This window comes from Dendrobates tinctorius, unplaced genomic scaffold (assembly GCF_039654945.1).
Source record: "Dendrobates tinctorius isolate UK_male_01 unplaced genomic scaffold, ASM3965494v1 ptg000189l, whole genome shotgun sequence".
NCBI classification, from domain to species: Eukaryota; Metazoa; Chordata; class Amphibia; order Anura; family Dendrobatidae; genus Dendrobates; species Dendrobates tinctorius.
The window spans coordinates 4,775,341-4,919,519 of NW_027361856.1; the positions used below are offsets into that span (position 1 = coordinate 4,775,341).

At 48.3% G+C, this 144,179-nt stretch overlaps 5 protein-coding genes across 10 annotated transcripts in view; 2 read left to right on the forward strand and 3 right to left on the reverse strand.

The window, feature by feature from the left end:
* The window catches only part of RIT1 (Ras like without CAAX 1), a 3,518-nt gene extending 2,789 nt beyond the window's left edge, over positions 1 to 729 (reverse strand). The window contains exon 1 of one of the 2 annotated variants that reach the window (XM_073552296.1): positions 521 to 729. The gene's annotated coding sequence lies outside the window, so the exon portion shown is untranslated. The other variant, XM_073552297.1, reaches the window with a different exon arrangement.
* A 12,945-nt stretch (positions 730 to 13,674) lies between these two features.
* SYT11 (synaptotagmin 11) lies at positions 13,675 to 39,345 on the reverse strand. Of its 2 annotated transcripts, none has more exons than XM_073552295.1 (4): positions 39,191 to 39,345; positions 24,279 to 25,069; positions 24,067 to 24,187; positions 13,675 to 18,767 (listed from the first exon to the last, which is right to left on the reverse strand). In XM_073552295.1, the coding sequence occupies exons 1-4, from the start codon at positions 39,222 to 39,224 to the stop codon at positions 18,457 to 18,459; spliced, it is 1,257 nt and encodes a 418-aa protein (XP_073408396.1). In that variant the 5' UTR covers positions 39,225 to 39,345; the 3' UTR covers positions 13,675 to 18,456. The 2 variants fall into 2 exon arrangements, with proteins under 2 accessions (XP_073408396.1, XP_073408395.1); XM_073552294.1 differs by having other exon boundaries at positions 24,064 to 24,187.
* Positions 39,346 to 46,546: 7,201 nt separating this feature from the next.
* GON4L (gon-4 like) lies at positions 46,547 to 77,812 on the forward strand. 3 transcript variants are annotated; one of them, XM_073552298.1, is made up of 32 exons: positions 46,547 to 46,704; positions 57,321 to 57,819; positions 57,889 to 57,984; positions 60,249 to 60,412; positions 60,494 to 60,568; positions 60,687 to 60,737; positions 60,853 to 60,903; positions 61,154 to 61,249; positions 61,353 to 61,466; positions 61,541 to 61,696; positions 61,836 to 62,028; positions 62,281 to 62,382; positions 62,476 to 62,516; positions 64,246 to 64,349; positions 64,597 to 64,807; positions 64,881 to 64,967; positions 65,694 to 65,865; positions 66,345 to 66,489; positions 66,563 to 66,713; positions 67,170 to 67,286; positions 67,360 to 68,565; positions 68,678 to 68,921; positions 74,344 to 74,525; positions 74,592 to 74,789; positions 74,865 to 75,008; positions 75,083 to 75,226; positions 75,317 to 75,457; positions 76,314 to 76,427; positions 76,491 to 76,551; positions 76,636 to 76,996; positions 77,097 to 77,199; positions 77,315 to 77,812. In XM_073552298.1, exons 2-32 carry the CDS (start codon positions 57,327 to 57,329, stop codon positions 77,432 to 77,434), a joined length of 5,637 nt encoding a protein of 1,878 aa, XP_073408399.1. In that variant the 5' UTR covers positions 46,547 to 46,704; positions 57,321 to 57,326; the 3' UTR covers positions 77,435 to 77,812. The 3 variants fall into 3 exon arrangements, with proteins under 3 accessions (XP_073408399.1, XP_073408400.1, XP_073408401.1); XM_073552299.1 differs by having other exon boundaries at positions 61,544 to 61,696; positions 74,341 to 74,525; XM_073552300.1 differs by having other exon boundaries at positions 46,562 to 46,704; positions 74,341 to 74,525.
* Positions 77,235 to 103,445, reverse strand: MSTO1 (misato mitochondrial distribution and morphology regulator 1). 2 transcript variants are annotated; one of them, XM_073552301.1, is made up of 14 exons: positions 103,290 to 103,445; positions 96,786 to 96,885; positions 96,385 to 96,454; positions 86,387 to 86,432; positions 86,274 to 86,307; positions 85,841 to 85,979; positions 85,648 to 85,759; positions 84,937 to 85,071; positions 84,710 to 84,862; positions 79,477 to 79,608; positions 79,234 to 79,412; positions 79,008 to 79,112; positions 77,921 to 78,036; positions 77,235 to 77,664 (listed from the first exon to the last, which is right to left on the reverse strand). In XM_073552301.1, exons 1-14 carry the CDS (start codon positions 103,371 to 103,373, stop codon positions 77,438 to 77,440), a joined length of 1,632 nt encoding a protein of 543 aa, XP_073408402.1. In that variant the 5' UTR covers positions 103,374 to 103,445; the 3' UTR covers positions 77,235 to 77,437. The 2 variants fall into 2 exon arrangements, with proteins under 2 accessions (XP_073408402.1, XP_073408403.1); XM_073552302.1 differs by lacking the exons at positions 86,274 to 86,307; positions 86,387 to 86,432; positions 103,290 to 103,445 and having other exon boundaries at positions 96,786 to 96,890.
* LOC141055613 (uncharacterized) lies at positions 97,228 to 100,277 on the forward strand. The gene is made up of 2 exons (XM_073552260.1): positions 97,228 to 97,242; positions 97,555 to 100,277. The coding sequence occupies exons 1-2, from the start codon at positions 97,228 to 97,230 to the stop codon at positions 98,617 to 98,619; spliced, it is 1,080 nt and encodes a 359-aa protein (XP_073408361.1). The 3' UTR covers positions 98,620 to 100,277.
* Positions 103,446 to 144,179: the final 40,734 nt, after the last annotated feature.

The window sequence follows — 144,179 nt, forward strand, 5'->3', positions numbered from 1 at the left end:
TGCCCCTTGTATCCTCATCCTCCACCCATCGTATACTTATCCTTTCCCGTGCCCCTCGCATCCCCTTCCTCCTTTGTGTGCCCCTTGCGTCCCTGTTCTCCCCGTGTGCCCGTCATATCCCCATTCTCTCCCCTGTGCCCCTCATATCCCCATCCTGTGCCCCTGGTGTGCCACTCGAATGCCAGTCCTCCCCCTGTGCCTCCTTCCTCTCTGGCGTCCTCATCCTCCATCTGTGACAGTCGTATCCCTGTCCTCTCCCCGTGCCCCCTTCCTCCCTCTTGTGCCCCTCTCCTCCATATGTGCCAGTTGTATCACGGTCCTCCCACCTGTGCCCCTTGTCTACCCATCCTCCCCCATGCCCATCGTATCCCCTCCTCCGCTGTATATACCCCTCTTCTGTATACTCCTGTATATATCTTTCCTGTGTGTGTATATACACCTCTACTTCTCGCCTCCCCTGTGCATACACCTCTCGTATATAATCTCTCACCTCCCCTGTGTGTAAATATACACTTCTTACCTCCACCACTGCGGGGGCTTCTGGGAGTGCAGATGATGTGACCAGGAATTGATGTCATGGTCATGTGACCAGTCACGAGAGAGGAGTGGGAGGAGTTATCTTCTTTCATTCATCTCTCTGGCAACCGGAATAGAGGCTGTCTGATTTACAACGTGTGGCATTGACATGATGAGAGGTGCAGGGATTACACAGTATAGGGGGAGATGATGAGAGGTGCAAGGGTTACACAGTATAGGGGGAGATGATGAGAGGTGCAGGGGTTACACAGTATAGGGGGAGATGATGAGAGGTGCAGGGGTTACACAGTATAGGGGGAGATGATGAGAGGTGCAGGGGTTACACAGTATAGGGGGAGATGATGAGAGGTGCAGGGGTTACACAGTATAGGGGGAGATGATGAGAGGTGCTGGGGTTACACAGTACAGGGCAAGATGATGAGAGGTGCAGGGGTTACACAGTATAGGGGGAGATGATGAGAGGTGCAGGGGTTACACAGTATAGGGGGAGATGATGAGAGGTGCTGGGGTTACACAGTACAGGGCAAGATGATGAGAGGTGCAGGGGTTACACAGTATAGGGGGAGATGAGAGGTGCAGGGGTTACACAGTATAGGGGGAGATGATGAGAGGTGCAGGGGTTACACAGTATAGGGGGAGATGAGAGGTGCAGGGGTTACACAGTACAGGGCGAGATGATGAGAGGTGCAGGGGTTACACAGTATAGGGGGAGATGATGAGAGGTGCAGGGGTTACACAGTATAGGGGGAGATGATGAGAGGTGCAGGGGTTACACAGTATAGGGGGAGATGATGAGAGGTGCAGGGGTTACACAATATAGGGGGAGATGATGAGAGGTGCAGGGATTACACAGTATAGGGGGAGATGATGAGAGGTGCAGGGGTTACACAGTATGGGGTGAGATGATGAGAGGTGCAGGGATTACACAGTATAGGGGGAGATGATGAGAGGTGCAGGGGTTACACAATACAGGGCAAGATGATGAGAGATGCAGGGGTTACACAGTATAGGGGGAGATGATGAGAGGTAGAGGGGTTACACAGTATAGGGTGAGATGATGAGAGATGCAGGGGTTACACAATACAGGGCAAGATGATGAGAGGTGCAGGGGTTACACAGTATAGGGGGAGATAATGAGAGGTGCAGGGGTAACACAATACAGGGCAAGACGATGAGAGGTCCAGGGGTTACACAGTATAGGGGGAAATGAGAGGTGCAAGGGTTACACAGTATAGGGGGAGATGATGAGAGGTGCAGGGGTTACACAATACAGGGCAAGATGATGAGAGATGCAGGGGTTACACAGTATAGGGGGAGATGATGAGAGGTGCAGGGATTACACAGTAAAGGGGGTGATGAGAGGTGCAGGGGTAACACAATACAGGGCAAGATGATGAGAGGTGCAGGGGTTACACAGTATAGGGGGAAATGAGAGGTGCAAGGGTTACACAGTATAGGGGGAAATGAGAGGTGCAGGGGTTAAACAACACAGGGCAAGAAGAGGAGAGGTGCAGGGGTTACACAGTATAGGGGGAGATGATGAGAGATGCAGGGGTTACACAATATAGGGGGAGATGATGAGAGGTGCAGGGATTACACAGTATAGGGGGAGATGATGAGAGGTGCAGGGATTACACAGTATAGGGGGAAATGATGAGAGGTGCAGGGATTACACAGTATAGGGGGAGATGATGAGAGGTGCAGGGATTACACAGTATAGGGGGAGATGATGAGAGGTGCAGGGGTTACACAGTATAGGGGGTGATAATGAGAGGTGCAGGGGTAACACAATACAGGGCAAGATGATGAGAGGTGCAGGGGTTACACAGTATAGGGGGAGATAATGAGAGGTGCAGGGGTAACACAATACAGGGCAAGACGATGAGAGGTCCAGGGGTTACACAGTATAGGGGGAAATGAGAGGTGCAAGGGTTACACAGTATAGGGGGAAATGAGAGGTGCAGGGGTTACACAATACAGGGCAAGATGAGAGGTGCAGGGGTTACACAGTATAGGGGGAGATGATGAGAGATGCAGGGGTTACACAGCATAGGGGATGATAATGAGAGGTGCAGGGGTAACACAAAACAGGGCAAGATGATGAGAGGTGCAGGGGTTACACAGTATAGGGGGAGATGAGAGGTGCAGGGGTTACACAATACAGGGCGAGATGATGAGAGATGCAGGGGTTACACAGTATAGGGGAAATGAGAGGTGCAAGGGTTACACAGTATAGGGGAAATGAGAGGTGCAGGGGTTACACAATACAGGGCAAGAAGATGAGAGGTGTTACACAGTATAGGGGGAGATGATGAGAGGTGCAGGGGTTACACAGTATAGGGGGAGATGGGAGGTGCAGGGGTTACACAGTACAGGTCCCGATGAGAGGTGCAGGGGTTACACAGTACAGGACGCGATGATGAGAGGTGCAGGAGTTACACAGTATAGGGGGAGATGATGAGAGGTGCAGGGGTTACACAGTATAGGGGAAGATGATGAGAGGTGCAGGGGTTACACAGTATAGGGGGAAATTATGAGAGGTGCAGGGGTTGCACAGGTATAGGGGGAGATGATGAGAGGTGCAGGGGTTACACAGTATAGGGGGAGATGATGAGAGGTGCAGGGGTTACACAGTACAGGGCGCGATGAGAGGTGCAGGGCTTACACAGTACAGGGCGATATGATGAGAGGTGCAGGGGTTACACAGTATAGGGGGAAATGATGAGAGGTGCAGGGGTTACACAGTACAGGGCGCGATGATGAGAGGTGCAGGGGTTACACAGTATAGGGGGAGATAATGAGAGGTGCTGGGGTTACACAATACAGGGCGAGATGATGAGAGATGCAGGGGTTACACAGTATAGGGGGAGATGAGAGGTGCAAGGGTTACACAGTATAGGGGGAAATGATGAGGTGCAGGGGTTACACAATACAGGGCAAGAAGATGAGAGGTGCAGGGGTTACACAGTATAGGGGGAGATGATGAGAGGTGCAGGGGTTACACAGTATAGGGCTAGATGATGAGAGGTGCAGGGGTTACACAGTATAGAGGGAAATGAGAGATGCAGGGGTTACACAGTATAGGGGGAAATGATGAGAGGTGCAGGAGTTACACAGTACAGGGCAAGATGATGATAGGTGCAGGGGTTACACAGTATAGGGGGAGATAATGAGAGGTGCAGGGGTAACACAATACAGGGCAAGATGATGAGAGGTGCAGGGGTTACACAATACAGGGCGAGATGATGAGAGATGCAGGGGTTACACAGTATAGGGGGAGATGATGAGAGGTGCAGGGGTAACACAATACAGGGTGAGATGATGAGAGGTGCAGGGGTTACACAGTATAGGGGGAAATGATGAGAGGTGCAGGGGTTACACAGTATAGGTGGAAATAATGAGAGGTGCAGGGGTTACACAGTATAGGGGGAGATAATGAGAGGTGCAGGGGTTACACAATACAGGGTGAGATGATGAGAGGTGTGGGGGTTACAAAGTATAGGGGGAGATGATGAGAGGTGCAGGGGTTACACAATACAGGGCAAGATGATGAGAGGTGCAGGGGTTACACAATACAGGGTGAGATGATGAGAGGTGCGGGGGTTACACAGTACAGGGGGAAATGATGAGAGGTGCAGGGGTTACACAATACAGGGCAAGAAGATGAGAGGTGCAGGGGTTACACAGTATAGGGGGAGATGATGAGAGGTGCAGGGGTTACACAGTATAGGGGGAGATGATGAGAGATGCAGGGGTTACACAGTATAGGGGGAGATGATGAGAGGTGCAGGGGTAACACAATACAAGGTGAGATGATGAGAGGTGCAGGGGTTATACAGTATAGGGGGAAATGATGAGAGGTGCAGGGGTTACACAGTATAGGTGGAAATAATGAGAGGTGCAGGGGTTACACAGTATAGGGGGAGATAATGAGAGGTGCATACAGGGTGAGATGATGAGAGGTGCAGGGGTTACACAGTATAGGGGGAGATGATGAGAGGTGCAGGGGTTACACAGTATAGGGGGAGATGAGAGGTGCAAGGGTTACACAGTATAGGGGGAAATGATGAGGTGCAGGGGTTACACAATACAGGGCAAGAAGATGAGAGGTGCAGGGGTTACACAGTATAGGGGGAGATGATGAGAGGTGCAGGGGTTACACAGTATAGGGCTAGATGATGAGAGGTGCAGGGGTTACACAGTATAGAGGGAAATGAGAGATGCAGGGGTTACACAGTATAGGGGGAAATGATGAGAGGTGCAGGAGTTACACAGTACAGGGCAAGATGATGATAGGTGCAGGGGTTACACAGTATAGGGGGAGATAATGAGAGGTGCAGGGGTAACACAATACAGGGCAAGATGATGAGAGGTGCAGGGGTTACACAATACAGGGCGAGATGATGAGAGATGCAGGGGTTACACAGTATAGGGGGAGATGATGAGAGGTGCAGGGGTAACACAATACAGGGTGAGATGATGAGAGGTGCAGGGGTTACACAGTATAGGGGGAAATGATGAGAGGTGCAGGGGTTACACAGTATAGGTGGAAATAATGAGAGGTGCAGGGGTTACACAGTATAGGGGGAGATAATGAGAGGTGCAGGGGTTACACAATACAGGGTGAGATGATGAGAGGTGTGGGGGTTACAAAGTATAGGGGGAGATGATGAGAGGTGCAGGGGTTACACAATACAGGGCAAGATGATGAGAGGTGCAGGGGTTACACAATACAGGGTGAGATGATGAGAGGTGCGGGGGTTACACAGTACAGGGGGAAATGATGAGAGGTGCAGGGGTTACACAATACAGGGCAAGAAGATGAGAGGTGCAGGGGTTACACAGTATAGGGGGAGATGATGAGAGGTGCAGGGGTTACACAGTATAGGGGGAGATGATGAGAGATGCAGGGGTTACACAGTATAGGGGGAGATGATGAGAGGTGCAGGGGTAACACAATACAAGGTGAGATGATGAGAGGTGCAGGGGTTATACAGTATAGGGGGAAATGATGAGAGGTGCAGGGGTTACACAGTATAGGTGGAAATAATGAGAGGTGCAGGGGTTACACAGTATAGGGGGAGATAATGAGAGGTGCATACAGGGTGAGATGATGAGAGGTGCAGGGGTTACACAGTATAGGGGGAGATGATGAGAGGTGCAGGGGTTACACAATACAGGGCAAGATGATGAGAGGTGCAGGGGTTACACAGTACAGGGGGAAATGATGAGAGGTGCAGGGGTTACACAATACAGGGCAAGAAGATGAGAGGTGCAGGGGTTACACAGTATAGGGGGAGATGATGAGAGGTGCAGGGGTTACACAGTATAGGGGGAGATGATGAGAGATGCAGGGGTTACACAGTATAGGGGGAGATGATGAGAATGAGAGGTGCAGGGGTAACACAATACAAGGTGAGATGATGAGAGATGCAGGGGTTACACAGTATAGGGGGAGATGATGAGAGGTGCAGGGGTAACAATACAAGGTGAGATGATGAGAGGTGCAGGGGTTACACAGTATAAGGGGAAATGATGAGAGGTGCAGCGGTTACACAGTATAGGGGGAGATGATGAGAGGTGCAGGGGTAACACAATACAGGGTGAGATGATGAGAGGTGCGGGGGTTACACAGTATAGGGGGAGATGATGAGAGGTGCAGGGGTTACACAATACAGGGCAAGATGATGAGAGGTGCAGGGGTTACATAGTATAGGGGGAGATAATGAGAGGCGCAGGGGTTACACAATACAGGGCAAGATGATGAGAGGTGCAGGGGTTACACAGTATAGGGGGAGATGATGAGAGGTGCAGGGGTTACACAGTATAGGGGGAAATGATGAGAGGTGCAGGGGTTACACAGTATAGGTGGAAATAATGAGAGGTGCAGGGGTTACACAGTATAGGGGGAGATAATGAGAGGTGCAGGGGTTACACAATACAGGGTGAGATGATGAGAGGTGCGGGGGTTACAAAGTATAGGGGGAGATGATGAGAGGTGCAGGGGTTACACAATACAGGGCAAGATGATGAGAGGTGCAGGGGTTACACAATACAGGGTGAGATGATGAGAGGTGCGGGGGTTACACAGTACAGGGGGAAATGATGAGAGGTGCAGGGGTTACACAATACAGGGCAAGAAGATGAGAGGTGCAGGGGTTACACAGTATAGGGGGAGATGATGAGAGGTGCAGGGGTTACACAGTATAGGGGGAGATGATGAGAGATGCAGGGGTTACACAGTATAGGGGGAGATGATGAGAGGTGCAGGGGTAACACAATACAAGGTGAGATGATGAGAGGTGCAGGGGTTATACAGTATAGGGGGAAATGATGAGAGGTGCAGGGGTTACACAGTATAGGTGGAAATAATGAGAGGTGCAGGGGTTACACAGTATAGGGGGAGATAATGAGAGGTGCATACAGGGTGAGATGATGAGAGGTGCAGGGGTTACACAGTATAGGGGGAGATGATGAGCGGTGCAGGGGTTACACAATACAGGGCAAGATGATGAGAGGTGCAGGGGTTACACAGTACAGGGGGAAATGATGAGAGGTGCAGGGGTTACACAATACAGGGCAAGAAGATGAGAGGTGCAGGGGTTACACAGTATAGGGGGAGATGATGAGAGGTGCAGGGGTTACACAGTATAGGGGGAGATGATGAGAGATGCAGGGGTTACACAGTATAGGGGGAGATGATGAGAGGTGCAGGGGTAACACAATACAAGGTGAGATGATGAGAGATGCAGGGGTTACACAGTATAGGGGGAGATGATGAGAGGTGCAGGGGTAACAATACAAGGTGAGATGATGAGAGGTGCAGGGGTTACACAGTATAAGGGGAAATGATGAGAGGTGCAGCGGTTACACAGTATAGGGGGAGATGATGAGAGGTGCAGGGGTAACACAATACAGGGTGAGATGATGAGAGGTGCGGGGGTTACACAGTATAGGGGGAGATGATGAGAGGTGCAGGGGTTACACAATACAGGGCAAGATGATGAGAGGTGCAGGGGTTACATAGTATAGGGGGAGATAATGAGAGGCGCAGGGGTTACACAATACAGGGCAAGATGATGAGAGGTGCAGGGGTTACACAGTATAGGGGGAGATGATGAGAGGTGCAGGGGTTACACAATACAGGGCAAGATGATGAGAGGTGCAGGGGTTACACAGTATAGGGGGAGATGATGAGAGGTGCAGGGGTAACACAATGCAGGGTGAGATGATAAGAGGTGCAGGGGTTACACAGTATAGGGGGAAATGATGAGAGGTGCAGGGGTTACACAATACAGGGCAAGATGATGAGAGGTGCAGGGGTTACACAGTATAGGGGGAGATAATGAGAGGTGCAGGGGTTACACAATACAGGGCAAGATGATGAGAGATGCAGGGGTTACACAGTATAGGGGGAGATGATGAGAGGTGCAGGGGTTACACTGTATAGGGGGAGATAATGAGAGGTGCAGGGGTTACACAATACAGGGCAATATGATGAGAGATGCAGGGGTTACACAGTATAGGGGGAGATGATGAGAGGTGCAGGTGTAACACAATACAGGGTGAGATGATGAGAGGTACAGGGGTTACACAGTATAGGGGGAAATGAGAGGTGTAGGGGATACACAGTATAGGGGGAAATGATGAGAGTTGCAGGGGTTACACAGTATAGGGGGAGAAGATGAGAGGTACAGGGGTTACTCAGTCTGGGATGGAGATAATGAGAGGGTCTAGTGTTACTCAGTCTGGGGTGGAGATGATGAGAGGGTCTGGGTTACTCAGTCTGGGATGGAGATGATGAAAAGTGCAGGGATTACATAATAAGGGCAGTGATGAGAGGTGCAGGGGTTACACAGTATGGGGGGAGATGAGAGGTGCAGGGGTTACACAGTATAAGGGGAAATGATGAGAGGTGCAGGGGTTACACATTATAGAGGGAGATGATGAGAGGTGCAGGGGTTACACAGTATAGGGGTGAGAAGATGAGAGGTGCAGGGGTTACACAGTCTGGGGTGGAGATGATGAGAGGGTCTGGGGTTACTCAGTCTGGGATGGAGATGATGAGAGGGTCTGGGGTTACTCAGTATGGGGTGGAGATGATGAGAGGGTCTAGTGTTACTCATTCTGGGATGGAGATGATGAGAGGGTCTGGGGTTACTCAGTATGGGGTGGAGATGATGAGAGGGTCTAGTGTTACTCATTCTGGGATGGAGATGATGAGAGGGTCTGGGGTTACTCAGTCTGGGGTGGAGATGATGAGAGGGTCTAGTGTTAGTCTGGGATGGAGACGATGAGAGGGCCTGAGGTTACTCAGTCTGGGATGGAGATGATGAGAGGGTCTGGGGTTACTCAGTCTGCGATGGAGATGATGAGAGGGTCTGGGGTGGAGATGATGAGAGGGTCTGGGGTTACTCAGTCTGGGATGGAGATGATGAAAAGTGCAGGGATTACACAATAAGGGGGGCAGTGATGAGAGGTGCAGGGATTACACAGTATGGTGGGAGAAGAGAGGTGCAGGGGTTACACAGTTTGCGGGAAGATGAGAGGTGCAGGTGTTACACAGTATGGTGGAGATGATGAGGGGCTGTGGTTACACAGTATGGTGGAGATGATGAATGAGAGGAGCTGGGGTTACACAGCATAGGTGATGATTAGCAGTGCAAGGGTTACACAGTACAGGGGGAGATGATGAGAGGTGCAGGGGTTACACAGTATAGGGGGAGATGATGAGCGGTGCAGGCGTTACACAGTATAGGGGGAGATGATGAGAGGTGCAGGGGTTACACAGTATAGGGGGAGATGATGAGAGGTGCAGGGGTTACACAGTATAGGGGGAGATGATGAGAGGTACAGGGGTTACACAGTATAGGGGGAGATGATGAGAGGTGCAGGGGTTACACAGTATAGGGGGAGATGATGAGCGGTACAGGCAGGGCCGGACTGGATATCTGGCAATTCTGGCAAATGCCAGAAGGGCCTGTCTGGTTGTGGGCTGCCTTGTCTGTTACGTTGCTAACAGAATCTGTGTTCTTAAGACTCCCATACTATTAAGAGTTGTGATGGAGCACAACGTCGCTGACACAATCACTTACCCCAGCAGGCCACGGGTATTATTAGAAATAATGGGCTTGTAGTATATCTTGCTTTCCTCCATCCAGGGTAATATTAGTAATACATCCCCATCTGGTGCTTGGGGACGGGGACGGCCTGGGCCTGTGTGATTTCAAATGCCAGGGCTGAATTTCAGCCCCAGGCCGTACCTGGGTACAGGGGTTACACAGTCTGGGGTGGAGATGATGAGAAGGTCTGGGGTTACTCAGTCTGGGATGGAGATGATGAGCGGGTCTGGGGTTATTCAGTCTGGGGTGGAGATGATGAACGGGTCTGTGTTACTCAGTCTGGGGTGGAGAATATGAAAAGTGCAGGGGTTACACAATAAGAGGGGCAGTGATGAGAGGTGCAGGGGTTACACAGTATGGGAGGAGATGAGAGGTGCAGGGGTTATACAGTATGGTGGAGATGATGAATGAGAGGCGCTGGGGATACAGTATAGGTGATGATTAGCGGTGCAGGGGTTACACAGTACAGGGGGAGATGATGAGAGGTGCAGGGGTTACTCAGTCGGGTGGAGATGATGAGAGGGTCTGGGGTTACTCAGTCTGGGGTATAGATGATGAGAGGGTCTGGGGTTACTCAGTCTGGGGTGGAGATGATGAGAGGGTCTGGGGTTACTCAGTCTGGGGTGGAGATGATGAGAGGGTCTGGGGTTACTCAGTCTGGGGTGGAGATAATGAGGGTCTGGGGTTACTCAGTCTGGGGTGGAGATGATGAGAGGGTCTGGGGTTACTCAGTCTGGGGTGGAGATGATGAGAGGGTCTGGGGTTACTCAGTCTAGGGTGGAGATGATGAGAGGGTCTCGGGTTTCTCAGTCTTGGGTGGAGAAGATGAAAAGTGCAGGGGTTACACAATAAGAGGGCAGTGATGAGAGGTGCAGGGATTACACAGTATGGGGGGAGATGAGAGTTGCAGGGGTTACACAGTTTGCGGGAAGATGAGAGGTGCAGGTGTTACACAGTATGGTGGAGATGATGAGGGGCTGTGGTTACACAGTATGGTGGAGATGATGAATGAGAGGAGCTGGGGTTACACAGTCTGGGAGGGGGATGATGAGAGGGGCAGGGGTTTACACTGTATAGGGGGAGATGATGAGAGGAGTTGGGGGTTACAAGGTGTTGTGGAGATAATAAGAGGTGCAGGTGTTACACAGTATGGGGTGTAAATAGAGGGGCTGGGGTTACTCAGTTCGTGGCGGAGATGATGAGAGGTGTGGGGGTTACACAGTATGGTGGAGATGATGAGAAGTGTGAGGGTGACACAGTATAGGGGTAGAAGAGAGGTGTGGTACTGATGCACTATGGGGGGGGTGATGAGGTGGCCGAGGTTACACCGTATGGGGGGCGATAATGAGATGTGCAGGGTTACACATTATGGGGTGGACATGATGCTGGGGTGACAAAGGGGGTTACACAGTATGGTGGAGATGATGAGAGGTGCAGGGGTTACAAAGTATATGAGGTGAGATGATGACAGGTTTAGGGGTTAAACAGTATGGGGGGATGATGAAAGCTGCATAAGTGAGAGTATAGGAAGGAGATTATGAGGGGATAGAGGTTACAGAGTATGGGGGAGATGATGAGAGGTCCAGGGCTTACAGTATGGGGAATGATGAGAAGTGTGGGAGTGACACAGTATGGGAGGGAGATGAGGAGGCAGGGGTTACACAATATGGGCGGAGATGATGAGGTATGGGGTGACACAGTAGGGAGATGAGAGGTGCAGGGGATACACAGTATAAGGGAGATGATGAGAAGGTTACACAGTATAGGATTGAGAAGATGAGAAGGTGTGGGGGTGACAGAGTATGGGAGGAGGATATAATGAGAGGTGCAGGGATGACACAGTATGGGGGGAGGATATGATGAGAGGTGCGGGGGTGACACAGTATAGGGTGGAGATGATGAGTGGTTGGGGTTTACACAGTAATGGGGGGAGATGATGAGAGGTGAAGGGGTTACACAGTACGGGGAAAGATGATGAGAGGTGCTGGGGTTACACAGTATAGGGTGGAGATGATGAGAGGTTTTTGTGATTACACAGTATGGTGGAGATGATGATAGGTGCGGGGGTTACACAGTATGGGGGGTGTTGAGAGGTGCAGGGGTTACACAGTATAGGGTGGAGATGATGAGAGGGGCTGGGGTTACACAGTATAGAATGGAGATGATGAGAGGTGCAGGGGTTACACAGTATGGGGGAGATGAGAGGTGCGGGGGTTACACAGTATAGGGGGATGAGAGGTTTGGTAATTACACATTATGGGGAAATGATGAGGGGCTGCGGTTACACAGTATGGGGAGATGATGAGAGGTACGGGCGTTACACAGTATAGAGTGTAGATTATGAGAGGTGTGTTGATTACACAGTATGAAGGAGATCATGAGAGGGGCTGGGGTTACAAAGTATGGGGAGATGATGAAAGGTTCGGGGATTACACAGTATGGGGGGAGATGAAAGGTGCAGGGGTTACACAGTATGGGGGAGATGAGAGGTGCAGGGGTTACACAGTATGGGGGAGATGAGAGATGATGGGGTTACACAGTATGCGGTGGAGATGATGAGATGTGTGGGGATTACAAAGTATGAGATGATGAGAGGGGCTAGGATTACACAGTACAGAGTGGAGATGAGGACATGTGCGGGGATTACACAGTGTTGGATGGAAATGATGAGAGGTGCAGGGGTTGCACAGTATGGGGGAGATGAGCGGTGCGGGGGTTACACAGTATGGTGGAGATGATTTGAGATGCGGGAATTAAACAGTATAGGGGGAGAGGTTGAGAGGGCTGAGGTTACACAGTATGGGGGGAGATGATGAGATGTACAGGCATTACACAGTATACAGTAGAGATGATGAGACATGCAGGGATTACACTGTGGGATGGAAATGATGAGAGGTGCAGGGGTTACACAGTTTGGTGGAGATTATGTGAAAAGCAGGGATTACACAGTATGGGGGAAATGAGAAGATGATCAGGCATTACACAGTATAGAGTAGAGATGATGAAACGTGCGAGGATTACACAGTATAGGATGGAAATGAGAGGTGCGGGGGTTACACAGTATGGCGGGAGATGATGAGAGGTTCAGACATTACACCGTAGAGTGGAGATGATGAGAGGTGCTGAGGTTACACAGTATGGGGGGATGATGGGAGGTGCAGGGGTTATACAGTATGGGGGAGAGGATGAGGTGGAGGAGGTTGAAGAGGATGGAATGGAGATAAGAGTTGCGGGGCTAACGCAGGATTTGGAGAAATTATGAGGGGGCAGAAGTTACACAGTATGGGGTGGAGATGATGAGAGGTTTGGGGTTGACACAGTATGGGGGGACATGAGAGGTGCAGAGCTGACGTATAGGGGACAGATGATGAGGGGGCAGAAGTTTCACAGTATTGGGAGCAGAAGGGGTTGGTTATATAGTTTGAGTGGAGGAGATAGTGAAGGGTGCGGAGGTCATACAGTATGGGAGGATTATGAGAGATGTGGGAAGATACAGTATACGGGGGAGATGAGAGGGCGGAGGTTACACAGTATTGGGAGGAGATGAGACATGGTTGTTTATATAGTATGGGTGAAGGAGATGAGTGGTACAAGGGTGACACAGTATGGAGGAGATGAGAGATTTGGAGCTGACGAAGTATGGGAGTGAGATGATGAGGGGTGAAGGTCACACAGTGTGGGGGGAGATGAGTGGAGGAGGGTACACAGTACAGGGTGCTGATAAGAGGTGTGGGATTAAAGCAGGAGGGGTGATGCCCACAGAGGTTAGAGAGAATGATGAGGGGGCAGAGGTTTACAGTATGAGGGGGATAAAAGGTGCAATGGTTACAGAATGTGGTGGAGGGAGATGAGAGATGTGGTGGTGGTGGTTAAGGGTTGCAGTTTGGGTGTGAGCATTTTGCATGTTCCTTAGTACAGGGATAGTATTACAGCTGTGAAATAGTGTCAGTGATTTACAGTAAGGTGGGACTGCAGGCGGGTGATGTCACTCAGTACAGATAATGATGTCATACTGTTCCAGTGAATCAGTCTTTATTTTGTGTTAACAGATCCAGGGTACAATTTAGCAGTACAGAGCAGTAATATGGTAGCACATTGCTGTATGCAGGGTCACATAGCACAAGTACAGGGTCTACCGACCTCACATACAGGGGCATACACTGGAACATAAACCCTTCTTACTCATAAACACCCTAAGAGCAACTGCATAGTCTGCAGCAGTCAGGTCATCCCAATAAGAAGGGAGGGGGCAAGTATAATACTCCACTGCTCACTGCCTTTCTCAAGGGACCCAAACCATATGGCCGGGTATCTAAGCCTTATATGAGGTGACCTCCGCACCTCTTAACCTAGTATTGGGAAGGCTCAGAGCTTAGAATGGATACATTGGGGAGGGGGGAGAACTAAGACTTATCAAAGGCATTAAGGTGGGGATGAAAGCATAATCAATGGGTTCCAAACCATTTAAAGAGAGGAGGAAATGATCAGAGCTTTGAAGTAAACAACCTTATCAAAGAGGATCAGGGCCATATAAGCGGAATCCAAGCCTTGAGATTCAACAGATCCGGATCTTCTCAGACAATGCCAATCCTAAAGTATATGAGAGCAGGGTCTGGACCAAATACCAACTAGAGGGGCCTCAGTGCCATACAGGGAACGCTGCTAGAGGAGCCTCAGTGCCGTACAGGGAGCACTGCTGGAGAAGCTTCAGTGATGTACAGGGAGCGCCGCTTGAGTGGCCTCAGTGCCGTACAGGGAGCGCTGCTAGAGGAGCCTTAGTGCCGTACAGGGAGCGCCGCTAGAGGAGCCTCAGTGCTGTACAGAGAGCACCGCTAGAGGGGCCTTGGAGCCATACAGAGAGCGCCACTAGAGGGGCCTCAAAGACATACAGGGAGCGGTGCTAGAGGAGCCTCGGTGCACAAGGATCGCCGCTAGAGGGGCCTCAAAGCCATACAGGGAGCGCTGCTAGAGGAGCCTCGGTGCCGTACAGGGAATATCGCTAAAAAGGCTTGGGTGCCGTACAGGTAGCGCCACTGGAGAGGCCTCGAAGCGATACAGCGAGCACCACTAGTGCCGTATAGGGAGCGCCGTTAGAGGAGCCTCAGTGCCGTATAGGGAGCGCTGCTAGAGTTGCGTCAGTGCTGTACAGGGAACGCCACTAGAGGGGCCTCAGTGCCGTACAGGAAACGCTGCTAGAGTTGCATCAGTGCTGTACAGGGAGCGCCACTAGAGGGGCCTCAGTGCCGTATAGGAAGCGCTGCTAGAGGAGCCTCAGTGCCGTACAGGGAGCGCTGCTAGAGGAACCTCAGTGCCATACATGGAGCGCCGCTTGAGTGGCCTCAGTGCCGTACAGGGAGCACTGCTAGAGGGGCCTCAGTGCCATATAGGGAACACCGCTAGAGGAGCCTCAGTGCCGGACAGAGAGCAACGCTAAAGGGGCTTCGGAGCCATACATGAAGCGCCGCTAGAGGGGCCTCAAAGCCATACAGGGAGCGCTGCTAGAGGAGCCTCGGTGCACAAGGAGCGCCGCTAGAGGGGCCTCAAAGCCACACAGGGAGCGCTGCTAGAGGAGCCTCGGTGCCGTACAGGGAGCCCCACTGGAAGGGCCTCGAAGCCATACAGGGAACGCTGCTAGAGGGGCCTCAGTGCCGTACAAGGAGCGCCACTGGAGGGCCCTCGAAGTCAAATAGGGAGCGCTGCTAGAGAGGCCTCAGTGCCTAGTATAATAGTATGGATAGATCAGAGGCTTTTATGTTGGAGATCTGAGCCTAGTAGCAGAGTATGGCGAGATCAGAGCCTTTTATGTTGGATATCTAAGCCTAGTAGAAGAGTACAGAGGGCTCTGAGCCTAGTAGCAGAGTACAGAGGGATCAGAGCATTCTATGCTAGGGATCTGAGTCTACAAGCATAGTATGGATGGTTGAGAGCCTTTTATGATGGAGATCTGAGCATACCATAATAGTATGGATAGATCAGAGCCTTTTATGATGGAGATCTGAGCCTAGTAGCAGAGTATGGCGAGATCAGAGCCTTTTATGTTGGATATCTGAGCCTAGTAGAAGAGTACAGAGGGATCTGAGCCTAGTAGCAGAGTACAGAGGGATCAGAGCTTTTTATGCTAGGGATCTGAGTCTACTAGCATAGTATGGAGGGATGAGAGCGTTTTAAGTTGGAGATCTAAGCTTACTGTAATAGTATGGAGAGATCAGAGCCTTTAAATTGGTGATCTGAGCCAAGTAGCATAGTATGGAGGGATTAGAGCCTTTTATGTTGGGGATCTGAGCCTAGTAGCAGAGTGTAGAGGGATCAGAGCCTTTTATGTTGGAGATCTGAGCCTAGTAGCAGAGTACAGAGGGATCAGAGCCTTTTATGTTAGGGATCTGAGTCTACTAGCATAGTATGGAGAGATGAGAGCCTTTTATGTAGGGGATCTGAGCCAAGTAGCATAGTATGGGGGGATCAGAGCCTTTTATGTTGGAGATCTGATCCTAGTAGCAGAATGTAGCGAAATCAAGAGATTTTTATGTTAGAGATCTGAGCCTGGTAGCAGAGGACAGAGGAATCAGAGCTTTGTATGTTAGGGATCTGAGTCTACTAGCATAGTATGGAGGGATGAGAGCCTTTTATGTTGGAGATCTGAGCCTAGTAGCAGAGTATGGAGAGATAAGAGCATTTTATGTTGGCGATCTAAGCCAAGTAGCATAGTATTGAGAGATCAGAGCCTTTTATGTTGGAGACCTGAGCCTAGTAGCGGAGTGCAGAGGGGTCAGAGCCTTTTATGTTGGGGATCTGAGTCTACTAGCATAGTATGAGTATAAAGGGATGAGAGCCATTTATGTTGTAGATCTGAGACTAGTAGCATAGTATGGAGGGATCAGAGCCTTTTATGTTGGGCATTTTAGCCTAGTAGCAGAGTACAGAGGGATCAGAGGCTTTTAAGTTAGGGATATGAGTTTACTAGCATAGTATGGAGGGATGAGAGCCTTTTATGTTGGAAATCTGAGCCTAGTAGCAGAGTATGGAGAGATCAGAGCCTTTTATGTTGGAGATCTGAGCATAGTATAGAGGGATCAGAGCATTTTATGTTGGAGATCTGAGCCTAGTAGCAGACTATGGGGTCAGAGCCTTTTAATCCTATTTCTGGCAAATAGAGCATAATAACATCGAGATCTAAACCCTACTTCTCCCCATCATTACAGAACATAGGGAATATAAACCTATTACAGCATTTCTAGCGCTAAAGTGCAGCAATTTTGACCCTAGTATTAGAAACTCAGTATAGGGTATTGAAGGCATTAAGAGAAAATTGGGAACATTTCAGATGCTGTGCAGTAAGATTATTTTAGGAAGTGCATGTTACTCATGGGGCAGGCCAAATCCATATCTTTCCTCTAGGAGAAGTCGCGCAGAAATGTTGTGAAGACAGCCTCTGCTGGAGGCATTCAGCTTCCTGGCCTTATAGCTGACCACAGAAGAAAGTTAGGTACCCTGCTGAACAACGCAGATGCATTCCCCAAAGCGCATTAAGGGTGCCAATGTAGATGATGCTCATCCTCTAAGAACCCGATCACACAAGTCAAAGGACAACGTGAACCAGAAAGGGGAATTTCTTTCTTTGGTTCTTAGCCAGTAGGAAGGTTCATCGTATATAATGGCAATGTGTGTGAGGCACCACTGCATCTCCTTCCTTATGTCATACAAGACAACTGTGGACTGACAGGAATTCAGCTATATTTACTAGAAGGAAGAGGCTGGGTGTGCATACACCTGATACGGGGGATGACAGCACAGAATCTGCACACGAGGTCTTCAGAATGTTTGTCAACATCTACAACCTGTGGTCCTCTTCAATGCCAGGTTTCTTTGAAGGTGGCAAGGATCTCTGTGTACGTTCTACATATCTCCAAACTTACATCTTCCAGATCAGAGCGGTGGTAACTGCACAAACAACACTGACAACAGTCCATGCTGGAAGCAAGAGTAAGCTTACAGAAGGACGACTTGATTGAGGAGGATTTCCCTTCAGGTCAGTACAGTACATTGTGGAGACACGAGGGTCATTGGGTGTTCTCATCCGCTGGCCTGGCTGCCTTTAGAAAAAAATTGTGGACCAGGGCTCATTCCACTGAACTCCTGCACTCCTTGACTGTGGGTAGAATACTACTCAGACCTACTGAAAATATATGTCTGGCATAACTATGATTAAATGCTGTGTCGTCACAGGTATGTTTATCTGGACTGAGGTGTGGGCCATGGTCCAGGAGAAATTAAGCCAACATCAGCTGCTTGCATGCACTCACATGACTCATGGAGAAGAAGACGAAAGTTGATCCTCTCCACCAGCAAAACTTTAGCTATCATAACCTATGACAGAAGAACCTCCAATATCACAAGTCCAACCTTAAGGATTCTCATGACCAAGAGTTAGGGATGTGGACCTCACATGCACAAGGCTTGTAAAGACACAGCGGACACAAGTGTCTGTCGTATACATGCAAACGAAGGGTTATACTCTGTATATATATATTATACAGATGTGTTACCATGTGGCTTAGTATTTAGTATTAGTGTCTTGGAAAACATCAGAACTGACTGCTTACAAAAGTTTGATCTACCACTAAAACGAGGCTAACACCTTCAGCATTTGGCAGACCTAAGGTACAAAGTGTAATGGGTGCTCGGTCACTGGAGGGTTAAACTGGATAATACAAAATAATGGATATCTCCTGCCCATCAGGTTCCAGCTCTCCTCCCATCTCTATGACATGTGTTACCTCTTCACCCTGCTTAATAGCCTCTAGTACTCACTCAAACTGTGCCACTTGGCAATCAGCTTACGGGGGTTATCGCACACCTCCTGCCAATGTTCAATGCCGTCAGCTGTTACACTGTGCGCCCCTAGGATTAGCCGGCCCACCACCTGGTTCTTGGTGGTACGATCAAAGTCGATGACAAGGAACTCAATGCTGATGTCCGGCAACAGGTCTATGGGTATGTCATAGATGAAGGACTCGTTGAAGACTGGGCTGAGCGTGCACTTCTTCACGTGAGTTTTCTTCTTTGCTATCCTTTTTCGACCATAATAGACGTTCACTTTTACATAAGGATCTGTGGAAGAAGAACTCACACATTACCCTGGCCATGGAAGAAGAGATCTAAAGAGACTGGAGACTGATGAGAGAGGAAAGATCTATAGAGGCCAGAGACTGATGAGAGAGGAGAGATCTATAGAAGCCAGAGACTGAGGAGAGCTATAGAGGCCAGAGACTGATGAGAGAAGCAATCTGCAGAGGATGGAGACTGATGAGAGAGGAGAGCTACAGAGGCCAGAGACTGATGAGAGAGGAGATCTATAGAGGCTGGAGACTGATCAGAGAGGAGAGCTATAGAGGTTGGAGACTGATGAGAGAGGAGAGATCTATAGAGGCTGGAGACTGAAGAGAGAGGAGATCTATAGAGGCTGGAGACTGATGAGAGAGGAGAGCTGTAGAGGCTGGAGACTGAGGAGAGAGGAGATCTATAGAGACCAGATACTGATGAGAGAGAAGAGATTTAGAGAGGCCAGAAACTGATGAGAGAGAAGATTTATAGAGGCTGGAGACTGATGAGAGAGGAGATCTATAGAGACTGGAGAATGATGAGACAGGACATCTATAGAGGCTGGAGACTCATGAGAGAGGAGATATATAAAGGCTGGAGACTGATGAGAGAGGAACGCTATAGAGACTGGAGACTGATGAGAGAAGAGTTCTATAGAGGACTGAGACTGATAAGAGAGGAGAGCTATAGAGGCTGGAGATTAATGAGATCTAAAGAATCTGGAGACTGAAGAGAGAGGCGATGTATAGAGTCTGGAGACTGATCAGAGAGGAGAGCGCTATAGAGGCTGGAGACTGATGAGAGAGGAGAGATCTATAGAGGCTGGAGACTGAAGAGAGAGGAGATCTATAGAGGCTGGAGACTGATGAGAGAGGAGAGCTATAGAGGCTGGAGACTGAGGAGAGAGGAGATCTATGGAGACTGAAGAGAGAGGAGCGCTATAGAGACTGGAGACTGATGAGAGAGGAGAGCTATAGAGGCCAGAGACTGATGTGAAAGGAGAAGATGAGAGCTGTAGAGGCCAGAGACTGAGAAAAAGAGAAGAACTATAGCGGCAAGAGACTAAGAGAAAGAAGAGGAGAGCTATAGAGACTCATGAGAAAGGAGACGAGGAGAGCTACAGTGCTTTGCAAAAGTATTCGGCCCCCTGGAACTTTTCAACCTTTTCCCACATATCATGATTCAAACATAAAGATACCAAATGTAAATATTTGGTGAAGAATCAACAACAAGTGGAACACAATTGTGAAGTTGAACGAAATTTATTGGTGATTTTAAATTTTTGTGGAAAATCAAAAACTGAAAAGTGGAGCGTGCAATATTATTCTCAGAGACTGAGAGAGAGAGAAGAGGAGAGCTATAGAGGCCAGTGATAGAGAGGGAAAATAAGAGTTATAGAGGTCAGAGACTGAGAGAAAGGAGAGCTATAGAGGCCAGTTACTAATGAGAAAGGAGAAAAGGAGAGCTATAGAGGCCAGAGACTGAGAGAGAGAAGAGAAGAGCTATAAAGGGCAGAGACTGATGAGAGAGAAGAGAAGAGCTATAAAGGCCAGTGACAGAGAGAGAAGATGAGAGCTACAGAGGCCAGCGACTGATGAGAGAGAAGAGGAGAGCTATAGAGGGCAGAGACTGATGAGAGAGAGACAATGAGAGCTATAGAGGACAGAGATGAGAGAGTGAAGAGGAGAGCAATAGAGGCCAGAGACTGAGACAGAGAAGATGAGAGCTATAGAGGTCAGTGACTGACAGAGAAAAGAGGAGAGCTACAGAGGCCAGAGACACAGAGACAGAACATGAGCGCCATAGAGGCCAGTTACTGAGAGAGGGAAGAGGAGAGCTATAGGGGCCAGAGACTGAGAGAGCAAAGAGGAGAGCCATAGAGGCCAGAGACTGAGACAGCGAAGAGGAGAGCTACAGACGCCAGAGACTGAGAGGAGAGCTATAGAGGCCAGAGACTGAGACAGCGAAGAGGAGAGCTACAGAGGCCAGAGACACAGAGACAGAACATGAGCGCCATAGAGGCCAGTTACTGAGAGAGGGAAGAGGAGAGCTATAGGGGCCAGAGACTGAGAGAGCAAAGAGGAGAGCCATAGAGGCCAGAGACTGAGACAGCGAAGAGGAGAGCTACAGAGGCCAGAGACACAGAGACAGAACATGAGCGCCATAGAGGCCAGTTACTGAGAGAGGGAAGAGGAGAGCTATAGGGGCCAGAGACTGAGAGAGCAAAGAGGAGAGCCATAGAGGCCAGAGACTGAGACAGCGAAGAGGAGAGCTACAGAGGCCAGAGACACAGAGACAGAACATGAGCGCCATAGAGGCCCGTTACTGAGAGAGGGAAGAGGAGAGCTATAGGGGCCAGAGACTGAGAGAGCAAAGAGGAGAGCCATAGAGGCCAGAGACTGAGACAGCGAAGAGGAGAGCTATAGAGGCCAGAGACTGAGAGGAGAGCTATAGAGGCCAGAGACTGATGAGAAAGAAGAGGTGAGCTATAAAGGCCAGAGACTGAGAGGAGAGCTATAGAGGCCAGAGACTGAGACAGCGAAGAGGAGAGCTATAGAGGCCAGAGACACAGAGACAGAACATGAGCGCCATAGAGGCCAGTTACTGAGAGAGGGAAGAGGAGGGGCTATAGGGGCCAGAGACTGAGAGAGCAAAGAGGAGAGCCATAGAGGCCAGAGACTGAGACAGCGAAGAGGAGAGCTATACAAGCCACAGACTGAGAAGCAAAGAGGAGAGCTATAGAGGCCAGAGACTGATGAGAAAGAAGAGGAGAGCTATAAAGGCCAGAGACTGAGAGGAGAGCTATAGAGGCCAGAGACTGATGAGAAAGAAGAGAGAGAATATGAGCACCATAGAGGCCAGTTACTGAAAGAGGAAAGCTATAGAGAGAGACCAGTGGAAGAGAGAGAAGAGTAGAGCTATAGAGGCCAGAGACTGAGAGAGAAGAGGAAAGCTATAGAGGCCAGAGACTGATGAGAAAGAAGAGGAGAGCTACAGAGGTCAGAGACTGAAAGACAGAAGATGAGCGCTATAGAGGCCAGATACTGATGAGAAAGGAGAAGAGGAAAGCTATAGAGGCCAGAGACTGAGAGAGAGAAGAGGAGAGCTATAGAGGCCAGAGACTGAGAGAGAGAAGAGGAGAGCTATAGACGCCAGAGACTGAGAGAAATAAGAACAGAGGCATAGAGGCCAGAGACTGAGAGAGAAGAGGAAAGCTATAGAGACCAGAGACTGAGAGAAAAGAGGAGAGCTATAGAGAACAGTGACTGAGCGAGAAGAGGAGAGCTATAGAGGCCACAGACTGAGAGAGAGAAGAGGAGAGCTATAGAGGCCAGAGACTGAGAGAGAGAAGAGGAGAGCTATAGACGCCAGAGACTGAGAGAAATAAGAACAGAGCCATAGAGGCCAGAGACTGAGAGAGAAGAGGAGAGCTATAGAGACCAGAGACTGAGAGAGAGAAGAAGAGAGCTATAGAAGCCAGTGACTGAAAGAGAAAAGAGGAGAGCTATAGAGAACAGTGACTGAGCGAGAAGTGGACAGCTATAGAGGCCAGAGACTGAGAGAGGAGAGCTATAGAGGCCAGAGAATGAGGCCAGACACTGAGAGAGAGAAGAGAAGAGCTATAGAGACCAGATACTGAGAGAGAAGAGGAGAGCTATAGAGACCAGAGACTGAGAGAGAAGAGGAGAGCTATAGAAGCCAGTGACTGAAAGAGAAAAGAGGAGAGCTATAGAGAACAGTGACTGAGCGAGAAGTGGACAGCTATAGAGGCCAGAGACTGAGAGAGGAGAGCTATAGAGGCCAGAGAATGAGGCCAGACACTGAGAGAGAGAAGAGAAGAGCTATAGAGACCAGATACTGAGAGAGAAGAGGAGAGCTATAGACGCCAGAGACTGACAGAAATAAGAACAGAGCCATAGAGGCCAGAGACTGAGAGAGAAGAGGAGAGCTATAGAGACCAGAGACTGAAAGAGAAAAGAGGAGAGCTATAGACAACAGTGACTGAGCGAGAAGTGGACAGCTATAGAGGCCAGAGACTGAGAGAGGAGAGCTATAGAGGCCAGAGAATGAGGCCAGACACTGAGAGAGAGAAGAGAAGAGCTATAGAGACCAGATACTGAGAGAGAAGAGGAGAGCTATAGAGACCAGAGACTGAGAGAGGAGAGCTATAGAAGCCAGTGACTGAAAGAGAAAAGAAGAGAGCTATAGAGAACAGTGACTGAGCGAGAAGTGGACAGCTATAGAGGCCAGAGACTGAGAGAGGAGAGCTATAGAGGCCAGAGAATGAGGCAAGAGACTGAGAGAAAGAAGAGGAGAGCTATAGAGGCCAGTAACTGAGAGAGAGAAGCTGAGAGCTATAGAAGCCATGACTGAAAGAGAAAAGAGGAGAGCTATAGACCAGTGACTGAGCGAGGAGAAGAGGAGAGCTATAGAGGCCAGAGAATGAGGCCAGAACCTGAGAGAGGAGAAGAGGAGAGCTATAGAGGCCAGATACTGAGACAGGGAAGATGAGAGCTATAGAGGCCAGATACTGAGACAGGGAAGATGAGAGCTATAGAGGCCAGTGACTGACAGAGATGAGAGCTACAGAGGCCAAAGACTGAAGAGAAAGGAGAAGAGGAGAGCTCTAAAGGCCAGAGACTGAGAGAGCAAAGAGGAGAGCTATATAGGCCAGAGAGACAACATGAGCGCTATAGAGGCCAGTTACTGAGGGAGGGAAGAGGAGAGCTACAGAGGCCAGTGGAAGAGAGAGAAGAGTAGAGCTATACAGGCCAGACAGATAGAGGAGAGCTGTAGAGGCCAAAGACTGATGAGAAAGAAGAGGAGGACTACAGAGGTCAGAGACTGAAAGAGAGATGAGAGCTACACAGGCCAGAGACTGATGAGAAAGGAAAAGAGAGCTATAGAGGCCAGAGACTGAGAGGAGAAGAGGAGAGCTATAGATGCCAGAGACTGAGAGAGAAAAGAGGACAGCTATAGGGAGAGCTATAAAGGAGAGCTATAGAGGCAAGAGACTGGGCGAGGAGAAGAGTAAAGTTGCAAAGGCCAGAGACTGAAGAGAAAGGAGAAGAGGAGAGCTATACTGTAGAGGCCAGGGACTGATGAGAAAGGAGAGCTATAGAGACCAGAGACTGATGAGAGGGAAGATCTACAGAGACTGATGGGAGAGAAAAAGAGATCTATAGAAACCAGAGACTAATGAGATAGGAGGAGAAGAGGTCAGAGACTGATGGAAGAGGATAGGACAGAGGACAATATTGCGATGAGGTACGATATACAGAACCCAGGGTAGATAAATAGCTGCTACCTGAGAGGCCAGTGATGTCCATTCTGGGCAGGTGTTTGGCTTTCAGCACCACGACCGTCATTCTTTGTGCCACCGGCTGATACGACAGCGACACCTGCAGTTCACCACGGCTGACACATTTCTGTGACAAGAATGCAAAATTAACCCTTCATGTGCAGTCAGCGGGACATGAGATATGCTGAGCTCTCCACATTACACCTGTCATCCATTACCTGGATGTTCCTCTTCACGATGTGCCGGGTGATCTGCACGCGCCCTGTACTAGGATCGACTCCTGACAGCGGCACTATCACCTCACCAATCACGTCATCCCGTGAGAAGCGGTCAAAGCTCAGCACCAGAAAGTGAAGAAGAAGGTCCTGGAGCTGGCTGTAGGGGATGCCATAGAAGGTGAAAGTCTCATCAAACACGGGATCCAGGGTTCTCCGTAAGACTCGAGTTTTCACCCGATGCTTCTTGTCTGGCAGAATGGTCATTTTGATATAGGGGTCAGAGCCATGGGCTTGCTCGTCCATCACTGGGAGCCCATGAGCTTCTTGTATGGTCACCACCAAGGCTTTCTTAGGGAAGTTATAGTCCACAGAGATGGTTAGCGTCCCCAGCGTCACCTCCTCCTCGGGGGTTGATAACGATGATGTCTTGCTAGCACTGGAGCTTGTGCTCACACTTGGACTCACCTCTTGCTCATAGTGTGGGCTGATAGGCAGCTGGGTAACAGCAGTGGCCAAACCGTTAGGACCTTTCTCAGATACCATCAGACCAGCCTCAGCGCTGCCATCGTCTGCATGTGACTTATCTCTGCGTACACGGAAGGTCTTCTTCTTGTTGCTGAGGGTCTCTGGGTAGATGCTGATCCCTTTCAGCATATGGATGAACTTGTATGGGGGGGTCTTATACTTATTCTCCATACGGCTGTGGCAACAGCTCCAGATAAAGACTGCCACCAAGACGGACACTACCAAGACCGCAGCGCCAATGAAACCTGCTGCAATCGGAGACATGTCTATAAAACAGAACAGAAGATGCAAGTCACACGTGTACCACGCCAATTAATCACGTCACCACGCGAGGACCTGTCGACCGGCACAGACCTAGTGTCATCCTCCGCTCAATCCTCCATGACCAGAAATCACCGTGTCCGTCACTACACAAGGAACTGGAGACCAGCAAGGACTTATAAAAGTCATCCCCCGGTTCATCTACCATGACCATAAACCAGTGCCCCGTCACTACGCAAGGAACTGCAGACTGGCATGGATCTACACAGGCCATCCGCCTTTCCATCCTCCATGAACAGAAACCACCGTGTCCCGTCGCTACGCAAGGAACTGCAGACCAGCATGATCCTACACGGGTCATCCCCCGCTCCATCCTCCATAATCAGAAACCACCGTGTCTCATCTATACGAAATAAACTGCAGACCAGCACGGACCTACATGGGTCATCCGTCGCCCCATCCTCCTTGACCAGAAACCACTGTGTTCTGTCACTACGCAAGGAACTGCAGACTGGCACGGACCTACATGGGTCATCCCCCGCTCCATCCTCCATGACCAGAAACCACTCTGTCCCATCACTATGCAATGAACTGCAGACCGGCATGGACCAACATGGGTAATCCACCGCTCCATCCTCCATGACCAGAAACCACCGTGTCCCGTCGCCACACTGCCAGTCCTCTATGTGTAACGTCCGATTTATGTGTCCTGTGTGTGTAACACCGGAACACATCCTTTCCTGTAAATCAGACTCCTGTACGTGCCCCCTTCTGTGTGTGAAACACCTGTAAACGTCCCCTCCTGTGTGTGTGAGGCCCATACATGTCCCTTCCCGTTTGTGTCACGCCGGTATAACACCCCTCATATGTGTGTGATGTATGTATGTGTCCCCTCCTGTATGTGTGACACCTGAACCTGTCCTATAATAATAATCTTTATTTATATTAGTATATGTGTGTCACGCCCGTACATGTCCCCTCCTGTGTGTGTGTGACGCTCATACATGTACCCTCCTGTGTGTGATGCCTGTACACAAGCCCTCCTATGTGTGACGCCTGTACACGTCCCCTCCTGTGAGTGTGACGCCCATATATGTCCCCTCCTGAGTGTGTAGCGCCCGTACACGTGCCCTCCTGTGTATGTGTGTAATGCCAGTATGTGTCCCCTTCTGTGTGTGACACCTGTACTTGTCACCTCCTGTGTGACGCCTGCACACGTCCTCTCCAGTGCGTGACACTCGTACACATCCCCTCCAGTGTGTGCGATGCCTGTACACGTCGCTCCTGTGTGTGTTTCTCATACACGTCCCTTGCAGTGTGTGTGATGCCTGTACACGTCCCTCCAATGTGTGTGATGCCTGAACACAACCCCTCCTTTGTGTGTGATGCCCGTACACGTCGCCTCCAGTGTGTGACGCCTGTACGTATCCCCTCCTATGTGTGTGATGCCCATAAGTGTCCCCTCCAGTGTGTGAAATGCCTGTACACGTTCATTCCTGTGTGTGTGACACCCGTATACTTCCCCTCCTGTGAGTATGACGCTCGTACACGTCCCCTCCTGTCTATGCAAAGCTTATAAGTGTACCCTCCTGTGTGTGTGGCGCCCGTACAAGTCCCCTCCTGTCTATGCGAAGCTTGTAACTGTACTCTCCTGTGTGTGTGTGACATGTATATGTCCCCTCCTTTGTATGTTGAGAGAAAAAATATTGGCCTGCACACTGTCCGGTGGTGAGGTGCTGATGTAACGGGCAGTGGACCCCAGATCAGTCTAATCAAAATTCACCGCACACTCTAATATTTTAGGTGATACAAAAGACATTTATTCACGTCAGTGACGAATGGAAAAAAAGAAAGCAAATCACAGGAAAAGTTTAAAACATTACAAAGCGCCTGTATTCAGAAGAAGACGTTTCGGCCTGTCCAGGACTTATTCATTACGCCGCTGTAAGAGAAAACATTCAATAAGTGACAAATCCACACGTACAAAACTAAAATCACAAAGAGCTGGTTACATGAAATAACTAAGGAATACATGCTTAAAGGGAATCTGTCACCTCATTTTTGGCCTATCAGCCGCCGGCACCGCCATCAAGGGGTTATCTACAGCATTCTGTAATGCTGTAGATAATCCCCGATGAAACCTGAAAGATAAGAAAAGCGAGTTAGATTATACTCACCGGGGGGCAGTCCAGTCCAATGGGTGTTGCGGTCCGGTCCCTCCCATCTTCATACGATGATGTCCTCCTCCTTACTTCTGCCGCGGCTCCTGCGCATGCGCACTTTATCTGCCCTGTTGAAGGCAGAGCAGAGTACTGCAGTGCGCAGGCGCCGGAGAGGTCAGAGAGGCCCGGCGCCTGCGCACTGCAGTACTGTACTCTGTCCTCAACAGGGCAGATAAAGTACGCCTGCACAGGAACCGCGGCAGAAGAAGGAGGACGTCATCTCTAGAACATGGGAGGCGCCGCAACGCCCACCGGACAACGCCCCCCCGGTGAGTATAATCTAACTCGTTTTTCTTCTCTTTCAGGTTACATCGGGGGCTTATCTACAGCATTACAGAATGCTGTAGATAAGCCCTGATGGCGGTGCCGGCAGCTGATAGGGCAAAAATGAGTTGACAGATTCCCTTTAAGCATGTATTCCCTAGTTATTTCATGTAACCAGCTCTTTGTGATTTTAGTTTTGTACATGTGGATTTGTCAGAGCGGTACACCGGAAGTGATGTACTGCCCTTATGCAGTCCCCTGTATTGAGGACACTGTGGGCAGAGCGGTACACCAGAAGTGACGTACTGCCCTTATGCAGTCCCCTGTATTGAGGACACTGTGGGCAGAGCGGTACACCGGAAGTGACGTACTGCCCTTATGCAGTCCCCTGAATTGAGGACACTGTGGGCAGAGCGGTACACCGGAAGTGACGTACTGCCCTTATGCAGTCCCCTGTATTGAGGACACTGTGGGCAGAGCGGTACACCGGAAGTGACGTACTGCCCTTATGCAGTCCCCTGTATTGAGGACACTGTGGGCAGAGCGGTACACCGGAAGTGACGTACTGCCCTTATGCAGTCCCCTGTATTGAGGACACTGTGGGCAGAGCGGTACACCGGAAGTGACGTACTGCCCTTATGCAGTCCCCTGTATTGAGGATACTGTGGGCAGAGCGGTACACCGGAAGTGACGTACTGCCCTTATGCAGTCCCCTGTATTGAGGACACTGTAGGCAGAGCGGTACACCGGAAGTGACGTACTGCCCTTATGCAGTCCCCTGTATTGAGGACACTGTGGGCAGAGCGGTACACCGGACGTGACGTACTGCCCTTATGCAGTCCCCTGTATTGAGGACACTGTGGGCAGAGCGGTACACCGGAAGTGACGTACTGCCCTTATGCAGTGCCCTGTATTGAGGACACTGTGGGCAGAGCGGTACGCCGGAAGTGACGTACTGCCCTTATGCAGTCCCCTGTATTGAGGACAATGTGGGCAGAGCGGTATGCCGGAAGTGACGTACTGCTCTTATAAAGTCCCCTGTATTGAGGACACTGTGGGCAGAGCGGTACACCGGAAGTGACGTACTGCCCTTATGCAGTCCCCTGTATTGAAGACACTGTGGGCAGAGCGGTACACCGGAAGTGATGTACTGCCCTTAAGCAGTCCACTGTATTGAGGACACTGTGGGCAGAGGGGTACACCGGAAGGGACGTACTGCCCTTATGCAGTCCCCTGTATTGAGGACACTACGGACAGAGCGGTACACCGGAAGTGACGTACTGCCCTTACGCAGTCCCCTGTATTGAGGACACTGTGGGCAGAGTGGTACACCGGAAGTGACGTACTGCCCTTAAGCAGTACCCTGTATTGAGGACACTGTGGGCAGTGTGGTACACCGGAAGTGACGTACTGCCCATATGCAGTCCCCTCTATTGAGGACACTGTGGGCAGAGTGGTACACCGGAAGTGACGTACTGCCCATATGCAGTCCCCTGTATTGAGGACACTGTGGGCAGAGTGGTACACCAGAAGTGACGCGTCGCTGGGAAAAGCCCTGTAGTATTCTGTGCTGCACCGGTTGCCATGGGGACATTGTATGCGATTTTGTTTGTGAGGGATCCGGGACTTTTATCACAGTGTGCATATGTAATTTTAAAGGGGAAATCAGAATGTGGTCCTACTGTGATAAAAACGGACCATTGTGAACATGTAGACCAACCAAATTATATTAAATAAAGAACCCCAGTATAGGACAGGAAAACATAAACATAAGGTCATTCATATCAGCAAGAATGTTGCTAAAATAAAGGGTATGTGGAATGGGAGCAAATGAAAAATCTGGGATAATAAAAAATGATGGACAGCCCCCAGACCTCCAATGTGTGTGTGTGATGCCCATACACGACCCCTCCTGTGTGTGTGATGCCCGTACATGACCCTCCCTGTGTGTGTGATGCCCGTACACGACCTCTCCTGTGTGTGTGATGCCTGTACACGACCCATCCTGTGTGTGTGATGCCCGTAGACAACCTCTCCTGTGTGTGTGATGCCCGTACATGACCTCTCCTGTGTGTGATGCCCGTACACGACCTCTCCTGTGTGTGTGATGCCCGTACACGACCTCTCCTGTGTGTGTGATGCCCGTACACGACCTCCCCTGTGTGTGTGATGCCTGTACATGACCCCTCCTGTGTGTGTGATGCCCGTACACGACCACTCCTGTGTGTGTGATGCCCGTACACGACCTCTCCTGTGTGTGTGATGCCCGTACACGACCTCTCCTGTGTGTGTGATGCCCGTACATGACCTCTCCTGTGTGTGATGCCCGTACACGACCTCTCCTGTGTGTGTGATGCCCGTACACGACCCCTTCCTGTGTGTAATGCCCGTACACGACCTGTCCTGTGTGATGCCTGTACACGTCCCCTCCTTTGTGTGTGATGCCCGTACACGACCCCTCCTGTGTGTGATGTTAGAAAGTCACCTCCCCTATTTGTGTGACGACCGTACACGTCCCCTCCTGTGTGTGATGCCTGTACACGACCCCTCCTGTGTGTGTGATGCCCGTACACGACCTCTCCTGTGTGTGATGCCCGTACACGACCTCTCCTGTGTGTGATGCCCGTACACGACCCCTCCTGTGTGTGTTGCCCGTACACGACCCCTCCTGTGTGTGTGACGCCCGTACACGTCCCCTCCTGTGTGTGTGATGCCCGTACACGACCCCTCCTGTGTGTGATGTTAGAAAGTCACCTCCCCTATTTGTGTGACGACCGTACACGTCCCCTCCTGTGTGTGATGCCTGTACACGACCCCTCCTGTGTGTGTGATGCCCGTACACGACCTCTCCTGTGTGTGATGCCCGTACACGACCTCTCCTGTGTGTGATGCCGAGTACATGACCCCTCCTGTGTGTGTGACGCCCGTACACAACCCCTACTGTGTGTGTGATTCCCGTTCACGACCTCTCCTGTGTGTGTGTTGCCCGTACACGACCCCTCCTGTGTGTGTGTTGCCCGTACACGTCCCCTCCTGTGTGTGTGATGCCTGTACACGACCCCTCCTGTGTGTGTGATGCCCGTACACGACCCCTCCTGTGTGTGTGTTGCCCGTACACGACCCCTCCTGTGTGTGTGATTCCCGTACACGACCCCTCCTGTGTGTGTGATGCCCGTACACGACCCCTCCTGTGTGTGGTATGCCTGTACACGACCCCTCCTGTGTGTGTGATGCCCGTACACGACCCCTCCTGTGTGTGCGTTGCCCGTACACGACCCCTCCTGTGTGTGTGATTCCCGTTCACGACCTCTCCTGTGTGTGTGATGCCCGTACACGACCCCTCCTGTGTGTGGTATGCCTGTACACGACCCAACCTGTGTGTGTGATGCCCGTACACGACCTCTCCTGTGTGTGTGATGCCCGTACACGACTCCTCCTGTGTGTGTGATGCCCGTACACGACCTCTACTGTATGTGTGATGCCCGTACACGTCCCTTCCTGTGTGTGTGATGCCTGTACCGACCCCTCTTGTGTGTGTGATGCCCGTACACGACCCCTCCTGTGTGTGTGTTGCCCGTACACCTCCCCTCCTGTGTGTGATTCCCGTACACGACCTCTCCTGTGTGTGTGTTGCCCGTACACGACCTCTCCTGTGTGTGTGCTGCCCGTACACCTCTCCTCCTGTGTGTGTGATGCCCGTACACGACCTCTCCTGTGTGTGTGATGCCCGTACACGTCCCCTCCTGTGTGTGTGATGCCCGTACGCGACCCCTCCTGTGTGTGTGATGCCCGTACGCGACCCTTCGTGTGTGTGTGTTGCCCGTACACCTCCCCTCCTGTGTGTGTGATGCCTGTACACGACCCCTCCTGTGTGTGTGATGCCCGTACACGACACCTCCTGTGTGTGTGTTGCCCGTACACCACCCCTCCTGTGTGTGTGATGCCCGCACACGACCCCACCTGTGTGTGTGATGCCCGTACACGACCCCTCCTGTGCGTGTGTTGCCCGTACACGTCCCCTCCTGTGTGTGTTATGCCTGTACACGACCCCTCCTGTGTGTGTTATGCCCGTACACGACCCCTCCTGTGTGTGTGTTGCCCGTACACCTCCCCTCCTGTGTGTGTGATGCCCGTACACGTCCTCTCCTGTGTGTGTGATGCCCGTACACGACCCCTCCTGTGTGTGTTGCCCGTACACGACCCCTCCTGTGTGTGATGCCCGTACACGACCTCTCCTGTGTGTGTGATGCCCGTACACGACCCCTCCTGTGTGTGTGATGCCTGTACACGACCCCTCGTGTGTGTGATGCCCGTACACAACCTCTCCTGTGTGTGATGCCCGTACATGACCCCTCCTGTGTGTGATGCCCGTACACGACCTCTCCTGTGTGTGTGATGCCTGTACACGTCCCCTCCTGCGTGTGTGATGCCCGTACACGACCCCTCCTGTGTGTGATGTTAGAAAGTCACCTCCCCTATATGTGTGACGCCCGTACACGTCCCCTCCTGTGTGTGTGATGCCTGTACACGACCCCTCCTGTGTGTGATGCCCGTACACGACCTCTCCTTTGTGTGATGCCCGTACACGACCTCTCCTCTGTGTGATGCCCTTACACGACCCCTCCTGTGTGTGTTGCCCGTACACGACCCCTCCTGTGTGTGTGACGCCCGTACACGTCCCCTTCTGTGTGTGTGATACCTGTACACGACCCCTCCTGTGTGTGTGTGATGCCCATACACGACCCCTCCTGTGCGTGTGTTGCCCGTACACGACCCCTCCTGTATGTGTGATGCCCGTACACGACCCTTCCTGTGTGTGTGATGCCCGTACACGACCTCTCCTGTGTGTGTGATGCCCGTACACGACCCCTCCTGTGTGGGATGCCTGTACACGATCCCTCCTGTGTGTGTGATGCCCGTACACGACCCCTCCTGTGTGTGTGATGCCCGTACACGACCTCTCCTGTATGTGTGATGCCCGTACACGTCCCCTCCTGTGTGTGTGATGCCTGTACACGACCCCTCCTGTGTGTGATGCCCGTACACGACCTCTCCTTTGTGTGATGCCCGTACACGACCTCTCCTCTGTGTGATGCCCTTACACGACCCCTCCTGTGTGTGTTGCCCGTACACGACCCCTCCTGTGTGTGTGACGCCCGTACACGTCCCCTTCTGTGTGTGTGATACCTGTACACGACCCCTCCTGTGTGTGTGATGCCCATACACGACCCCTCCTGTGCGTGTGTTGCCCGTACACGACCCCTCCTGTATGTGTGATGCCCGTACACGACCCTTCCTGTGTGTGTGATGCACGTACACGACCTCTCCTGTATGTGTGATGCCCGTACACGTCCCCTCCTGTGTGTGATGCCCGTACACGACCTCTCCTGTGTGTGTGTGTTGCCCGTACACGACCTCTCCTGTGTGTGTGTTGCCCGTACACCTCCCCTCCTGTGTGTGTGATGCCCGTACGCGACCTCTCCTGTGTGTGTGATGCCCGTACACGTCCCCTCCTGTGTGTGTGTTGCCCGTACACGACCCCTCCTGTGTGTGTGATGCCCGTACACGACCCCTCCTGTGTGTGTGATGCCCGTACACGACCTCTCCTGTGTGTGTGATGCCCGTACACGACCCCTCCTGTGTGGGATGCCTGTACACGACCCCTCGTGTGTGTGATGCCCGTACACGACCCCTCCTGTGTGTGTGATGCCCGTACACGACCTCTACTGTATGTGTGATGCCCGTACACGTCCCCTCCTGTGTGTGATGCCTGTACACGACCCCTCCTGTGTGTGTGATGCCCGTACACTGCGCTCTGCAAACGACTTTCGACTAACCTCTGCACTAATCCGTATCTCCCACTCCCGACTCCAAGACTTCTCCCGTGCTGCTCCTATCCTCTGGAATGCTCTACCCCAAGAAATCAGGACTATCCACAATTTGCATAGTTTTAGGCGCTCCCTCAAAACACACCTGTTCAGAGCGGCCTATCACATTCACTAATCAAAGTCATTCTCTGTGTAAGTGTGCGTGCGTAGCCCATTCACTATCTCCATCCATCCTTCACTCCTGCAAGATGGCTGGACCTTCATTGTAAATACACCATTGTAAATACACACCTGTACTCTGTATCTCCCTCACCTCATTGTAGATTGTACGCTCTCACGAGCAGGGTCGTCTTATTTCGTCTTATTTTGCTTTAATTATTGTATTGTTAGCGTTGTTACTTATGACTTGTGTTTTGAAACTGTTAAACTGTAAAGCGCTGCGGAATATGTTGGCGCTATATAAATAAAGATTATTATTATTATTATTATTATTATCCCACACACAGGAGGGGTCGTGTACGGGCATCACACACACAAGAGGGGTCGTGTACAGGCATCACACACACAGGAGGGGTCGTGTACGGGCATCACACACACAGGAGGGGACGTGTACGGGCATCACACACACAGGAGAGGTCGTGTACGGGCATCACACACACAGGAGGGGAGGTGTACGGGCAACACACACACAGGAGAGGTCGTGTACGGGCAACACACACACAGGAGAGGTCGTGTACGGGCAACACACACAGGAGGGGAGGTGTACGGGCATCACACACACAGGAGGGGTCGTGTACGGGCAACACACACAGGAGGGGAGGTGTACGGGCAACACACACACAGGAGGGGTCGTGTACGGGCAACACACACACAGGAGAGGTCGTGTACGGGCATCACACACACAGGAGGGGAGGTGTACGGGCAACACACACACAGGAGAGGTCGTGTACGGGCAACACACACACAGGAGAGGTCGTGTACGGGCAACACACACAGGAGGGGAGGTGTACGGGCAACACACACACAGGAGGGGTCGTGTACGGGCATCACACACACTGGAGAGGTCGTGTACAGGCATCACACACAGGAGGGGACGTGTACGGGCATCACACATACAGTAGAGGTCGTGTACGGGCATCACACACACAGGAGGGGTCGTGTACGGGCATCACACACAGTGGGATGCCTGTACACGACCCCTCCTGTGTGTGTGATGCCCGTACAAGACCCCTCCTGTGTGTGTGATGCCCGTACATGACCTCTCCTGTGTGTGTGATGCCCGTACACGACCTCTCCAGTGTGTGTGATGCCCGTACACGACCCCTCCTGTGTGTGTGATGCCCGTACAAGACCCATCCTGTGTGTGTGATGCCCGTACATGACCTCTTCTGTGTGTGTGATGCCCGTACACGACCGCTCCTGTGTGTGTAATGCCCGTACACGACCCCTCCTGTGTGTGTGATGCCCGTACATGACCTCTCCTGTGTGTGTGATGCCCGTACACGACCCCTTCTGTGTGTGTGATGCCCGTACATGACCTCTCCTGTGTGTGTGATGCCCGTACACGACCCCTCCTGTGTGTGTGATGCCCGTACACGACCCCTCCTGTGTGTGTGATGCCTGTACACGACCCCTCCTGTGAGTGTGATGCCCGTACACGACCTCTCCTGTGTGTGATGCCCGTACACGACCCCTCCTGTGTGTAATGCCCGTACACGACCTCTCCTGTGTGTGTGATGCCTGTACACGTCCCCTGCTTTGTGTGTGATGCCCGTACACGACCACTCCTGTGTGTGATGTTAGGAAGTCACCTCCCCTATATGTGTGATGCCCGTACACGTCCCCTCCTGTGTGTGTGATGCCTGTACACGACCCCTCCTGTGTGTGTGATGCCTGTACACAACCCCTCCTGTGTGTGTGATGCCCGTACACGACCTCTCCTGTGTGTGATGCCCGTACACGACCTCTCCTGTGTGTGATGCCCGTACACGACCCCTCCTGTGTGTGTTGCCCGTACACGACCCCTCCTGTGTGTGTTGCCCGTACACGACCCCTCCTGTGTGTGTGACGCCCATACACGTCCCCTCCTGTGTGTGTGATGCCTGTACACGACCCCTCCTGTGTGTGTGATGCCCGTACACGACCCCTCCTGTGTGTGTGTTGCCCGTACACGACCCCTCCTGTGTGTGATTCCCGAACACGACCCCTCCTGTATGTGTGATGCCCGTACATGACCTCTCCTGTGTGTGTGATGCCCGTACACGACCCCTCCTGTGTGTGTGATGCCCGTACACGTCCCCTCCTGTGTGTGTGATGCCCGTACGCGACCCCTCCTGTGTGTGATGCCCGTACACGACCCCTCCTATGTGTGTGCTGCCCGTACACCTCCCCTCCTGTGTATGATGCTGCCCGTACACGACCTCTCCTGTGTGTGTGTTGCCCGTACACGTCCCCTCCTATGTGTGTGATGCCTGTACACGTCCCCTCCTGTGTGTGTGATGCCCGTACACGACCCCTCCTGTGTGTATGATGCCCGCACACGACCACTCCTGTGTGTGTGCTGCCCGTACACCTCCCCTCCTGTGTGTGTGATGCCCGTACACGACCTCTCCTGTGTGTGTGTTGCCCGTACACGTCCCCTCCTGTGTGTGTGATGCCTGTACACGACCCCTCCTGTGTGTGTGATGCCCGCACACGACCCCTCCTGTGTGTGTGTTGCCTGTACACGACCCCTCCTGTGTGTGTGATGCCCGTACACGACCCCTCCTGTGTGTGTTGCCTGTACACGACCCCTCCTGTGTGTGTGATGCCCGTACACGTCCCCTCCTGTGTGTGTGATGCCCGTACACGACCCCACCTGTGTGTGTGATGCCCGTACACGACCCCTCCTGTGTGTGTTGCCTGTACACGACCCCTCCTGTGTGTGTTATGCCCGTACACGTCCCCTCCTGTGTGTGTGATGCCCGTACACGACCCCTCCTGTGTGTGATGCCCGTACACGACCCCTCCTGTGTGTGATGCCCGTACACCTCCCCTCCTGTGTGTGTGATGCCCGTACACGACCCCTCCTGTGTGTGTTGCCTGTACACGACCCCTCCTGTGTGTGTGATGCCCGTACACGTCCCCTCCTGTGTGTGTGATGCCCGTACACGACCCCTCCTGTGTGTGTTGCCCGTACACGACCCCTCCTGTGTGTGTTGCCCGTACACGACCCCTCCTGTGTGTGTGACGCCCATACACGTCCCCTCCTGTGTGTGTGATGCCTGTACACGACCCCTCCTGTGTGTGTGATGCCCGTACACGACCCCTCCTGTGTGTGTGTTGCCCGTACACGATCTCTCCTGTGTGTGTGATTCCCGAACACGACCCCTCCTGTATGTGTGATGCCCGTACACGACCTCTCCTGTGTGTGTGATGCCCGTACACGACCCCTCCTGTGTGTGTGATGCCCGTACACGTCCCCTCCTGTGTGTGTGATGCCCGTACGCGACCCCTCCTGTGTGTGATGCCCGTACGCGACCCCTCGTGTGTGTGCTGCCCGTACACCTCCCCTCCTGTGTGTGTGATGCCTGTACACGACCCCTCCTGTGTGTGTGATGCCCGTACACGACCCCTCCTATGTGTGTGCTGCCCGTACACCTCCCCTCCTGTATATGATGCTGCCCGTACACGACCTCTCCTGTGTGTGTGTTGCCCGTACACGTCCCCTCCTGTGTGTGATGCCTGTACACGTCCCCTCCTGTGTGTGTGATGCCCGTACACGACCCCTCCTGTGTGTATGATGCCCGCACACGACCACTCCTGTGTGTGTGCTGCCCGTACACCTCCCCTCCTGTGTGTGTGATGCCCGTACACGACCTCTCCTGTGTGTGTGTTGCCCGTACACGTCCCCTCCTGTGTGTGTGATGCCTGTACACGACCCCTCCTGTGTGTGTGATGCCCGCACACGACCCCTCCTGTGTGTGTGTTGCCTGTACACGACCCCTCCTGTGTGTGTGATGCCCGTACACGACCCCTCCTGTGTGTGTTGCCAGTACACGACCCCTCCTGTGTGTGTGAGATGCCCGTACACGTCCCCTCCTGTGTGTGTGATGCCCGTACACGACCCCTCCTGTGTGTGTGATGCCCGTACACGACCCCTCCTGTGTGTGTTGCCTGTACACGACCCCTCCTGTGTGTGTGATGCCCGTACACGACCCCTCCTGTGTGTGTGTTGCCCGTACACGACCCCTCCTGTGTGTATGATGCCCGCACACGACCACTCCTGTGTGTGTGATGCCCGTACACGACCTCTCCTGTGTGTGTGTTGCCCGTACACGTCCCCTCCTGTGTGTGTGATGCCTGTACACGACCCCTCCTGTGTGTGTGATGCCCGCACACGACCCCTCCTGTGTGTGTGTTGCCTGTACACGACCCCTCCTGTGTGTGTGATGCCCGTACACGACCCCTCCTGTGTGTGTTGCCTGTACACGACCCCTCCTGTGTGTGTGATGCCCGTACACGTCCCCTCCTGTGTGTGTGATGCCCGTACACGACCCCTCCTGTGTGTGTGATGCCCGTAAACGACCCCTCCTGTGTGTGTTGCCTGTACACGACCCCTCCTGTGTGTGTGATGCCCGTACACGTCCCCTCCTGTGTGTGTGATGCCCGTACACCTCCCCTCCTGTGTGTGTGATGCCCGTACACGACCCCTCCTGTGTATGATGCTGCCCGTACACGACCCCTCCTGTGTGTGTGATGCCCGTACACGACCCCTCCTGTGTGTGATGCCCGTACACGACCCCTCCTGTGTGTGATGCCCGTACACCTCACCTCCTGTGTGTGTGATGCCCGTACACGACCCCTCCTGTGTGTGATGCCCGTACACGACCCCTCCTGTGTGTGATGCCCAGTACACGACCCCTCCTGTGTGTGTTGCCTGTACACGACCCCTCCTGTGTGTGTGATGCCCGTACACGACCCCTCCTGTGTGTGTGATGCCCGTAAACGACCCCTCCTGTGTGTGTTGCCTGTACACGACCCCTCCTGTGTGTGTGATGCCCGTACACGTCCCCTCCTGTGTGTGTGATGCCCGTACACCTCCCCTCCTGTGTGTGTGATGCCCGTACACGACCCCTCCTGTGTATGATGCTGCCCGTACACGACCCCTCCTGTGTGTGTGATGCCCGTACACGTCCCCTCCTGTGTGTGATGCCCGTACACGACCCCTCCTGTGTGTGATGCCCGTACACCTCACCTCCTGTGTGTGTGATGCCCGTACACGACCCCTCCTGTGTGTGATGCCCGTACACGACCCCTCCTGTGTGTGATGCCCAGTACACGACCCCTCCTGTGTGTGATGCCCGTACACGACCCCTCCTGTGTGTGATGCCCAGTACACGACCCCTCCTGTGTGTGTTGCCTGTACACGACCCCTCCTGTGTGTGATGCCCGTACACGACCCCTCCTGTGTGTGATGCCCGTACACGACCCCTCCTGTGTGTGATGCCCGTACACCTCCCCTCCTGTGTGTGTGATGCCCGTACACGACCCCTCCTGTATGTGATGCCCGTACACGACCCCTCCTGTGTGTGATGCCCGTACACCTCCCCTCCTGTGTGTGTGTTGCCCGTACACGTCCCCTCCTGAGTGTGTGACACCCTGTACACGACTCCTCTACAACACGTGATGTCACTTGTTATAAGAACGTCACTAAGATTGAGTAACTAGTCAGGTGACGTCATGACAACAATCTGGCCAGTTACGTCATGCAGGATGCTGACACCGCACAGCGGGGCCACATCCCGGATCCGGGCCTCTGCTGACCACTTACCGAAGCTGGGGACGAGGCTGGTGATCTCCGCCATGATGACCGTGTGCGCTGAAAGCAGTAGCCGTCACTTCATGTCCCGGCGGCGGCCGAGAGAACGATGCTGCGACTGTGGTCCTGAAGAAACTGGGTTCCGCCCAGAGCACGGAAACAGCCGAAACCTAAGCCCCGCCCAGTGCACGGAAACAGCCGAAATCTAAGCTCCGCCCAGTCGGCGGGAAAAGTCGAACTCTCAGCCCCGCCTATTGCGCGGAAAAAGCCGAAGTCTCAACCCAGCTCACAACACGGAAACATAGCTATCGTGCTCGGTTGAAGGAGAATGCCAAGCAACCAAGGCTGGGAAATATATAGAGCACTGACCTCTGTATACAGAGTATTGACCTCTATTTACAGAGTACTGACCTCTATATACAGTGCACTGACCTCTATATACAGAGCCCTGACCTCTATATACACTGCACTGAGCTCTATATAGAGTACTGATCTCTATATACAGAGCACCGACCTCTATATACAGAGCACTGACCTCTATATACAGAGTACTGACCTCTATATACAGAGCCCTGACCTCTATATACAGAGCCCTGACCTCTATATACAGAGAACTGACCTCTATATACAGAGCCCTGACCTCTATATACAGAGCACCGACCTCTATATACAGAGCACTGACCTCTATATACAGAGTACTGACCTCTATATACAGAGCCCTGACCTCTATATACAGAGCCCTGACCTCTATATACAGAGCACTGACCTCTATATACAGAGCACTGACCTCTATATACAGTGCACTGACCTCTATATACAGAGCACTGACCTCTATATACAGAGCACTGACTTCTATATACAGAGCACTGACCTCTATATACAGAGCACTGACCTCTATATACAGAGTACTGACCTCTATATACAGAGCACTGGCCTCTATATACAGAGTACTGACCTCTATATACAGAGCCCTGACCTCTATATACAGAGCCCTGACCTCTATATACAGAGCACTGACCTCTATATACAGAGCCCTGACCTCTATATACAGAGCACTGACCTCTAAACAGAGCACTGACCTCTATATACAGTGCACTGACCTCTATATACAGAGCACTGACCTCTATATACAGAGCACTGACCTCTATATACAGAGTACTGACCTCTATATACAGAGCACTGACCTCTATATACAGAGCACTGACCTCTATATACAGAGCACTGACTTCTATATACAGAGCACTGACCTCTATATACAGAGCCCTGACCTCTATATACAGAGTACGGACCTCTATATACAGAGCACTGACCTCTATACAGAGCACTGACCTCTATATACAGTGCACTGACCTCTATATACAGAGTACTGACCTCTATATACAGAGTACAGACCTCTATATACAGTGCACCGACCTCTATATACAGAGTACTGACCTCTATATACAGTGTACTGACCTCTATATACAGAGTACTGACCTCTATATACAGTGCACTGACCTCTATATACAGAGCACCGTCCTCTATATACAGAGTACCGACCTCTATCTACAGTGCACTGACCTTTATATACAGAGCACTGACCTCTATATACAGAGCCCGGACCTCTATATACAGAGCTCTGACCTCTATATACAGAGCCCTGACCTCTATATACAGTGCACTGACCTCTATATACAGAGCACTGACCTCTATATACAGAGCACTGACCTCTATGTACAGAGCACTGACTTATATACACAGAGCCCTGACCTCAATACACAGAGTGCTGACCTCTATATACAGAGCCCTGACCTCTATATACAGTGCACTGACCTCTATATATAGAGTACTGACCTCTATATACAGTGTACTGACCTCTATATATAAAGCCCTGACCTCTACTGAGAACTGACCTCTATATACAGAGCACTGACCTCTATATACAGAGTACTGACCTCTATATACAGAGCCCTGACCTCTATATACAAAGCCCTGACCTCTATATACAAAGCCCTGACCTCTACAGAGAACTGACCTCTATATACAGAGCACTGACCTCTATATACAGAGTACTGACCTCTATATACAGAGCCCTGACCTCTATATACAGTGCACTGACCTCTATATACAGAGTACTTACCTCTATATACAGAACACTGACCTCTATATACAGAGCCCTGACATCTATATACAGAGCCCTGACCTCTATACACAGAGACCTGACCTCTATACACAGAGACCTGACCTCTATATACAAGTACTGACCTCTATATAGAGCCCTGACCTCTAAATACAGAGTACTGACCTCTATATACAGAGTACTGACCTCTATATACAGAGCCCTGACCTCTATATACAGAGCACTGCACTGACCTCTATATAGAGCACTGACCTCTATATACAGAGCACTGACCTCTATACACAGAGTACTGACCTCTATATACAGAGCCCTGACCTCTATATACAGTGCACTGACCTCTATATACAGAGCACTGACCTCTATATACAGAGCACCGACCTCTATATACAGAGTACTGACCTCTATATACAGTGTACAGACCTCTATATACAGAGTACTGACCTCTATATACAGAGCACTGACCTCTATATACAGAGTACTGACCTCTATATACAGAGCACTGACCTCTATATACAGAGCACTGACCTCTATATACAGAGTACTGACCTCTATACACAGAGCACTGACCTCTATATACAGAGCCCTGACCTCTATATACAGAGTACTGACCTCTATATACAGTGTACGGACCTCTATATACAGAGTACTGACCTCTATATAGAGCCCTGAACTCTATATACAGAGCGCTGACCTCTATATACAGAGCGCTGACCTCTATATACAGAGCACTGACCTCTATATACAGAGCCCTGACCTCTATATACAGAGTACTGACCTCTATATACAGAGCACTGACCTCTATATACAGAGCACTGACCTCTATATACAGAGCAGTGACCTCTATATACAGAGCCCTGACCTCTATAAACAGAGCCCTGACCTCTATACACAGTGTATGGACCTCTATATACAGAGTACTGACCTCTATATACAGTGTACTGACCTCTATATAGAGCCCTTACCTCTACATACAGAGTACTGACCTCTATATACAGAGTACTGACCTCTATATACAGAGCACTGACCTCTATATACAGAGCCCTGACCTCTATATACAGTGGCACTGACCTCTATATACAGAGCACTGACCTCTATATACAGAGCACTGACCTCTATATACAGAGTACTGACCTCTATATACAGTGTACAGACCTCTATATACAGAGCACTGACCTCTATATACAGAGCACTGACCTCTATATACAGAGTACTGACCTCTATATACAGAGCCCTGACCTCTATACACAGAGCCCTGACCTCTATATACAGAGCACTGACCTCTATATACAGAGCCCTGACCTCTATATACAGAGTACTGACCTCCTATATACAGAGCACTGACCTCTATATACAGAGCCCTGACCTCTATATACAGAGTACTGACCTCTATATACAGTGTACGGACCTCTATATACAGAGTACTGACCTCTATATACAGTGTACTGACCTCTATATAGAGTACTGACCTCTATATACAGTGTACTGACCTCTATATACAGTGTACTGACCTCTATTTACAGAGCCCTGACCTCTATACACAGAGTAGTGAGCTCTATATACAGTGTTCTGACCTCTATATACAGAGCCCTGACCTCTATATACAGAGCACTTTCCTCGATATACAGAGCCCTGACCAGTATATACAGAGCACTGACCTCTATATACAGTGCACTGACCTCTATATACAGTGCACTGACCTCTATATACAGAGCACTGACCTCTATATACAGGGCACTGACCTCTATGTACAGAGCACTGACTTCTATACAGAGCCCTAACCTCTATATACAGTGCACTGACCTCTATATATAGAGTACTGACCTCTATATACAGTGTACTGACCTCTATATAGTGTACTGACCTCTATTTACAGAGCACCGACCTCTATATACAGAGTACTGACCTCTATATACAGAGTACTGACCTCTATATACAGAGCACTGACCTCTATATACAAAGCACCGACCTCTATATACAGTGCACTGACCCCTATATACAGAGCCCTGACCTCTATATACAGAGAACTGACCTCTATATACAGAGCACTGATCTCTATATACAGAGTACTGACCTCTATATACAGAGCACTGACCTCTATATACAGAGCCCTGACCTCTATATACAGAGAACTGACCTCTATATACAGAGCACTGATCACTATATACAGAGTACTGACCTCTATATACAGAGCACTGACCTCTATATACAGAGCCCTGACCTCTATATACAGAGTACTGACCTCTATATACAGAGTACTGACCTCTATATACAGAGCACTGACCTCTATATACAGAGTACTGACCTCTATATACAGAGCACTGACCTCTATATACAGAGCCCTGACCTCTATATACAGAGCCCTGACCTCTATATACAGAGCACCGACCTTTATATACAGAGTACTGACCTCTATATACAGAGCACTGACCTCTATATACAGAGCACCGACCTCTATATACAGAGCACCGACCTCTATATACAGAGCACCGACCTCTATATACAGAGCCCTGACCTCTATATACAGAGCACTGACCTCTATATACAGAGCACTGACCTCTATATACAGAGCACCGACCTCTATATACAGAGCACTGACCTCTATATACAGAGCACTGACCTCTATGTACAGAGCACTGACTTATATACACAGAGCCCTGACCTCAATACACAGAGTGCTGACCTCTATATACAGAGCCCTGACCTCTATATACAGTGCACTGACCTCTATATATAAAGCCCTGACCTCTATATACAGTGCACTGACCTCTATATATAAAGCCCTGACCTCTACTGAGAACTGACCTCTATATACAGAGCCCTGACCTCTATATACAGAGCACTGACCTCTATATACAGAGCACTGACCTCTATATACAGAGTACTGACCTCTATATACAGAGCACTGACCTCTATATACAGAGTACTGACCTCTATATACAGAGTACTGACCTCTATATACAGAGCACCGAGCTCTATATACAGAGCACCGACCTCTATATACAGAGCACTGACCTCTATATACAGAGTACTGACCTCTATATACAGAGCCCTGACCTCTATATACAGAGCACTGACCTCTATATACAGAGCACCGACCTCTATATACAGACCTCTGCACTGACCTCTATATACAGAGCACTGACCTCTATATACAGAGTACTGACCTCTATATACAGAGCCCTGACCTCTATATACAGAGCACCGACCTCTATATACAGAGCACCGACCTCTATATACAGAGCACTGACCTCTAGAGTACTGACCTCTATATACAGAGCCCTGACCTCTATATACAGAGCACCGACCTCTATATACAGAGCACCGACCTCTATATAGAGCACTGACCTCTATATACAGAGCACTGACCACTATATACAGAGCACCGACCTCTATATACAGAGCACCGACCTCTATATACAGAGTACTGACCTCTATATACAGAGCACCGACCTCTATATACAGAGCACCGACCTCTACATACAGTGCACCGACCTCTATATACAGTGCACTGACCTCTATATACAGAGCACTGACTTCTATATACAGAGCACCGACCTCTATATACAGTGCACTGACCTCTATATACAGAGCACTGACCTCTATATACAGAGCACTGACCTCTATATACAGAGCACCGACCTCTATATACAGAGCACCGACCTCTATATACAGTGCACCGACCTCTATATACAGTGCACTGACCTCTATATACAGAGCACTGACTTCTATATACAGAGCACCGACCTCTATATACAGTGCACTGACCTCTATATACAGTGCACTGACCTCTATATACAGTGCACTGACCTCTATATACAGAGCACTGACTTCTATATACAGTGCACCGACCTCTATATACAGTGCACCGACCTCTATATACAGTGCACTGACCTCTATATACAGAGCACCGACTTCTATATACAGAGCACCGACCTCTATATACAGTGCACCGACCTCTATATACAGTGCACCGAACTCTATATACAGTGCACTGACCTCTATATACAGAGCACTGACTTCTATATACAGAGCACCGACCTCTATATACAGTGCACTGACCTCTATATACAGAGCACCGACCTCTATATACAGAGCACCGACCTCTATATACAGTGCACCGACCTCTATATACAGTGCACCGACCTCTATATACAGAGTACCGACCTCTATATACAGTGCACCGACCTCTATATACAGTGCACTGACCTCTATATACAGAGCACCGACCTCTATATACAGAGCACCGACCTCTATATACAGTGCACTGACCTCTATATACAGAGCACTGACTTCTATATACAGAGCACCGACCTCTATATACAGAGCACTGACCTCTATATACAGTGCACTGACCTCTATATACAGTGCACTGACCTCTATATACAGAGCACTGACTTCTATATACAGTGCACCGACCTCTATATACAGTGCACCGACCTCTATATACAGTGCACCGACCTCTATATACAGAGCACTGACTTCTATATACAGAGCACCGACCTCTATATACAGAGCACCGACCTCTATATACAGAGCACCGACCTCTATATACAGTGCACCGACCTCTATATACAGTGCACTGACCTCTATATACAGAGCACTGACTTCTATATACAGAGCACCGACCTCTATATACAGTGCACCGACCTCTATATACAGAGCACTGACTTCTATATACAGAGCACCGACCTCTATATACAGAGCACCGACCTCTATATACAGAGCACTGACTTCTATATACAGAGCACCGACCTCTATATACAGAGCACCGACCTCTATATACAGAGCACCGACCTCTATATACAGAGCACTGACTTCTATATACAGAGCACCGACCTCTATATACAGAGCACCGACCTCTATATACAGAGCACCGACCTCTATATACAGTGCACCGACCTCTATATACAGTGCACTGACCTCTATATACAGAGCACTGACTTCTATATACAGAGCACCGACCTCTATATACAGAGCACCGACCTCTATATACAGTGCACCGACCTCTATATACAGTGCACTGACCTCTATATACAGAGCACTGACTTCTATATACAGAGCACCGACCTCTATATACAGAGCACCGACCTCTATATACAGAGCACTGACTTCTATATACAGAGCACCGACCTCTATATACAGAGCCCTGCAGTGCACTAATGTGTCTCCTGTGCTTAACAGACATGTATAGCTCCGCCTACTGAGCAAGTTTCTTGCGTATCCGAGATGGGTAGGTTAAAGGAAGTGACGTCATGTGATCGCGATATCATTTTTCGGCTGCTGCGCGTGCGCATTTGAGGAGGTGTCTGTGTTTTTATATCATAGAGTGAACCGGAGCCAAGCGGGAAACATCGGCTGTATCCCGAGAGCGCAGAGGACTGCACGGTATCTATGCGTTACCGCAGAGGTATTGTACCGAAATATACGGGGCTGTATAGTGTAGATGTGTGCTCATTATACAGGAATATACGGGGCGGTATAGTGTAGATGTGTGCGTATTATACAGGAATATACGGGGCTGTATAGTGTAGATGTGTGCTCATTATACAGGAATATACGGGGCGGTATAGTGTAGATGTGTGCTCATTATACAGGAATATACGGGGCGGTATAGTGTAGATGTGTGCTCATTATACAGGAATATACGGGGCGGTATAGTGTAGATGTGTGCGCATTATACAGGAATATACGGGGCGGCATAGAGTAGATGTGTGCTCATTATACAGGAATATACGGGGCGGCATAGTGTAGATGTGTGCGTATTATACAGGAATATACGGGGCTGTATAGTGTAGATGTGTGCTCATTATACAGGAATATACGGGGCGGTATAGTGTAGATGTGTGCTCATTATACAGGAATATACGGGGCGGTATAGTGTAGATGTGTGCTCATTATACAGGAATATACGGGGCGGTATAGTGTAGATGTGTGCTCATTATACAGGAATATACGGGGCGGTATAGTGTAGATGTGTGCTCATTATACAGGAATATACGGGCCTGTATAGTGTAGATGTGTGCTCATTATACAGGAATATACGGGGCGGTATAGTGTAGATGTGTGCTCATTATACAGGAATATACGGGGCGGTATAGTGTAGATGTGTGCTCATTATACAGGAATATACGGGGCGGTATAGTGTAGATGTGTGCGCATTATACAGGAATATACGGGGCGGTATAGTGTAGATGTGTGCGCATTATACAGGAATATACGGGGCGGTATAGTGTAGATGTGTGCGCATTATACAGGAATATACGGGGCGGTATAGTGTAGATGTGTGCGCATTATACAGGAATATACGGGGCGGTATAGTGTAGATGTGTGCGCATTATACAGGAATATACGGTGCAGTATAGTGTAGATGCGCATTATACAGGAATATACGGGGCGGTATAGTGTAGATGTGTGCGCATTATATAGGAATATACGGGGCGGCATAGTGTAGATGTGTGCGCATTATACAGGAATATACGGGGCGGCATAGTGTAGATGTGTGCGCATTATACAGGAATATACGGGGCGGCATAGTGTAGATGTGTGCTCATTATACAGGAATATACGGGGCGGTATAGTGTAGATGTGTGCGTATTATACAGGAATATACGGGGCCTTATAGTGTAGATGTGTGCGCATTATACAGGAATATACGGGGCTGTATAGTGTAGATGTGTGCGCATTATACAGGAATATACGGGTGGTATAGTGTAGATGTGTGCGCATTATACAGGAATATACGGGGCGGTATAGTGTAGATGTGTGCTCATTATACAGGAATATACGGGGCGGTATAGTGTAGATGTGTGCGCATTATACAGGAATATACGGGGCGGTATAGTGTAGATGTGTGCTCATTATACAGGAATATACGGGGCGGTATAGTGTAGATGTGTGCGCATTATACAGGAATATACGGGGCGGTATAGTGTAGATGTGTGCGTATTATACAGGAATATACGGGGCTGTATAGTGTAGATGTGTGCGTATTATACAGGAATATACGGGGCTGTATAGTGTAGTTGTGTGCTCATTATACAGGAATATACGGGGCGGTATAGTGTAGATGTGTGCTCATTATACAGGAATATACGGGGCAGTATAGTGTAGATGCGCATTATACAGGAATATACGGGGCGGTATAGTGTAGATGTGTGCGCATTATACAGGAATATACGGGGCTGTATAGTGTAGATGTGTGCGCATTATACAGGAATATACAGGGCGGTATACGGGGCGGTATAGTGTAGATGTGTGCGCATTATACAGGAATATACGGGGCGGTATAGTGTAGATGTGTGCGCATTATACAGGAATATACGGGGCGGTATAGTGTAGATGTGTGCTCATTATACAGGAATATACGGGGCTGTATAGTGTAGATGTGTGCTCATTATACAGGAATATACGGGGCGGTATAGTGTAGATGTGTGCTCATTATACAGGAATATACGGGGCGGTATAGTGTAGATGTGTTCTCATTATACAGGAATATATGGGGCGGTATAGTGTAGATGTGTGCTCATTATACAGGAATATACGGGGCGGTATAGTGTAGATGTGTGCTCATTATACAGGAATATACGGGGCGGCATAGTGTAGATGTGTTCTCATTATACAGGAATATACGGGGCGGTATAGTGTAGATGTGTGCGCATTATACAGGAATATAAGGGGCGGTATAGTGTAGATGTGTGCGCATTATACAGGAATATACGGGGCGGTATAGTGTAGATGTGTGCATTATACAGGAATATACGGGGCGGTATAGTGTAGATGTGTGCTCATTATACAGGAATATACGGGGCGGTATAGTGTAGATGTGTGTGCATTATACAGGAATATACGGGGCGGTATAGTGTAGATGCGCATTATACAGGAATATACGGGGCGGTATAGTGTAGATGTGTGCGCATTATACAGGAATATACGGGGCGGTATAGTGTAGATGTGTGCGCATTATATAGGAATATACGGGGCGGTATAGTGTAGATGTGTGCGCATTATACAGGAATATACGGGGCGGTATAGTGTAGATGTGTGCGCATTATACAGGAATATACGGGGCGGTATAGTGTAGATGTGTGTGCATTATACAGGAATATACGGGGCGGTATAGTGTAGATGCGCATTATACAGGAATATACGGGGCGGCATAGTGTAGATGTGTGCTCATTATACAGGAATATACGGGGCGGTATAGTGTAGATGTCTGCTCATTATACAGGAATATACGGGGCAGTATAGTGTAGATGTGTGCGCATTATACAGGAATATACGGGGCTGTATAGTGTAGATGTCTGCTCATTATACAGGAATATACGGGGCGGTATAGTGTAGATGTGTGCTCATTATACAGGAATATACGGGGCTGTATAGTGTAGATGTGTGCACATTATACAGGAATATACGGGGCGGCATAGTGTAGATGTGTGTGCATTATACAGGAATATACAGGGCGGTATAGTGTAGATGTGTGCGCATTATACAGGAATATACAGGGCGGTATAGTGTAGATGTGTGCGCATTATACAGGAATATACGGGGCGGTATAGTGTAGATGTGTGCGCATTATACAGGAATATACGGGGCGGTATAGTGTAGATGTGTGCGCATTATACAGGAATATACGGGGCGGTATAGTGTAGATGTGTGCGCATTATACAGGAATATACGGGGCGGTATAGTGTAGATGCGCATTATACAGGAATATACGGGGCGGCATAGTGTAGATGTGTGCTCATTATACAGGAATATACGGGGCGGTATAGTGTAGATGTGTGCTCATTATACAGGAATATACGGGGCAGTATAGTGTAGATGTGTGCGCATTATACAGAAATATACGGGTCTGTATAGTGTAGATGTGTGCGCATTATACAGAAATATACGGGGCTGTATAGTGTAGATGTGTGCGCATTATACAGGAATATACGGGTGGTATAGTGTAGATGTGTACGCATTATACAGGAATATACGGGGCGGTATAGTGTAGATGTGTGCGCATTATACAGGAATATACGGGGCGGTATAGTGTAGATGTGTGCGCATTATACAGAAATATACGGGGCTGTATAGTGTAGATGTGTGCGCATTATACAGAAATATACGGGGCTGTATAGTGTAGATGTGTGCGCATTATACAGGAATATACGGGTGGTATAGTGTAGATGTGTACGCATTATACAGGAATATACGGGGCGGTATAGTGTAGATGTGTACGCATTATACAGGAATATACGGGACGGTATAGTGTAGATGTGTGCGCATTATACAGGAATATACGGGGCGGTATAGTGTAGATGTGTGCGCATTATACAGGAATATACGGGGCGGTATAGTGTAGATGCGCATTATACAGGAATATACGGGGCAGTATAGTGTAGATGCGCATTATACAGGAATATACGGGGAGGTATAGTGTAGATGTGTGCGCATTATACAGGAATATACGGGGCTGTATAGTGTAGATGTGTGCGCATTATACAGGAATATACGGGGCGGTATAGTGTAGATGTGTGCGCATTATACAGGAATATACGGGGCTGTATAGTGTAGATGTGTGCGCATTATACAGGAATATACGGGGCGGTATAGTGTAGATGTGTACGCATTATACAGGAATATACAGGGCGGTGTAGTGTAGATGTGTGCGTATTATACAGGAATATACGGGGCGGTATAGTGTAGATGTGTGCGCATTATACAGTAATATACGGGGTGGTATAGTGTAGATGTGTGCACATTATACAGGAATATACGGGGCGGCATAGTGTAGATGTGTGCGCATTATACAGGAATATACAGGGCGGTATAGTGTAGATGTGTGCGCATTATACAGGAATATACAGGGCGGTATAGTGTAGATGTGTGCGCATTATACAGGAATATACAGGGCGGTGTAGTGTAGATGTGTGCGCATTATACAGGAATATACGGGGCGGTATAGTGTAGATGTGTGCGTATTATACAGGAATATACGGGGCGGTATAGTGTAGATGTGTGGTCATTATACAGGAATATACGGGGCGGTATAGTGTAGATGTGTGCGTATTATACAGGAATATACGGGGCTGTATAGTGTAGATGTGTGCTCATTATACAGGAATATACGGGGCCTTATAGTGTAGATGTGTGCTCATTATACAGGAATATACGGGGCGGTATAGTGTAGATGTGTGCTCATTATACAGGAATATACGGGGCGGTATAGTGTAGATGTGTGCTCATTATACAGGAATATACGGGGCGGTATAGTGTAGATGTGTGCTCATTATACAGGAATATACGGGGCGGTATAGTGTAGATGTGTGCGCATTATACAGGAATATACGGGCGGCATAGTGTAGATGTGTGCTCATTATACAGGAATATACGGGGCGGTATAGTGTAGATGTGTGCTCATTATACAGGAATATACGGGGCGGTATAGTGTAGATGTGTGCTCATTATACAGGAATATACGGGGCCTTATAGTGTAGATGTGTGCTCATTATACAGGAATATACGGGGCGGTATAGTGTAGATGTGTGCTCATTATACAGGAATATACGGGGCGGTATAGTGTAGATGTGTGCTCATTATACAGGAATATACGGGGCGGTATTGTGTAGATGTGTGCGCATTATACAGGAATATACGGGGCTGTATTGTGTAGATGTGTGCGCATTATACAGGAATATACGGGGCTGTATTGTGTAGATGTGTGCGCATTATACAGGAATATACGGGGCTGTATAGTGTAGATGTGTGCTCATTATACAGGAATATACGGGGCGGTATAGTGTAGATGTGTGCGCATTATACAGGAATATACGGGGCTGTATAGTGTAGATGTGTGCTCATTATACAGGAATATACAGGACGGTATAGTGTAGATGTGTGCGCATTATACAGGAATATACGGGGCAGTATAGTGTAGATGCGCATTATACAGGAATATACGGGGCGGTATAGTGTAGATGTGTGCGCATTATACAGGAATATACGGGGCTGTATAGTGTAGATGTGTGCGCATTATACAGGAATATACGGGGCAGTATAGTGTAGATGCGCATTATACAGGAATGTACGGGGCGGTATAGTGTAGATGTGTGCGCATTATACAGGAATATACGGGGCTGTATAGTGTAGATGTGTGCGCATTATACAGGAATATACAGGGCGGTATAGTGTAGATGTGTACGCATTATACAGGAATATACAGGGCGGTGTAGTGTAGATGTGTGCGTATTATACAGGAATATACGGGGCGGTATACGGGGTGGTATAGTGTAGATGTGTGCGCATTATACAGGAATATACGGGGTGGTATAGTGTAGATGTGTGCACATTATACAGGAATATACGGGGCGGCATAGTGTAGATGTGTGCGCATTATACAGGAATATACAGGGCGGTGTAGTGTAGATGTGTGCGCATTATACAGGAATATACGGGGCGGTATAGTGTAGATGTGTGCGTATTATACAGGAATATACGGGGCGGTATAGTGTAGATGTGTGGTCATTATACAGGAATATACGGGGCGGTATAGTGTAGATGTGTGCGTATTATACAGGAATATACGGGGCTGTATAGTGTAGATGTGTGCTCATTATACAGGAATATACGGGGCGGTATAGTGTAGATGTGTGCGTATTATACAGGAATATACGGGGCTGTATAGTGTAGATGTGTGCTCATACAGGAATATACGGGGCGGTATAGTGTAGATGTGTGCGCATTATACAGGAATATACGGGGCGGTATAGTGTAGATGTGTGCGCATTATACAGGAATATACGGGGCGGTATAGTGTAGATGTGTGCGCATTATACAGGAATATACAGGGCGGTGTAGTGTAGATGTGTGCGCATTATACAGGAATATACGGGGCGGTATAGTGTAGATGTGTGCGCATTATACAGGAATATACGGGGCGGTATAGTGTAGATGTGTGCTCATTATACAGGAATATACGGGGCTGTATAGTGTAGATGTGTGCTCATTATACAGGAATATACGGGGCTGTATAGTGTAGATGTGTGCTCATTATACAGGAATATACGGGGCTGTATAGTGTAGATGTGTGCGCATTATACAGGAATATACATAGAATCATAGAATCGTAGAGTTGGAAGGGACCTCCTGGGCCATCTGGTCCAACCCCCTGCTCAAAGCAGGATTCGCTAAATCATCCCAGTCAGATGTCTGTCTAGCCTCTGTTTGAAGACTTCCATTGAAGGAGAACTCGCCACTTCTCATGGCAGCTTGTTCCACTCATTGATCACTCTAACTGTCAAAAAGTTTTTTCTAATATCTAATCTGTGTCTCCTCCCATTCAGTTTCATCCCATTGCTTCTAGTCTTTCCTTGTGCAAATGAGAATAAAGTTGATCCTTCTACAATGTGACAGCCCTTTAGATATTTGTAGACAGCTATTAAGTCTCCTCTCATTCTTCTCTTTTGCAAACTAAACATTCCCAAATCCTGCAACCTTTCCTCATAAGACAGGGTTTGCAGACCGGTCACCATTCTGGTCGCTCTTTTCTGAACTTGCTCCAGTTTGTTGATGTCTTTTTTAAAATGTGGTGCCCAAAACTGGACACAGTATTCCAGATGAGGTCTGACCAAAGAGGAGTAGAGGGAAATAATGACTTCACGTGATCTAGACTGTATGCTTCTGTTAATACATCCTAGAATTGCATTTGCCTTTTTTGCTGCTGCATCACACTGTTGACTCATATTCAGTCTGTGATCTATTAGTATGCCAAAGTCTTTTTCACATGTGCTGTTGCTTAGCCCTTTTCCTCCCATTCTGTATATGCTTTTTTCATTTTTATTGCCCAGATGTAGTACTTTGCATTTTTCCCTGTTAAAAACCATTCTGTTTGTTGCTGCCCACTTCTCCAGTTTATTTATATCTTTTTGAATCCTCTCTCTCTCTTCTCTAGTATTAGCTATCCCTCCTAACTTTGTGTCATCAGCAAATTTAATCAGTTTACCCTCAATTCCTTCATCTAAATCGTTGATAAAGATGTTGAACAATACAGGGCCCAGGACAGAGCCCTGTGGTACCCCACTTGAGACATTCTTCCAACTTGATGTGCAGCCATTTACGACCACTCTTTGGGTCCGATCACTAAGCCAGTTATGAATCCACCTAACAGTTGCCTTGTCCATTCCATACTTAGTCATTTTTTGTATAAGGATTGTATGAGATACTTTGTCAAATGCTTTGCTGAAGTCAAGATATACTATATCTACAGCATTTCCTTGATCCACCCAATCAGTGATTCCATCATAGAAGGAAATTAAGTTAGTCTGACATGACTTATTAGTTACAAACCCATGCTGACTCTGTTTAATCACTTCATTCTTATCCAGGTACTGACATACATGTTGTTTAATAATTTGTTCAAAGATCTTTCCTGGTATAGAAGTCAGACTCACCGGCCTATAGTTGCCTGGGTCCACCTTCTTCCCCTTTTTGAAGATAGGAACAACATTTGCTCTTCTCCAGTCTTCTGGGACTTCTCCTGTTCTCCAAGAATTTTCAAAGATTATGGAGAGGGGTTCAGAAATTTCTTCTGCTATCTCCTTCAGTACTCTGGGGTGTAATTCATCTGGACCTGGTGACTTGAATTCATTTAGGTTAGCTAAGTGTTTCCTCACTATCTTTCTGTTTATAGATATCCTGGGTTCTTCTATTCCCTTAATAGGACAGTGAAGAACAGTTGATGTTACATTTCCTTTCTGAGAGAAAACAGATGCAAAATAGGAATTTAAAAGTTTGGCCTTCTCAACATCCTGTCTTACCATTTCATCATTTTCATCCTGTTAAAATCCTATAGCATCTTTGACTTTTCTTTTACTTTTGACATATCCCCAAAATCCTTTATTATTGCTTTTGACATCTCTTGCAAGCCTCAATTCATTGTCAGCTTTAGATAATCTGATTTGTTCCCTGCAGGTTCTGCAGACAGCATTATATTCTTCTTTAGATATGCCTCCCTCTTTCCATTTTATAAACATTTTTTTCTTCCTTTTTAGCATGTGCTTAAGTTCTGTGTTCATCCATCCTGGCCTCCTTAAATGCTTCCTATTCTTCCCTCTTTTTGGAATTGTTAACAATTGTGCTTTGAGAATTTCATTTTTCAAGATTTCCCATCCTTCCTGGACATTTTTGTCTTTAAGGATATCCAGCCATTGGATCCCTCCAATTCTCTTTCTGAATCCCTTAAAATCTGCCTTTCTGAAATCTAACCTTGACGTCTGAGCCTTCACAGGTCTTCCGCCTCTAGTTATCCAAAACTCTAAAATAGCATGGTCGCTACCTCCTAGGGTCCCAGCCACTTTTACCTCCTCAACCATTTCCTCCCTGTTTATAAGGATTAGATCCAAGGTAGCAGTTCCCCTTGTTTTCTCCCCTACCTTTTGGAAGATAAAGTTGTCAGCAAGAGAGGATAAGAATTTCCTTGACCTGTTAGTTTTGCCTGAGAGAGATTCCCAACAAATGTCTGGATAGTTGAAATCTCCCATGACCACTATGTCATATTTTTTGGAGAACTTGGCCATTTGATGCAGAAAGAGTTCATCCATATCTTCAGCTTGCACAGGCGGCCTGTAGTAAATGCCTACAATGGTGTCCTTTCCATTGTTCTGTCCTTGTATTCTTACCCAAACAGTTTCCACAGAACTCCCAGTCTCTGAAGCTTCAATCTCTGTGCAGATATACGCGTTTCTAACATACAATGCGACACCCCCTCCTCGTTTATCAAGTCTGTTTCTTGCAAATAAGTTGTATCCTTCTAGTCTTGTATTCCAATCATGTGTATTGTCCCACCAAGTTTCAGTGATTCCAATGACATCATATTTCTTTTCCTGTGTTAGTAGTTCCAATTCTCCTTGTTTGTTGCCCATACAGGGCGGTATAGTGTAGATGTGTGTGCATTATACAGGAATATACGGGGCGGTATAGTGTAGATGTGTTCTCATTATACAGGAATATACGGGGCGGCATAGTGTAGATGTGTGCTCATTATACAGGAATATACGGGGCGGCATAGTGTAGATGTGTGCTCATTATACAGGAATATACGGGGCGGTATAGTGTAGATGTGTGCGCATTATACAGGAATATACGGGGCGGTATAGTGTAGATGTGTGCGCATTATACAGGAATATACGGGGCGGTATAGTGTAGATGTGTGCTCATTATACAGGAATATACGGGGCGGCATAGTGTAGATGTGTGCTCATTATACAGGAATATACGGGGCGGCATAGTGTAGATGTGTGCTCATTATACAGGAATATACGGGGCGGCATAGAGTAGATGTGTGCTCATTATACAGGAATATACGGGGCGGCATAGTGTAGATGTGTGCTCATTATACAGGAATATACGGGGCGGCATAGTGTAGATGTGTGCTCATTATACAGGAATATACGGGGCGGTACAGTGTAGATGTGTGCGCATTATACAGGAATATACGGGGCAGTATAGTGCAGATGTGTGCGCATTATACAGGAATATACAGGGCGGCATAGTGTAGATGTGTGTGCATTATATAGGAAAATATGGGGTGGTTTCGTTTAAGGTTGTATAATACGGTGCAGTATAGTGTAGTGGATGTATAGTATAGTACATGGGTGTGTAATTCCAAGGTGCAGTGTATACACTATACGAGGGGGTTTATAATATACGGTGACAGCAAATACTTTATACAGTGGAATTATATACATTATACGGGGCGGTGTATGATTTCGGGGACAGTTGTATACCTTATACGGGGGTGTATAATCTGTTGGACAATATACGTTCTACAGTGGGTATATAATGAGGCAGTGTAGTGCAGAGAGTGTATTTACTATACGAATGCAGTATAGTACAGGGGTGTGCATAATTCACGAAGATCAGTGTGTACATTATACTGGGGTATATAATATACGGGGCAGTATATACATTATATGTTGGGGTGTCTTTCCTGTGTATCTTTATATGACGGCTATACTGACTCCTGTTTGTGTCTCCTTGCAGCCGGTGATGGAGGACCTCTCCAGCGCTGATCTTTTTGATCTCCGTGGTCTTCGGAGGTCTGGATCTGCTGGTCCTGCTCCTCGTCCCCCTTCCTGCTCGCTACGTGGCTTTGCTGTTGATGGACTTTCCATTTTGCAGAAACCCCTTAGTGCTGATGCTGTAGCCAGCACGGAGCATTGCAGGAGACCCACCAGCCCCACAGAAATACTTTCCATTAGTTCTACACCCCAAGGTCCTCCTGACTCCCCTCACTGTCCTAATAAAGGCAGAGCCCAGTGTTGTCCTACCACATTGCGGCCAAGACTGGACTCTGTACAGAGACCCACTAACACAGATTCCCCCGGTGTAACACACATTGACCCCAATGTTGTGGGGGAAGAGCTACACTCTGATTCACATCGGAAGTCCACGACTGGGGGTCTGACTGTCAGCACAATGTCCAATGCCAGTGTCAGCAGGACTACCAAGTCACAACTGGAGATGGAGGGAATCGATACTGGTGAGGACTGTATATACTCATCCCTTGTGTAACCAAACCTCTCTTGGTACTAAGACGTTGTATTCTCAGGTGTCCAACATCCCCCTGACACAGAAGTGGTCCATGGTGTGTGCCCACATGTTTCCCAAGACGAGGAGGGTGATGCGGAGCTGGTGATCCCTTATGGTCAGTTACCACATCCTACTTTTGTTATAGTGCATGGAGTTGAATTGACTGATGGCTGCACTGTCTGAGAGGTTAGTGGCCCAAAGTGCAGTTCTTCCTCCTCCCGGGTTTTTGGTTGGGCTGTGGATGCGGCTCTGCCTCCTCCCGGGTTTTTGGTTGGGCGGGCTGTGGATGTGGCTCTGCCTCTTCCCGGGTGGTTTTTTGGGCTGTGGATGCGGCTCTGCCTCTTCCCGGGTGGTTTTTTGGGCTGTGGATGCGGCTCTGCCTCTTCCCGGGTGGTTTTTTGGGCTGTGGATGCGGCCCTGCCTCTTCCCGGGTGGTTGGTTGGGCTGTGGATGCGGCTCTGCCTCTTCCCGGGTTGTTGGTTGGGCTGTGGATGCAGTTTTGCCTCCTCCCGGGTTGTTGGTTGGACTGTGGATGCGGCTCTTCCTCCTCCCGGGTTGTTGGTTGGACTGTGGATGCGGCTCTTCCTCCTCCCGGGTTGTTGGTTGGACTGTGGATGCGGCTCTTCCTCCTCCCGGGTTGTTGGTTGGACTGTGGATGCGGCTCTTCCTCCTCCCGGGTTGTTGGTTGGACTGTGGATGCGGCTCTTCCTCCTCCCGGGTTGTTGGTTGGACTGTGGATGCGGCTCTTCCTCCTCCCGGGTTGTTGGTTGGACTGTGGATGCGGCTCTTCCTCCTCCCGGGTTGTTGGTTGGACTGTGGATGCGGCTCTTCCTCCTCCCGGGTTGTTGGTTGGACTGTGGATGCGGCTCTTCCTCCTCCCGGGTTGTTGGTTGGACTGTGGATGCGGCTCTTCCTCCTCCCGGGTTGTTGGTTGGACTGTGGATGCGGCTCTTCCTCCTCCCGGGTTGTTGGTTGGACTGTGGATGCGGCTCTTCCTCCTCCCGGGTTGTTGGTTGGACTGTGGATGCGGCTCTTCCTCCTCCCGGGTTGTTGGTTGGACTGTGGATGCGGCTCTTCCTCCTCCCGGGTTGTTGGTTGGACTGTGGATGCGGCTCTTCCTCCTCCCGGGTTGTTGGTTGGACTGTGGATGCGGCTCTTCCTCCTCCCGGGTTGTTGGTTGGACTGTGGATGCGGCTCTTCCTCCTCCCGGGTTGTTGGTTGGACTGTGGATGCGGCTCTTCCTCCTCCCGGGTTGTTGGTTGGACTGTGGATGCGGCTCTTCCTCCTCCCGGGTTGTTGGTTGGACTGTGGATGCGGCTCTTCCTCCTCCCGGGTTGTTGGTTGGACTGTGGATGCGGCTCTTCCTCCTCCCGGGTTGTTGGTTGGACTGTGGATGCGGCTCTTCCTCCTCCCGGGTTGTTGGTTGGACTGTGGATGCGGCTCTTCCTCCTCCCGGGTTGTTGGTTGGACTGTGGATGCGGCTCTTCCTCCTCCCGGGTTGTTGGTTGGACTGTGGATGCGGCTCTTCCTCCTCCCGGGTTGTTGGTTGGACTGTGGATGCGGCTCTTCCTCCTCCCGGGTTGTTGGTTGGACTGTGGATGCGGCTCTTCCTCCTCCCGGGTTGTTGGTTGGACTGTGGATGCGGCTCTTCCTCCTCCCGGGTTGTTGGTTGGACTGTGGATGCGGCTCTTCCTCCTCCCGGGTTGTTGGTTGGACTGTGGATGCGGCTCTTCCTCCTCCCGGGTTGTTGGTTGGACTGTGGATGCGGCTCTTCCTCCTCCCGGGTTGTTGGTTGGACTGTGGATGCGGCTCTTCCTCCTCCCGGGTTGTTGGTTGGACTGTGGATGCGGCTCTTCCTCCTCCCGGGTTGTTGGTTGGACTGTGGATGCGGCTCTTCCTCCTCCCGGGTTGTTGGTTGGACTGTGGATGCGGCTCTTCCTCCTCCCGGGTTGTTGGTTGGACTGTGGATGCGGCTCTTCCTCCTCCCGGGTTGTTGGTTGGACTGTGGATGTGGTTCTTCCTCCCGGGTTGTTGGTTGGACTGTGGATGTGGTTCTTCCTCCCGGGTTGTTGGTTGGACTGTGGATGTGGTTCTTCCTCCCGGGTTGTTGGTTGGACTGTGGATGTGGTTCTTCCTCCCGGGTTGTTGGTTGGACTGTGGATGCGCCTCTTCCTCCTCCCGGGTGGTTGGTTGGGCTGTGGATGCAGTTCTGCCTTCTCCCGGGTGGTTGGTTGGGCTGTGGATGCAGTTCTGCTTCCTCCCGGGTGGTTGGTTGGGCTGCCGACGCCGCTCTGTCTCCTGGGGTGGTTGGTTGGGCTGTCGACTCCGCTCTGCTTCCTCTGGAGTGATTTATGTTTTCAGCCCATCTGATTCTTTTAGATGACAATCAGAAGAGCAGAAAAAAGAAGAAACTTGTAGGGAAGAGGAAGCGAGAAGATGCCGAGCCGCTCACCTGTGACCTGGATGAGGACCTGGACCGAACACTGGAGGACGGAGCCAAGCAGCACAACCTTACAGTGGTCAACGTCCGCAACATTCTCCATGTGAGTGACTCCACCAGTGAGGGCTCATGCTGGGAGTTGTAGTACCTGTCCTCATCGCTACCTGTGCTGCTTGCATTGCAGGAGGTGATCACTAATGAGCATGTTGTGGCCATGATGAAGGCCGCCATCACAGAAAGCCAAGGCCTGCCGCCCTTCGTAAGTAATCGCCCTGCTGGCGTTCACCGGCCAATGACGAGCGAGTCCCTTCATTTGGCTGATAACAGGGAGCAAGAGCAGCAGAGGGATGTGTGACTGCCCCGCTTCTGTCTTACAGGAACCCAAAATGACTCGATCAAAGCTAAAAGAGGTGGTGGAGAAAGGTGTGGTGAGTGTCCGCCCACTGACTGGCGTCGTCCGTTCATTTGTCCGCCCGCTGATTGTGGCCCTGTTTGTCTGCCCATCTACGACCCCCGTTTGTTGACTAAGGCCCTTACTCTTAGGTCATCCCTACCTGGAACCTGTCTCCAATCAAGAAGAGCAGCCAGCAGCAGGTGAGCAGTTGGGGGACCTGAGCCTCGGTAGAAGATTTGCTTCGGATACGTTGTAGTTGGGGATCACACTAAACACTTTGGGGTAGGGGGTTTGCTGGATGTGACCCCAGACTCCTGGAGCCTGGATTATGGGGGTGAGGGGTTCAGTGCTTGGGTCTGGGGTGGTGGGATTGCCGATCATCCCCTGGCTAATGACCCCCATCCTCTTACATGTGCTCACTACTCCCCCTTCCTGCCTATCTTACATCAGGTACCTCAGTTTGTTGACATCCCCCTGGAAGAAGAGGATTCATCAGATGAGGAGTATCGGCCAGAAGAGGAGGATGAAGATGAGACAGCTGAAGAGGTGAGGGTGTGCACTATGGGGCGGGGACCCTGCTGGCTGGGGGGTACGCGATGGGGCCCTGCTGGCCGGGGTTCAGGTCACTCATGCTGTGTCTTGTCTGCAGAGTCTGCTGGAGAGTGATGTGGAGAGCACGGCGTCCTCCCCACGTGGGCACAAGCGTATGAGAGGCCATTATTTCTTGGAGTCGCAGGCTGAGGAGCGTATGGATGGCCGGCAGGTAAGTTACCACATGTGGCCGGGGCAGACGTGGCTCAGGTGTGCATTAATTATGGGTGTTATCTGTCCATTCAGCAGGGCGCTGTGAATATCATCACTACGGAATCTGTTCCCATGGGGCCTCCTCCACCCCCCAAATTAAAGGACACCCCTGACAGTGCCTTCATGGATAAACTGCACGCCGTGGATGAGGAGCTGGATAGCCATCCAGTCACTATTGGGTCCTTCCAGGTACGCCCTGCCCCTCTGTCTGTAGTTCCCAGGTATGCCCTGCCCCGTGGGTCCCAGGTACGCCCTCCCCCTCAGCCCATGGTTCCCAGGTTCCACTATCCTCTGAGGTGACACTGGTTGATGCTTCTAATCCTGACAGTCCCTGGAAGAAAATCTCATCGCCTGCCGCACACGTTCCAAGAGGCCGCTGAAGAATGTGCCCATCGGTCAGCTGGAGGCCGAACTACAGGCCCCGGACATCACCCCCGACATGTATGAAGCAAACACCGCTGATGATGACAACTGGAAGAACTGGCTACGCGGCCTGATGCACGACGACGTGGGAAACGATGGTGAATGCTGGGGCTCTCGCACCCACCACCGCCTTCCCCAGTGCTGGGGCTCTCGCACCCACCACCGCCTTCCCCAGTGCTGGGGCTCTCGCACCCACCACCGCCTTCCCCAGTGCTGGGGCTCTCGCACCCACCACCGCGTTGGCGTTCCCCCAATGCTGCGCCGTCTGGCTCCCCCCACACTACCCTCTCTGATCGAGCCATCCAGGCGCCCCACTGTCCTGTCTCTGATCGTGCCATCTCTTGTTTCAGATGAAGCAGACGATGATGATGACCCAGAATACAACATTCTGGAGGACTGGGATGAGCCGGACACAGAGGACCTGCGCAATGATCGTGCCGTGCGAATCACCAGTAAGTGGGTGAACTGAGGAAAGGGGAGTGGTGGGGGGGGGGGGGTCCTTGGAGGATGGAGCTTCATCTTCTTCTCATTATTCTGATTGGCAGAAAAAGAAGTGAATGAGCTGATGGAGGAGCTATTTGAGACAGTGAGTACAGCCCCCTCTCCTTCTGCCGCCCCTCTCTCTCTCTTCCTGCCCCCGCTCTCTTGCCGCCGCTGCCCCCCGGTGGAGACACGAAGGGGGGTCAGTGGGTGCTCTAGACTGCTAGCCAAAACCGCATTGACCAGGGATCCTCCCACCCAACGCCCATTCTCCTTTAACCGTGGGTGTAATACTACCCCGACAACACAGGGTGAGGGTAAAACAGTGTGGAAATACTTCATTGAACCACTAACACACAATAGCAGACAGAAAAGTCCCAGCAGTGAGCCGGTCTGTGACTTCAGAGCTTTCAGGGCCGACTACCCTAATTATGGCATGCACAGAGAGGAGGTAATGACAAGCTTAGGAAGATGACAGTCCATTGAGGTAAAAGGCCAGGTGACTGGAGGGTCACAACCTGGCTTCTCCAACCATCTTCATGAAGCCAGATGACTAGTGGGTCCCAATCCTGACGTCCCCAAAAATATCCATGGGGCTCATGCGACCAGTGGGTCTAAATCCTGACTACCCCAAACGTATCCATGGTTCAGTGATGGTCAGTAGAGCAGATCTGTTTACTTTCTGAATGGACATGGTCTCCTAAGCTGGCATCTTGTAGAATGTCAAATCTGTGTCCCTCATGATGGAGCCATGATCTGGCAGCTATCCTGTAGTGTGTTCCTGGCTGTAGTTTTGTCAAGAGTCTTGGATATTTGGATGTATATAATTACAGAGGCATATGCCCTTTTTATAGTTCACAACTGTTGTCCTTTAAACCAGCATCCAGAGGTCAAGAAGATGTGATGAGGTTAACTCGCCTTGACTATATAATCGATTTGCATAGTTTTTCCTCCTCTCTTTTGCAATTCATCAAGTTAGCTGGCCTGCACAACGTATAATAAACATATCCGCAAACATCATTGTTCAGTGACCCTGTATCACTGTTTTGCAAAGATAACGGTACAATAAATTCTATCAGCTCCTACAGTTTAACCTACAAGAAGTCAACACTTCAGACTCTTGACCAACAGAAAAGAAATGCATAAATTCAAAGTCAACATATAGAGAAGTCTATTCCTCCTGGGTAACAGAAAATAGATATCTGGTTAAAGGGAATCTGTCACCCCTTTTTTCGAATATGAGCTGCCGGCACCGCCATCAGGGGCTTTTCTACAGCATTCTGTAATGATATAGATAAGCTTCCGATGTAAGAGAAGAAAAAGGAGTTAGATTATACTCACCCAGGGGCGGTCTGGTTCGGGTCCAGAGGGAGTCGCGGTCCGGCGCGTCCTATCTTGCAGCGATGACGTCCTCTTCATTCCTGCCCGTCACAGCTCTCCCGATGCCTGCGCACTGCAGGACTTTGCTCTGCCCTCAACAGGGCAGAGCAGTGCGCCTGCGCAGGAGCCACGACAGGAAGTAAAGAAGAGGATGGCATCGTATGAAGATGGGAGGTGTCGGACCGGACGGCGACACCCATCGGACCGGGGTGAGTATAATCTAACTTTTTTTTCTTATCTTTCAGGTTACATCGGGGGCTTATCTAGAGCATTACAGAATGCTGTAGATAAGCCCCTGATGTCGGTGCCGGCAGCTCATATTTGAAAAAGGGGTGACAGATTCCCATTAATGAAGATAAAATGCTGTCGTCCCCCTCCTCTTGCCGAGACCGCACCCACCTCTTCTCTCGCCTCCTCACCACAACACTGTGGCTTACTTGGATCTTTCTTCTCAGTTTCAGGATGAGATGGGAATTTCTCACTTAGAAGATGAAGGTGCGGATGATGAGGACGGTAACACTGAGCCACTGCTAGACTTCAACACCCCGCAAGCCATCACGTGAGTGACTGACAGCGCCTCCTCTCTATGGGGCAGAGCAGCCTTAGAACTGCTGCCACTGTTTGGGAAAGGAGGTAAATTAATGAAGTGGCGATGGCAACCCCTCTCCACATGAGTTGTGCTGAGCCAGGGCTGACCGCTGCCGCCCCCACACCACCAGGGCTGACCACCGCCGAATGCCGTTATTGGCCGCCAGGCCTTCACATTGTACATATCCTGGGGGCTGACCACACATACTTTCCCGCAGGCTGGAAGAGCCCCTCCTCACAGAGCAGCATCGCACGGTGCGGGCGCAGCTCGAGTATTTACGGATGAGGAAATCACTGATGAGGACAGAAGAAGAGAAACTTCCTGCCAAAGATGTGCAGACCCCAACATCTGCTCCAGCCCCCAAACTTTCACCTGTCATGAGGCTGAACTGCACACAGAGAGAAAGACTCCAGCAGCAGATGCAGCAGGTGCGTGAGGTCTGGTCCCCTGAGCCGAGTGCGGCCCTCAGATCACTGTATAACTTGTCCTCTGTGTCCCCAGCACGTCCAGCTCCTGACTCAGATCCACCTGTTGAGCTTCAGGAACCCCAAACTCTGCGCCGAGGCCGAAACCTCGCAGATCTACCTGGTGAGTAAGCAGCATGTCCGCCAGGATGAGAGGCAGGAGGTGGCTATGAGGCTGGATATGTCAGGGCACACATCGGACCAGCGGCAGGCAGTGGGGCGGAGGGTCTGTGGCTGGATGCGACGGGGCGAGCAGTGAGGTGGGAGGGGTTCCAGATGGATGCAACGGGGCGGGGGATTGCGGCTGGATGGGACTGGCAGTGGGGCCAAGGGATTGCGGCTGAATGCAAGTGGGCGAGCAGTAGGGCGGAGTGATGGCGGCTGGATGCGTTGGGGCAAGCAGTGTTTGTGGCTGTATGCGACTGGGCGAGCAAGTGAGGCAAAAGGGTTGCGGCCTGATTTGATGGGGCAACCAGTAGGGCGGAGTATTGGTGGCTGGATGCGTTGGGGCGAGCAGTGGGACGTTTGCATTTGGATGTGTCGGGGTGAGCAGTGGGGTGGAGGGGTTGCGACCTGATGCGACAGGGCAAGCAGTGAGGCTGAGTGTTTGCGGCTGGATGTGTCGGGGCGAGCAGTGGGGCGTTTGCGCCTGGATTGGTCTGGGTGAGCAGTGGGGTGGAGGGGTTGCAGCTGGGTGCGACGGAACGAGCAGCGGGGAGGTTGCAGTTGGATGCGTCGGGGCGAGCAATGGAGCGGAGGGGTTGCTGCTGGATGCGATGGGGCAGCTGGAGGTGATCAGTTGGGGTCTTGTGGTGGGATGTTCCTGTTAATGGATCTTCCTCTCTCTCAGGCTGAACTCTCCACCTTTGCAGACAGCTCATCCCTCAGACATGGGGTAGTGACCCCCAACTTCCAGAGCTTTTTCCAGGCCTGTAATCTAAAGGACGCTCTGCAGCTCATCCCTCTGGTTCATAGCCAAGTACCAGAAGACATTGAGCCCTCCAACCCTTCAAAAAAGACTGGTACGAGAGTGCAGGATGAGACATCTGTACGATGACTGCAGAGTTCTGTACTTCTACTGTACACAGGGGGTGGGATGAGAGATGTAAATTTTCAGCTAGTGCTTGGGGACATTCTTGTTTGAGGTTGAAGGCACTCCTGATATTTCCAGTGTGACCAGTTCTTCTCAGAAGCCAAGATCATGTGGGGTGTGAAGCCGTACCAAACAAGGAGTACCGCGAAGAGGCACCCAGAGCCTCCCCGGCAGCGCCCCAACGCTGGGGTGCGGCACGAGGAGCCTACCTGACAGTGCTGTGTTGGTATGGTTTGCCTCATTCCCCCAATGGAGAAGTGTTGGTTGGGACAATCCTGTGTATCGTCACTGACAGCGAGCAGAGGTTATGATGGTGGTCAGAAAATGATTAACAGGAAGCCACCATTCTGTCAGGATCTGTTGTATTGGTCTCCACCATCACTGACCAGTCTGATCTACTTGTTGCAGCGAATGATGTCCCCAGCCTGTCCCAGCGCACGGCTTGGATCCTGGCTACCCGCTCCGTCTTCTTGTATCCAGAGCTCCTTCCTGTGTGCGCCATGAAACCCAGAAGACCCCAGGACAGGGTGTTCTTCACCAAGGCCGAGGACTGGTGAGTTGTTGTGCCTGGCCCTCTCTGGCTGTGTCCCGTCCACTCACCGTGTGACCCCAGCTTCTCTTTTTAGTTTACTTGCTTTAGGATTGAAACATTTTGAGAACATTGATTACTGTAAGCAACTAATCAGCAAATACCTTATGAGCGCCAAAACGGCACAGCAGCTGTCCGCGCGAATCAAGAACCTCACCATGAAGAAGACGCCAGACAACATTATCAAGGTGGGTCACTGCCAGAAAGAGGAGAGAGGGGGTTGTTGCCAGGAAAAAATGCACAAGTATGGGTCCCTGCTGGGGAAAGGTTTGCTGCAGGTGGATAATGTGGGGGGATGGGTGGTTGAAGTCTCTCTGGGGCTATAGGGGAGGATTGAGGCCTCTGCAGGGTTATGGGGTGTGGGGAGTTGAGGTCTCTACAGAGCTATATGGTGGCAAATTTAGTTCTCTGTTTAGGAAGGGTCCTCTGCAGGGCTATATGGTGGCAGATCTGGGGTCTCTACTGGGGAAGGGGCCTCTGCAGGGTTATATGGGGGGGGGGGGGGGGGAATTGAGGTCCCTGCAGAGCTATATGGTGGCGGATCAAGGACTCTACTGGGGAAGGGTTGTCTGCTGTGTTATATGGGGGTTTGGGGGCCTGATGTCTTTGCATGTTTTCATGCCCCACACTTTTCTTACTGACAGCTTTACAAGAGAACTAAAATGCTGCCAGTGCTGGGTAGATGCTGTGAAGACGTCCTCCCTGACAATGCCCGTCCCCCAGTGGAGAGGGAGAAGCATCGGCTTCCATTCTGGATCAAGGTACATTGCCGGGCTGTGGTGTCCACACTGAGTTGGGTTAATGCCGCCCTTCGTGACACTTCTCTCCCTGCAGGCCAGCCTGAGCAGCATCGAAACAGGAATGAAGAAATCTTCTGGTTCCGGGTACCCCCTGCTCCTCCCACCAGAGATCTTGCTCACCCTCAAGCCCCTGCCCAAACGATTCTACTGGAAATCATGGTACCAGAAGAGGTCCATCTTAAAACCGCTACTGATCCGCCCCAACCCTGTGCCCAAACAAGTGGTGAAGCCCCCAGCCCCGCAGCCCCTTCCCATCAGGATTTTAGGGCAGGTTCCACCACTCATTCAGCCGGCAGTGACAATGCAAGGAATCGTCAACATCCAGTCGCTTGGGGTGCAAACGAGGTGTAAATCCCACCCAGTGCCATGTGTTACAGCCTCTCCGAGGATGTCTGCTTATTCCACAGCTGCTACAGCCCCCCAGACACAAGTAATACTGCCCCCCATCATTGCTCCAAGGCCAAGGAAGTCCCTCATTTGTGCATTACCTAATAGAAATGCTGAAGCGAAGACCCTAGGCGAAAGTATGACTCCCATCCTCCAGTCCACACCCGTTGTCTTCGCTCTTCCGCACGGAGCTTTAAAGTTTGTGAATTTGGCCTCGGCGTGTGGAGTCCTCCAACCGCTCAGTACAGGAAGTGCAGTTCCCATGACAACTGTGCTGCTCAGCCCAACCCATGTACCACTCAGCCAGACACCCGTCTCACCGCCTAGCGCTCAGACTGAGCCTGTGGTATCTAATGCCGATGACAAGAAGAGAGAGGACGACGATTGGGAGTACGTGTCCATCACCATAAAGGTGAAAGAAGAGTCGGCTGCTGCTCAGGGGAGGGATCAATCCACTGATGTCACAGAACATTTGACCATAAAGGAGGAGGAGACTGATGTGACCCCTGAGAAGCCACAGTCTGGACTGCACCAGAGCTTGACTGCTTCCTCTCCAGTCTCAAAGACTCAGGTTCCAGGAGATATGGAGGAGCCAGGGGAGGTGAACCAGACCCAAAAACCAGAGGGATCAGGGGAGTCCCCGAAAAACACTTCCTCCTCCGCCGATGTTGATGTGGAGATCAGCAGCCCTGGTGCAGCGCACAGAGACTCCCACAGCCCTGCGGAGGGTCAAGACTTGTGTAACGACAAAGATGCCCTAGAAGATGATGAAGATGAAGACTTTGATGACCTGACCCAGGACGAGGATGAGATGTCCTCTGAGGAGTCGGTGCTGTCTGTGCCCGAGCTGCAGGTGATATGCCAGGGTGTGGGTGGCAAGTATGTTACCTATAGCTATGGGTGGCAGGCTGTAAACCATTGCTCTAATTGCTGTTGGGTTCAGTGACACTATTTTCTGCTGCCAGGAGACTATGGAGAAGCTGACGTGGCTGGCATCAGAGCGACGTCTGAGTCAGGAGGGAGACTCCGAGGAAAACTCCCAGGAGGAGAACACTGAACCTGAGGAGGAAGAAGAGGAGGAGGAGGGTGCGGACAGTTCATGTCAGAAGCCGGAGGAAATGACGGATGAAGCAGGAGATGAGAAGCTGCTGCCTAGTCACCATCGCACACCGTCACCAGTGCAAGTGAAAACCAGCATGACCCCGACAGGTAGGTGCTGCCCTTTACTGCTGCATTGAAAGATGTGCCGCTGATCATGATCCTGTCACTGCTGTGTGACGAGGCGTTAAGCCACTCGGCGTCCCCTTCCCGCTGCATGATGGGACATCTGCTTCCTGCTGTATGATGGTATGTTGGGTTTTCTCGTCTCCCATGACGGCACACGAGGGGATCCGCCCAGTCAGGACAGGAACCCTACTGAAGATAAAAGGGGCGGTACCTCTCCCTCGCTTCAGTTGGGTTTCCTGTCCTGACAGGGACCCGTGTTCTGAAGATCAAGTACCTGCCCCTCTCTCGTGCTGGCGTGGAAGATCAGGCTGGTTCCTGAGCGCTGTGTGTCGGGAGGGGGAAGCGCCGTCCGCGGGTCCCCCGGGGGCTCAGCTTCCGAGCGGGCGCAGAAGCGGTACGGCTGGGGTCCTGGGGCTCTGCCGTGGCTGCCGCGCCGCCCTCTCCCCCTCTGCCGCGTCCAGAAGAGCAGGGCACGCTGGGAAAGGGGCGTGCCCGCGTGACGTCGGGAGGCGGCGCCGGTGATCCAAGATGGCGGCACCCATAGCAAACAACGCCGGAAGGCGAAAGGAGATCCCGGCAGCAGGGGGGGGGGGCTGTGGGGGTAACCGGAGGAGGCGGAGAGTGCAGTGGATCCCCCTTACATAAGGGGGATGACCACAGAAGACGCACTCATGCCCAAGGCTTCATGATGGAAGTGGGGCAAGACGAGCAGCGTCAGCAGCAAGAGCTCTCGCCAGATGCCAGGCCGAGCCGCCAGCATACCAGGAGCAGTCGCTCGAGTGGTGGGAGCGGCAGTCATAAACGCAACCGGCATGACTCTGAGACGTCCAGGAGAAACGCCACGAGTGCATCTGAGGAGCCTCCGAGATCGGTACCCCTGATTGACAGCGGTGGTGAGTGATCTACGTGAATGTCACCCTTATGGTAACGGGGTTCCATTTTCTCTGTTTGATCACTAGGGGTTGAGGAAGGCTAGCAGCAAAACCGAGAATGCGCCCTTTGCAAACACCTGCTAGCAGATCAGTGGCAGAAAGACCTCTGCGCTGACTGTATAAACAAAACTATACAGGAGGAGACCCCTGATTTGGTGACTAGCCTTAAAGAGTTAATACAATAGGAGGTGAAAGGTTCCCTAAAGGCAGCCCTTAGAAAGAAAGATAAAAGAAACCGTAGAAGGAGCTCCGATTCAGAGGCCTCGCCAAGGCACAAGGGGCGGAATAGATCCTTGTCCCCCTCCTCTTCCTCTACTTAGTCCTCAGAATCCTCCTCGGACAGCGATATAGGCGGCCGTCCATGTTTCCCAACGGAGGACGTGGAAAAGCTGGTCAAAGCTATCAGGGCTACAATGGGCCTTAAAGAGGAAAAGACTCCCAAATCATTAGAGGATGAAATGTTTGGAGGACTGGAGGAAAAGAGAAAACGTACCTTTCCTGTAAATGATAAAATAAAAGCACTAATTGACAGGGAATGGAAAAAACCAGAGAGGTCAGGGGGCTTACCTTCCACATCAAAGAGGAGGTACCCTTTTGAGCAAAAGGATTCAGAAATCTGGGAAAAAGTCCCTAAAATTGATGGGGTCGTAGCCAGATCCTCAAAAAAGGTATCTCTACCATTAGAGGACTCTGGCGTTTTGAAAGACTCGCTTGATAAAAAAGCAGACGGTTTCCTAAAGCATATCTGGGAAGCTTCAGCAGGTGGATTAAAGCCAGCGATAGCTGGTACCTGTACCGCTCGTGCCCTCATGGTCTGGCTACAACAAATAGAGGACCAGATCAAGGATAGAGTTACTAGGGACGAAATTCTGTCTAATTTGACACTGGTACACGGAGCAGCGGCTTTCCTAGCAGATTCCTCTGCAGATTCCGCAAGGTTGACAGCTAGAGCGGCAAGCCTGTCAAATGCGGCAAGATGAGCCCTGTGGCTTAAAGGGAGTCCCCGAAATTTACCATCAAAACATAGGTTATGTTCCATTCCATGTGATGGCCAATTCCTCTTCGGGAAAAAATCTAGAAGAGCTTTTGGAACATGCGGGGGATAGGAAGAAAAGCTTTCCCTGATTTCCGGGAGATAGAAAAAGCTGGGACTTTAAAGAAAGAAGAGGATCGGGCTATATGTTTAAAGGGCCCTCCACTTCCTCCAAAAAATCTCCCCAATGACATTGGGCCGGAGGTAGGGGGAAGGCTTTCTCTCTTCCTTTCCGCCTGGGCGAATATCTCCCCCAGTACATGGGTCCTAAACATAATAAAGGACGGTTTAAAAATAAAATTCATCCGTCCGCCCAGGCATACCTTCATAATGACACCCAGAAGGAAAGCCCAAGAGCAACAGCTGGCCCTGGAGACGGAAGTCTTGGAACTAGTGAAAAAACAAGTTCTACAGGAAGTCCCAGTGCAAGAAGGAAGGGGGTTCTACTCCCCCCTCTTCTTAATACAAAAACCAGACGGCTCTTGGAGAACCATTGAGCCTCCTCAGGTTGACAATCAGTGGGTAGACAATTGCTCCTTCAAAATGGAGTCAATCAACACCGCCACAAAGATCCTGTTCCAGCATTGCCTCATGGCAGTGATGGACTTAAAAGATGCCTACTATCACATCCCAATTCATCGGGAGTATCAAAAATATTTGAGAGTAGCGCTCTATGTCCAGGGACAGGTGAAACACTACCAATATATGCAGCCCTTCCGTTTGGCCTGTCTACAGCCCCCATAGTATTCACCAAAATGATGGCCGAAGTAATGTCTTTTCTTCGTTCCAGGGACATAGTGATCGTCCCATACCTAGACGACTTTCTTGTAATAGGGAGGTCAGAGTGCCACTGCGCACATCAAGTGAAGGAAGTGATAGCAATTCTAGTAGGACTAGGATGGATAGTAAACATCCCCAAGTCAAGGATAACCCCAGTAAAAGAGCAATCCTTCCTAGCGTTGATATTGGACTCCGAGCAACAACGCTGCCTCCTACCAGAGAGCAAAGTGACCAAGATAAGAGGCCTAGCTCGCACAGCAATACAAAGACCAAACATGACACTGAGGAACGCAATGTCCCTTTTAGGCTCGTTGACATCATGCATACCCGCAGTAGCATGGACGCAGTACCACTTAAGGCAACATACAGTGGGAAGTTCTGTCAGCACAGAAACAATTAAAAGGGCATTTAGAAGGCAAGCTATGTCTCTCAGTGGCTGTAAGAGATTCCCTGCTCTGGTGGACTGTAGAAAAGAATCTAGCAGCTGGTGTCCCGTGGCAAAAACCAGTCGAGGACATCATTACAACAGATGCGAGTGCCACAGGATGGGGAGCACACCTGAGATCCCACTCAATACAGGGGACCTGGTCCTCGCTAGAAAAGGATCACGGTTCAAATGAAACATTTCCTTCCTTTACTTCGGGGCCGCCACACCCGAGTCATGACTGACAATCAGGCAGTAGTAGCCTACATCAATCACCAGGGGGGAACGAGATCTCGGGGCCTCATGCAAATATTGTATCTACTCTTCCAGCTAGCAGAACAACATCTGTTATCCATCACAGCACTGCACATAAAGGGGGTAGAAAATATACAGGCAGACATCCTGAGTCGCAGGCACCTAAGACAAGGGTCCCTAAACCCCCAAGTCTTCCAACAAATAGTTCAGGCCTGGGGCAAACAAGAAATAGACCTGTTCGCTACCGCACACAACCGGAAGGTCAGGAAGTTCTCACTAAATCCAAGGGAAAACCCCTTCGCAGTAGATGCCCTACAAATACCCTGGAAGTTCATCCTGGCCTATGCATTTCCCCCGATAACAATGATCCCAGTAGTGGTCAGGAAAATCAGGGAGGATTGAGCGAGAATAATTCTTATAGCTCCGTTTTGGCCTAGGAGACCTTGGTTCTCCCTTCTGAGACTCATGGCGGTGACAGATCCATGGATATTACCGGAGATTCCAGACCTGCTTTCCCAGGGACCAGTGGTCCACTCTCAGGTGAAGGGCTTCCATCTAGCAGCCTGGAATTTTGAGAGGGTGCTACTGAGACGCCAGGGATTCTCTCCAGGGTTAGTCTCCACCCTGTTGAAAAGTAGGAAACCTATAACATCCCAAATCTACGGTAGAACGTGGAAAAAGTTCCTAGACTTCCTGGGGGAACCCTTGGGGGATGTAGGGCCAGTGGGACCTATCCTAGAATTCTTACAGTCGGGGCTACAACTGGGGTTAGCCACTAACACACTCAAAGTCCAAGTCTCAGCTTTGCGGGCCCTATATAACTGCAACTTAGCAGCCAATTGGTGGGTGTTCCGATTCATAAAGTCCTGTGGCAGGTCAAGGCCGGTCATTATCCCAAAGATACCACCCTGGGACCTCAGCCTAGTCTTGGAGGCCTTAACCAAAGATCCTTTTGAACCACTACTAGAGCTGTCACCAAAGCTACTTACACTTAAAACTGTCTTACTGGTAGCCTTAACATCAGCCCGAAGAGTGAGCGACGTACAAGCTCTATCTATATGTCCTCCATATACACAGATCTTGGATGACCGAGTGGTTCTAAGACCAGACCCGGCCTATCTCCCCAAGGTAGTCCAAAAGTTTCATAGGACTCAGGAGATCTCCTTGCCATCTTTCTGTAACAATCCTAGAAACCCTGGGGAGCGAAAGCTCCATACATTAGATGTAAGAAGAGCCATAGTACTATATATGTCACTAACTAGTCAGTGGAGGAAAGATCAGTCCCTTTTTGTAGCCTTTCAGGGTAGTAGAAAAGGGCACGGGGTAGCTAAGAGTACCATTGCCAGATGTATCAGGGAGGCCATTATGTTATCCTACTCCGCAAGTGGTGCTCCGGTTCCAGAAGGCATCAAGGCTCACTCCACCAGAGCCGTGGCTACCTCCTGGGCAGAGAAGGCTGAGGTATCGATTGAACAAATTTGTAAAGCCGCTACTTGATCCTCACCTTCCACCTTTAAGCACTACCGACTTGATCTGTCTTCCTCTACTGACCTAACCTTTGGTAGAAGGGTGCTGCAAGCGGTGGTCCCTCCTTAAGGTGTTTTATTCTACAAAAGTCTCTCATGTGTGCCGTCATGGGAGACTGGAAAACACCGAGGTTACTTACCGGTAGCCGGTTTTTCTGGAGCCCATGACGGCACCTGTATATTTCCCCCCCCCCCCCTTTTTCACTTCTTTGGTGTGCACTATAGTTTGGGTGCTTTTTTTTAGTTAGATATAATGTGGTGATAGTTTTACCATGTGTACTAACCCGGGGGGCCTCTCATGCTCTGTAAATCAACTGAAGCGAGGGAGAGGTACCGCCCCTTTTATCTTCAGTAGGGTTCCTGTCCTGACTGGGCGGATCCCCTCTCTCGTGTGCCGTCATGGGCTCCGGAAAAACTGGCTACCGGTAACTAACCTTGGTGTTTTCCCCAGTAGAGCGGCGCCGTGGGGGCAGCAAAGGCCAAAGCAGTCACCGCACCCGGAACAGAAGGGGCACGCGCACACGAGCCAGCAAGGACACCTCCAAACTGCTGCTACTATACGATGAGAAGATTCTGACAAAGGACCCACTGCGGGAGCAGAAGGACATGGCGTTTGCACAGTCCTACCTGAACCGGGTGAGTGGTTTGTGTCTGTGAGCGCCCCTGTAATGTACGCCCCACTGTAACCGCCTGTTCCCGCAGGTGCGCCAGGCTCTGCATGCTGCTCCCGGCACATACCAGCAGTTTCTCAACCTCATCTACGAATATGAGACAAAGGGAGACCAGAAGACAGCTGTGCATCTGTATGAGAGCCTGCGGCTGCTCCTGCACGACTGGCCGCAGCTCCTCCGGGACTTTGCTGCTTTTCTGCTCCCGGAACAAGCCTTGGAGTGTGGACTGGTCAGTGAACATATATCTGGGGGAGGGGGGGCAGATATCACACGGGGATTGGGGTAATCTGTGTCTCCACTACAGTTTGAGGAACAGCAGGCCTTTGATAAAAGCCGCAAGTTTCTCCGCCAGCTGGAGATCTGTTTTCAGGAGAACCCAGCCCAACATCAGAAGATCATCAGACTGCTGCAGAGCTGTGCGGAGTGCCCCCTGCAGGAGATGGGAAAGGTGTGTAATCCCAGACTGTCGCTCCCACAGACTCCTGTTCCATTTCCATGTAACTCTGGATTCTGTCTTTATAGCTGAAAGCTCAGATGTGGCAGCTGTTGAAGGGGCACATGCACCTGCAGGAGGAGTTCTCCCTGTTCTTCGATCAGCTGAGGCCACCGGCCAGCCGTATGGAGGACTTTGAGGTGGTGAACTGGACCGAAAACAAGGAATACATAGTGAGTGCCTGGCATAAGTCCCAATGTGCTCAGTAGGATACACAGGAGCTTTGGGCGCATACTTGTGATGACTTCTGTTCCTTTTCTTAGTTTGATGGCTTTGAAGAAGTGACTATACCCGACGTGGAGGAAGAGGAGGAGCAGCAGCACCCAAAGGTGTCTGCAGCGCCAAGGAGTAAACGAAGGAAAGATGCTAGCCATGGGTCAGATAAGAACCAGGAGAATTGTAAGGTATGGTCCCCATCCTGGGCAGATAGTAATCGGGTGAGCCCTTCAGAGCTTGTCCATGTGCTGTATATCTGAGGTGGCTGTCAGCAGAGTGTGCCTGGACCTCTGTCCTTCGCCTAGAGTCTCATGGTGGACGAGGACATTGCAAAGTTTCTGTAATCAGGACCGATAGCACAGCTATAAAGTGGTGGTGCAACAAGTAGGATCCTAATCCGTAATCGCATAGATACAAAGACTTGGCGCACACACAAACTGATTTCCAGTGAAAGATGATTTTTAATATACAGTACATACAGTAGACGTTTCGGTCACATTGACCTTCATCAAAGTACTAAGTATTGTACTGTTGTGGTTTACACATTCCTCTGATACAGAGCCAAGAGATTTGGAATCCCCCGGGAATAGGGACATAAAGCACAGTTGCGGAGTCGATCCAGTGAGTGTGCTGGGTAAGGGCAATGACGCGGCATCCACCGCGAATCAGTACTGATTCGCGGTGGATGCCGCGTCATTGCCCTTACCCAGCACACTCACCGGACCGACTCCGCACTACTGTGCCTTATATCCCTATGTCCTGGGGGGATTACAAATCTCTTGGCCCTGTATCAGAGCAATGTGTAAACCACAACAGTACAATACTTGGCACTTTGATGAAGGTCAATGTGTCCGAAACGTCTACTGTATGTACTGTATATTAAAAATCATCTTTCACTGGAAATCAGTTTGTGTGCCAAGTCTTTGTATCTATTGTAAAGTTTATGACCTGTGGGCCCACGCTGCTGTGGGAATAACTAGGAATGCTTTCATGTGAACTGAATAAAGCTGAAGGTTGTCACTTTTCTTATGGGGGTGATTGTAGGACGGTGATTTGCCAGATGGCGGGAAGGAGTGTCCATGTTCTTGTCATGAAGCGGTGGTGGAGCAGAGGATGAAGCGCTGTAAGAGGAGGATGTGTGCTCTTTGTGCCAGTAAGGTGAGTAATGTTTGCGCCTTGCCTGCCCGTACCTGCCTCTCGCTCACACTGTCTCGCATTTAGGGCTGTGATAGTCGTTCCCAGAGACCGGCTGATGCGGGAGCATCAAACATGAAGGATGCAGGTGAGCTGGGTAAAGCTGTCCATGTATTTTGGGGGTCAGTGTTTTGGTTTCCTTAAAATAACCATTGCTTTCTGTTGGGAGCAGGAGACTGCAGGATCCCACTACCTAAGAACACATCTTCTGATGATCGGGCTGAGGCGCAGGGTCCCAGCATTTCAGTGCAGCGATCACGTACTGGTGCTGACACAGGTAGAGTGAGGCATCAGACCCGAGGTACCTCATCTCGGGGAGCTAGGAGACATTATAAACTGACACAATGTCCCAGCCCCTCTGGACCGGAGCTTCGAGATGAGGCTCCTCCCCCAACCTCCTCTGCTCTATTAATTCCCACCCTCGAGGAGTCTTCCCGCCTTCAGGTGACAGTCCAGGAGGAGCCGACCCTAACTATGTGTGCCAAGAACATCAAGGTCAGCTCCAGCGGAGAGAAGGTCGTGCTCTGGACCAGGTAGGTGCTTACATCATGTGAGGGGGTGGAGGCTTTAGATTTTTGGGATGGGTCTTGCTCTGTGTATAGCACCCTCCATGCCTTGTTTTTGTTGGTGTAGGGAAGCTGATCGGGTGATTCTCACCACGTGCCAGGAGCAAGGGACGCATGATGACACGTTTACAGCTATCTCTGCCCAGCTTTGTAACAAAAGCCCCTCTGAGGTAAGCGTGCCCCCAATAATGTGCATACGACCAGAGCAGGTTGCAGCTGCTTTATTCCCAAGTCTGGGGGGCAGCTATATACATTTGTAAATACAAGCTATGCTCTTCTTTACAGGTGGCGCAGCGCTTTCGAGAACTCATTAACCTCTTCCAGACGGGATGCATTACCAGCTCTGATGATGAAGACGAGGGCTTGGACAATGTTTCTGACGTGGAGGCGGATGAGGAGGATTAGTGCTCAGTCGCTGTCATCTGTCTCGTCGCCCTCTCTTGTTCGGTAGTGGTGGGCTAGACTCCGCATCTCGTCCACAGCTTCCTGGAAGTCGTCCTGCTCCACCGCAGCCGTAGGGAAGTTCAGCCATCGCCGTATATTCATCTTGCTGGTCTCGTCACACAGGCTGCGGAGCGTCTGATGCAAAGCGCTGGATGTCTGCAGAGCGCCCAGTACCGGGATCTGGTCTACAACTGAGAGGATCAGTGGGTTATTATTGGATAGGACTATTACCCCCACCCATGTTCTGTTACTTCATGAGGAGCACATTGCACTTTCTGAATAGGGGTGAGGGGAGACAAGATGGACATTCTTAAATAAAACTGTACAAGTTCACCCACATTGTGCTTCAGCATAGAGTTGTCCCAATATTTTAGAGAGCAGTATAGACAACATGATCAGTCATATTTACCATCCTTACCCCCAGTTTTATAGAATGGGTGTCCTCACCTGCTGCATCAGGCTGGGGCTCCTCTGTAGTAAAGCCATGTTTGGTTACATACGGAGAGAAGAACTGAGGAAATGAGGGCCCCAGTGTGCAGGGGGCCCCCAACACGTGACTGGTGCTGCAGGACGGAGAGAAGACATTGTGTTATCACTAAGCAGGGAGAACATACCATGAGTAATGATGGGGCTGAAGGTGAGCCCATCACCATTTCTGCATTGTTTACCTAGATATGCCATGCTACTCTGAGCGGGAAGAACAAGTAAGTGAACCTCTGCTGATCATGTGGTGCTGTACGCGAGATGGTCCTAAAGGCACACGGCCTGCTTCCGGTTAGCTCTTCTGGAGGCCAACTGGTCTGTGTGAGCCAATGCCGGAGGAAAACTATCGTGCGAAGTTATTGGTGGGCGGGAAGAGTAAAGCGTGAGCCAGGAACACACTGGGGAGGGAATATCACGGGACGGGGTGCACATCAATCTGTAGCAACAGAAATGGTCACTAAGAGGAGAATTTAGGCCTGCAAGATAGCAACCTCGTAATGTTCCAAGGGCGAGGACCTGTGCTCCACCGTCCAGGAGGGATGACCAGAGACGCCACAGTGCTTATACTTGTTGCTTTATGTTCTCCGATTCCTTTTAGTAAAGGTAAGTGGGGGGGCACAAATCACTGAAGAATGGTGGAGAGATGTGCTCTGCTCCGTCCTGGCCCGAGTATGGCAAGCCGGCAATCTCGAGGAGCGAGCCCCAGTTCCTGCACCATAGCTACAGTGGACATTTGATGGAGGTGAGTGATGTGGGGGTGCTATAGGTTATTAAATCATGAGTTCACTTACTTTTTCTGATGGACCTGAGAAAGCTAATTAGATTGTAAATCTGTTCACAAATAGCTGCCATGGGCGAGTGAGTGCACCAACCACCAGCCGAACACTGAGGATGGTAGCGCATGCTGAATACTGTATGCCTGCAGCACCCCCAACCAGAAACCTGCCAACTCTCCACACAGGTTGTGTGAAAAGTAAGTGCCCCCATGTGATCCTGCCAGGATCTGCACAACGTTGACGAGTGGGCAGCTGTATGGGACTCACACACTCACCTGACTGTGGAGGGGTACAGGGTGGACAGGTAGCGCTGCAGGACTTCTGCTTCGGTCTCACACATGTGAAGAAATGATGGCGGCCTTGTCCTAGCATGAAGGTCACTAGGTCCCCAAAAAAAAAAGAGAAAAAAGGTACCTAATACTGTAGGGTGTTTTCATTAGGTGACGATATCCCCTACTATGGATAGTGGGGGTACCACTCACTGCAGTCATGAGTAGTCACCTTGTGTGCCATGTCTCAGGGATTCCTCTGAAGACCACAGACTGGGAGAAGATGGCAGCGTCACCTGTACATGGTGAGACGGAGCACCAGGGGGCAGCACCCAGGTGTGGGAGCAGTGCATCAGGCAGAGACATGGGGGACCGCAATGGAAACGGCACCGAACAGGAGGCTGAAAGCATCTGAGAAAAGAGCCATATGTGAGCCTCTGCACAAGACGCCCAGCCCTTACCTAAATGGACCTACCTTCCTGCCACCGAACGTCATCATCTCTGCAAAGTGCAACATGGAGAAGTGAGAGGTTGCCATCCGATAAGGAACAGTCAGTGTATTCAGTGCCACTGCCAGCACTGCACTGCTGTGATAGTGTAAGCCGGCCTGGAAGACAGAGACCACAGGGTGAATGACAATCAGGAAAGGAACGTGCGAAACATCACAGATGATGAATCATTCAAAGTGACAGATACACACTCCGACCAGAGGAAAAGACCACACGTCTCAGATGACACAGAAAGACTTGACAAAAAGGAGTAAGATGAGCTCTCCAGCCTGTGGGGACCCGTGTGTCTGCCTTCCCCCCTCCCACCAATCCCGTAATGAAAACACAGACAGGCCTAGATGGGTTGAAACAGGTCAGTCATAGTTTATTAATTACATAAGCAGAGAAAGGCGCTTACATTTCAAAACTGGCTCATAGACGAAGGCCCTGTCTGCGACAAACAGGCGCGTGACCAGTGAGTGATTACGAATTGTTGCCCTTTGCATCTTCCGCTGTGGCTTAGAAACATTAACAAGGTTTTTTTTTTTGTACAGTTAGTATGGCAATTTAAGCACCGTTGAATATATGAGAGGGATGGTGAGACAAATGCTTCCAGGGGTTAGCCGGAGGAAAAGGAAGTCACTGACCCCGGGCGCCTAAATTTAACCCATGTAGGGGTGGCTGTAGGACCCTTCCCCTTTAATCCCATTGGACAGCTGGGCATCCCAATTAGTGCATCACCTGGGGAGTAGTGGGAGGGGGAATTGGGCACTGAACCGCATTTTTTTTTCTAGCGTTAGCCATATTGGTCCCCCAGTCAGAGGCACGTTCCTTATTTAGCACCGTGCCTACCAGACTGTGGAGACCTGTGTATCTCAAACAGTGCCTTCCCCCTCCCACCAATCCCGTAATGTAAACAGACCGGCATAGATGGGTTGAAACAGGTCGGTCACAGTTTATTAATTAAGCAGAGAAAGGCACTTCAAAACGGGCTCATAGCCGAAGGCCCTGTCTGCGACAGACAGGCGAGCAGGCCAATGAGCGGTTATGAAGCTTCGTATGACCTACACAGTACTCCAACCCCCACCCATCAACATTAAGGCCTGTTCAACTCCGTCCTGCAAGCCGGACAAAAATATGTCGAGACCAATGACCGTAAGGTTAACTCCATACTGTATCAACAGTGCCGAGTTATCGCCTTCCAGCTGGTGGTAGCGAACCACAATACCACATTTACCCTTACGAATTTCGTCATCCGTACATTAATCTTTCTCCTTGCACACTCTATGGCTTTTGCATCCCTTGCGCTGCGCCAGACGGCTCATGGTATTATCTCTGACCACATCAAAACCATATACGGGAAGAAACCGGTAAAACGTTCTATGTCTGTTGTCATCACAGTGTAAAGTTTAGCTATTTTGCGTTTGCCCATATCATTGCCAAGGGCGTGTCTCACTAATATTACTGGCTCTTTAGCCCTCCACTATCTCCGGGAACACCTGTTGCCATTGGAGCCCTCTTCAGTTAACCTCTAGTCTCAGGAAGCCTAGATTTTTACCTCCAGGCCAGAGCTCGGCCCTCTTTGCCACCCAGTAGAGATATGAATGTCCTAATACCCGAACTGCGGGCATACGGACGCTTATAAGAGTCAAAATGTGATACTTCAGCAAATCAGGTCTTATATATCTGGCGAAGCATGGGGATTTCCAACGACCCATTTTCTGCACTTTGGCCTCCGATACTCCTGCCCTAGCTGCTTTGGTGGCTGCCCCAATTCAGAAAGAATGTGCCCCGCATTCCTTCGGATTAGCGGTTTTTTTTCTAGGCACAGCTTGAAAATTGCCTGAAATGCTTGGTAAGAGGGGACCCGTCTGTGAGAGAAAAAAATCTGCTTGCATCTTATTACCGTGTAGCGTTTGACTATTTTTAGTAGGCATACTGGGCCATCTGAAGAGTTAACCAGAACCCATGTACCCCTATCGGAGGGATCGCAGTTGGATTTTTGCACGCGAATGCACAGTGCGTTGCTGCATATGACTAAGTCCTCGTTGATTAAACTGCCCTTGTCGCTATTTTTGACGGCGGCAACAATTCTCTAATGCGCAGCACGCCGAAAAAAGCAATAGCGAAAGCTGCTGATATAAGGATAGCCTCATATTGCGACTTTCATACCGATGGGGATATGGAAATAATGTCATACAATATCAACTAAATGGGGTGACGACATTCCTGACTCGGTTGAAGACGTTTCCTTCCTTTAATGGCTTGTTTGATAAAAAAAAAAGAACTTTGTAATGTCACCCACCCTGTTAGTTGAAAGAAAAAGGCTATTCCCGATAAATGCTGTTGTGCCGATGTACCCGACGCCCTTTTCCTTGAGCCGAATCAAAAATTCCGTTGTCACTTCGCATCTCACTCGATGGGCCTACCCTGAATTAAAGTGCACCACTCCTCCCGAGCTTTGGGACCTGCCTGGTAGCCGGTGTAACGGTGGCACGGATTAAGGGCATCAGTGATTGGTCACTGTGTCCCATAGGGATGGAGGACACTGGATACCCGATGGTTGCACACTGGGAAGAAGGACTTTGAAAGCCTGCCAATCGGAAGATAAGTGACTTAACGAGATTATCGTCCACAGTTGTCACTAATGTGGCTCGACACCAGATGTCGTGTTTGATACAGTAGTGCTAGCCGGCATAAAAGAGCGAGTAAGGCCAAGAATACAAACGACACATGGTTGAAGCTCCTTGTGGTTCTCAGATTTTTCATTTCAAATTGAATGTTCGCGTTTCTCAACTGACTACCTCATAGCTCTACTGATGATGCTATTGCGAAAATTTCTAGTGACTGGATCGCACCCCCAGCTTGCTTTGGTCCATAGCTCCGGCCAGCTGCCTTTGCACCATTAGTTCTTAGATTGCTGCAAAACCCTATGTTACACCCCCCTACCGCAAGCCCTAGGTCCTTGCTTGATGTTTCTTTTGCCATGATACAGGTGTGGCCATTGTAGGAATGTTTTCCAGACTAGTAAGTCTGCCTTCAACGAGCGAGTGAGCCTAATTCTATGGCCGGGCTGGGAAATGCCCTTTGTTGCTAACGATAAACGTCAAGAGAAGGCTCTGACAACCCGGCATTACTCGGCTCACGAATGTCAGCAGACCCAGCAAGGACTGCATCTGTTGGAGGGTGACTTTTTAACTTTGCAGAATCCTTCAAACATATGCAGTGTTTTCTGTACTTTTTCGCCTGGTAAGTGAAAAACCATCAAATTGGTGTCTCTTTTGATGCCAAGGAAAGGCAATACATTACATGGTCCAACTTTTTTGTCTGTTGATAGTAGTACGCCGAAATGCTGTGATATAAATTTAAATTTTTCAAGAAGGAGCAGAGTTTAGAATTTTTGGGGCCGGCAAACAAAAAATCGTCGAGGTAGTGAATCAGGGAATTTCTGCTTGTTTCATAATGGACTACCCAGCCCAGGAAAGTACTCAATAGCTCAAAATAGTGATGCGAAATGGAACATCCCAGCGGCAGGCACTTATCAAAATATTAGTGCTGGTCCATCTTGCAACCTAACAAATGGAAGCATTTGGGGTGCACGGGTAATAGGTGGAATGTCGACTCTGATTTTGCTAACAGGGCGCTGAGCCCAGTTGCGCACACTAATTCTGCTTTGTCAAAAGGCACGTATGTCACGGAAGCTTCCTCTGGGGGGATAGCGTCGTTAACCGATTCACCCTTTGGGTGGCTGGAGGCCCTGTGAAATGGGGATGGGTCTCCCCGGCTGGCAGCCACTGATGGAGCACGTGACTGCTGGCGTCTGTCCTGTGCCCGAGCCTGCCTATAGGGATTCTGTGATGCGTCTGACCATTCTGATGTAGTTGGGGAATGCCATCTAGGGGACCAAGATCTGTGGCTGCTCTTATGTAAGCTGTGTCTGCGGTGGTAACGGGAAGAACATGTTTTAGAGGGACAGCGGGAATAATGGTGGGAATCGTCAGAAGAGGATGGGGAGGATCTGCGGCATCTATACCTGGGTCTGTTGCAGCTATAGGGTGTGTTGGGGGCATTTATATCTGCAATAAGGGGTGGGTTATAGACCTTAACTGGTAATGTGCTTTTTAACATGAACGATGGTATTCCGTTACCATATTCAATATTATGAGTGGTGTTTGGGAGGGCGGGGATTAATGTACAACCTTTATTAGCTATTTGGAATGTTATAGGGGGTTTTGTGGGTGCAGCAATAGTGCATGGTGCAATTACGTTTTTATTACTACTACATGCTTTCTGAAGCTGTAGGGCGTGCTGATCGGTCAGGTTGGACCGATCAGCGCACTCTGCAGCAGCGTTGAGGGATCTCAGCCCGATCTCCATGTTTCCCCGTGCAGGCAGTGTTGCTGTGCCTGCAAGAGGAACGTTAAAGGCCGGGCGACACCAGAGGCTCGGCCGAGGGCTCAGGGAGGTGAGCGCCGAGGCCAGTAATAAGGGCTTGAAGCCAGTGCTCACCTTCCTGTGCTGCTCTCTGCCACAGGGCCTCCAACAGGGCTTCATCCATGGCTGCAGGGGGTTCTGAGGGGCCTCAAGCCTACAAAAGATTCCAGGGGTCAGCCGGACGAAAGGAAGTCACTGACACCGGGCACCTGAATTTAACCCATTTAGGTGTGGCTGGAGGACCTTTCCCCTTTAATCCCATTGTACAGCTGGGCATCACCTACCTGGGGAGTAGTGGGAGGGGGGAATTGGGCACTGAACTGTATTTTTTTTCTAGGTTTAGCCATATGGGCCCCCCAGTCAGAGTTGTGTTCCTTATTTAGTACCGTGCCTACCAGTCATGGAGCTATGTGCGGTGAAATCCCGGAGCGCTACTTCACAAGACTAGTGAGGGCCTTTAGAAACATCCTATGATTGTTGATGGAGGCAGGACACAAAGTTCTTGTATCCCAGGAAAAATGGACAGCACATAGCTATACTGGTAAAAGAAGTGTTGTATCTTCCCAGCCTAGGAGGAGAGCTGTGACCTGCAGCGTGTGTGGCTGAGAAATGATAAGGCAAGAAGTGGAGAATCCTGAGGAAAAAGGGTGGTGGCCAATTCCAAATAAAGGAGAAGGAACAGGCTCTGCACACACATGGAGTAGAGACATACAGGTCACAGACAGCTGAGGAAGGAATGAGGGGCCACACACCAAACATGCAGAGGGATCAGGGAGCTCCACTCACATCATACAGCAGATGCGGGAAGACGGTCAGTGATCCGGCTCTCCGGCCCAGGCTGGACAGCATCGACAGAGGGCAGAAGAGTGAACTGTGACTGCTGAGGGGCCCTAAAGCCAGAATACAGTTCATGAGTTGGTACACGGCCTTACATGGGTCCTAGAAGAAAAGCAGACAAGTGATGCTAGCTCCTGCCCCTGGGGCCACACACGACCTTGCTCTCTGCAACTCACCCTTTCCTCTGATGAAGCAGGACATGTGCCGAAGCTCAGAATCCCTCGTCCTGGATACTCATCATGTAACAGCTCCGCCATTCGGACTCCGACTGCAGAGAAGCCGCCCTGTATATCACAGAGGAGCTGGAAACCCTGGGGAAGAATGATAATGGAGCTTCAAACACCGCCAGTAGGAGCCAATGCACTGCGGCATACAACTACCGCCCCATACAGCCAATGCACTGTATGTCACAGAGGAGCTAGAAACCCTGGGAAAGAATGAGAATGGAGCTTCAGCCACGGCACCGTTGCATACAACTACCTCCCCATACAGCCACTGCACCGTGACATACAACTACCGCCCCATACAGCCACCACACCGCAGCATACAACTACTGCCCCATACAGCCATCGCCCAACGGCATACAACTACTGCCCCATACAGTCGCCACCCCTGTATGTTACAGAAGAGCTAGAAACCCTGGGAAACAATGAGAATGGAGCTTCAGCCACCGCACCGTGGCATACAACTACCGTCCCATACAGCCACCGCCCTGTATGTCACAGCTGAGCTAGAAACCCTGGGGAACAATGAGAATGGAGCTTCAGCCACAGCCCCGGGGAGCCAACGCACCAAAAATCCACTGCCCCATACAGCCGTTGGATGTACACAAGCATACCCCTCCTGCCCAGTCTTTCCTGTGGCAAAGTCCTTATCATTAACCTCACCTGTAAGTAGTCACATTCCTCAGTGAAGAAGTGAAGTCTGTCTTCAACCTCTTCCAGTTGGGTCCTGAACATGGCCTCCCCCTGGCTGAATGACTCCAATCCATCCATGCCTCTAGGACATGAGCATGTAGGTGTATGAGTGTGTCACTATCTTCAGCAGACAAGTTCTGTCCTTCTCCCCATTCATACTTACCCCTCATGGCTGTGACTGTTCACAATGCACAGAGATTTAGGATGAAGTCGTGTCTGTAAGATGTCTAACCAAACCCAACTGCTGATTGGTGCAGTAGACTTGTCTGTTATGCCCCGTGAAGGCAATGCCTGGCACAGCCCTGAAGACAGGAGGAGAAACATCAAGTGCAGCGTAACAGTCGTATCAACTACCACTAACCTGTGGCCTCAACTGCGAGCCCTGCTGCGGAGCTCCGGCCTCGACCGCGTGCCCAGTTGCAGAGATCTGGCCTTGACCGCGTGCCCAGCCACGGAGCTCCGGCCTCACCACTATTCTCTAGGATGTATAGTTGCATGAATGACACAACATGATAAAAAGCTGTACAATGGTGTGGTGTACCACTACACTGTTGCTACCCAAGGGCAGGAATAGGAGACTCTCCTCCTCTACTCACCTTTATGACCATCCCTGGGGATCCTGTCTTCTCCCTGATAACACAGGACAGGGGGTCAGACTGATAGGGCACAGGGCGTTTCCTCAATACTATATGGTGACTCCAGGACTTACCTGTGGGTGGTCGGGGTCTTCCCTGTGCACACTCACATTTCCACTCCTATAACATCAGTACACAACAGTCCATGAGTGACAGAGGGGAGGGAGAAGTCTGCGCAGGAGGAGGGGAAGGAGAAGTCTGCGCAGGAGGAGAGTGGAGGGAGAAGTCTATGCAGGAAGTGGAGGGGGCAGAGTGGAGGGAGAAGTCAGCGAAGGAGGAGCAGGGGACAGAGGGGAGAGAGAGAAGTCTGCGCAGGAGGAGCCGGAGACAGAAGGGAGGGAGAAGTCTGCGCAGGAGGAGCCGGGTACAGAGGAGACGGAGAAGTCTGCACAGGAAGAGTCTGGAGGGAGAAGTCTGCGCAGGATGAGCCTGGGACAGTGGTGGGAGAAGTCTGCGCAGCAGGAGCAGTGGACAGAGTGGAGGAAGAAGTCTGCGCAGGAGGAGCAGGGGACAGAGTAGAGGAAGAAGTCTACGCAGGGGACAGAGGGGAGGGAGAAGTTTGCGCAGGAGGAGCAGGGGACAGAGGGGAGGGAGAAGTCTGAGCAGGAGGAGCAGGGGAGGGAGAAGTCTGCAGGAGGAGCAGAGGACAGAGGGGAGGGAGAAGTCTGAGCAGGAGGAGCAGTGGACAGAGGGGAGGGAGAAGTCTGAGCAGGGGACAGAGGGGAGGGAGAAGTCTGAGCAGGGGACAGAGGGGAGGGAGAAGTCTGAGCAGGAGGAGCAGGGGACAGCGGGGAGGGAGAAGTCTGAGCAGGAGGAGCAGGGGACAGGGGAGGGAGAAGTCTGAGCAGGAGGAGCAGGGGACAGAGCGGAGGGAGAAGTGTGAGCAGGAGGAGCAGGGGACAGAGGGGAGAGAGAAGTCTGCGCAGGAGGAGCCGGAGACAGATTGGAGGGAGAAGTCTGCGCAGGAGGAGCCGGGTACAGAGGAGATGGAGAAGTCTGCACAGGAAGAGCCTGGAGGGAGAAGTCTGCGCAGGATGAGCCTGGGACAGTGGTGGGAGAAGTCTGCGCAGCAGGAGCAGTGGACAGAGTGGAGGAAGAAGTCTGCGCAGGAGGAGCAGGGGACAGAGTAGAGGAAGAAGTCTACGCAGGGGACAGAGGGGAGGGAGAAGTTTGCGCAGGAGGAGCAGGGGACAGAGGGGAGGGAGAAGTCTGAGCAGGAGGAGCAGGGGAGGGAGAAGTCTGGGAGGGAGAAGTCTGTGCAGGAGGAGCAGAGGACAGAGCGGAGGGAGAAGTGTGAGCAGGAGGAGCAGGGGACAGAGGGGAGAGAGAAGTCTGCGCAGGAGGAGCCGGAGACAGATTGGAGGGAGAAGTCTGCGCAGGAGGAGCCGGGTACAGAGGAGATGGAGAAGTCTGCACAGGAAGAGCCTGGAGGGAGAAGTCTGCGCAGGATGAGCCTGGGACAGTGGTGGGAGAAGTCTGCGCAGCAGGAGCAGTGGACAGAGTGGAGGAAGAAGTCTGCGCAGGAGGAGCAGGGGACAGAGTAGAGGAAGAAGTCTACGCAGGGGACAGAGGGGAGGGAGAAGTTTGCGCAGGAGGAGCAGGGGACAGAGGGGAGGGAGAAGTCTGAGCAGGAGGAGCAGGGGAGGGAGAAGTCTGGGAGGGAGAAGTCTGTGCAGGAGGAGCAGAGGACAGAGGGGAGGGAGAAGTCTGAGCGGGAGGAGCAGTGGACAGAGGGGAGGGAGAAGTCTGAGCAGGGGAGAGAGGGGAGGGAGAAGTCTGAGCAGGAGACAGAGGGGAGGGAGAAGTCTGAGCAGGAGGAGCAGGGGACAGAGGGGAGGGAGAAGTCTGAGCAGGGGAGGGAGAAGTCTGAGCAGGGGACAGAGGGGAGGGAGAAGTCTTAGCAGGGGACAGGGGAGGGAGAAGTCTGAGCAGGGGACAGAGGGGAGGGAGAAGTCTGAGCAGGGGACAGAGGGGAGGGAGAAGTCTGAGCAGGGGACAGAGGGGAGGGAGAAGTCTGAGCAGGGGACAGAGGGGAGGGAGAAGTCTGAGCAGGGGACAGAGGGGAGGGAGAAGTCTGAGCAGGAGACAGAGGGGAGGGAGAAGTCTGAGCAGGAGGAGCAAGTGACAGGAGAGGGAGAAGTCTGCGCAGGAGGAGCAAGTGACAGGGGAGGGAGAAGTCTGCGCAGGAGGAGCAGGGGACAGAGGGGAGGGAGAAGTCTGCGCAGAAGGAGCAGGGGACAGGGGAGGGAGAAGTCTGAGCAGGAGGAGCAGGGGACAGAGGGGAGGGAGAAGTCTGAGCAGGAGGAGCAGGGGACAGCGGGGAGGGAGAAGTCTGCGCAGGAGACAGGGGAGGGAGAAGTCTGCGCAGGAGGAGCAAGTGACAGGGGAAGGAGAAGTCTGCGCTGGAGGAGCAGGGGACAGAGGGGAGGGAGAAGTCTGCGCAGGAGGAGCAGGGGACAGCGGGGAGGGAGAAGTCTGAGCAGGAGGAGCAGGGGACAGAGGGGAGGGAGAAGGCTGCGCAGGAGGAGCAGGGGACAGGGGAGGGAGAAGTCTGCGCAGGAGGAGCAAGTGACAGGGGAGGGAGAAGTCTGCGCAGGAGGAGCAGGGGACAGAGGGGAGGGAGAAGTCTGCGCAGGAGGAGCAGGGGACAGGGGAGGGAGAAGTCTGCGCAGGAGGAGCAGGGGACAGGGGAGGGAGAAGTCTGCGCAGGAGGAGCAAGTGACAGGGGAGGGAGAAGTCTGCGCAGGAGGAGCAAGTGACGGGAGGGAGAAGTCTGCGCAGGAGGAGCAGGGGACAGAGGGGAGGGAGAAGTCTGCGCAGGAGGAGCAGGGGACAGGGGAGGGAGAAGTCTGAGCAGGAGGAGCAGGGGACAGAGGGGAGGGAGAAGTTTGCGCAGGAGGAGCAGGGGACAGAGGGGAGGGAGAAGTCTGAGCAGGAGGAGCAGGGGAGGGAGAAGTCTGTGCAGGAGGAGCAGAGGACAGAGGGGAGGGAGAAGTCTGAGCAGGAGGAGCAGTGGACAGAGGGGAGGGAGAAGTCTGAGCAGGGGACAGGGGAGGGAGAAGTCTGAGCAGGGGACAGAGGGGAGGGAGAAGTCTGAGCAGGGGACAGGGGAGGGAGAAGTCTGAGCAGGGGACAGAGGGGAGGGAGAAGTCTGAGCAGGGGACAGAGGGGAGGGAGAAGTCTGAGCAGGAGGAGCAGGGGACAGAGGGGAGGGAGAAGTCTGAGTAGGAGGAGCAGGGGACAGAGGGGAGGGAGAAGTCTGAGCAGGAGGAGCAGGGGACAGAGGGGAGGGAGAAGTCTTAGCAGGGGACAGAGGGGAGGGAGAAGTGTGAGCAGGAGGAGCAGGGGACAGAGGGGAGGGAGAAGCGTGAGCAGGGGACAGGGGAGGGCGAAGTCTGAGCAGGAGGAGCAGGGGACAGAGGGGAGGGAGAAGTCTGAGCAGGAGGAGCAGGGGACAGCGGGGAGGGAGAAGTCTGAGCAGGAGGAGCAGGGGACAGCGGGGAGGGAGAAGTCTGAGCAGGAGGAGCAGGGGACAGGGGAGGGAGAAGTCTGAGCAGGAGGAGCAGGGGACAGAGCGGAGGGAGAAGTGTGAGCAGGAGGAGCAGGGGACAGAGGGGAGAGAGAAGTCTGCGCAGGAGGAGCCGGAGACAGATTGGAGGGAGAAGTCTGCGCAGGAGGAGCCGGGTACAGAGGAGATGGAGAAGTCTGCACAGGAAGAGCCTGGAGGGAGAAGTCTGCGCAGGATGAGCCTGGGACAGTGGTGGGAGAAGTCTGCGCAGCAGGAGCAGTGGACAGAGTGGAGGAAGAAGTCTGCGCAGGAGGAGCAGGGGACAGAGTAGAGGAAGAAGTCTACGCAGGGGACAGAGGGGAGGGAGAAGTTTGCGCAGGAGGAGCAGGGGACAGAGGGGAGGGAGAAGTCTGAGCAGGAGGAGCAGGGGAGGGAGAAGTCTGGGAGGGAGAAGTCTGTGCAGGAGGAGCAGAGGACAGAGCGGAGGGAGAAGTGTGAGCAGGAGGAGCAGGGGACAGAGGGGAGAAAGAAGTCTGCGCAGGAGGAGCCGGAGACAGATTGGAGGGAGAAGTCTGCGCAGGAGGAGCCGGGTACAGAGGAGATGGAGAAGTCTGCACAGGAAGAGCCTGGAGGGAGAAGTCTGCGCAGGATGAGCCTGGGACAGTGGTGGGAGAAGTCTGCGCAGCAGGAGCAGTGGACAGAGTGGAGGAAGAAGTCTGCGCAGGAGGAGCAGGGGACAGAGTAGAGGAAGAAGTCTACGCAGGGGACAGAGGGGAGGGAGAAGTTTGCGCAGGAGGAGCAGGGGACAGAGGGGAGGGAGAAGTCTGAGCAGGAGGAGCAGGGGAGGGAGAAGTCTGGGAGGGAGAAGTCTGTGCAGGAGGAGCAGAGGACAGATGGGAGGGAGAAGTCTGAGCGGGAGGAGCAGTGGACAGAGGGGAGGGAGAAGTCTGAGCAGGGGAGAGAGGGGAGGGAGAAGTCTGAGCAGGAGACAGAGGGGAGGGAGAAGTCTGAGCAGGAGGAGCAGGGGACAGAGGGGAGGGAGAAGCGTGAGCAGGGGACAGGGGAGGGCGAAGTCTGAGCAGGAGGAGCAGGGGACAGAGGGGAGGGAGAAGTCTGAGCAGGAGGAGCAGGGGACAGCAGGGAGGGAGAAGTCTGAGCAGGAGGAGCAGGGGACAGCGGGGAGGGAGAAGTCTGAGCAGGAGGAGCAGGGGACAGGGGAGGGAGAAGTCTGAGCAGGAGGAGCAGGGGACAGAGCGGAGGGAGAAGTGTGAGCAGGAGGAGCAGGGGACAGAGGGGAGAGAGAAGTCTGCGCAGGAGGAGCCGGAGACAGATTGGAGGGAGAAGTCTGCGCAGGAGGAGCCGGGTACAGAGGAGATGGAGAAGTCTGCACAGGAAGAGCCTGGAGGGAGAAGTCTGCGCAGGATGAGCCTGGGACAGTGGTGGGAGAAGTCTGCGCAGCAGGAGCAGTGGACAGAGTGGAGGAAGAAGTCTGCGCAGGAGGAGCAGGGGACAGAGTAGAGGAAGAAGTCTACGCAGGGGACAGAGGGGAGGGAGAAGTTTGCGCAGGAGGAGCAGGGGACAGAGGGGAGGGAGAAGTCTGAGCAGGAGGAGCAGGGGAGGGAGAAGTCTGGGAGGGAGAAGTCTGTGCAGGAGGAGCAGAGGACAGAGCGGAGGGAGAAGTGTGAGCAGGAGGAGCAGGGGACAGAGGGGAGAAAGAAGTCTGCGCAGGAGGAGCCGGAGACAGATTGGAGGGAGAAGTCTGCGCAGGAGGAGCCGGGTACAGAGGAGATGGAGAAGTCTGCACAGGAAGAGCCTGGAGGGAGAAGTCTGCGCAGGATGAGCCTGGGACAGTGGTGGGAGAAGTCTGCGCAGCAGGAGCAGTGGACAGAGTGGAGGAAGAAGTCTGCGCAGGAGGAGCAGGGGACAGAGTAGAGGAAGAAGTCTACGCAGGGGACAGAGGGGAGGGAGAAGTTTGCGCAGGAGGAGCAGGGGACAGAGGGGAGGGAGAAGTCTGAGCAGGAGGAGCAGGGGAGGGAGAAGTCTGGGAGGGAGAAGTCTGTGCAGGAGGAGCAGAGGACAGATGGGAGGGAGAAGTCTGAGCGGGAGGAGCAGTGGACAGAGGGGAGGGAGAAGTCTGAGCAGGGGAGAGAGGGGAGGGAGAAGTCTGAGCAGGAGACAGAGGGGAGGGAGAAGTCTGAGCAGGAGGAGCAGGGGACAGAGGGGAGGGAGAAGTCTGAGCAGGGGAGGGAGAAGTCTGAGCAGGGGACAGAGGGGAGGGAGAAGTCTTAGCAGGGGACAGGGGGGAGGGAGAAGTCTGAGCAGGGGACAGAGGGGAGGGAGAAGTCTGAGCAGGGGACAGAGGGGAGGGAGAAGTCTGAGCAGGGGACAGAGGGGAGGGAGAAGTCTGAGCAGGGGACAGAGGGGAGGGAGAAGTCTGAGCAGGGGACAGAGGGGAGGGAGAAGTCTGAGCAGGGGACAGAGGGGAGGGAGAAGTCTGAGCAGGAGACAGAGGGGAGGGAGAAGTCTGAGCAGGAGGAGCAAGTGACAGGGGAGGGAGAAGTCTGCGCAGGAGGAGCAAGTGACAGGGGAGGGAGAAGTCTGCGCAGGAGGAGCAGGGGACAGAGGGGAGGGAGAAGTCTGCGCAGAAGGAGCAGGGGACAGGGGAGGGAGAAGTCTGAGCAGGAGGAGCAGGGGACAGAGGGGAGGGAGAAGTCTGAGCAGGAGGAGCAGGGGACAGCGGGGAGGGAGAAGTCTGCGCAGGAGACAGGGGAGGGAGAAGTCTGCGCAGGAGGAGCAAGTGACAGGGGAAGGAGAAGTCTGCGCTGGAGGAGCAGGGGACAGAGGGGAGGGAGAAGTCTGCGCAGGAGGAGCAGGGGACAGCGGGGAGGGAGAAGTCTGAGCAGGAGGAGCAGGGGACAGAGGGGAGGGAGAAGGCTGCGCAGGAGGAGCAGGGGACAGGGGAGGGAGAAGTCTGCGCAGGAGGAGCAAGTGACAGGGGAGGGAGAAGTCTGCGCAGGAGGAGCAGGGGACAGAGGGGAGGGAGAAGTCTGCGCAGGAGGAGCAGGGGACAGGGGAGGGAGAAGTCTGCGCAGGAGGAGCAGGGGACAGGGGAGGGAGAAGTCTGCGCAGGAGGAGCAAGTGACAGGGGAGGGAGAAGTCTGCGCAGGAGGAGCAAGTGACAGGGGAGGGAGAAGTCTGCGCAGGAGGAGCAGGGGACAGAGGGGAGGGAGAAGTCTGCGCAGGAGGAGCAGGGGACAGGGGAGGGAGAAGTCTGAGCAGGAGGAGCAGGGGACAGAGGGGAGGGAGAAGTTTGCGCAGGAGGAGCAGGGGACAGAGGGGAGGGAGAAGTTTGCGCAGGAGGAGCAGGGGACAGAGGGGAGGGAGAAGTCTGAGCAGGAGGAGCAGGGGAGGGAGAAGTCTGTGCAGGAGGAGCAGAGGACAGAGGGGAGGGAGAAGTCTGAGCAGGAGGAGCAGTGGACAGAGGGGAGGGAGAAGTCTGAGCAGGGGACAGGGGAGGGAGAAGTCTGAGCAGGGGACAGAGGGGAGGGAGAAGTCTGAGCAGGGGACAGGGGAGGGAGAAGTCTGAGCAGGGGACAGAGGGGAGGGAGAAGTCTGAGCAGGGGACAGAGGGGAGGGAGAAGTCTGAGCAGGAGGAGCAGGGGACAGAGGGGAGGGAGAAGTCTGAGTAGGAGGAGCAGGGGACAGAGGGGAGGGAGAAGTCTGAGCAGGAGGAGCAGGGGACAGAGGGGAGGGAGAAGTCTGAGCAGGGGACAGAGGGGAGGGAGAAGTGTGAGCAGGAGGAGCAGGGGACAGAGGGGAGGGAGAAGCGTGAGCAGGGGACAGGGGAGGGCGAAGTCTGAGCAGGAGGAGCAGGGGACAGAGGGGAGGGAGAAGTCTGAGCAGGAGGAGCAGGGGACAGCGGGGAGGGAGAAGTCTGAGCAGGAGGAGCAGGGGACAGCGGGGAGGGAGAAGTCTGACCAGGAGGAGCAGGGGACAGAGGGGTGGGAGAAGTCTGCGCAGGAGGAGCAGGGGACAGGGGAGGGAGAAGTCTGCGCAGGAGAAGCAAGTGACAGGGGAGGGAGAAGTCTGCGCAGGAGGAGCAGGGGACAGAGGGGAGGGAGAAGTCTGCGCAGGAGGAGCAGGGGACAGCGGGGAGGGAGAAGTCTGAGCAGGAGGAGCAGGGGACAGAGGGGAGGGAGAAGTCTGCGCAGGAGGAGCAGGGGGACAGGGGAGGGAGAAGTCTGCGCAGGAGGAGCAAGTGACAGGGTAGGGAGAAGTCTGCGCAGGAGGAGCAGGGGACAGAGGGGAGGGAGAAGTCTGCGGAGGAGGAGCAGGGGACAGGGGAGGGAGAAGTCTGAGCAGGAGGAGCAGGGGACAGAGGGGAGGGAGAAGTCTGCGGAGGAGGAGCAGGGGACAGGGGAGGGAGAAGTCTGAGCAGGAGGAGCAGGGGACAGAGGGGAGGGAGAAGTCTGAGCAGGAGGAGCAGGGGACAGAGGGGAGGGAGAAGTCTGCGCAGGGGACAGAGGGGAGGGAGAAGTCTGAGCAGGGGACAGAGGGGAGGGAGAAGTCTGAGCAGGGGACAGAGGGGAGGGAGAAGTCTGAGCAGGAGGAGCAGGGGACAGAGGGGATGGAGAAGTCTGCGCAGGAGGAGCAGGGGACAGGGTAGGGAGAAGTCTGAGCAGGAGGAGCAGGGGACAGGGTAGGGAGAAGTCTGAGTAGGAGGAGCAGGGGACAGAGGGGAGGGAGAAGTCTGAGCAGGAGGAGCAGGGGACAGGGGAGGGAGAAGTCTGAGCAGGAGGAGCAGGGGACAGAGGGGAGGGAGAAGTCTGAGCAGGAGGAGCAGGGGACAGAGGGGAGGGAGAAGTCTGAGCAGGGGACAGCGGGGAGGGAGAAGTCTGAGCAGGAGGAGCAGGGGACAGAGGGGAGGGAGAAGTCTGCGCAGGAGGAGCAGGGGACAGAGGGGAGGGAGAAGTCTGCGCAGGAGGAGCAGGGGACAGGGAAGGGAGAAGTCTGCGCAGGAGGAGCAGGGGACAGAGGGGAGGGAGAAGTCTGCGCAGGAGGAGCAGGGGACAGAGGGGAGGAAGAAGTCTGCGCAGGAGGAGCAGGGCACAGGGGAGGGAGAAGTCTGAGCAGGAGGAGCAGGGGACAGAGGAGAGGGAGAAGTCTGCGCAGGAGGAGCAGGGCACAGGGGAGGGAGAAGTCTGCGCAGGAGGAGCAGGGGACAGAGGGGAGGGAGAAGTCTGCGCAAGAGGAGCAGGGGACAGAGGGGAGGGAGAAGTCTGAGCAGGGGTCAGAGGGGAGGGAGAAGTCTGAGCAGGAGGAGCAGGGGACAGAGGGGAGGGAGAAGTCTGAGCACGAGGAGCAGGGGACAGAGGGGAGGGAGAAGTCTGAGCAGGGGACAGAGGGGAGGGAGAAGTCTGCGCAGGAGGAGCATGGGACAGAGGGGAGGGAGAAGTCTGAGCAGGAGGAGCAGGGGACAGAGGGGAGGGAGAAGTCTGAGCAGGAGGAGCAGGGGACAGAGGGGAGGGAGAAGTCTGAGCAGGGGACAGGGGAGGGAGAAGTCTGAGCAGGAGGAGCAGGGGACAGAGGGGAGGGAGAAGTCTGAGCAGGGGACAGAGGGGAGGGAGAAGTCTGAGCAGGAGGAGCAGGGGACAGAGGGGAGGGAGAAGTCTGAGCAGGGGACAGAGGGGAGGGAGAAGTCTGCGCAGGAGGAGCAGGGGACAGAGGGGAGGGAGAAGTCTGAGCAGGAGGAGCAGGGGACAGAGGGGAGGGAGAAGTCTGAGAAGGAGGAGCAGGGGACAGAGGGGAGGGAGAAGTCTGAGCAGGAGGAGCAGGGGACAGGGGAGGGAGAAGTCTGAGCAGGAGGAGCAGGGGACAGGGGAGGGAGAAGTCTGAGCAGGAGGAGCAGGGGACAGAGGGGAGGGAGAAGTCTGAGCAGGGGACAGAGGGGAGGGAGAAGTCTGAGCAGGAGGAGCAGGGGACAGAGGGGAGGGAGAAGTCTGAGCAGGGGACAGAGGGGAGGGAGAAGTCTGCGCAGGAGGAGCAGGGGACAGAGGGGAGGGAGAAGTCTGCGCAGGAGGAGCAGGGGACAGAGGGGAGGGAGAAGTCTGAGCAGGAGGAGCAGGGGACAGAGGGGAGGGAGAAGTCTGAGCAGGAGGAGCAGGGGACAGAGGGGAGGGAGAAGTCTGAGCAGGAGGAGCAGGGGACAGGGGAGGGAGAAGTCTGAGCAGGAGGAGCTGGGGACAGAGGGGAGGGAGAAGTCTGAGCAGGAGGAGCAGGGGACAGAGGGGAGGGAGAAGTCTGAGCAGGAGGAGCAGGGGACAGAGGGGAGGGAGAAGTCTGAGCAGGAGACAGGGGAGGGAGAAGTCTGAGCAGGGGACAGAGGGGAGGGAGAAGTGTGAGCAGGAGGAGCAGGGGACAGGGGAGGGAGAAGTCTGCGCAGGAGGAGCAGGGGACAGAGGGGACGGAGAGGTCTGCGCAGGAGGAGCAGGCTCCAGATTCTCAAGCATCTACTGTTACACTGCTACCTGGCCCAGACTCGGCAGTGTGGTGGCAGAGTCTCACCAGGCTGGCACACAGTGCCTTGTGCCGTTGTCCTCATCAGTGTAGTCTTCTCTCAGCGAGCGGATGCTCCCTACAACACAGAAGATGCATTCATCAGCCCCAATACCAGCCTCCACGTAAGAAACAAGACGTCCCCCCCCCACCTAAAGGGGTCACCGCCGATGAGTGTTGGCGGCACAGCCCAAACACTAAACCTCAAGTAGTATAGTAAATAAACGGGGAGGAAGGGGAGGCAGCTGTGGGGGGATGCAGTTGTGGAGCATCTAATGATGCAGGGATGATGCAGTTGGATCTCCCCGCTTATAACATGTATGCCCGGTACTCAGGTCCCCTGAGACAGCCGCATCTGGACAGCGGATGTTGCCTCCCCTTCCATCATTAGTGACGGCTGTGGGTCTCACCTTTCAGATCCAGACTAATGAGTCGCGGTGTGTAAGTCTCAGCTCCGCGCCGGAAGAGGACATCACTGCAGAGCTCAGGCTCCTTGGAGAGCTCCGCCTCCTGCAACAGAACATGGCACTAAGAGGCTGGGCCCCTAGATCATCCCGATACCCCACCAACCTGATACAGTTCACACGTATTGCTATACGGTGACGAGCCCCACGACCAGTGCCCCTACCAACAGCACATCACTGCAGGGCCCCACAGTGCCACTCACCAACTGCACATCATCAGTGCCCCGTGACCAGTGCCACCCACCAACCGCACATAACCGCGGTGCCCCATGCCGCCCACCAGCTATACATCACTGCAGACACACCAACTACACATCCCTTCTTCACAGCCACCCAGGTGCCCCCCCCCAGGTATCGCACGCCCCATTGTCGGCACCCCAGGTATCACATGCCCCCTCCCCAGGTATCGCACGCCTCATTATCCGCACCCCAGGTATCACCGCCTCCTCCCTCCCCAGGTATCGCACACCCCCTCCCTCAGGTATGGCACGCCACCTCCCCCAGGTATCGAACGCCCTATTGTCCACACTCCAGGTATCGCACGCCCCCTCCCCCAGGTATCGCACGTCCCATTGTCCACACCCCAAGTATTGCACGCCCCCTCCCCAGGTATTGCTCTCCCCTCCCCCATTTATCACACACCCCTTCCTCTCCCCTCCAAGGTATAGCACGCACCCCTTCCCTCCTTCAGGTATCACACGCCCCCTCCCCTTAGCATCGCACGCCCCCTCACCTCCCCAAGGTATCGCACGCCCCCTCCCCCAGGTATTGCGCGCTTCTTCCCTTCCCCCTCCCCCCCAAGTATTGCTCGCCCTCTCCCCTCCCCCAGGTATTGCACACCCCCCTCCCTTGCCCCCAGGTATCGCAAGCCCCCTCCCCCAGGTATCACCCGCCTTCTCTCCTCCCCCAGGTATCACCCACCCCCTCCCCCAGGTATCACACGCCCCCTCGCCTCAGCATCGCATGCTCCATCACCTCCCCCAGGTATCGCACGCCCCTTCCCTCTCCCCCCCAGGTATCGCTCCCTCTCTCCCCTCCCCCAGGTATCGCAAGCCTCCTCCCTTGCCCGCCAGGTATCGCACGCCCCCTCCCCCAGGTATCACCCACCTTCTCCCCTCCCCCAGGTATCGCATGCCCCTTCCTTTCCCTCCCCCAGGTATCGCATGCCCCCTACCTTCCCCAAGTATTGCACGTCTCCTCCCTTCCCCTTCCCTCCCCCAGGTATCGCACGCACACCCCCCACGCCATGCTCGGCGTCCCAGATAGACGCACCGCAGCCTACAATGATGTGGCTTGGCTGTGTGTGCTCTGTGCGCACAGGACCTGTGAGAGGGGAGGAGTCAGGGGTCACATGATCAGGGGCTGTGTCTGCCTCCATGTCTGTCTGCACTCTGCAGGAGTCTGGTCTGCTGTGCTGGTTGTCATGCTGGATGAGGTAAAGTTTCTGTGTGGGGTCAGGAGAGGTTACAGTGTGGATGTAGCAGAGCCGTGTGTGTACGAGGTGTACAGAACGGAGCTGCATGTGTACGGAGCGGAGCCGCATGTGTACGAGGTGTACGGAGCAGAGCCGTGTGTGTACGAGGTGTACAGAACGGAGCTGCATGTGTACGGAGCGGAGCCGCATGTGTACGAGGTGTACGGAGCAGAGCCGTGTGTGTACGAGGTGTACAGAACGGAGCTGCATGTGTACGGAGCGGAACCGCATGTGTACGAGGTGTACAGAACGGAGCCGCGTGTGTACGGGGCGTACGGAGCGGAGTCGTGTGTGTACTTGGTGTAGCCGCGTGTGTATGGGGTATGCGGAGCCGTGTGTGTACGGAGTGGAGCCATATGTGTACTGGATGTTCGGAGCGGAGCCAAGTGTGTACGAGGCATACAAAGCGGGCTTTTCCCACGGACATATGAGTACACGGCGGAGCCCCGAGGAGCACTTTAAAACTTGCACATGACGTTCCACCAGAAGTGATGTGCTGGAAGCTGACCGGAAATTAGGTAATTTCATGAGGAGATTGTGAAGGAACCATGTAGGCACTTCAGGGAATGCTTCAGATCCATCACTGTGTCTTCCTCTGACAGCGAGGACAGCGGGATCACCTTGGACTCGGGGTTGCCGGCCATGTGAGCGAATCATGATATGTCCTGCACCGGGAGGCTCAGGTGGGCACTACAATGGGAGCCGGGCTGCTATAGTATCTTTATAGAATCTTACTTTCGCTCTCTGTTTCTTTATTTCTCTGTTCTTTCTCCCTCTAATCTTTTTTTCTATCTGTCTCTGTTCTTTCTTTCCCCTCTTTCTTTCTTTTTGTCTTTCCTCTATTTCTTTCTCTTTGTACTTTCTTTACTTCTTTCTTTCTCTCCCTCTGTTCTTTCTCAGTCTCTCTGTGTTCTTTCTTTCCCCTCTCTCTTTGTTCTTTCTTCCCCTCTTTCTTTCTCTCTATCGCTCTGTTCTTTCTTTCCCCCCCTCTTTCTTTCTTTTTCTCTGTTCTCTTTTTTTCTCTTTGTTTCTTTTTCTCTCTCTCTCTCTATTCTTTCTTTCTGTCCCCTCTTTGTTTCTCTGTTCTCTTTCCCCTCTTTCTTTCTGTCCCCTCTTTGTTTCTCTGTTCTCTTTCCCCTCTTTCTTTCTTCTTTCCCCTCTTTCTTTCTCTCTGTTCTTTCTTTCTCTCTCTCTCTCTCTGTTCTTTTTTTCTGTCCCCGATTTTTTCTCTCTGTGTTCTTTCTTTCTCTCTTTTTCTCTGTTCTTTCTTTTGCTCTCTGTTCTTTCTTCTTTCTGTTCTTCTTTCTTTCTCGCTCTCCTTTCTTTCTTTATTTTCGTTTTCTCTCTCTGTTTTCTTTCTTTTCCTTAGTACCAGCCACTATGCACCTAATAGCAGTCAGTGTGATCAGCAGTGCTAAATGGGTGCGACTGGGTGTGGACATGGGTGTGAATAGTCGTGAAATGGGTGTGGTCGGGGGCATGGCTTAAAATTTGCGGTGGCGCGCTGTGTGCGCCGCAACCTTTGTTCCTCTTTCCCTTCTTCAAAAGTTGGAAGGTATGTCACTTCCCCCCCAAGTATCGCACGCCCCCCTCCCTTCCCCCCCAAGTATCGCACGCCCCCTCCCTTTCCCCCCCAGGTATCGCACGCTCCCTCCCCTCCATTCCCGTAGGTATCGCACGCCCCCTCCCCCAAGTATCGCACGCCCCATTGTCCACATTCCAGGTATCACGCCCCATTGTCCATACCCCAAGTATCGCTCGCCCTCTCCCCTCCCCCAGGTATCACACACCCCTTCCTCTCCCCTCCAAGGTATCGCCCGCCCCCTCCCCCAGGTATCGCCCGCCCCCTTTCCTTGATATCGCCCGCCCTCTCCCCTCCTCCAGCATCACACACCCCCTCCCCAGGTATCGCACACCCCGCCCCCTCCCCCAGGTATCGCCCGCCCCCTCCCCTCCCCCAGGTATCGCCCGCCCCCTTTCCTTGATATCGCCCGCCCTCTCCCCTCCTCCAGCATCACACACCCCCTCCCCAGGTATCGCACACCCCGCCCCTCCCCCAGGTATCGCCCGCCCCCTCCCCTCCCCCAGGTATCGCCCGCCCCCTTTCCTTGATATCGCCCGCCCTCTCCCCTCCTTCAGCATCACACACCCCCTCCCCAGGTATCGCACACCCCGCCCCCTCCCCCAGGTATCGCACGCCCCCTCCCCTCCCCCAGGTATCGCCCGCCCCCTTTCCCCTCCTTCAGCATCACACACCCCCTCCCCAGGTATCGCACACCCCGCCCCCTCCCCCAGGTATCGCACGCCCCCTCCCCTCCCCCAGGTATCGCCCGCCCCCTTTCCTTGATATCGCCCGCCCTCTCCCCTCCTTCAGCATCACACACCCCCTCCCCAGGTATCGCACACCCCGCCCCCTCCCCCAGGTATCGCACGCCCCCTCCCCTCCCCCAGGTATCGCCCGCCCCCTTTCCTTGATATCGCCCGCCCTCTCCCCTCCTCCAGCATCACACACCCCCTCCCCAGGTATCGCACACCCCGCCCCCTCCCCCAGGTATCGCCCGCCCCCTCCCCTCCCCCAGGTATCGCCCGCCCCCTTTCCTTGATATCGCCCGCCCTCTCCCCTCCTTCAGCATCACACACCCCCTCCCCAGGTATCGCACACCCCGCCCCCTCCCCCAAGTATCACACGCCCCCTCCCCTCCCCCAGGTATCGCCCGCCCCTTTCCTTGATATCGCCCGCCCTCTCCCCTCCTTCAGCATCGCACGCCCCCTCCCCAGGTATCGCACACCCCGCCCCCTCCCCCAGGTATCGCACGCCCCCTCCCCCAGGTATCGCACGCCCCCTTTCCTTGATATCGCCCGCCCTCTCCCCTCCTTCAGCATCACACACCCCCTCCCCAGGTATCGCACACCCCGCCCCCTCCCCCAGGTATCGCACCTCCCCTCCCCTCCACCAGGTATCGCCCGCCCCCTTTCCTTGACATCGCCTGCCCTCTCCCCTCCTTCAGCATCACACACCCCCTCCCCAGGTATCGCACACCCCGCCCCCTCCCCCAGGTATCGCACGCCCCCTCCCCCAGGTATCGCCCGCCCCCTTTCCTTGATATCGCCCGCCCTCTCCCCTCCTTCAGCATCGCACGCCCCCTCCCCAGGTATCGCACACCCCGCCCCCTCCCCCAGGTATCGCCCGCCCCCTCCCCTCCCCCAGGTATCGCCCGTCCCCTTTCCTTGATATCGCCCGCCCTCTCCCCTCCTTCAGCATCACACACCCCCTCCCCAGGTATCGCACACCCCGCCCCCTCCCCCAGGTATCGCCCGCCCCCTTTCCTTGATATCGCCCGCCCTCTCCCCTCCTTCAGCATCACACACCCCCTCCCCAGGTATCGCACACCCCGCCCCCTCCCCCAGGTATCGCACGCCCCCTCCCCTCCCCCAGGTATCGCCCGCCCCCTTTCCCCTCCTTCAGCATCACACACCCCCTCCCCAGGTATCGCACACCCCGCCCCCTCCCCCAGGTATCGCACGCCCCCTCCCCTCCCCCAGGTATCGCCCGCCCCCTTTCCTTGATATCGCCCGCCCTCTCCCCTCCTTCAGCATCACACACCCCCTCCCCAGGTATCGCACACCCCGCCCCCTCCCCCAGGTATCGCACGCCCCCTCCCCTCCCCCAGGTATCGCCCGCCCCCTTTCCTTGATATCGCCCGCCCTCTCCCCTCCTTCAGCATCGCACACCCCGCCCCCTCCCCCAGGTATCGCACGCCCCCTCCCCCAGGTATCGCCCGCCCCCTTTCCTTGATATCGCCCGCCCTCTCCCCTCCTTCAGCATCACACACCCCCTCCCCAGGTATCGCACACCCCGCCCCCTCCCCCAGGTATCGCACGCCCCCTCCCCTCCCCCAGGTATCGCCCGCCCCCTTTCCTTGATATCGCCCGCCCTCTCCCCTCCTTCAGCATCACACACCCCCTCCCCAGGTATCGCACACCCCGCCCCCTCCCCCAAGTATCGCACGCCCCCTCCCCTCCCCCAGGTATCGCCCGCCCCCTTTCCTTGATATCGCCCGCCCTCTCCCCTCCTTCAGCATCGCACGCCCCCTCCCCAGGTATCGCAAACCCCGCCCCCTCCCCCAGGTATCGCACGCCCCCTCCCCTCCCCCAGGTATCGCCCGCCCCCTTTCCTTGATATCGCCCGCCCTCTCCCCTCCTTCAGCATCACACACCCCCTCCCCAGGTATCGCACACCCCGCCCCCTCCCCCAGGTATCGCACCTCCCCTCCCCTAGGTATCGCCCGCCCCCTTTCCTTGACATCGCCTGCCCTCTCCCCTCCTTCAGCATCACACACCCCCTCCCCAGGTATCGCACACCCCGCCCCCTCCCCCAGGTATCGCCCGCCCCCTTTCCTTGATATCGCCCGCCCTCTCCCCTCCTTTAGCATCGCACGCCCCCTCCCCAGGTATCGCACACCCCGCCCCCTCCCCCAGGTATCGCACGCCCCCTCCCCTCCCCCAGGTATCGCCCGCCCCCTTACCTTGATATCGCCTGCCCTCTCCCCTCCTTCAGCATCACACACCCCCTCCCCAGGTATCGCACGCCCCCTCCCCTCCCCCAGGTATCGCCCGCCCCCTCCCCTCCCCCAGGTATAGCCCGCCCCCTCCCCTCCCCCAGGTATCGCCCGCCCTCTCCCCTCCTTCAGCATCACACACCCCCTCCCCAGGTATCGCACACCCCGCCCCCTCCCCCAGGTATCGCACGCCCCCTCCCCTCCCCCAGGTATCGCCCGCCCCCTTTCCTTGATATCGCCCGCCCTCTCCCCTCCCCTCCTTCAGCATCACACACCCCCTCCCCAGGTATCGCACGCCCCGCCCCCTCCCCCAGGTATCGCACGCCCCCTCCCCTCCCCCAGGTATCGCACGTCCCTCCCCTCCCCCAGGTATCGTACGCTCCCCCCCCTCCCCGGTATTGCACGCCCCTTCCTCACCAGCAGGTTCCACCAGTGCGCCCCCACACAATTCGCATAGTGTCCGAGCTGAAGCGTCACCACCTCTCCGCACCGCGCCCCCATGTGCGACCTCACTCTTTGCGCACGGGGAACCGAACCAGGCCCTAGCCAGTAACCATGGCAGCGGACAGCCCTCGCTGTAATAGGTCGGTTGCACGTCAGTCACTAATAACCCCCGCCCAAAAAAAATTGCAGGACAAGAGAGGACTAGAGCGCATGCGTGATTCTCTGTCGCCCTATTGGAGGCCGCCATATTCACGGTTGTGTGATGGCTGCCCGGTGTTATAGGGGTGTGACGGCGAGAAACCGTGACCGAGACCCGCTACAGTGCGGGAACTGTACACAGAGGGCGCCACTGCCCTATACTAGTGATGAGGGGGGCCGTACTAAAAAGAAAGAAAAGGAATGAACATAGTAACTTAGGAGAGGTATTACAGATTTGTTTTGCACTTGGATATGAAATGAGCATGAATTATATAGTAGACAATTAGGAAATGCCCATAGAAGTCAATGGGCAGCCGTGACCGTGGCCAGATGTGCTGCTGTAATAGAAAGCACCGTGCACGCGATGCCCCACCAGCTGGCGCGTGTCGGAGCCGTATTGTACCGGGCGCTGCGTGCACCTCTACTTGCCCAGATTGCTCCGGATCAGGTTCTCTTTGGGGTCCTGATCTAATTTCTGTGTGCCTTTTACCTGCGTGCCGCGCAGACCTTTATACCAATCCATGTGGCGCTCTATTTATGAGCTTAGTGGCTTAGCTATCCTTATGGGCATTGCTAGTAAATGATTTGGGTAGCGGGCACCTTACAGGCCTGGTTTATCGCCTGCACGGGGATATTATGGGCAGGATTTATACTTAGGTTTTGGTGACTCCCTATATTTATTAGATGTTTGCTCGTGCACTGTGCTTTCTGAATATTACATCAGCACATTTGGCTAATGTCCAAGGTCACGGTCGCCCATTGATTTCTATGGGCACTGTCAGCAAGAAATCCTTTTAGTTGGTTTCTCTTGCCATGCTAAGTTCCTTCAGTTATCTGAGGTGCTGTACCCCACTCTGCACATGAGTAATACATTGGTGCTATCTCTGTACCTATTGCCTTCTGGAATATCTCGCCACTCATAGTATATTACTGCTCTCCTAGGGGGTGTCTTTAGGGCTTTATTGGAAACCTATTTTGGTGTCTGTTGTATAGGTCATGTCTATGACTTTTTAAATGTTTTTATATGGTGTTGTCTATGTGTACCTAATAAAATGATCGAATTGAGGTGATCCCTGTATTTTGGTCAGTAGCCTTCTCTTCATATTTTTCCATATAAACAGCTGCATATTATATTCCCTGAGCTTTATAGGTGGAGAATGAAAATGAAATCTCTATCTATAAAACTGAATGTATGTGTGTATCACCAACCAATCACGAAGCATCTTTCATTTCACCAGAGCTGTTCCAACAGAAGCTGAGCTGTGATTGGTTGCTATGAGCAGCAGTTTTCCTTGCAACCAATCACTAAGCATCTCTCATTTCACCAGAGCTGGTTAAAAGAAGCTGAGCTGTGATTGGTTGCTATGAGCAAGTTTTCCCACTTGACAACACCTCAGCAGACAGTGACATGGTGAGAGAAATTTAGCATCCCTAGGAACATAAGCTCCCAGCCATTGTCTGCCCCCCTGAATGTAGCACAGAGCACATGACAGAAATGAATCCCCCCAATCTTCCCCCCCCGCCCATATACCCATCACACATCCTCCATCCCATAGGCACATCTTCCCTCTTAAAGGGATCCCCGGTATGGAAGTTAGGACCGTTCCACTCAGCTCTGTGGTGCTGACCCCAGGGTCTCTTAAAGAGATCATTGGAATGCAAGTTAGGGCAATTCCACTTAGTGTTTTGGTACTGACCGCAGGCCTTTCTTAAAGGGATCTCCAGTATGGAAGTCAGGGCAATTGCCTTCAAATTCTCTGGTACTGCCCCAGGGATCTCCTGTACAGACGTTTGGGTAAATCCCTCAGCGCTCTGATTCTGACCCCAGGGTTCTAATAAAGGGATCATTGGTATGGAAGTCAGGGCAAATTCATCCAGAGCTCTGGTTCTGACCCCAGGCTTTCTTAAAGAGATCTCCGCTATGGAAGTTAGGGCAAATCCACTCAGCGCTCTGGTTCTAACTGCAGGCTGAGGGGATGATGTGGGATATTAGTGGTAGTTGTCCGGTGGCTCTGCACTTTGGTACTAACCCCAGGCCTCTCTTAAAGAGATCCCCGGAATGGAAGTCAGGGCAATAGCCTTGAAATGCTCTGATACTGACCCCAGGCACTCTTAAAGGGATCTCCTCTACGGAAGATAGGGCAAATCCCTCAGTGCTCTGATTCTGACCCCAGGGTTCTATTACAGGGATCATTGGTATGCAAGTCAGGGAAAATTCACTCAGCGCTCTGGTTCTGATCCCAGGCTTTCTTAAAGGGATCTCCGGTATGGAAGTTAGGGTAAATCCCTCAGCGCTCTGATTCTCACCCCAGGCTTCTATAAAAGGGATCACTGGTATGGAAGTCAGGGCAAATCCACTCAGCGCTCTGGTTCTGACGCCAGGCCTCTCTTAAAGGGATCCCCGGTATGGAAGTTACGACCGTTCTGGTGGCTTTGGCTGATGGGATGATGTGGGATATTATAGTGGATGTGGCTATGCGGAGTGGGCGGGAATAAACCATCAGCTATATATATATATATATATATATATATATATATATATATATAATCATAATTTGTTATAACTAACCGTTGTTAGTTACTATGCCCCGGCAGGGCCGGGCTCTTCAGCTAGTATATGTATATAATAGGAGAAAGAACACATATCCCATATAAACAGGTGTATATTATATTCCCTGAGCTTTATAGGTGGGGAATGAACATGTAATATATGTAGATAATAGGAGAATGAACACATATCCCATATAAACAGGTGTATATTATATTCCCTGAGCTTTATAGGTGAGGAATGAACATGTAATATGTGTAGATAATAGGGGAATGAACACATATCCCATATATACAGGTGTATATTATATTCCCTGAGCTTTATAGGTGAGGAATGAACATGAAATATATGTAGATAATAGAGGAATGAACACACATCCCATATAAACAGGTGTATATTATATTGCCTGAGCTTTATAGGTGGGGAATGAGCATGAAATATATGTAGATAATAGGGGAAAGAACACATATTCCATATAAACAGGTGTATATTATATTCCCTGAGCTTTATAGGTGGGGAATGAACATGAAATATATGTAGATAATAGGGGAATGAACACATATTCCATATAAAGAGGTGTATATTACATTCCCTGAGCTTTATAGGTGGGGAATGAACATGAAATATATGTAGGTAATAGGGGAATGAACACAGATCCCATATAAACAGGTGTATATTATATTCCCTGAGCTTTATAGGTGAGGAATGAACATGAAATATATGTAGATAATAGGGGAATGAACACACATCCCATATAAACAGGTGTATATTATATTCCTTGAGCTTTATAGGTGGAGAATGAGCATGAAATATATGGAGGTAATAGGGGAATGAACACATATCCCATATAAACAGGTGTATATTATATTCCCTGAGCTTTATAGGTGGGGAATGAACATGAAATATATGGAGGTAATAGGGGAATGAACACATATCCCATATAAACAGGTGCATATTATATTCCCTGAGCTTTATAGGTGGGGAATGAGCATGAACTATATGTAGGTAATAGGGGAATGAACACAGATCCCATATAAACAGGTGTATATTATATTCCCTGAGCTTTATAGGTGAGGAATGAACATGAAATATATGGAGGTAATAGGGGAATGAACACATATCCCATATAAACAGGTGTATATTATATTCCCTGAGCTTTATAGGTGGAGAATGAGCATGAAATATATGGAGGTAATAGGGGAATGAACACATATCCCATATAAACAGGTGTATATTATATTCCCTGAGCTTTATAGGTGAGGAATGAACATGAAATATATGTAGATAATAGGGGAATGAACACATATCCCATATAAACAGGTGTATATTATATTCCCTGAGCTTTATAGGTGAGGAATGAACATGTAATATATGTAGATAATAGGGGAATGAACACATATCCATATAAACAGCTGTATATTATATTCACTGAGCTTTATACGTGGGGAATGAACATGAAATATATGTAGATAATAGAGGAATGAACACATATCCTATATCAACAGGTGTATATTATATTCCCTGAGCTTTATAGGTGGGGAATGAGCATGAAATATATGTAGATAATAGGGGAATGAACACATATCCCATATAAACAGGTGTATATTATATTCCCTGAGCTTTATAGGTGGGGAATGAACATGAAATATATGTAGGTAATAGGGGAATGAACACAGATCCCATATAAACAGGTGTATATTATATTCCCTGAGCTTTATAGGTGAGGAATGAACATGAAATATATGTAGATAATAGGGGAATGAACACACATCCCATATAAGCAGGTGTATATTATATTCCTTGAGCTTTATAGGTGGAGAATGAGCATGAAATATATGGAGGTAATAGGGGAATGAACACATATCCCATATAAACAGGTGTATATTATATTCCCTGAGCTTTATAGGTGGGGAATGAACATGAAATATATGTAGATAATAGGGGAATGAACACACATCCCATATAAACAGGTGTATATTATATTCCCTGAGCTTTATAGGTGAGGAATGAACATGAAATATATGTAGATAATAGGGGAATGAACACATATCCCATATAAACAGGTGTATATTATATTCCCTGAGCTTTATAGGTGAGGAATGAACATGTAATATATGTAGATAATAGGGGAATGAACACATATCCATATAAACAGCTGTATATTATATTCCCTGAGCTTTATAGGTGGGGAATGAACATGAAATATATGTAGATAATAGAGGAATGAACACATATCCTATATCAACAGGTGTATATTATATTCCCTGAGCTTTATAGGTGGGGAATGAGCATGAAATATATGTAGATAATAGGGGAATGAACACATATCCCATATAAACAGGTGTATATTATATTCCCTGAGCTTTATAGGTGAGGAATGAACATGAAATATATGTAGATAATAGGGGAATGAACACATATCCATATAAACAGGTGTATATTATATTCCCTGAGCTTTATAGGTGGGGAATGAGCATGAAATATATGTAGGTAATAGGGGAATGAACACATATCCCATATAAACAGGTGTATATTTGTAAAATAATGCATATCCTGTAAAATACTCAGGACTAGTTACCAGATAAAAATATAGTGGTTTATTTGGATTCTTCCATCAAAGAAAGGTTGTTACAGAAAAACAGGTGAATAAAAATAAGTGAAAGAGATATTGTCCATTGTTCATAGCAAAGCAGCATGTATTCTTCTTTCTCTCCGGGATCTCACATGGCAAAAGGCGTCTGTCTCTCAGTTCGGCTTCTTCGTACTAAAGTAACATACCAGCTGTTGAGTTATGTCATCTTGCGTCTGTGTCTCATGATGGTGAGGGAAGAAGACAGCACCCTCTACAGTTAGCCATGAATTATATACGTCTCTTGAAACACGTGATCTCGGTATATATGGAGTTTGACATTTACCTCAAGGCTAAACTTAAATATGTAGTGAGCTGACATTTCTACCATGAGCCAAGCTTAAAAATAGCCTATGTCATGTAAGCTAAAGCATTCTACAGAACTGGGTGTAATAAGAAATTAACGGATTATTAATATTTAACAATTCCCCCTTTTGAGGGAGACAGACATTAATTGGAACCCTCAAAATATAACAAGATCTTTTTTTCTTCTTTTCTTCTTCTTTGACAAAATAATTTAATATCAATAACAATAATAATATCAGATTACCGTTATAAGTACTCAATGACATAATTGATGTGAATTCATGTTATGGTAAGCCGTGAACAATATTCATATAAAATATGTATAATTATACTTCCCTAAGTCTAAATTGAAGCATCTCAGGTCCAGTCATCATCATCTGATGTCATCTGGTCTTCATTTTGATGTCTTCTATCTTCTTCTTGATTCTTTTAAAAACACAGTTTTTCTATAGCATATAGATGTTGTAGAAATCGTGTTGTGTAAAAATTAAAGTTCATAAATTCAAATGTTGATAAGAAACAAAGTCTATAGATGAAATGCAGCTTTAATATCTGTGCAGTGTCACCTTTAAAAACCTGGGCTTACATTGGCTCGCCTTGGATATTCTGGAATCCTCCATCGGCACTGGTCTTTAAACAGGTGTGACGTCTTTGGTCAGCAAAGCAAGGGTTAAAATGACTCTTCCTTGCTAAACATAGCACCATAACCAGTCCTTGTCCTAATGCACAGGACATATGTCAGGGTTAATTACCTTCATTGTTCACCAGCTTTACATTGAAGCTTTTCAGGTGATTGAAAACCTCTGGAACTTGATAAGAATGTGATAACACAGTTCATCTCAGCATCATAGGATCATCGTCCTCTGGTTGTCAGGTTAGACACTTTAATCGTGACCGTCAGTGGTGGATACTGCACTTGTGACTGTCAGTGGTGGATACTGCACTTGTAATTAACACAGTCTTACTGAGAAGTCATAGCTTTGTTACCTTCTTGGACTTCTGGATCGCGGCATTCTTCTTCTTGCAACTGATAAGAATCAATTTTAATATGAAAAGTCTTTATTAACATAATTTCAGTATCTTGCTTGAAGTCTTCATTCCCTAGTCTATACCAAATCCGGTAATTTTCCTATCCTATAATATCACAGCGTACCATAGCAATCAGTAATATCCATAAAATTATTATCAGAATTTGTACCATATATGGATTTCAATGTTTGAAATAATAAACCAATAATAAGTGATAATACATTATTATCCATTTTTTTCATGTGATAGAACATTTTTGTCATAGGTGTAATTACCTTTTTCAACCCATAGGTGTCACTGTGTTTTATGTAACCAGTGTTTTCATCTTTATTAATAAGGAATATATTTATTATACTAATAATATGTAGGAATGTATAGCCATGAACCAAAATAAGAATATATGAGTGAGCGAATGAATGAATAAAAGAATTGTTGCATATAACTCAGAAGTGAAACATTTTCCTTTGTAATGAAACCGTATCATTGTTATATTTAATGAAGCAAAATTCTATAGTAGATATTACTTTACTATTGATGAAAGAAAAAATAAAAATGTAAGAATTAAAAATAAAAATAGAATAAAAAATTGAGAATTAAAAATAAGAATAAGAATAAAAATAAAAATAAAAATAAGGCCTTTATGTTGATGCAGAGTAGTTATGTCTTCAGTGACATATACCCTTAATATTTCCATGATCTGGATTATTTCATAATTGTCATAAACTTGTGTTACCAAAATATTCAAATTATGCAACTTTGCATATAATATTCCTCTTACTGTAAGGAAATGACTCTTTATAATACTTATTATTATACCCAATACTTATACCATTGTACCTTATTAATATTTTTTTCCTATTAAAATGTGTGAAGAAGAGGTATTAATCAAATGTGATGATGTAGTCAGGATCAAAAACATATTTTCCCCCTTAATACCAAAAAATATTGTTCTATGAAATAATTCATTTATCAAAACCAAAATTAAAAATAATTAATTTATAAATTGTGTAAATATTATACTTGCTTATACCATTATTTGTCTGAAGATGTGTAACCATCAAAATTAATTTGAATATCATAAAATTATCCTTTGGAAAAATTAATTTGCATAAACCATTTTGATGTGCGATTGCACTTTGCACTTATCCACTATTAACTAAATCAAGAAATAATAATTACTATAGAAATATAGAAATATATGTTGTATAGATAATATTTCATTATGTATCTTAATATTCTATTAATTTAACTGATCTGCATATTTCTCCTAAAGATAAAAGCTTTTGGGGTTTTTTGTTTTTTGTTTTTTTTTCCTCTCATGCATTCAGGATCCTGAGGCCTCACAAACATATCACATTACTCGCTCAGCAGCTGCTCATACACTCAGTCACTGTCACTCAGACTGTGTCACATATTTAAGTTTAAACCAAATACCTCACATACGAAGGTGTGATGAATACACGTATTTTAACCCAAATTATCCTAATTATCAATGCATTGTAAACTATTTCAATTTAGTCTTCATATTTCTTTGAATATTCCTCCACATTACATAAATATATGTTGTATAGCTATACTTGACATTTAGGCCTGGAAAAAAAAAAATTCCATTGGTTTGCAAAAGTTGAGACCCCCTTGAAAATTCTTTCCCTATGGAACAGGGACATAGTATACTGGTCTGGTATACTTATTATTAGAACAAGGTTGAAATTTTCACCTGCTGTGGTTGTCATTCAAGCCATGCAGGAAAAGGCATACACCCAGAACACATTTAAAAATGCAATTAGTTATTTCCTTTTAAGGGTTAGATATATGAAATCATGCAATTATTGCAACTTCCTGTGTAAATAAAGGCATAAATCCTTGGAAGAGAATTTTCATTTCAAAGCAGGACTTAATCGGGAAAAATTCTAAGGAAACATAAAAAATAAGGTTAATATCATATTCATAATTCTATATATTATTACTGATGTAGATTTTAATTTTCATTAAAAAATACAGTTCTACTATTTCTACTTCTACAAACACTCTATATATACTGTATGAATATGTATATATCCACAAACCATAAAACTACAGGATTATACTCTATAAAATAATTACATATAACTCACTAATTGTATAACACTGTTACACAATATATATTACTTTTTTCCTAGCCAATTCCTACACCCATACTTATTTCTCTGCAAAAAATATCCTGAAAGGTTCTTGCCATTTTGAAGCTGATAGATTCTTGGAGCAGAGTATTCAGTTTACAGGCCATGATGTCACTCACCACCTGTTTCTGTCTGTCACATTCGGCCATCTTGGTTACAGAAAGAAGATCAAAACTCATCATTTTTCTTAATTCAATTTGTGTCTTTTCGGTGTTCTTTTGCATCATTCCATATGGCTTATAACAAACATGTGATCTCCTTTGTTCTTCATATATTTGCTTTTGGGGAAAACTCATTTTAGAAGGTTTTGCTAATACAGGCTTCTGATAAGATTTTACTCTGCCTGTCTTCACAAAATTAGCACGATTTACTTTCCTCTCACGATTCTCGTGTTTTCTGGCAAAATCAAGGGATTGCGCACATTCAAACAAAGAATCTTTTTGTGACGCAATAACACGAGATGCAGGATTTAGAAACCAAAATTTGCTTACAAAACTCCTTATGAGGGACGGTGTTTTGACATTCTCACTCAGTATTCTATACAAACGTTCATATATGGACATGAACGTAAAAATACATTCCTTCCGACCAATCCTTAATTTTTGAAGAATATCAATATCTGGATGATTTTCATTTGATGAACAAAAAATGAGAATTTTTAATCTGTCCTTATCAGTTAAATTCTCATATGTTTCACCAGATAACTTTAAAGATAACCTCCTGGAAAAGGTTACAGGGATCCACATTTTGAACAACTGATTCTTCTCCTCGTTAGATAAATCAAATTTATCAACACAACTTTCAAAAACCTCAGAGTTTCTACAAACATGGATTTTGCTGTCATATGCAGGAATTATTTTGCATATCTCTAGCAAAGTTTTTCTTACTTTCCTTCGGATTTGGGCCTGTGAGTCGTCTATTTTTAGTGGTACGTCTTTCCCTTGTACGTCCTCTACGTCAGTTCTGAAGTCTCCTCCTACGTCTCCATCTTGTTCCACGTCTGCAAGGTCACCTTCAATGGCTGCTGCTACTTGTAACTGTTTCTCCACATTACAGTGAATCTCGGGAATATCACTATCCTCTACACAATCATTTTTAGATTTCTCTGACATAGATCTATGAAATATATCTACCATCTGTAGAATATTTTTTAATCTCTCTCTTTCTCTATTGAAAAACTTAGAATCTAACCTTTGATTCTCGAGTTCACACTCGGCATATAAACTCAACCATAAAACTTCTGAATTAGAATTGTCTACAGACTTAAATTTCAATCTACTCTGCTTAGCATAAGAATTAATTACATCCATTTCTCTTACCTTGAAATTTCTCAGCTTGTTTCTTTGATAGACAACGCTGGGCTCTTGTCTTGGTTTCAGCACGTCTGGCACTTTGGCACTTGTAGTACTTCTCAATCTATCTGGCAATTCTTACTTCTAGGTTCTGTGTGATTCTTGTAAGTAGTGGAATTCCCGATAACTTGCACATATGATTTGACGTTAGCAAAGTCCATTCCCCCTTTTGGGCAAGTGGAGGGAAATCCGCAAAAAAGTACAAAAATTCAGATCTGGCTGGCTCTCCAATGTAAAATAATGCATATCCTGTAAAATACTCAGGACTAGTTACCAGATAAAAATATAGTGGTTTATTTGGATTCTTCCATCAAAGAAAGGTTATTACAGAAAAACAGGTGAATAAAAATAAGTGAAAGAGATATTGTCCATTGTTCATAGCAAAGCAGCATGTATTCTTCTTTCTCTCCGGGATCTCACATGGCAAAAGGCGTCTGTCTCTCAGTTCGGCTTCTTCGTACTAAAGTAACATACCAGCTGTTGAGTTATGTCATCTTGCGTCTGTGTCTCATGATGGTGAGGGAAGAAGACAGCACCCTCTACAGTTAGCCATGAATTATATACGTCTCTTGAAACACGTGATCTCGGTATATATGGAGTTTGACATTTACCTCAAGGCTAAACTTAAATATGTAGTGAGCTGACATTTCTACCATGAGCCAAGCTTAAAAATAGCCTATGTCATGTAAGCTAAAGCATTCTACAGAACTGGGTGTAATAAGAAATTAACGGATTATTAATATTTAACAATATTATATTCCCTGAGCTTTATAGGTGAGGAATAAACATGAAATATATGTAGATAATAGAGAAATGAACACATATCCTATATAAACAGGTGTATATTATATTCCCAGAGCTTTATAGGTGGGGAATGAACATGTAATATATGTAGATAATAGGGGAATGAACACATATCCATATAAACAGGTGTATATTATATTCCCAGAGATTTATAGGTGGGGAATGAACATGAAATATATGTAGATAATAGAGGAATGAACACATATCCATATAAACAGGTGTATATTATATTCCCTGAGCTTTATAGGTGGGGAATGAACATGTAATATATGTAGATAATAGAGGAATGAACACATATCCCATATAAACAGGTGTATATTATATTCCCTGAGCTTTATAGGTGAGGAATGAACATGAAATATATGTAGATAATAGAGGAATGAACACATATCTCATATAAACAGGTGTATATTATATTCCCTGAGCTTTATAGGTGGGGAATGAACATGAAATATATGTAGATAATAAGAGAATGAGCACACATCCCATATAAACAGGGGTATATTATATTCCCTGAGCTTTATAGGTGGGGAATGAACATGAAATATATGTAGATAATAGGAGAATGAACACATATCTCATATAAACAGGTGTATATTATATTCCCTGAGCTTTATAGGTGGGGAATGAACATGTAATATATGTAGATAATAGAGGAATGAACACATATCCCATATAAACAGGTGTATATTATATTCCCTGAGCTTTATAGGTGAGGAATGAACATGAAATATATGTAGATAATAGAGGAATGAACACATATCTCATATAAACAGGTGTATATTATATTCCCTGAGCTTTATAGGTGGGGAATGAACATGAAATATATGTAGATAATAAGAGAATGAGCACACATCCCATATAAACAGGGGTATATTATATTCCCTGAGCTTTATAGGTGGGGAATGAACATGAAATATATGTAGATAATAAGAGAATGAGCACACATCCCATATAAACAGGGGTATATTATATTCCCTGAGCTTTATAGGTGGGGAATGAACATGTAATATATGTAGATAATAGAGGAATGAACACATATCCCATATAAACAGGTGTATATTATATTCCCTGAGCTTTATAGGTGGAGAATGAACATGTAATATATGTAGATAATAGGAGAATGAACACATATCCCATATAAACAGGTGTATATTATATTCCCTGAGCTTTATAGGTGGGGAATGAACATGTAATATATGTAGATAATAGAGGAATGAACACATATCCCATATAAACAGGTGTATATTATATTCCCTGAGCTTTATAGGTGAGGAATGAACATGAAATATATGTAGATAATAGAGGAATGAACACATATCTCATATAAACAGGTGTATATTATATTCCCTGAGCTTTATAGGTGGGGAATGAACATGAAATATATGTAGATAATAAGAGAATGAGCACACATCTCATATAAACAGGTGTATATTATATTCCCTGAGCTTTATAGGTGAGGAATGAACATGTAATATATGTAGATAATAGGGGAATGAACACATATCCATATAAACAGCTGTATATTATATTCCCTGAGCTTTATAGGTGGGGAATGAACATGAAATATATGTAGATAATAGAGGAATGAACACATATCCCATATAAACAGGTGTATATTATATTCCCTGAGCTTTATAGGTGGGGAATGAACATGAAATATATGTAGATAATAGGGGAATGAACACATATCCCATATAAACAGGTGTATATTACATTCCCTGAGATTTATAGGTGGGGAATGAACATGTAATATATGTAGATAATAGAGGAATGAACACATATCCCATATAAACAGCTGTATATTATATTCCCTGAGATTTATAGGTGGGGAATGAACATGAAATATATGTAGATAATAGAGGAATGAACACATATCCATATAAACAGGTGTATATTATATTCCCTGAGCTTTATAGGTGGGGAATGAACATGAAATATATGTAGATAATAGAGGAATGAACACATATCCCATATAAACAGGTGTATATTATATTCCCTGAGCTTTATAGGTGGGGAATGAACATGAAATATATGTAGATAATAGGAGAATGAACACATATCCCATATATACAGGTGTATATTACATTCCCTGAGCTTTATAGGTGGGGAATGAACATGAAATATATGTAGATAATAGAGGAATGAACACATATCCCATATAAACAGGTGTATATTATATTCCCTGAGCTTTATAGGTGGGGAATGAACATGAAATATATGTAGATAATAGGAGAATGAACACATATCCCATATAAACAGGTGTATATTACATTCCCTGAGCTTTATAGGTGGGGAATGAACATGAAATATATGTAGATAATAGAGGAATGAACACATATCCCATATAAACAGGTGTATATTATATTCCCTGAGCTTTATAGGTGGGGAATGAACATGAAATATATGTAGATAATAGGAGAATGAGCACATATCCCATATAAACAGGTGTATATTATATTCCCTGTGCTTTATAGTTGGTGAATGAACATGAAATATGTGTAGATAATAGAGGAATGAACACATATCCCATATAAACAGGTGTATATTATATTCCCTGAGCTTTATAGGTGGGGAATGAACATGAAATATATGTAGATAATAGGAGAATGAACACATATCCCATATATACAGGTGTATATTACATTCCCTGAGCTTTATAGGTGGGGAATGAACATGAAATATATGTAGATAATAGAGGAATGAACACATATCCCATATAAACAGGTGTATATTATATTCCCTGAGCTTTATAGGTGGGGAATGAACATGAAATATATGTAGATAATAGGAGAATGAACACATATCCCATATAAACAGGTGTATATTACATTCCCTGAGCTTTATAGGTGGGGAATGAACATGAAATATATGTAGATAATAGAGGAATGAACACATATCCCATATAAACAGGTGTATATTATATTCCCTGAGCTTTATAGGTGGGGAATGAACATGAAATATATGTAGATAATAGGAGAATGAGCACATATCCCATATAAACAGGTGTATATTATATTCCCTGAGCTTTATAGGTGGGGAATGAATATGAAATATATGTAGATAATAGAGGAATGAGCACATATCCCATATAAACAGGTGTATATTATATTCCCTGAGCTTTATAGGTGGGGAATGAACATGAAATATTTGTAGATAATAGGAGAATAAACACATATCCCATATAAACAGGTGTATATTATATTCCTTGAGCTTTATAGGTGGAGAATGAGCATGAAATATATGTAGATAATAGGAGAATGAGCACATATCCCATATAAACAGGTGTATATTATATTCCCTGAGCTTTATAGGTGGGGAATGAACATGAAATATATGTAGATAATAGGGGAATGAGCACATATCCCATATAAACAGGTGTATATTATATTCCCTGAGCTTTATAGGTGGGGAATGAACATGAAATATATGTAGATAATAGGGGAATGAGCACATATCCCATATAAACAGGTGTATATTATATTCCCTGAGCTTTATAGGTGGGGAATGAACATGAAATATATGTAGATAATAGAGGAATGAAGGCATATCCCATATAAACAGGTGTATATTATATTCCCTGAGCTTTATAGGTGGGGAATGAACATGAAATATATGTAGATAATAGGAGAATGAGCACATATCCCATATAAACAGGTGTATATTATATTCCCTGAGCTTTATAGGTGGGGAATGAACATGAAATATATGTAGATAATAGAGGAATGAAGGCATATCCCATATAAACAGGTGTATATTATATTCCCTGAGCTTTATAGGTGGGGAATGAACATGAAATATATGTAGATAATAGGGGAATGAGCACATATCCCATATAAACAGGTGTATATTATATTCCCTGAGCTTTATAGGTGGGGAATGAACATGAAATATATGTAGATAATAGAGGAATGAAGGCATATCCCATATAAACAGGTGTATATTATATTCCCTGTGCTTTATAGGTGGTGAATGAACATGAAATATGTGTAGATAATAGAGGAATGAAGACATATCCCATATAAACAGGTGTATATTATATTCCCTGAGCTTTATAGGTGGGGAATGAACATGAAATATATGTAGATAATAGGAGAATGAGCACATATCCCATATAAACAGGTGTATATTATATTCCCTGTGCTTTATAGGTGGTGAATGAACATGAAATATGTGTAGATAATAGAGGAATGAAGACATATCCCATATAAACAGGTGTATATTATATTCCCTGAGCTTTATAGTTGGGGAATGAACATGAAATATTTGTAGATAATAGGAGAATGAACACATATCCCATATAAACAGGTGTATATTATATTCCCTGAACTTTATAGGTGGAGAATGAGCATGAAATATATGTAGATAATAGGGGAATGAGCACATATCCTATATAAACAGGTGTATATTATATTCCTTGAGCTTTATAGGTGGAGAATGAGCATGAAATATATGTAGATAATAGGGGAATGAACACATATCCTATATAAACAGGTGTATATTATATTCCTTGAGCTTTATAGGTGGAGAATGAGCATGAAATATATGTAGATAATAGGGGAATGAACACATATCCTATATAAACAGCTGTATATTACATTCCCTGAGCTTTATAGGTGGGGAATGAGCAAGAAATATATGAAGATAACAGAGGAATGAACACATATCCCATATAAACAGGTGTATATTACATTCCCTGAGCTTTATAGGTGGGGAATGAGCATGAAATATATGAAGATAACAGAGGAATGAACACATATCCCATATAAACAGGTGTATATTACATTCCCTGAGCTTTATAGGTGGGGAATGAGCATGAAATATATGAAGATAATAGAGGAATGAACACATATCCCATATAAACAGGTGTATATTATATTCCCTGAGCTTTATAGGTGGGGAATGAACATGAAATATGTGTAGATAATAGGGGAATGAACACATATCCCATATAAACAGGTGTATATTATATTCCCTGAGCTTTATAGGTGGGGAATGAACATGAAATATATGTAGATAATAGGGGAATGAACACATATCCCATATAAACTGCTGAATATTATATTCCCTGAGCTTTATAGGTGGGGAATGAGCATGAAATATATGTAGATAATAGAAGAATGAACACATATCGCATATAAACAGGTGTATATTATATTCCTTGTGCTTTATAGGTGGAGAATGAGCATGAAATATGTGTAGATAATAGAGGAATGAGCACATATTCCATATATACAGGTGTATATTATATTCCCTGAGCTCTATAGGTGAGGAATGAACATGAAATATATGTAGATAATAGGTGAATGAACACATATCCCATATAAACAGGTGTATATTATATTCCCTGAGCTTTATAGGTGAGGAATGAACATGAAATATATGTAGATAATAGGAGAATGAACACATATCCCATATAAACAGGTGTATATTATATTCCCTGAGCTTTATAGGTGAGGAATGAACATGAAATATATGAAGATAATAGAGGAATGAACACATATCCCATATAAACAGGTGTATATTACATTCCCTGAGCTTTATAGGTGGGGAATGAGCATGAAATATATGAAGATAATAGAGGAATGAACACATATCCCATATAAACAGGTGTATATTATATTCCCTGAGCTTTATAGGTGGGGAATGAGCATGAAATATATGAAGATAATAGAGGAATGAACACATATCCCATATAAACAGGTGTATATTATATTCCCTGAGCTTTATAGGTGGGGAATAAACATGAAATATGTGTAGATAATAGGGGAATGAACACATATCCCATATAAACTGCTGAATATTATATTCCCTGAGCTTTATAGGTGGGGAATGAGCATGAAATATATGTAGATAATAGGAGAATGAGCACATATCCCATATAAACAGGTGTATATTATATTCCCTGAGCTTTATAGGTGGGGAATGAAGATGCAATATATGTAGATAATAGGGGAATGAACACATATCCTATATATACAGGTGTATATTATATTCCTTGAGCTTTATAGGTGGGGAATGAGCATGAAATATGTGTAGATAATAGAGGAATGAACACATATCCCATATAAACAGGTGTATATTATATTCCCTGAGCTTTATAGATGGGGAATGAACATGAAATGTGTGTAGATAATAGGGGGATGAACACATATCCCATATAAACAGGTGTATATTATATTCCCTGAGCTTTATAAGTGGGGAATGAACATGAAATGTGTGTAGATAATAGAGGAATGAGCACATCCCATATAAACAGCTGTATATTATATTCCCTGAGCTTTATAGGTGGGGAATGAACATGAAATATATGTAGATAATAGAGGAATGAACGCATATCCCATATACACAGGTTTATATTATATTCCCTGAGCTTTATAGGTGGGGAATGAACATGAAATATATGTAGATAATAGGGGAATGAACACATATCCCATATAAACAGGTGTATATTATATTCCCTGAGCTTTATAGGTGAGAAATGAGCATGAAATATATGTAGATAATAGAGGAAAGAGCACATATCCATATAAACAGTTGTATATTATATACCCTGAACTTTATAGGTGGGGAATGAACATGTAATATATGTAGATAATAGGTGAATGAACACATATCCCATATAAACAGGTGTATATTATATTCCCTGAGCTTTATAGGTGGGGAATAAACATGTAATATATGTAGATAATAGGGGAATGAACACATATATACAGGTGTATATTATATTCCCTGAGATTTATAGGTGGGGAATGAACATGAAATATGTGTAGATAATAGGGGAATGAACACATATCCCCTATAAACAGGTGGATATTATATTCCTTGAGCTTTATAGGTGCGGAATGAAGATGAAATATATGTAGATAATAGAGGAATGAACACATATCCCATATAAACAGGTGTATATTATATCCCCTGAGCTTTATAGGTGGGGAATGAACATGAAATATATGTAGATAATAGAGGAATGAACACATATCCCATATAAACAGCTGTATATTATATTCCCTGAGCTAAGTAGGTGCGGAATGAAGATGAAATATAGGTAGATGATAGGGGAATGAACACATATCCCATACAAACAGGTGTATATTATATTCCCTGAGCTTTATAGGTGGGGAATGAACATGAAATATATGTAGATAATAGAGGAATGAACACATATCCCATATAAACAGGTATATATTATATTCCCTGAGCTTTGTAGGTGGAGAATAACCATGAAACACATGTAGATAATAGAGGAATGAACACATATCCCATATAAACAGGTGTATATTATATTCCCTTAGCTTTATAGGTGGTGAATGAACATGTAATATATGTAGATAATAGGTGAATGAACACATATCCCATATAAACAGGTGTATATTATATTCCCTGAGATTTATAGGTGGGGAATGAACATGAAATATGTGTAGATAATAGGGGAATGAACACATATCCCCTATAAACAGGTGTATATTATATTCCCTGAGCTTTATAGGTGCGGAATGAAGATGAAATATATGTAGATAATAGAGGAATGAACACATATCCCATATATACAGGTGTATATTATATTCCCTGAGCTTTATAGGTGGGGAATGAACATGAAATATATGTAGATAATAGAGGAATGAACACATATCCCATATAAACAGCTGTATATTATATTCCTTGAGCTTAGTAGGTGCGGAATGAAGATGAAATATAGGTAGATGATAGGGGAATGAACACATATCCCATACAAACAGGTGTATATTATATTCCCTGAGCTTTATAGGTGGGGAATGAACATGAAATATATGTAGATAATAGAGGAATGAACACATATCCCATATAAACAGGTGTATATTATATTCCCTTAGCTTTATAGGTGGGGAATGAACATGTAATATATGTAGATAATAGGTGAATGAACACATATCCCATATAAACAGGTGTATATTATATTCCCTGAGCATTATAGGTGGGGAATGAACATGTAATATATGTAGATAATAGGGGAATGAACACATATCACATATATACAGGTGTATATTATATTCCCTGAGATTTATAGGTGGGGAATGAACATGAAATATGTGTAGATAATAGGGGAATGAACACATATCCCCTATAAACAGGTGTATATTATATTCCTTGAGCTTTATAGGTGCGGAATGAAGATGAAATATTTGTAGATAATAGGGGAATGAACTCATATCCCATACAAACAGGTGCATATTGCATTCCCTGAGCTTTATAGGTGGGGAATGAACATGTAATATATGTAGATAATAGAGGAATGAACACATATCCCATATATACAGGTGTATATTATATTCCCTGAGCTTTATAGGTGGGGAATGAACATGAAATATATGTAGACAATAGGGGAATGAACACATATCCCATATAAACAGGTGTATATTATATTCCCTGAGCTTAGTAGGTGCGGAATGAAGATGAAATATAGGTAGATGATAGGGGAATGAACACATATCCCATACAAACAGGTGTATATTATATTCCCTGAGCTTTATAGGTGGGGAAATGAACATGAAATATATGTAGATAATAGAGGAATGAACACATATCCCATATAAACAGGTGTATATTATATTCCCTGAGCTTTGTAGGTGGAGAATAACCATGAAACATATGTAGATAATAGAGGAATGAACACATATCCCATATAAACAGGTGTATATTATATTCCCTGAGCTTTGTAGGTGGAGAATAACCATGAAACATATGTAGATAATAGAGGAATGAACACATATCCCATATAAACAGGTGTATATTATATTCCCTTAGCTTTATAGGTGGGGAATGAACATGTAATATATGTAGATAATAGAGGAATGAACACATATCCCATATAAACAGGTGTATATTATATTCCCTGAGCTTTATAGATGCGGAATGAAGATTAAATATAGGTAGATAATAGGGGAATGAGAAGATATCCCATATAAACAGGTGTATATTATATTCCCTGTGCTTTGTAGGTGAGGAATGAACATGTAATATATGTAGATAATAGGGGAATGAACACATCCCATATAAACAGGTGTATATTATATTCCCTGAGCTTTATAGGTGAGGAATGAACATGTAATATATGTAGATAATAGGGGAATGAACACATATCTCATATAAACAGGTGTATATTATCTTCCCTGAGCTTTATAGGTGGGGAATGAACATGAAATACATGTAGATGATAGAGGATTGAACACATATCCCATATAAACAGGTGTATATTACATTCCCTGATCTTTATAGGTGGGGAATGAACATGTAATATATGTAGATAATAGGAGAATGGACACTTATACCATATAAACAGGTGTATATTATATTCCCTGTGCTTTATAGGTGGGGGCATGAACATGAAATATATGTACAGTTGTGGCGAAAAGTATTGACACCCCTGCAATACTGTCAGATAATACTCAGTTTCTTCCTGAAAATGATTGCAAACACAAATTCTTTGGTATTATTATCTTCATTTAATTTGTCTTAAATGAAAAAACACAAAATAGAATGAAGCAAAAAGCAAAACATTGAGCATTTCACACAAAACTCCAAAAATGGGCCAGACAAAAGTATTGGCACCCCCAGCCTAATACTTGGTTGCACAACTTTTAGCCAAAATAACTGCAACCAACAGCTTCCGGTAACCATCAATGAGTTTCTTACAATGCTCTGCTGGAATTTTAGACCATTCTTCTTTGGCAAACTGCTCCAGGTCCCTGATATTTGAAGGGTGCCTTCTCCAAACTGCCATTTTTAGATCTCTCCACAGGTGTTCTATGGGATTCAGGTCTGGACTCATTGCTGGCCACCTTAGAAGTCTCCAGTGCTTTCTCTCAATCCATTTTCTAGTGCTTTTTGAAGTGTGTTTTGGGTCATTGTCCTGCTGGAAGACCCATGACCTCTGAGGGAGACCCAGCTTTCTCACACTGGGCCCTACATTATGCTGCAAAATTTGTTGGTAGTCTTCTGACTTCATAATGCCATGCACACGGTCAAGCAGTCCAGTGCCAGCGGCAGCAAAGCAACCCCAAAACATCAGGGAACCTCCGCCATGTTTGACTTTAGGGACCGTGTTCTTTTCTTTGAATGCCTCTTTTTTCTCCTGTAAACTCTATGTTGATGCCTTTGCCCAAAAAGCTCTACTTTTGTCTCTTCTGACCAGAGAACATTCTTCCAAAACATTTTAGACTTTTTTTCAGGTAAGTTTTGGCAAGCTCCAGCCTGGCTTTTTTATGAGCTTTATAGGTGAGGAATGAACATGAAATATGTGTAGATTATAGGGGAATGAACACATATCCAATATATACAGCGGTATATTATATTTTCTGTGCTTTATAGATGGGGAATGAACATGTAATATATGTAGATAATAGAGGAATGAACATATATCCCATAGATACAGGTGTATATTATACTCCCTGAGCTTTATAGGTGGGGAATGAACATGTAATATATGTAGATAAAAGGAGAATGAACATATATCCCATATAAACAGGTGTATATTATATTCCCTCAGCTTTATAGGTGAGGAATGAACATGTAATATATGTAGATAATAGGGGAATGAACACATATCCCATATAAACAGGTGTATATTATATTCTCTGAGCTTTATAGGTGGGGAATGAAGATGAAATATATGGAGGTAATAGGGGAATGAACACATATCCCATATAAACAGGTGTATATTATATTCCCTGAGCTTTATAGGTGGGGAATGAAGATGAAATATATTAAGATAATAGGGGAAAGAACACATCCCATATGAACAGGAGTATATTATATTCCCTGAGCTTTATAGGTGGGGAATGAACATGATATATATGTAGATAATAGAGGAATGAACACATATGCAATATATACAGGGGTATATTATATTCTCTGTGCTTTATACAGTTAGGTCCATATATATTTGGACAGAGACAAGATTTTTCTAATTTTGGTTCTAGACATTACCACAATGAATTTTAAACAAAACAATTCAGATGCTGTTGAAGTTCAGACTTTCAGCTTTCATCTGAGGGTATCCACATTAAAATTGGATGAAGGGTTTAGGAGTTTCAGCTCCTTAACATGTGCCACCCTGTTTTTAAAGGGACCAAAAGTAATTGGACAATTGACTCCAAGGCTATTTCATGGACAGGTGTGGGCAATCCCTTCGTTATGTCATTCTCAATTAAGCAGATAAAAGGTCTGGAGTTGATTTGAGGTGTGGTGCTTGCATTTGGAAGGTTTTGCTGTGAAGGAAACATCGGTCAAAGGAGCTCTCCATGCAGGTGAAACAAGCCATCCTTAAGGCCTGTTTCACACTTCCGTTTTTTCAAATCCGTCAAAATCCGTTGTTTTCCGTTAAAAAACGGATCCGCCATTTTTTGCAGGATCCGGTTTTTTTGTCCCATAGACTTCCATTACGGTTACCGCGGATCCGTCAAAAAAACGGATCCGTTTTTTAAAAAACGGATCCGTTTGCATCAGTTTCCGTCAAAAAAACGGAAACGGAACCGTTTGGCGGACACAAAAACGGAAGTGTGAAACAGGCCTTAGATGCAAAAACAGAAAAAACCCATCCGAGAAATTGCTACAACATTAGGAGTGGCAAAACCTACAGTCTGGTACATCCTGAGAAAGAAAGAAAGCACTGGTGAACTCATCAATGCAAAAAGACCTGGGCGCCCACGGAAGACAACAGTGGTGGATGATGGCAGAATAGTCTCCATGGTGAAGAGAAACCCCTTCACAACAGCCCACCAAGTGAACAACACTCTCCAGGAGGTAGGCGTATCAATATCCAAATCTACCATAAAGAGAAGACTGCATGAAAGTAAATACAGAGGGTTCACTGCACGGTGCAAGCCACTCATAAGCTTCAAGAACAAAAAGGCTAGACTGGACTTAGCTAAAAAAAAATCTAAAAAAGCCAGCACAGTTCTGGAAGAACATTCTTTGGACAGATGAAATCAAGATCAACCTCTACCAGAATGATGGAAAGAGAAAAGTTTGGCATAGGCGTGGTACAGCTCATGATCCAAAGCATACCACATCATCTGTAAAACACAACGGAGGCAGTGTGATGGCTTGGGCATGCATGGCTGCCAGTGGCACTGGGTCACTAGCGTTTATTGATGATGTGACACAGGACAGAAGCAGCCGAATGAATTCTGAGGTATTCAGAGCCATACTGTATGCTCAGATCCAGCCAAATGCAGCCAAACTGATTGGTCGTCGTTTCATACAACAGATGGACAATGACCCAAAACATAAAGCCAAAGAAACCCAGGAGTTTATTAAAGCAAAGAAGTGGAATATTCTTGAATGGCCAAGTCAGTCACCTGATCTCAACCCAATTGAGCATGCATTTCACTTGTTAAAGCCTAAACTTCAGACAGAAAGGCCCACAAACAAACAGCAACTAAAAATTGAATATTTCATGTTCATTCCTCACCTATAAAGCTCAGGGAATATAATATACACCTGTTTATATGAGATATGTGTTCATTCCCCTATTATCTACATATATTTCATATTCATTCCCCACCTATAAAGCTCAGGGAATATAATATATACCTGTTTATATAGGATGTGTTCATTCTCCTATTATCTACATATATTACATGTTCATTCCCCACCTATAAAGCTCAGGGAATATATTATACACCTGTTTATATGAGATATGTGTTCATTCCCCTATTATCTACATATATTTCATATTCATTCACCACCTATAAAGCTCAGGGAATATAATATACACCTGTTTATATGGGATATGTGTTCATTCTCCTATTATTTACATATATATCGTGTTCATTCCTCACCTATAAAGCTCAGGGCATATAATATACACCTGTTTATATGGGATATGTGTTCATTCTCCTATTATCTACATATATTTCATGTTCATTCCCCACCTATAAAGCTCAGGGAACATAATATACACCTGTTTATATGGGATATGTGTTCATTCTCCTATTATCTACATATATTTCATGTTCATTCCCCACCTATAAAGCTCAGAGAATATAATATACACCTATTTATATGGGATATGTGTTCTTTCTCCTATTATCTACATATATTTCATGTTCATTCCCCACCTATAAAGCTCAGGGAATATAATATACACCTGTTTATATGGGATATGAGCTCATTCCTCTATTATCTACATATATTTCATGTTCATTCCCCACCTATAAAGCTCAGGGAATATAATATACACCTGTTTATATGGGATATGTGCTCATTCCCCTATTATCTACATATATTTCATGTTCATTCCCCACCTATAAAGCTCAGAGAATATAATATACACCTATTTATATGGGATATGTGTTCTTTCTCCTATTATCTACATATATTTCATGCTCATTCCCCACCTATAAAGCTCAGGGAATATAATATACACCTGTTTATATGGGATATGTGTTCATTCCCCTATTATCTACATATATTTCATGTTCATTCCCCACCTATAAAGCTCAGGGAATATAATATACACCTGTATATATAGGATATGTGCTGATTCTCCTATTATCTACATATATTTCATGTTCATTCCCCACCTATAAAGCTCAGGGAATATAATATACACCTGTTTATATGGGATATGAGCTCATTCCTCTATTATCTACATATATTTCATGTTCATTCCCCACCTATAAAGCTCAGAGAATATAATATACACCTATTTATATGGGATATGTGTTCTTTCTCCTATTATCTACATATATTTCATGTTCATTCCCCACCTATAAAGCTCAGGGAATATAATATACACCTGTTTATATGGGATATGAGCTCATTCCTCTATTATCTACATATATTTCATGTTCATTCCCCACCTATAAAGCTCAGGGAATATAATATACACCTGTTTATATGGGATATGTGCTCATTCCCCTATTATCTACATATATTTCATGTTCATTCCCCACCTATAAAGCTCAGAGAATATAATATACACCTATTTATATGGGATATGTGTTCTTTCTCCTATTATCTACATATATTTCATGCTCATTCCCCACCTATAAAGCTCAGGGAATATAATATACACCTGTTTATATGGGATATGTGTTCATTCCCCTATTATCTACATATATTTCATGTTCATTCCCCACCTATAAAGCTCAGGGAATATAATATACACCTGTATATATAGGATATGTGTTGATTCTCCTATTATCTACATATATTTCATGTTCATTCCCCACCTATAAAGCTCAGGGAATATAATATACACCTGTTTATATGGGATATGAGCTCATTCCTCTATTATCTACATATATTTCATGTTCATTCCCCACCTATAAAGCTCAGGGAATATAATATACACCTGTTTATATGGATATGTGCTCATTCCCCTATTATCTACATATATTTCATGTTCATTCCCCACCTATAAAGCTCAGGGAATATAATATACACCTGTTTATATGGGATATGAGCTCATTCCTCTATTATCTACATATATTTCATGTTTATTCCCCACCTATAAAGCTCAGGGAATATAATATACACCTGTTTATATGGGATATGTGTTCATTCTCCTATTATCTACATATATTTCATGTTCATTCCCCACCTATAAAGCTCAGGGAATATAATATACACCTGTTTATATGGGATATGTGTTCATTCTCCTATTATCTACATATATTTTATGTTCATTCCCCACCTATAAAGCTCAGGGAATATAATATACACCTGTTTATATGGGATATGTGTTCATTCCCCTATTATCTACATATATTTCATGTTCATTCCCCACCTATAAAGCTCAGGGAATATAATATACACCTGTATATATAGGATATGTGTTGATTCTCCTATTATCTACATATATTTCATGTTCATTCCTCACCTATAAAGCTCAGGGAATATAATATACACCTGTTTATATGGGATATGAGCTCATTCCTCTATTATCTACATATATTTCATGTTCATTCCCCACCTATAAAGCTCAGGAAATATAATATACACCTGTTTATATGGATATGTGCTCATTCCCCTATTATCTACATATATTTCATGTTCATTCCCCACCTATAAAGCTCAGGGAATATAATATACACCTGTTTATATGGGATATGAGCTCATTCCTCTATTATCTACATATATTTCATGTTCATTCCCCACCTATAAAGCTCAGGGAATATAATATACACCTGTATATATGGGATATGTGTTGATTCTCCTATTATCTACATATATTTCATGCTCATTCCCCACCTATAAAGCTCAGGGAATATAATATACACCTGTTTATATGGGATATGTGTTCATTCTCCTATTATCTACATATATTTTATGTTCATTCCCCACCTATAAAGCTCAGGGAATATAATATACACCTGTTTATATGGGATATGTGTTCATTCCCCTATTATCTACATATATTTCATGTTCATTCCCCACCTATAAAGCTCAGGGAATATAATATACACCTGTATATATAGGATATGTGTTGATTCTCCTATTATCTACATATATTTCATGTTCATTCCCCACCTATAAAGCTCAGGGAATATAATATACACCTGTTTATATGGATATGTGCTCATTCCCCTATTATCTACATATATTTCATGTTCATTCCCCACCTATAAAGCTCAGGGAATATAATATACACCTGTTTATATGGGATATGAGCTCATTCCTCTATTATCTACATATATTTCATGTTCATTCCCCACCTATAAAGCTCAGGGAATATAATATACACCTGTATATATGGGATATGTGTTCATTCCTCTATTATCTACATATATTTCATGTTCATTCCCCACCTATAAAGCTCAGGGAATATAATATACACCTGTTTATATGGGATATGTGCTCATTCCCCTATTATCTACATATATTTCATGTTCATTCCCCACCTATAAAGCTCAGGGAATATAATATACACCTGTTTATATGGGATATGTGTTCATTCCTCTATTATCTACATATATTACATGCTCATTCCCCACCTATAAAGCTCAGGGAATATAATATACACCTGTTTATATGGGATATGTGCTCATTCCTCTATTATCTACATATATTACATGCTCATTCCCCACCTATAAAGCTCAGGGAATATAATATACACCTGTTTATATGGGATATGTGCTCATTCCCCTATTATCTACATATATTTCATGTTCATTCCCCACCTATAAAGCTCAGGGAATGTAATATACACCTGTTTATATGGGATATGTGTTCATTCCTCTATTATCTACATATATTACATGCTCATTCCCCACCTATAAAGCTCAGGGAATATAATATACACCTGTTTATATGGGATATGTGCTCATTCCTCTATTATCTACATATATTACATGCTCATTCCCCACCTATAAAGCTCAGGGAATATAATATACACCTGTTTATATGGATATGTGTTCATTCCCCTATTATCTACATATATTACATGCTCATTCCCCACCTATAAAGCTCAGGGAATATAATATACACCTGTATATATGGGATATGTGTTCATTCTCCTATTATCTACTTTAGGGATTCGCTCTGGTAGGCAATAGCTGGGCGGCAGTAACGAGGCAACACACAGGCATAAAGTCCAATTTCAGTGGTTTTAATGTCACTCAGTAACCAGCAGCTTAACAAAACATGAGGGAAATAAAACACATACTCCAGCTTGGAGAACCACTGGTCCCAGACTCACCCCTTGCATGGGACGGGCGTAACTAAGCGGCTGCCAGGTCCTGCGGCATCCGCCAGGTGCGTTTCCAAAAACACACTCACACTGTGGCAATCACCAACCTCCTTTACATAGGGCCTAACCCCTCCCACCAGTGAGGTAGACATCACATGGGCTGATCACGTGACCCTGACATCATCGCAGGTCCCGTCTTTAAGGAAAAACCCGGCCAAACATTAATCTGCTAGGAGAAACATATCTTCCATCCAGTAAAACACCCTTTACTGTACCCAATACCTCCCCCCTATGTTTAACCCTAGAGGGGTGGACACATGACATACAGTGAACTCTGGACAGAGCATCTGCATTCCCCTGTTGTCTGCCTGCACGATGTTCTACTGAAAATTTAAAGTTTTGCAGGGACAGGAACCACCTTTTGACGCGGGCATTCCTCTCCTTAGATTGACTCATCCACGTAAGAGGGGAATGATCGGTCACCAACCGAAATGTTCTCCCCAGCAAATAGTAGCGCAACGATTCCAGTGCCCACTTGATGGCCAGGCACTCTCTCTCCACAATACTGTACCGGGTTTCAGCTGGGGTAAGCTTCCGGCTTAGGAAACTAACGGGATGCTCTTCCCCGTTAACTTCCTGAGACAGCACGGCACCGAGGCCTATCTCAAAGGCATCAGTCTGCACCATGACCACGAACTCTTTTTTTGAAATTTGGAGTGATCAGGACTGGTGTACCACACAGTACCCCTTTTAATTTTGTAAAGGCCTCCTCTAACTGATCATTCCAGTGGACCATCACAGATTTTTTCCTTTTAACCCCTTCCTGACATCCGACGTACTATCCCGTCCATGGTACCCGGGCCCGTATGACCGTGGACGGGATAGTACGTCTACCGCGATCAGCGGCGCCCACGTGGTGAGCGCCGCTGATCGCGGCCGGGTGTCAGCTGATTATCACAGCTGACACCCGGCACTATGTGTCAGGGGCGGTCACGGACCGCCCCTGACACGTTAACCTCTTGCACACCGCGATCAAACATGATCGCGGTGTACTGGGAGTTAAAGGGAAGCATCGGCAGGGAGGGGGCTCCCTCTGTGCTTCCCTGAGCCCCCCACGGCAGCGCAATGTGCAGCGCTGCTGCGGGGGGCTCCTATCCTCCAGGCCCCCGAATCCAAGATGGCGACGGGGGCCTTCGGGGACCTGAGGAAGCTGGCTTCCTCAGTGCCTGCAAAGCGCAGGCAAGAGGAAGTCTGCTTCAATGCCTGTGACAGATTGCTGATCTGTCACAGTGATCTGTGATGTGACAGATCAGCGATCTGTCACAGGACAGTGATGTCCCACCTGGGACTATGTAATAAAGTAAAAAAAAAATTAAAAAAAAATGTAAAAATAAATTCAAAAAAATCGCCAAATAAATTAGTAAAAAAAATAAAAAATATAAAATATTCCCCAATAAATTCATTTTTTGAAAATAATTAAAAAAAAACAATAAAAGTACACATATTAGGTATCGCTGCGTCCGTAATGACCCGCCCTATAAAACTGTCCCATTAGTTAACCCCTTAAAAAATAAAAATAAAAAACGAAGCAAAAAATAATGATTTATTATCATACCGCCAAACAAAAAGTGTAATAACGCGCGATCAAAAAGACGCATATAAATATCCATGGTACCGCTGAAAACGTCATCTTGTCCCGCAAAAAACGAGCCGCCACACAGCATCGTCAGCAAAAAAATAAAAAAGTTATAGCTCACAGAATAAAGCGATGCAAAAATAATTATTTTTTATATAAAATAGTTTTCATTGCATAAAACCGACAAAAACATAAAAAAACGACCTAAATGAGGTATCGCTGTAACCGTACTGACCCGAAGAATAAAACCGCTTTATCAATTTTACCGCACGCGGAACGGTGTAAACGCACCCCCCAAAAGAAATTCATGAAACGCTGGTTTTTGTTCATTCTGCGTCCCAAAAATAGGAATAAAAAGCGATCAAAAAATGTCACGTGCCCGAAAATGGTACCAATAAAAACGTCAACTCGTCCCGCAAAAACTAAGACCTCACATGACTCAGTGGGTCAAAATACGGAAAAATTATAGCTCTCAAAATGTGGTGATGCAAAAACTATTTTACAATAAAAAGCGTCTTTTAGCGTGTGACAGCCGCCAAACATAAAAACCGCCATAAATAGTAAGTCAAACCCCCCGTTATCACCCCCTTAGTTAGGGAAAAATAATAAAACTAAAAAAAAAGTATTTATCTCCATTTTCCCGTTAGGGTAAGGCTGTGTGCACACGCTGCGGATTAGGTGCGGATTCATCCGCAAGGATTTTGTAAAATCCGCAGGTGAAACCGCAGGTCAAAAGACCTGCGGTTTTACCTGCAGATTGCTCTGCGGTTTTGTCCTGCGGTTTTTCATCTCCTCATTAGAGGAGATGGCAAACCGCAGGAGAATCCGCAGAAAGAATTGACATGTCAATTCTTTCTGCGGATTGAAAACCGCAGATAATCCGCGCGGAAAATTCCGCACCGTCTGCACTGCGGTTTTTGATTCCCATAGGGAATCATGGTACTGGGGTCCGCAGCAGCCAAAACCGCTGCGGAACCGCAGCAAAATCCGCAGCGTGTGCACACAGCCTTAGGGTTAGGGCTAGGGTTAGGGCTAGGGTTAGGGCTAGGGTTAGGGCTAGGGTTAGGGCTAGGGTTAGGGCTAGGGCTAGGGTTAGGGCTAGGGTTAGGGCTCAGATTAGGGTTAGGGGTGTGTTGGGGTTAGGGTTGGAGTTATAATTGGGGGTTTCCACTGTTTGGGCACATCAGGGGCTCTCCAAATGCAACATGGCGTCTGATCTCAATTCCAGCCAATTCTGAGTTGAAAAAGTCAAATGGTGCTCCTTCCCTTCCAAGCTCTGCCATGCGCCCAAACAGTGTTTTACCCCCACATGTAGGGTATCAGCCTACTCAGGACAAATTGCAAAACAATTTTTGGGGTCCAATTTCTCCTGTTACCCTTAGGAAAATAAAAAATTGGGGGCAAAAATATCATTTTTGTGGAAAAAAATGATTTTTTTATTTTCACGTCCGAGTGTTATAAACTTCTGTGAAGCACTTGGGGGTTCAAAGTGCTCACCACATATCTAGATAAGTTCCGTGGGGGGTCTAGTGTCCAAAATGGGGTCACTTGTGGGGAGTTTCAATAGTTTAGGTACATCAGGGGCTCTCCAAACGCACATGACACCCGCAGACCATTCCATCAAAGTCTGCATTCCAAAACGTCACTGCTTCCCTTCCGAGCCCCGACGTGTGCCCATACAGTAGTTTTCTCCCACATATGGGGTATCAGCATACTCAGGACAAATTGGACAACAACTTTTGGGGTCCAATTTCTCCTGGTACCCTTTGGAAAATAAAAAAATGGTGACTAAAAGATCATGTTTGTGGAAAAAATACGAATTATTTATTTTCACGCCCGGGCATTATAAACTTCTGTGAAGCACTGGGGGGGTCAAAGTGCTCACCACACATCTAGATAAGTTCCTTAGGGGGTCTAGTTTCCAAAATGGTGTCATTTGTGGGGGGTTTCCACTGTTTTGGTACATCAGGAGTTTTCCAAACGCGACATGGTGTCCGATCTCAATTCCAGCCAAAAACGTCAAATGGCGCTGCTTCCCTTCCGAGCTCTGCCATGCGCCCAAATAGTGGTTTACCCCCACATGTGGGGTATCAGCGTACTCAGAACAAATTGCACAATAACTTTTATGGTCCTGTTACCCTTGGAAAAATAAGAATTGAGGGTGAAAAGATCATTTTTGTGGAAAAAATATGATTTTTTAATTGTATGGCTTTATGTTATAAACTTCTGTGAAGCCCATGGGGGTTCAAAGTTCTCACCACACATCTAGATAAGTTCCTTAGGGGGTCTAGTTTCCAAAATGGTGTCATTTGTGGGGGATTTCCACTGTTTTGGTACATCAGGGGTTTTCCAAACGCGACATGGTGTCCGATCTCAATTCCAGCCAAAAACGTCAAATGGCGCTGCTTCCCTTCCGAGCTCTGCCATGCACCCAAATAGTGGTTTACCCCCACATGTGGGGTATCAGCGTACTCAGGATAAATTGCACAATAACTTTTAGGGTCCTGTTACCCTTGGAAAAATAAGAATTGAGGGTGAAAAGATCATTTTTGTGGAAAAAATATGATTTTTTAATTGTATGGCTGTATGTTATAAACTTCTGTGAAGCCCATGGGGGTTCAAAGTTCTCACCACACATCTAGATAAGTTCCTTAGGGGGTCTAGTTTCCAAAATGGTGTCATTTGTGGGGGGTTTCCACTGTTTTGGTACATCAGGGGTTTTCCAAACGCGACATGGTGTCCGATCTCAATTCCAGCCAAAAACGTCAAATGGCATTGCTTCCCTTCCGAGCTCTGCCATGCGCCCAAATAGTGGTTTACCCCCACATGTGGGGTATCAGCGTACTCAGGACAAATTGCACAATAACTTTTAGGGTCCTGTTACCCTTGGGAAAATAAAAATTGGGGTGAAAAGATCATTTTTGTGGAAAAAATATGATTTTTTAATTGTACCGCTGTACGTTATAAACTTCTGTAAAGCCCTTGTGGGTTCAAAGTTCTCACCACATATCTAGATAAGTTCCTTGGGGGGTCTAGTTTCCAAAATGGGGTCACTTGTAGGGGGTTTCCACTGTTTAGGTACATCAGGGACTCTCCAAACGTGACATGGCGTCCGATCTGAATTCCAGCCAATTTTGCATTGAAAAAGTCAAACGGCGCTCCTTCCATTCTGAGCTCTGCCATGCGCCGAAACAGTCGTTCCCCCCCACAAATCAGGTATCAGCGTACTCAGGACAAATTGCACAATAACTTTTGCAGTCCAATTTCTCCTGTTACCCTTGGTAAAATAAAAAAAATTGAACCTGAAGTATTTTTTTTGTGAAAAAAAGTTAGATATTCATTTCTTTTTAAATATTCAAAGAAATTCCTGTGACGCACCTAATGGGTTAATAAACTTCTTGAATGTGGTTTTGAGCACCTTAAGGGGTTCAGTTTTTAGAATGGTGTCACTTTTGGGTATTTTCTATCATATAGACCCCTCAAAGTGGCTTCAAATGTGATGTGGTCCTAAAAATAAAATGGTGTTGTAAAAATGAGAAATCGCTGGTCAACTTTTAACCCTTATAACTTCCTAACAAAAAAAAATTTTGGTTGCAAAATTGTGCTGATGTAAAGTAAACATGTGGGAAATGTTACTTATCAAGTTTTTTGTGTGCCGTATCTCTGTGATTTAAGGGCATAAAAATTCAAAGTTGGAAAATTGCGAAATTTTCAAAATTTTTGCCAAATTTCCATTTTTTTCACAAATAAACGCAAGTTATTTGAATGAAATTTTACCACTAACATGAAGTACAATATGTCACGAGAAAACAATGTCAGAATCACCGGGATCAATGGAAGCGTTCCAGAGTTATGACCTCATAAAGGTACAGTGGTCAGAATTGTAAAAATTGGCCCGGTCATGAACGTGCAAACCACCCTTGGGGGTGAAGGGGTTAAACAATCTGTTAAAGGCGCGGACAGGGTTGCAAAGTTGGGAATGAATCGCCTGTAATATCCCACCAAACCCAAAAAGGCCTTTACCTGCTTTGTTGTGAGGGGACAGGGCCAGTTCTGAATTGCCTCGACCATGTTTACTTAGGGCTTGAGAACTCCCCTCCTAATGACATAACCCAAGTACTGGGCTTCCTCCAACCCTATGAAACACTTCTTTGGGTTGGCAGTTAGCCCTGCTTGTCGCAGGGAGTTTACCACTGCCTGTACTTTTGCTAAGTGGCTTTCCCAATCGGTGCTGAACACAATAATATCATCTAGATATGCTGAGGCATAGCGGCGATGGGGACGGAGAACAATATCCATTAACCGCTGGAACGTTGCTGGAGCGCCATGCAACCCAAAGGGTAACACCTTATACTGGAACAGGCCCTCAGGTGTTATAAACGCCATCTTTCCCTTCGCCGCCTCTGTTAGGGGTACCTGCCAAAAACCTTTTGTGAGGTCCAGAGTTGTAAAATACCATGCTTGCCCAAAGCGCTCTATCAACTCGTCAACCCGGGGCATGGGGTAGGCGTCAAACTTTGAAATGTCATTGAGTTTTCTAAAATCATTACAGAATCTTAGAGACCCATCAGGCTTGGGTATTAGGACTATTGGGCTGGCCCACTCACTCTGAGACTCTTCTATGACCCCTAACTGTAGCATCATTTTTACCTCTTCTGAGATGACTTGTCACCGGGCCTCAGGCACTCGATATGGCTTTAGTCGGACCTTAGCCTGTGGCTCTGTGACAATGTCATGTTGGATTAGGGAGGTGCGTCCAGGGAGCTCCGAAAAAACATCTGTATTTCGGCTGATGAACTCCCGGACCTCCTGAACCTGTTTAGAAGACAAAGTATCTGCAATTTTCACCGCGGGTTGGGCTTCTCCTGCCCCGCCCCGAGGTAACGGAGCCTTTTCCATCTGAAACGCTGGCAGCGGACTATCCCCACCAAGGTGCTCTCTATCTTTCCAGGGTTTAAGCAAATTAATATGGTAAACCTGTTCTGGCTTTCTCCGACCTGGTTGGAGTACCTTGTAGTCTACTGGCCCCACCTTCTCCATGATCTCGTAGGGTCCCTGCCACCTTGCGAGAAATTTGCTATCTACGGTAGGCACAAGCACCAAAACTCGATCCCCAGGGCTAAAGGTTCTTACCCGAGCCTCCCGGTTATAGACCCGACTCTGTGACCGTTGTGCTGCCTCCATATGTTCCCGGACCAAAGGTAGGACTGTCTCCATTCTCTCTTGCATTTTTGCAACATGTTCTATCACACTTTTGTGGGGAGTAGGTTGGTTCTCCCAGGCCTCTTTGGCTATATCTAGTAAAACCCCGTGGATGTCTGCCGTACAGTAGTTCAAAGGGCGAGAACCCCGTAGATGCCTGAGGTACCTCCCGCACTGCAAATAACAAATATGGCAATAACAGATCCCAGTCCTTCCCATCTTTGGAAACTGCCTTTTTTAACATGCTCTTCAGTGTCTTATTGAATCTTTCTACCAGACCATCTGTTTGGGGATGATAGACCGAGGTACGCAACTGTTTAACATTTAACAACCGGCAGAGTTCTTTCATAATTTTTGACATAAAGGGGGTTCCCTAGTCTGTTAAAATCTCTTGCGGAATTCCCACCCCTGAAAACATACGCATGAGTTCCTTTGCTATAAGCTTAGCTGATGTATGGCGCAGAGGAATGGCCTCAGGATATCGGGTAGCATAGTCTAGAACTACAAGAATATGTTGGTGTCCTCTTGCCGACTTATTGAGAGGCCCCACCAGGTCCATGGCCACTCTCTCGAAGGGTACCTCTATAATTGGCAAAGGCACCAAAGGGCTCCGAAAGTGAGGCTGGGGACTGGTTACCTGGCATACTGGACAGGAGCTACAGTACCGTTTAACTTCTTTATGAACCCCTGGCCAGTAAAATCTCTGCAGAATTCGGTCGAGGGTCTTCTTTTGGCCCAAATGCCCCCCAAGTACATGCGCATGCGCTAAATCCATTACCAGCCTGCGATATGTCTGAGGTACCAGTAACTGTTCTACCATTTCCCCACGTATTTTCTCCACTTCGTCCGATTTCTCCATCTTGGGAATCACTATACGAACCGCTTTCCGGACCTCATGGATTCCCCGGTCAGTTCCTTTTGTCTGCGCTGCCGTGATATGCTGTATCAACAGCTGATTGGTTTCCTGCTGCTGCATAGCCTGCTGCTGCATAGCCTGCTGTCGCATGGCCTCCTGTTGCTGCTACCGCATGGCGTCCTGTTGCTGCTGCATAGCCTGCTGCTGTGTAGTCTGCTGCTGCTGCATAGCCTGCTGCTGTTGTCGCATGGCCTCTATGAGCGTTATTACAGTGGCCTCCATTTCTGGAAAGTTCCCCGCCTGGGTCTCTGCCACTCGTTTCACCCAGGACATAGGCTGGGGTGCAAATCAAAAATAAAAACAGCCTGGCCTCACTGCTTGTGCCCGCATTCAGTCCACCAATTGAAGGGATTCGCTCTGGTAGGCAATAGCTGGGCGGCAGTAACGAGGCAACACACAGGCATAAAGTCCAATTTCAGTGGTTTTAATGTCACTCAGTAACCAGCAGCTTAACAAAACATGAGGGAAATAAAAGACATACTCCAGCTTGGAGAACCACTGGTCCCAGACTCACTCACCCCTTGCACGGGATGGGCGTGACTAAGCGGCTGCCAGGTCCTGCGGCATCCGCCAGGTGCCATTCCCGGGGCTCTTCCGAGTCTTGCTGCAACAGTCCTGCAGCACGGGAATCCTATATACAAGTTGCAGCCTGCGTCCACACAAGTCCCTGTAGTTTCCAGAAACACTCACACTGTGGCAATCGCCAACCTCCATTACATAGGGCCTAACCCCTCCCACCAGTGAGGTAGACATCACATGGGCTGATCACGTGACCCTGACATCTTCGCAGGTCCCGTCTTTAGGGAAAAACCCGGCCAAACATTAATCTGCTGGGAGAAACATATCTTCCATCCAGTAAAACACCCTTTACTGTACAACACTACATATATATCATGTTCATTCCCCACCTATAAAGCTCAGGGAATATAATATACACCTGTTTATATGGGATGTGTGTTCATTCTCCTATTATCTACATATATTTCATGTTCATTCCCCACCTATAAAGCTCAGAGAATATAATATACACCTGTTTATATGGGATGTGTGTTCATTCTCTACATATATTTCATGTTCATTCCCCACCTATAAAGCTCAGGGAATATAATATACACCTGTTTATATGGGATGTGTGTTCATTCTCCTATTATCTACATATATATCATGTTCATTCCCCACCTATAAGGCTCAGGGAGTATAATATACACCTGTTTGTATGAGATATGTGTTCATTCTCCTATTATCTACATATATTTCATGTTAATTCCTAACCTATAAAGCTCAGGGAATATAATATACACCTGTTTATATGGGATGTGTGTTCATTCCTCTATTATCTACATACATTTCATGTTCATTCCCCACCTATAAAGCTCAGGGAATATAATATACACCTGTTTATATGAGATATGTGCTCATTCCCCTATTATCTACATATATTTCATGTTCATTCCCCACCTATAAAGCTCAGGGAATATAATATACATCTGTTTATATGGGATATGTGTTCATTCCCCTATTATCTACATATATTTCATGTTCATTCCTCACCTATAAAGCTCAGGGAATATAATATACACCTGTTTATATGGGATATGTGTTCATTCCCCTATTATCTACATATATTTCATGCTCATTCCCCACCTATAAAGCTCAGGGAATATAATATACACCTGTATATATGGGATATGTGATCATTCCTCTATTATCTACATATATTACATGTTCATTCCCCACCTATAAAGCTCAGGGAATATAATATACACCTGTTTATATGGGATATGTGTTCATTCTCCTATTATCTACATATATTTCATGTTCATTTCCCACCTATAAAGCTCAAGGAATATAATATACACCTGTTTATATGGGATATGTGTTAATTCCTCTATTACCTACATATATTTCATGTTCATTCCTCACCTATAAAGCTCAGGGAATATAATATACACCTGTTTATATGGGATATGTGTTCATTCTACTATTATCTACATATATTTCATGTTAATTCCTCACCTATAAAGCTCAGGGAATGTAATATACAGCTGTTTATATGGGATGTGTGTTCATTCTATTATCTACATATATTTCATGTTCATTCCTCACCTATAAAGCTCAGAGAATATAATATACACCTGTTTATATGGGATATGTGTTCATTCTCCTATTATCTACATATATTTCATGTTCATTCCCCACCTATAAAGCTCAGGGAATATAATATACACCTGTTTATATGGGATGTGTGTTCATTCCTCTATTATCTACATATATTACGTGTTCATTCCCCACCTATAAAGCTCAGGGAATATAATATACACCTGTTTATATGGGATACAGTATGTGTTCATTCCTCTATTATCTACATATATTTCATGTTCATTCCCCACCTATAAAGCTCAGGGAATATAGTATACACCTGTTGATATGGGATATGTGTTCATTCCTCTATTATCTACATATATTACATGTTCATTCCCCACCTATAAAGCTCAGGGAATATAATATACACCTGTTTATATGGGATATGTGTTCATTCTCCTATTATCTACATATATTTCATGTTCATTCCCCACCTATAAAGCTCAAGGAATATAATATACACCTGTTTATATGGGATATGTGTTCATTTTCCTATTATCTACATATATTTCATGTTCATTCCACACCTATAAAGCTCAGGGAATATAATATACACCTGTTTATATGGGATATGTGTTCATTCCTCTATTATCTACATACAGTGGGGAAAAAAAGTATTTAGTCAGTCAGCAATAGTGCAAGTTCCACCACTTAAAAAAATGAGAGGCGTCTGTAATTTACATCATAGGTAGACCTCAACTATGGGAGACAAACTGAGAAAAAAAAATCCAGAAAATCACATTGTCTGGTTTTTTTCATTTTATTTGCATATTATGGTGGAAAATAAGTATTTGGTCAGAAACAAAATTTCATCTCAATACTTTGTGATATATCCTTTGTTGGCAATGACAGAGGTCAAACGTTTTCTGTAAGTCTTCACAAGGTTGCCACACACTGTTGTTGGTATGTTGGCCCATTCCTCCATGCAGATCTCCTCTAGAGCAGTGATGTTTTTGGCTTTTCGCTTGGCAACACGGACTTCCAACTCCCTCCAAAGGTTTTATATAGGGTTGAGATCTGGAGACTGGCTAGGCCACTCCAGGACCTTGAAATGCTTCTTACGAAGCCACTCCTTCGTTGCCCTGGCGGTGTGCTTTGGATCATTGTCATGTTGAAAGACCCAGCCACGTTTCATCTTCAATGCCCTTGCTGATGGAAGGAGGTTTGCACTCAAAATCTCACGATACATGGCCCCATTCATTCTTTCATGTACCCGGATCAGTCGTCCTGGCCCCTTTGCAGAGAAACAGCCCCAAAGCATGATGTTTCCACCACCATGCTTTACAGTAGGTATGGTGTTTGATGGATGCAACTCAGTATTCTTTTTCCTCCAAACACGACAAGTTGTGTTTCTACCAAACAGTTCCAGTTTGGTTTCATCAGACCATAGGACATTCTCCCAAAACTCCTCTGGATCATCCAAATGCTCTCTAGCAAACTTCAGACGGGCCCGGACATGTACAGGCTTAAGCAGTGGGACACGTCTGGCACTGCAGGATCTGAGTCCATGGTGGCGTAGTGTGTTACTTATGGTAGGCCTTGTTACATTGGTCCCAGCTCTCTGCAGTTCATTCACTAGGTCCCCCCGCGTGGTTCTGGGATTTTTGCTCACCGTTCTTGTGATCATTCTGACCCCACGGGGTGGGATTTTGCGTGGAGCACCAGATCGAGGGAGATTATCAGTGGTCTTGTATGTCTTCCATTTTCTAATTATTGCTCCCACAGTTGATTTCTTCACTCCAAGCTGGTTGGCTATTGCAGATTCAGTCTTCCCAGCCTGGTGCAGGGCTACAATTTTGTTTCTGGTGTCCTTTGACAGCTCTTTGGTCTTCACCATAGTGGAGTTTGGAGTCAGACTGTTTGAGGGTGTGCACAGGTGTCTTGTTATACTGATAACAAGTTTAAACAGGTGCCATTACTACAGGTAATGAGTGGAGGAAAGAGGAGACTCTTAAAGAAGAAGTTACAGGTCTGTGAGAGCCAGAAATCTTGATTGCTTGTTTCTGACCAAATACTTATTTTCCACCATAATATGCAAATAAAATGAAAAAAAAAACAGACAATGTGATTTTCTGGATTTTTTTTTCTCAGTTTGTCTCCCATAGTTGAGGTCTACCTATGATGTAAATTACAGACGCCTCTCATCTTTTTAAGTGGTGGAACTTGCACTATTGCTAACTGACTAAATACTTTTTTTCCCCACTGTATATTACATGTTCATTCCCCACCTACCGTGTTTCCCCGAAAGTAAGACCCTGTCTTACATTAATTTTACCCCAAAAAGTCCCACCCTGTCTTACTTTCGGGGGAGGTCTTACATTAGCCGAAAAAAAATGACAATTTCTTTTTAACCAATAAATTAACATTTATTAACATGCTGTTATACCCCATAACAGTGCCGTATCCCACTGCACACAGCCCCACACCCCATAACAGTGCCGTATCCCACTGCACACAGCCCCACACCCCATAACAGTGCCGTATCCCAGTGCACACAGCCCCACACCCCATAACAATGCCGTATCCCACTGCACACAGCCCCATACCCTATACAGTACATGTTTCCCTACTTGGTTTTTAAATGATGGACGTTTTCCTCTGCGGTGCGGCTGTGGGTGCGGAAGGCCTGTGCTGCAGGGAACGCTGTGCCAATCAGCAGGGAAACAGCGGTGACGTGAGGCTGGGGCGGCCAATTACAGCCCGAGCTGCTGGACCAATCAGTGCTCGAGCCGGGGGCCGGCGGTGACGTGGGGAACAGGGGCGGCCAATGAGCTGTTGAGCTGGGCGGATTGCGGGGTTAACACGGCGGGTTAACCCCATGAGCGCTGGACCCGCCCAGCTGCACCTGAGGACACCTCTGGAGCCTGGGGACCCAATGGGGGACAGCGGCGGCCCAAAGGTAAGGGCCTTACATTTCACAGCGGCCCCCAACCCTGCCTTACATTCGGGGGAGGCCTTACCATTGAAGGACCCCCCCGTAACCCCCACCCTGTCTTACTTTCGGGGGGGTCCTACTTTCGGGGAAACACGGGTATAAAGCTCAGGGAATATAATATACACCTGTTTATATGGGATATGTGTTCATTCTCCTATTATCTACATATATTTCATGTTCATTCCCCACCTATAAAGCTCAAGGAATATAATATACACCTGTTTATAAGAGATATGTGCTCATTCCCCTATTATCTACATATATTTCATGTTCATTCCCCACCTATAAAGCTCAGAGAATATAATATACACCTGTTTATATGGATATGTGTT

Excerpts from the sequence above, each read along its gene's own strand:
- GON4L (XM_073552300.1), top strand. The coding sequence starts at position 57,327 with ATGGAGGACCTCTCCAGCGCTGATCTTTTTGATCTCCGTGGTCTTCGG. Across the intron at positions 62,029-62,280 it reads CGACGACGTGGGAAACGATG|ATGAAGCAGACGATGATGAT; the intron begins GTGAATGCTGGG and ends CTCTTGTTTCAG. Across the intron at positions 74,790-74,864 it reads AAGCCTTGGAGTGTGGACTG|TTTGAGGAACAGCAGGCCTT; the intron begins GTCAGTGAACAT and ends TCTCCACTACAG.
- SYT11 (XM_073552294.1), bottom strand. The coding sequence starts at position 39,224 with ATGGCGGAGATCACCAGCCTCGTCCCCAGCTTCG. Across the intron at positions 25,070-39,190 it reads CAGCCTCGTCCCCAGCTTCG|ACATGTCTCCGATTGCAGCA; the intron begins GTAAGTGGTCAG and ends TCTGTTTTATAG. Across the intron at positions 24,188-24,278 it reads TCGTGAAGAGGAACATCCAG|AAATGTGTCAGCCGTGGTGA; the intron begins GTAATGGATGAC and ends TTCTTGTCACAG.
- MSTO1 (XM_073552301.1), bottom strand. The coding sequence starts at position 103,373 with ATGGGGGCGCGGTGCGGAGAGGTGGTGACGCTTCAGCTCGGACACTAT. Across the intron at positions 86,433-96,384 it reads AGGCACTGTGTGCCAGCCTG|GAGTGGAAATGTGAGTGTGC; the intron begins GTGAGACTCTGC and ends CTGATGTTATAG. Across the intron at positions 77,665-77,920 it reads GCCCCAGCCTGATGCAGCAG|TTGTAGACCAGATCCCGGTA; the intron begins GTGAGGACACCC and ends TGATCCTCTCAG.